This window comes from Dermacentor andersoni, chromosome 4 (assembly GCF_023375885.2).
Source record: "Dermacentor andersoni chromosome 4, qqDerAnde1_hic_scaffold, whole genome shotgun sequence".
Taxonomy (NCBI): Eukaryota; Metazoa; Arthropoda; class Arachnida; order Ixodida; family Ixodidae; genus Dermacentor; species Dermacentor andersoni.
The window spans coordinates 146250991-146395169 of NC_092817.1; the positions used below are offsets into that span (position 1 = coordinate 146250991).

The 144179-nt window shown below is 45.9% G+C and overlaps 4 protein-coding genes and 1 long non-coding RNA gene across 8 annotated transcripts; 3 read left to right on the forward strand and 2 right to left on the reverse strand.

Annotated features, from left to right (window-relative positions):
- Window positions 1-13595: 13595 nt before the first annotated feature.
- LOC129386482 (uncharacterized) lies at window positions 13596-16508 on the forward strand. Its single transcript, XR_011893922.1, has 2 exons — window positions 13596-13750; window positions 16044-16508. It is a non-coding gene; the product is annotated as an uncharacterized lncRNA (long non-coding RNA).
- A 653-nt stretch (window positions 16509-17161) lies between these two features.
- Window positions 17162-89463, reverse strand: LOC126537873 (scoloptoxin SSD976-like). Of its 4 annotated transcripts, none has more exons than XM_072287935.1 (8): window positions 89231-89463; window positions 64734-65585; window positions 37394-37661; window positions 32636-32723; window positions 31313-31485; window positions 28976-29088; window positions 26361-26471; window positions 17162-20833 (listed from the first exon to the last, which is right to left on the reverse strand). In XM_072287935.1, the coding sequence occupies exons 2-8, from the start codon at window positions 64739-64741 to the stop codon at window positions 20731-20733; spliced, it is 864 nt and encodes a 287-aa protein (XP_072144036.1). In that variant the 5' UTR covers window positions 64742-65585; window positions 89231-89463; the 3' UTR covers window positions 17162-20730. The 4 variants fall into 4 exon arrangements, with proteins under 4 accessions (XP_072144036.1, XP_072144035.1, XP_054930478.2 ...); XM_072287934.1 differs by lacking the exon at window positions 89231-89463 and adding an exon at window positions 88265-88446; XM_055074503.2 differs by lacking the exon at window positions 89231-89463 and having other exon boundaries at window positions 64734-65840.
- Window positions 89464-114854: 25391 nt separating this feature from the next.
- LOC126537876 (uncharacterized) lies at window positions 114855-120785 on the forward strand. Its single transcript, XM_050184973.3, has 3 exons — window positions 114855-114958; window positions 116023-116471; window positions 119505-120785. Exons 2-3 carry the CDS (start codon window positions 116041-116043, stop codon window positions 119518-119520), a joined length of 447 nt encoding a protein of 148 aa, XP_050040930.1. The 5' UTR covers window positions 114855-114958; window positions 116023-116040; the 3' UTR covers window positions 119521-120785.
- A 10202-nt stretch (window positions 120786-130987) lies between these two features.
- Window positions 130988-131673, reverse strand: LOC126537874 (uncharacterized). The gene has a single exon (XM_050184972.3). It carries the CDS (start codon window positions 131637-131639, stop codon window positions 131067-131069), a length of 573 nt encoding a protein of 190 aa, XP_050040929.2. The 5' UTR covers window positions 131640-131673; the 3' UTR covers window positions 130988-131066.
- A 4799-nt stretch (window positions 131674-136472) lies between these two features.
- Window positions 136473-140575, forward strand: LOC126537877 (uncharacterized). Its single transcript, XM_050184974.3, has 2 exons — window positions 136473-136899; window positions 140322-140575. Exons 1-2 carry the CDS (start codon window positions 136502-136504, stop codon window positions 140368-140370), a joined length of 447 nt encoding a protein of 148 aa, XP_050040931.2. The 5' UTR covers window positions 136473-136501; the 3' UTR covers window positions 140371-140575.
- Window positions 140576-144179: the final 3604 nt, after the last annotated feature.

Consider the following 144179-nt stretch of genomic DNA (forward strand, 5'->3'; position numbering starts at 1 on the left):
TAAAACAGTTTCCAATTCGGGAAGCAAGAAAAGGATGTTTTCAACATGAATATTTGGGAATTGCTAATAATACTCTTCCTGAAAACTTGACGGAATTTCCAGGTAGGTGCACCGAAACTGAGCTCACAATTGTTACGAAATCATACTCCTAGGGTACCTTGCGCTCCGTCACCTGAACAGCAGAATCTACCACACTGTATCTTGGACGATAAGCGCGTTTTATTGTATAATACATAAATGCGTGTACCAGCAAAGCCTATTGTTCTGAGATAAGGAGTTCACAATGCTATCAGGGCTGCCCAAAGCAGAAACGCCTTGTGGAATAGAAATCAGGTCCGGGTTACCTTGGACATGGCGATTAGAACTCGTGGTGCACCTCCAATCATCGTGAGTAACTCAAATGGCGAAATGCAGCACCCTGATTTAACAGAACAATGTCAGTATGCAAGACGTTGGGAGTCGTGAAAACACAAGTGGTACTTCGTGATTTTTCTTTCAACAGAAGAAATGCGATATATTCCGACTACTTCCTACTTTGCGTACCAGCTTATTCTGCACCTCCTCCCTCATCGTCGGTGGGGATAGTGAGCTACGTGTACATAAACGCTGCTAAGGAAAGCAGTTACTGCTCTGACAAAAAGGTCTTGTCGAAACGTTGGCTCCAGTGCCATTCCTTGTCTGGCAACTGTTACTCGCATGAAAATTCCGTCTTCCTGTAAAAGACTACCATGCTTGTTGTTTACTTATTAATTTGTTATTTACCACAAATACAGAGTCTGCAGGTGCGTTATCGTGGGGCAGAATCCAGCGCCCTTCTTTTGACAAATTTGGTCTCACACGGCGCACACAACCTCTCAGATGCTTCGGGAACTCCACGTGTAAAGCTGCATTATGTTTGACCTTCAGGTGCATATTCGTGACGCACAATTCCAAGGCAGTCAACGCACACGATCAACGTGTCCGGTTTTGGCGTTGTTGTCCCAAGCTTTTTTTTTTTTCTGTCTTAACTCATCTTTCTTTTGCCATAAGGTCTTCTTCTTGGGAAAGTTGGTGCTTAGATTTCCTAGGTATACTTTGTGGCGCAAACTACATTTCTTGAAAAGGGACAGAAGAAAGGGAGACAGTGAAGCACCACACTGTCTCCCTTTCTTTTGTCTCTTTTCAAGAAATGTATTTTGCGCCACAAAGTATACCTAGGAATTCTTTTTCCCACTTCTTGCTCTGCGACTTCCGATCAATATCGTATTCGCAAATCCAAGTTTCGTCACGGATGACAACCCGTAGCGAGAATTTATCGCTGTCGACTGAAGTTTTTCAATCGAGGCAACATTCTTTTCATCACTGCTTCTGCTCAGGAGTCAAAAGTTTCGGCAGCAACATTTCGCTAGCCCTTTTTATTTCCAAATTTTCAGCTTAAATATGGCGAACAGACGATTTTCCTAAACCAAGTGTTTTTGATATCATGATAACAGGCTTTCATTGGTCGCTGAGCACTATAGAAAACACACTAAGATGTTTTCATCTTCGCACGAGGTGGACGGGTGTCCTGATGTTGCATGGTCCTTGCGATTCCGACGGCCTTCTAGAAAGCCCCTTGAACATACTTGCCTGCGTTAGGGCATCCTTTCGATGAAGGCGCGACCACATGCACGCAATTTTCGTGCGACGGCGACAATCCACGAGCGTTGAGCCGCAGCTATTCCCGTCGCGGATGGTGATTCGTCACTGTCACTTGTCGCGTCGCCGGTTTTTGGCTAGCCAGCAAATTTCGCTTGTCACCCGGAAGTCCAGGCGACGAAAATTAGGAAACGCTCAAGGATCGCCTCTAAGAGTCAAACACCGATAGCATTCTAAGATCCCTGACTGCTTCTCACGCTTCCCGTAAAATGCAGTTTATGTAAACATAATGTTTACAGGGAAACGTTAGCGGCGGACGCTTTGCACCAAGACGAACTTTCTGGTAGAAACGCGGCCTCTTGCGTGGGCCGATCATGGAGGTAGTGAACAGCCGCGCCAGATAATTACATTATTTTTCAAATTTCTGTTATTGTTTCGCACTTTTAATATTTCGGTCTGAGAATATTTAACATAAAAGACATGTGCTGTCGGGGTCTTGTTTCATTACATTTGTTTGTGGGCTGTCATTCTCAAAATTCCGAGGAATAACTTTGTCATGAATGAAAGACGAGGTACGAGCAAATTTAGTGATAGAATGTGTGGCAATATAGCCCGCATATACCGCATGTCATATAGCAAGGCATGGCTTATGCATATACCTAAATATACACGGAAATTTTAGCTCACGGGTAACTTCGCCGAAGCCGGCACAGATGTCGATATCGGATTTTCTGCGATACGGGGCCCTTAACGGTCTAGCGTTTAAAATATAAATTGCAAAATCAGCCATCACTTCGTCTCGTCTCGTCTCATGCTAAAGACAAAGTATCAGAGTTGTCTTATGGTTTTATTGAGATTGCTTGTTTGTTTTGGTGCTTTTAAGCCTAAGAGGCCACCGGGAGCCACGAAAGTGTTTTCCGTTTTGCTTACGAGATGTTGGCCGCTCCATTTCACGTTCGCGGCATGGAACGAATTTTCAGTGGCGATGACAATAGATCTTGGTCAAAGCATTGGCCTCGCTCTTGGTATCTGTGCGGTTTTTTTAGTGGCGTGCGATTGTATTTATTTGGAAAGTAATGTAAATTTTTTGCTACTTAACCCGACGTTAAGTCCATGTGGATGCTTCATGTCACGACCCGACAGTCTGACAGGTCCTACCTGTCACTCACGTCGCTTGTCGATCTTACGTGGCTGTCGCGCGCAGGTGGGTGTCGATTAGGTCATCGCTACATTTCGTGAGTCCGTGCCATTCTTGTACAATTTCACAAGAAATTGGTTTGGTGCTCGTCAATTTCCATTTCCAAAATTAGTAAAGGGTTGCATAAACAGTGCAGGTACCAAATTCTACCTTGACATAAAGGGGTCAGGCTCGTACTTGAGGTCAACCGGGTCTTCTTGAGAGGAGAGAGTAAGAGAGTAGCGTCGCTATGAGTGGAGAAGGCAAGAAAGTGGCGTCGCTGCATTTCTGCCACTTTTTTTGCTGACTCACTGCATGAACTATTGGGGCGGGCCTCGTATGTATTCAGCTACAAATACTGAGATGACGTCCACACTCACTGTTCGCGACTACTTGGACTACGCGGAAACTACGACCAGTAATCTTACAAAAAAAAATTAACTCGCAATCCCCGCCCTGTAAAAGTGCAAGTGCGGTGAAGCTGCAGAAAAACAATTCTGAAACTGCCGAGGGGGGTATGCGATGCTGTATTGCTTTATAGTAATGTTAGTAGTGGTAATTTAGAGTAGTAGTAGCAATGGTAATTTTGAGAGCATTCCACCGCTGGTCGTTTTGCTGTTTCTTTTTCCCTTTGCCGCTCCACGTAATCACGTTGCTCCTCGCGAGTCATAAGTATCCGTTGCCTACTCATAGCGGTGCTGCAATAACAATGAAATCAGTTGCTAAGCTGGTTCCTTCATATACAAAAGGCTGGTCTCCTCCCTCCCCATGTCGCAAGCTGCGCTCACCGCGGCAACATGCGTAACAGCAATATTTACCTGAAAACGTATGCGGGGAGGGCTACGTGCTTCGCGTTGTTAACAGGAGTGCCTTATCACGAATTATGTGGTTGGGATGCTTGTTTTGTGCTTGTTCTTTTGAAAACGAATGCTGTTCTGTATGTTGTATGCGTGATTCCAAAGAGGGTATGCGATTTTCGCTTCACTTTGCTAAGTGCTTGAAGCCTGCTTCATCTCCGCTGCGGGTAGACGCTGCGGCTGGGCTGCGATTGATGTCCTGTGAATTTACTTTACCCCTGTGGGACTCGAACGTTTTCACCATGTGCCGTTTGCGTTCGTTGTCTCCGGACATACAGATGCACCTACCGTGTGGGTTACTATGACGTGAACAGATCATGGTGTACCGTCTGTAACTAGGCGTTGCATTTGCGAACTCATATGATTTCCTTACTGGAATGGCCAACAGCCTTAGGTACGACACATGCGACAGCGATGGGACGCTCGCGCATATTATCTGTATCTGCCAGCGATATAGTACCCAGAGACAAGTAATGCGCTGAGTACTGGACGAGTTGGACGATCGTCCACTGTCACAACTCAAAGCTTTAGGTGAATGTTCCCAAAGAACGTCCGCGCTGAAGGCCTTAGCCGCGTTATTAAGGTTCCTGAAGTCGAAGAAGACGACGAGCGATAGGCTCGCTTCCGAACGCCCGTCTGTAATTTTAAGTCTTTTTTAGCAAGTGTAGAGCGCCTTTTTACTCTTTGTGCCTCTCTTTCACCGAACGCCGGCCTGGGGGTCACCGTCCTGCGAGAGAAGCACAGCAAGCGGCTCCCGAAGCGCACCGGACCGAAGCAGCGCGGCAAGCCTCCGCCGTCGGCCGCCCTTCGTGATGCTCTGATGGCATCCGTCGCAAGCAATCAGCAATCAGGTCAGCACGTTGCTCCTGTAGACCACAGAGAAGATGAGCAAGCAAGAAAAAGGCTACGTGAAGATGACATCGACGCAAGGCAATCTGCAGGAGACAACGAAGAGATGGACCAGACAGCCTTCACTGTTGTCTCTTACAAAAAGAAAAGAGCCGCTGGTGTTCCTGTTATATTCAAGCCAACTCAGCCTGACAGCAGCTTATGGAAAGTAAACCCAAATCTTCTGGCTTCTGCGGTCGTGACAACAGCCCAAGAAAAGATACTCAGCCACCGTCTCAACAAGGATGGCAGCCTCATGGTGACAGTGTCTACACTTCCTGCAGCCAATCGTCTCCTCACAGTGACAGATCTATCGGGTATTCCTGTAGAAGCTCGAGTTCCATACTCCTACTCTGCCACGTACGGGAGGATACAGGACCTTCCTGTTGAGTACTCAGATGACGACCTCAAGGAGTATTTGAGCGAACAAGGAGTCATATCTGCTAAAAGGCAAGTTTTCTACGTCCCTAACGAAGATGGCGTAGTAACGGAAACCCGAAGACGCTCGGTCATCCTGGAATTCTCTAAGGACGCCCCTTTACCAAACCGAGTGTCGCTTGGATTCTGCAGTTATCCTGTGACGGAATACATGGGGTCTGCTACTCAATGTTTCAGATGTCAAAGACATGGACATATAGCGAAATATTGTAAAGGCCCCATCCGCTGCAAGATATGCGCTGGTCCACATACGCATAAGGAGTGTACGTCACGTTCCCAGCCTCGGTGTGCAAACTGTGGAGCTGAGCATGCTGCGTCATACGGAGGGTGTCCTAAGAAGAAATCAGCCACTCTTGCACGGACGATGGAGCAAATCCAAGGAAAAGTGCGGAAACGACGAGAACCACCACCGAATCCGGATGTGATGTATACATCTACAAACCAAAAGCAACACGACACGGTGCAGCGCAGCGACACGGCTTTGAAAAAGTCCTACGCCTCAGTCGTGAAAGAAAACCAGCAAAGGCCTTCAACTGCAACGATTCCATCAAAGCCCTCAAGTGATATAACCTCAAGCCCACGACAGCAACAAGTGTCCTCACGGTCGCAGCAGAAGAACAGGAAGAACCAAGAAAAGTTGTTAGATGGTAGCGCTGCAAATGAGATACCAAGTATGCTGATTCCCATGATGTTCGCCGCAATCAAGGCTATTCTGCGTGCCAGCCCATCGTTTAAGAGCATCCCTGAAATAGAGGCCGTCCTGGCTTTGGAACCGCTAGTGTCGTCTTCTTTCACGGCGCAAAGCCGTGATTCTTCGCAGTAGCAACGATGGCTTCGCCAACAATCGTCTCACAAGTGGTGTCCACCAACAAACACTTCCGCACATGTACTATATTCCAGTGGAACGCTCGCGGCTTGCGCTCGAAGTTAGCAGACTTTAAGCATCTTACGCGAGTGTACCGATTCCCTTTTTTAGTCATTTCCGAGTCTCGCGTCGACGAGCACTTTAGGATAAAGGGGTATTATTTTCATCATTCAAGGCGACAAAATGGAATTAGCCGACTGCTCGTTGGATTTCGCAACGACATACCTGCCTCTGCGATTGACGTAGCACCACATGACAAGAACGAATATATTTGCGCAACCACAGTGATTGCATCTAAAGTGTTTACCCTGATCGGCGTCTACTTGGAACCAGGATCACCTTTCGACGTGACAAGATTGGAAAACTTGTTAACAAACACTCAGTCTCCACATATTATTTGTGGCGATTTCAACGCACATAACGAGATCTGGGGCAGTTCACATACATGTGCTCGGGGTGCCAAGCTGGCGAAGCTTTTTGCAAAATACAATATAGAGCCCTTGAACGATGGCAGCATAACATACCTGAAAAATCCGACGACTGTTAGCTGCATTGACGTCACATTCGTATCAAGTCAAGTGGCCCCTATGTTCGGATGGCGTACAGATTTCGAGACTCGAGGTAGTGATCACTACCCGATCCTAATCTCTGCCCTCCATTTTCGGACGTCGCCCAGCAAAGTGAAACTGAAGTCGGTAGACTGGGAAGCTTACACAGCAGCCGTAGACAAAGGAATCACAGCCTCAACTACGAATACAGAAATAATACCGACAATAGCTCATTGCCTCAAACAAAGTACCCGCTCTGCCACTAAGCATTGTAATGTACCAACAAACGACGAGGAATTTGAAAGGTTATGTGCCATTCGAAGGCGTGCCGAAAGGAAGGCTCTACGTACGAAGGATATCGAAGACCTCAGAATTTGTCGACGGGCACAAAGACATATACGACGTTAACTCACCAAACTGGACCGAAAAAGGTGGAGGGACTTTTGTGGGACACTGGACATACGACAACCGCTGAGCAAAATCTGGCGAGTCGTCAGAGGCATTCGCAAAGAGCCGCAACAGCTGTATCCTTTTATCGCCCTCTCATTACATGAGCGCGCATCCCTGAAAGAGGTGACAGAGCAGTACTGCAGGCTCCTTTCCAACGGGGCACAACCTTTGCGGCAAATTGCAAGTCGTCAGCCTAGTCCACCTCGAGCTACCCTTCCTGACTTAGAATTACCATTCACCATCGAAGAGCTCACGGCAGCAATCGGCGACGTAAACAAGCGATCATCACCTGGCCATGACGGCGTGAGCTATGAAGCGCTCGCAAATCTATGCCACACATCTCGCATACGCCTTCTGGAGTACTACAACGCCTCATGGATAACTGGGGAGGTTCCTACGGAATGGAAGCTAGCGAAAGTCATTCCTATATTGAAACCAGCGAAGCAGCCAACAAATTACGCCTCCTTCAGACCCATATCTCTGCTTAGCTGCGTAGGGAAGCTATTCGAAAAAATGATCTACAAACGACTAAATTGGTTCTTGGAAACTGCAAAAGTTTACCCGGAGGAAATGAATGGCTTCCGGCAAAATAGATCCGCAATTGATAATGTCATTGCCTTGGTCTCATCAATTGAAGAGGAATTGGTCTCTGGAAACATACCTACTGCATTATTTTTAGACATTGAGGCAGCATATGATTCGGTCTATCATAATGCAATACTTGACGCTTTGGAAACCCTTGGTCTTGGAGGACGGCTCTACGCATGGATTGAAGACTATCTTCAAGGACGCCAACTTTTCATGTGTACCCCGGATGGCCCCACGGCGCTTTATGCCGTCGAGAAGGGAGTGCCACAAGGAGCTGTGTTAAGCCCGGTATTATTTAATTTAGTCCTCATCCATCTGAAAAGAAACCTGCCCCCTGGCGTCAAAATCACACTGTATGCGGACGACATCTGCATTTGGAGTGCGGCGCGTTCCCGCAGTACCACCCAACAACGCCTCCAGAGAGCGCTAGCAAATATATCGGCCTACCTAAATCCAAGGGGTCTGAAATTGTCCCCCGACAAAAGCGTTGCCATGGCTTTCACGCGGAGGTGTATGGAAAAATACCCACTAGTGTTGGGTGGTCGTGCCCTTCCATACGTCAAGACGCAAAGGTTTCTTGGAGTGACGATCGATAGGAACCTCACATGGTCGCCCCAAGTGAAAAAACTGAGTGAGAAGATTTCCTCGGCGTCGCACGTATTCCGATTTTTAGCCGGATCACAGTGGGGCAGCAACTGTAGATCAATGGTGCTCCTCCATAAGGCCTACGTCGACGGAACACTACGATATTACCTCCCGATCCTGCACAAAATATCTCCCACAAGCAAGAGAAAACTCGAGGCAGCACGAAACAACTGCCTTCGCGTATGTCTTGGCCTTCCAAAGGGGTCGTCCCGGTCAGGGACTGTAGCAGAAGCTGGATGCCTGCCTCTGGAAGTGCTACGTTCGCAGGAGACACTTCGGATACACCTCCGCCACGTCATTCATACGAAGACTCACTTTTTAAAGGATATTTCCAGAACCCGTGCTACATCTAGCTTTGGGCAGGCCGTCGGAAGCATATCTATTTCGATTCCTGCTCAGGCGTCACAAATTATGCCGCGAAACATTTCACCATGGACACTGTCCCCACTGGAAATCGTGCCATATATACCTGGAATCAGTGCGAAAAAGAAAATGCCTCAGGCAGCGACTTATCAGATAGCTTTAGAATATATGCACAAAGAATACGCAGCCGCAACGCACATTTTCACAGATGGCTCTACAACTCCACATCGTTCATCATGCGGACTTTTTGTAACCTCTACAGGGCAACGATTCTCGTTTCGTCTTGAGCGAGCGACATCATCTACTTCAGCGGAGCTATATGGTATTAAGGAGGCCCTTGTGTATGTACTTCGACAGCAGCCGCCAAAGACATGGGTGATTTTCACAGACTCAAAAGCAGCCCTACAAAGTATCTGGAACAGGCACAAGCGTTGCAATAATCAACCTCAAGTTCCAGTGGATACCTGGCCATGCCGGCATTTCGGGAAATGAAAGAGCGGACGAAGCCGCCAGAAATGGACTCCAATACCGTAAGTTCAAAAGAACATATTTTACAAAAGCCGATGCTTCAAACATGGCAAAAAAATATGCCTATCAAGAAAAAGACCGCATCTTGAATCTGCCGCTTTACCAAGATAACTTCCTACGTTACATTGACCCAGAAATGAGACCGAAAATTCCACGACCACTTCCTCGACACTTAGAGACATTGTACCATCGTCTCCGACTGAACGTGGCATACACGAACAATTATCTGTACCGCATAGGACTTACCACTAACCCATACTGTGATAACTGTCGCAACTTAGAGACAATTGAGCACATATTACTAGAATGCCCCGCGTACCGCGACGAGAGACAATTTTTTGAGCACCAAATGGACATGATTTGCCACGAACCGTTAACGTTACCGAGCATCTTAGGTCCAATGCCCGGCCCTTCAAAACAGCGACGGGTTTTGGATTTATTGTTCAATTACCTGACAGAAATTGGTCAAATAGGAAAGCTTTAAAAATTGCATCCTTCCCATGCAAAAGCTTAAATTTACCCGCCATGTCACCTGTATATATTAGTATCAGGTCCACTCGGACATTTCATATTTACTTTTATCCTTTTTTTTTCTCCAACTCTTTTCTGGAATCTTTTAATCCCATTCCCCCTACCCTATACAGAGTAGCATGCCAGCAGTTATATACGCGCCGGCAAAATTCTCTGTTTTTCCAATAAAGAGCCCTCTCTCTCTCTCTACGGAGCTTCACGATAGACTAAGGATGCCACCCCCTTCCGCTCTATTGAATACGCGGTTTGTTCGCGCTCGTGTCTCTTTCTCTCTATCTCCCCCGTCCACTATCTTTCTCTATTTCCCCCCCTTGACCCTTCCCCCCGTGCAGGGTAGCCAACCGGAAGTACCGCTTGTTAAACTCCCTGCCTTTTTTCTCTCTCCGCCGCGGGTCGCCCGGTATTGCACAACCTCCTGGATCGGCCCATATTATTGCGCATGGAAGATGACCCGAATACCGACCGAGGAAAAGCTAACAGCTTCATTACGAAAAAAATTGTTAAGAAATGCTGGCACCGTTAAAACCAGTAAGGCGCTGTCATAGAGAAAAACCGACTGGCTCTCAGAACTCACTCACCTTGATTTAGGTGCGCAGCCGAATATCAGAAGCGTTATACGGAATTCCCGTCGTATGAGATATCAACTTTATTTCTCAACAAGCAGACAATAACACCGGTACGATGGGAAATGAAAACCAGTGACCCGAAGTGAATGATCGGAGTTAATATTTCCCTTGCCAGCATTCAATCAAGTCGAGTAAATGCACGTGCGCGTCCTTATGGTCACTCACCTCGGTGACGTCTATAGCCTGCTTGCGCCGTCTCGCAAAGTTGCATCGTCGTGACCAAGAGAGACGACGCATCACCAGTTGTGCAGCAGGCTTTAGTCTTCACATGTTACTGGAGTGTAACATGCTGCCGAACTTTTTTTTGAGATTGTTGCTATTCTGTGAACGTACGGCATTTGTCGCCCCCTTGTCAGTAGAATCGCGACCGTCGTTTTTGCATTTGTCGCGAATTCAATACTGGCCGTAGTTACCGCTCATTTTGATGGGACCAAAATGTAAAAACCCTCGCGTACTTAGATTTAAGTGCACGTTAAAGAACCCTTGGTAGTCAAAATTACTCCGTAGTAAAATTTACTCCGGCTGTTACGTGCGTCATCATCACATCGTCGTTTTGTTGAGTAAACCTCTAAATTTGTGTCATCGATTTTTTTTTACATTTGTTTATCCTGCCGCCAGCCAAAGCCGCTAATAGATACGTCAAATAATTAGCGCCCATCAAGCACGCAAATTGGTCCTCAAAGCTTCCGTGAAGGAAGTGCAGGCAGAAGTTTCAAGGGCGTTTTCACAATACAAATGAATGGTGTCTCGTTTTACTCTCCTGAAATGCGCTGATGTGTAGGGAAGAATATAGGCCTATATCGTCTCGGATCGTAACTTCTGCCCCTTATAAACGGTGGGTTTCGTGCGTAAACGTCAGAGTGAATACTCGTATGCACATTCCATGGTGGATGTGACAAGAAGCACTAGTTGGGAGACCGTTTGCAGCTTGTGTCGAATGTGTGGCGTGCTCGTTTTCGTTATCTTGTGGAAAAGAGTTAGGACACCTCATGGCCACGTGTCCTAATGGGCGATTACGGGAACACCAGAATAAAGTTGGCAAAGTTGTCATGAAGGATCACTTTGAAGCACATTGCGCGCGCGCCAGATAAAAGCCTTTGTTGCGATACAGACAAGCGGTGGCCCAGAACGCTGATCAGCACTCCAGAGATACCGTAGATACCGTCGAGACTAACAACAGAAGGTCTAATTACGTCAGTTGTCCGTCTGGATTTTTTCTCAGAAAACGAAATCCTGTTTCTTTTTTGATAATAGCTTATGACGAATGGATTGCTCGGTTATTACGTTTGTGCGCTTTTCATTCTGTGTGGCGCGGTGACGTTTTGTGGCATGGCATATATATCAATCACGTGCAATAAAACCCTCACTTGTTAGTAACAGCGTGACTCCGTCTATCTCTCTTTCTTTTTTCTTTGTAAGTGCATCAGTCTATCCTTTCGGGTAAAACATTGCTACACGTTTAGGTGTCATAAAGCGCATACATTGGAATTTGTAGCTTAAAAGATATATTAAATAACCCCAAAAATAAAGCAGACCTACGCATTCCTTTCAGTTTCGCGCTCGTTGCTCATTAAAGGAACACTAAAGCGAAACAATAAATCAGTTTAGACTAATGGAGGATTGTTTGAGAACCCTGCAGGCAGTCATTAAAAAAAATAGCTTGATTATTAGATGAGAAAATGAAGATCCAAGTATCAGTATTTGAATTTCGCACCGAAACCCCAGCGCCGGTACGTCAGCGTGACATCAGGGATTCCAAAGTATGTTTTCGCATTTGGGCCACGTTGGCTGAGTAAAGGTTCCTGAAACTTGCCATGTTTAATATTTGGCTCCTTTAGAACACAATGTAGTCAATGTGTACCGCTATATATAACTAGAAGGCCCTCGAAGATGCCATCAAAATCCAAGACGTCACAGCCCCCAGGTGCAAGAACTCAAGTAGGCGTCACCACCCGTATTTCGTTCTTGCGCTTTTTCTGGCTTACCGAACGTCTTATCGTTGTAAGAGTGGTGTTTTTGGTGTTGTAGAACAGTAATTTACTTATGCAGAAGAAATCATGTTTCACTTTAGTGTCCCTTTAAACCAACAAGTTACGTAAAGGCGCAATGGCAACAACAAAGGAATGTAAGACTGAAAGATATGCGTTTATTTCGTAAATCCCTAGAGTGACCTATGGCATAGATGATGTCAGTAACAATACATTTTGCTCTTCGTGTGGTTTTTGTCTTCAACCCATGAACAATCTTTAATATTGACACGTGTACTTCTTTATCACGTGACCGCGTTTCACCGTCTAACAAATGTTATCGCTCAGCGCAGGATGCGCCAACATGTATCGGAAGTTTCTCGAATGTTATAGAACGATTCCATCGATTGTCTGTTGCCACCAAACCTTGTGTGATCTTATTGCATGCATGCGCGTCGCGAATTGTGTAGTACTTTCTGGAAGACACGCAGGCACCACTGATTACTCTGGAACCTTCGATGACGCAGTGTAAAAGCCGACGCGCTGATTGGATTTTGGCGATTACTGACTGTGTTCGCAGCTATCGTTATTCGTTGAGTAAAGCCTGTTTTTGAGGGCACAGGTTCGCCCAACAAAACGTTAGTTTCGCCATTCACAGTATTGCTACTGTGTTCTTTACCGCCACCGCTACGTGGCAATATAATATATACCCTAAGTGCATGGAAGTTTGTCAACTCAGGTTTCCACGCTAACAAATTCGTGCCATGAGTCATGAGCTTTGGAAGTCGCTTGCATGATACCACAATGGCCAAGGGCGCGGGATAAAATCCTGGCTTCGGCCTCCGCATTTCAATAGGGGCCAAGTGCAAAAACGGCCGTGTATCGTGCATTGCATATACGTTAAAAAAACCAGATGGTCGAAAATAGTCAGAAGTCACCCACTGCTGTGTGCCTCATTATCAGATCATGGTGTTGACACGCACGTAAAACTGCAGAATGTACTTATTTTAAAAATTTCTAATCCACTTTTTTCTCTTCATCAGAGGAAAGCAAATGATGCTAGCATGTATTGTATGGACGGCACAAAGGCAGTCAATGCTGCTAATGGGACCGTATAAATTCTGCGAAAGATGTTTCGACGAAAAATTGCGCATTTGAGCCCGTTTAAAGGAGCCTGGGGCTAAGCTTATGACGTATATTGATTTACGTAAAAAAATATTACTCCATTTCTGGAAAAATTTACTGCGTTGATTTCTTGCACCAATGTACGCGAGGTGGGCAGCAATCATGGATGTCCCACTAGTGAACCCCAAGCAGCAACACAAACTACCGTCCGTACAGGGTAAACCCTGGTCATTTGCGGTGGCCTTTCCCATACCGTGGAAAATGGTCGTCTCGTGTTCATGATTGCATCGCGTGCGTACTCTCCCATTTTCTTTCTTCCTCACCGGGAGTCTTTCGGAAAAGCGCATGACGACGCATCCATTACGTCATCATGCGTGGGTGAGCGCCGATATGAATGGCCCGTGATGGGCTGGCCTCAAATTCATGCACGTAAAAAGGAAGACTGCGAAACTTACTACGGCGCTCCTTTTATATGTTCACGTCAGCATTGCGGTGCAACTCAGTCCGTACACATTGGTCAAGAAGAGGTCACGTAGGGTAAGTACCCGGCTTTGTTTGCACTTTTAGAGCGTCGGTCTTGGCGCATTTTCCTACGGCGAGCGTCGGCGTCGGCGTCGGCGCTGGCGTAAGCGACGGACGAGCACCACATCGAAGGATGAAAGAGTGAACGCGAGCCGGGATGTGAAAGGAACGAGCTGTGAATGGCGGAGATCAATTAGAGCGGCCCGTTCAGCGACGTGCGCGTGGGGAAGTGGTAACATGCGGACACGCTCGACCGTTCGATTTGCACTGTTATCTGGCCTCAGCCGGTCCGCTCATTTCGTTCAATCTTTTGCTCGCGTCAGCTCTCGCTCGCGCTTGTTTGGTTTGCTTGGTCTGGTCTCGTTGTCACTTGTTTCTATTGCCATGGTTTGAGATTGTTTCTTTACTATGATGAGGCTAAACCGAGACGTCCTGGTGGAAAGGTTTTAGAGACAGTGGGCCATATCCAATTCTGTAACGCGAAACGGACTCTGAATACAAGGACGCGGAGGCGGCACCCAGTACCTCGTTCTCTTTGACTTTCGAATGCGGTGACGCCGTAATAGAAAAGAGCGCACCAACATGTGTGTGATCAGTGGCAACGACGTCGTCATCTTCATAAGACATGACTAGCGTTCAGAACGAAGGACGAAGAAAGTATACAACAGGCGTCGACCTGTGAGCATACGAAGGAAACAGCGCGCTACATCTCGCATCTACAGAGAGGAGATGAGAGTTTCATGCTGTCACGTGACTGCGGGAACGGCTCCCCGCGAGTTATGCGGCAGCTCTGCCGCAGCTGCGTTCTCACGCCAGCGACTCTACGCGCGCGTTTTACCGCTGGTGCGTATGGGACTTTCTGCTGCGACGATCGCTCCCAGAAAGCGCCATATTCTAGAGCGCGTCGTCTGTTCACCGATGACGCCATCGATAAGGCATGCGGCGAGCGCGTCAAAACAAAGCGCTGCATGAACGGAGGTCTGCCTGCGGCGGCTGCTGTGAATCGCGCCCACACGTGGCCCGCGCACTTCCTCTCGCAATCTCCCGATTAGCGATGCAGTCGCGCCTCACTTCGCTCCATTTGCAACGTGCCGCACGAGACAGATTGTCTGCGCCAGCCAATATATCACGAAATGAAAACACGTATACAGTTGCGCTCAAATTTTGCATCAGTGAGTCTCGTAATCGTCGGTAGATTTTTTATCTGCATCCAAGCGCGAGTGTATATTTTATTTGGAACTTCTTGTGGAACTTGTTATCGTTTGAAGTATTCTGGCAACATGTTTTCATGGTTTATCTGTCACTGTTGCTGTCAAGGACAACGTTTTGTACATTCCAAGTCTACGTAGTGACTGACCCATGACGCCGTGGTGCGCGCTTTATTGCATTTTGTTGCATGCCTTTTGGTTGCAGAAGCAACGCCATGTAAACTTTAGTTTTTGCATGTAGCGCGAGAACGGCAAAATAATAAAATTTGTGCGATAAATACAAAAACATTTCGAAATCCTTTTTAGAAAGTGTTCTCTTTTCGCGTAATTTTATGTTGACTATTCAAATCTTTTTGGGCCGGCATAAGTACTGAGCGAACACTTCGCAACACTTTCTTTTTTTCGATGTATCTCTGCTGAGTAAATTGCTTTTAAATAAAATCCCATTTGCAAGTTATTTATTCTATTTACGCAGAGACATTTTGGCAGATTTACCTCTTTAAAAACAAACGCTCCAACTGTTACCTTGAAAACATAGTTTTCCTTGCTCTGTACCCGCCATAAGAGATAACTACGAAAATTGGGTTCATACGAATGATTGAGAATGCCTTGAATCTTGTTGGAATATTGGCGAAACGACCAGTTGTATATTTCCAGCTCATGTATGTCAGATATGCGATGAACTATACGTAGATATGAATAAATTTTTATTCAGTTTGCTCTCCATAGTCACCGAGGAGGTGGGGAGCAAACGAACACGCATAAAGCATGGGCTGGGACAAATGGCACTGGAAGATGCTCTCCTTTAGCTACACTTCAGGTTGAAACCAGAGGAGTCAGTTTATTATTCTTTGTATGCACTGCATGCCATTTACGCAGATTTAAGTCTCGATAAATTTTCTTAATTTTGTTTAAGAATCCCAGTCATCAAGAAACGCAAACATTTAAAAAAAAGCGAATTCAAAAATCATAGTATATGCACTTCCATGCGACTCAAGGGCGTTCGTAACTATTGAAACGTCACCTATACAAGCCTGGACTAAATGTGGCTTATGCAGCTGAGGTGCGTTCCTGCATGACCGATCTGTTCTCTTCTGTAGGTTCTTTCTGCATAACAAGACGAAAGGATTGAACACGCGTCTCGCTGGCTGCTTCATCGCCATGCTCGTCCTGGAGGTGACCGCCGGAGGCTATGGCGGCGTCGCATGGAACACGGGTGGCCACGGATACGGCTACGGCGGAGGCGACCACAGCAGCGAAGAAAGCCACGAACGGCACCATCACCACGGCCAGCAGAGCTACGGGCACAACCTACAGCCGATGTACGGTGGCCATCCGACGTACATACAGCGGCCCGTGCAGCACTCCGGCTATGCCCCTACCTACGGCTCACAGCATGGACACACGGGTCTGCTGCACAAGGTCGCGGGCAAGTTCCACGGATGAACCAGAGAAGACTACCTAGCAAAGTGCAGAAACATGGATTCAAGTGTGTAGCGTTACTCTTCGTCATAACGTTTCTTGGTACGCCGGTGTTCGTAATAAATGTTTGCGAGTGCGGACAACCCTACCTCTCACGGACTACCGTTGATGCAGTAGAGCGTTACATAAGCCTAAAAGTATTGCTTGTTTTTATGCGCTTCATTCTCGTATAGTTTAGCGATAAGGCAAGACTACCTAGGCTCTAGCAAAGCTCCTCTGTGCACTTAAGAATTAGGGCCCTCATTTGTCGCAGACACCGCACTTCCGGGAATTCGTGCCTTCACCTTGGTCCGGTATTCCAGCAGTTTCTTTTTGTAATATGCTCGTTCCTCACTTAAGGAAGATTACCGAGTAGTAATAAGTAATGTATCGTCTGAGCCCGTTCACTTGAGAGTGCAAATGAACACAACAATGGTATCTCATATAGGTAAACTCAAGGGCAATGGGCGATATCTTGAAATATGACAGCTCGTCTACTGTAATATGACTGAATATTTACGTACGCTTGTTTTCTATTTATGTATTTATTCCTTCATTTATTGTGTTCTTATGCAGTAGGTGTATCCAAGTGGTAGTCATTCTGCTACGACATATGGAAGGATACACTGTTTTAAATAAAGTTATCGTATTACTTTCTCTTTCGGTGTCGAGTTTCTTATTTCGTAACTTCCACACAATATCGCGCAAAGAGATTTGCCATTTGCGGAAAATTCTTGCACAGTCGTTTGCATATTAATAGACACAACTAAAGGCGTAAGCCTATTTCTTCCCGCGCTTCAGGTGCATCAGCACGAGTTATGGGAGAAGAGGTGGTTTGTCACCAGCGTTAGTGCCTATAAATCCATACTTCTGTCTTTTGTGCCTGTGTATATTCCTATTTTTGATTTCTTGCAGCAATGCGAGATCGAAGCCACCCTTTCACCATTGAAATAGAGTGGTTTGCGGGCCTTTTGTATTTGTACTAGCTCCTTATTATATCAGAAGAAATGTACTGAATGTGTTGGCTGCAGCACGCGGATTAGAACAATAATATTAATAATATTAATATTGATAATACTAATACTAATAATAATAATAACAATAAGAAGAAGAAGTACCCCAATACTCTATAATGTATAAAAGCATGGACTTGCCAGAAGAAATGTTCGCCACATAATAATAATAATTATCAAGCGGCCCCTCATATGCCCAGAAAAGCTTTGTGAAGGGATAGTTTGCAGCTGCTAGCGCAATGTGGTTGCGGCTTTCAGACCTCTCTACTCAACTCGACGGCAGTTTTCTTCAAGGTCAACACTGGTGACGTCACCAGTGTTGACCTTGTTGTAACCACGTTTTATAGGTACCATCGCGCTTTTTCATTCCCTCACTTCTCGCGTATGCACATGGGTTACTGGGATGACATGTGCCATCTTCATTTTTTGACTGCCGAATGTCTGTGCGTACAACAGATCGGTTCGGTTTTTTTTTCCTCATGTTTATTCGGCCCAGTGTTACAGTTAGTCTGCAGAATTCTTTTAAGGTATCTGCACAAGTGTGAGTGACGATGCGGTCATGTGCCGGGGATCCTTGTTGGAACAGCCTATGCTCTGATTTTCAAGAATAAACAGTTGACAGTCTGCGCCCGTGGTGTGTTGTGTGTTTTTTTTTTTTTCGCTTGTCCTCGTCCTTTCGCGCAGTTTAAACCTCCCTTCAAGAATGAACCAACTAGCCATCAAGAACGTCTTACCAAATGAGGGGCTAATCTTAAGAAAACAATACTGCCTCCCCAATTTTTCCTTTGGCAAAACAATTCCTCCCTCGGTCTCCTCCAGCAAGATATTTGAAAGCGATGCTACGACTTAACCATCTGTCATCAGTTTGTATCGTCGAAGAGTTTGTTTGCTGTTCCTGAGGTGCATGCAGGCAGGCCGAAGTCAGGGTCTCATACCAGCGACAGCCGAGGCAAATTGCTCGTCCAGCCGTTGACGGATATGCAAAGTCGCTCATGTTAAAGGGGAAACACCTTGATAACATCAAATAATTGTACCAAGAGCACGCTTCGGCACCCTCTGCCGACTGATTGCCAGTACACACGAGCACACACGCCCGGTTCTCCGAGCCCAACCATATGATGACGCTGCTATTCCAGGATTCCTTGTAAATCGAAACTCATGAAACGCCTGCCGTCAAGTGGCGCATTTAGGAAAAGGGACCACAAACGATGGAGGCGCACAAAAACAAAGTTAACAATAGGGGTTCAGAAACTTTGGTTATGGGAATTCATCGCGGTTTTCCCTTCTTTCTTTTCTTTTTCTTTTTTAACATAGGTAGAACATTAGGCAATAAAATGACAAGAGCTTAGTGGCGCAACCCACCACCCCTTTCCTAAGGGGATGCTCATACCATCCATCCATCCATCCATCCATCCATACATCCATAACAATCACAGTAGAGGACAAGAGAAATGCGGCCATAATGAAACACAGGGCGCTATATAGGGATACCATAGGTACTAGGTGCTCCATGGTATGTCAGAAGATTTAATTGTTCCAGGACTTACTTTGGAAATGCGGTTGTTTGCTTGAAATCAGGGGTACTATCAGGACTCGATGGCAACGAAAGGTCAGTCGGAAGCCTCGCATTAGGCGTTCACGGGAAGACTACAAATGAAGCTGTGCAGGGTGATATGGGCTGGACAAGTTTTGGTATAAGGGAAGCTCGAATTAAAATTGATTATAAAGAACAACTGAGGAATATGGGAGAAATTAAATGGGCCGGGAGAGTGTTTCAGGTGTTTCTACAGGAATAACATTGATTCACAGTGGAGGAGAAGAACTAGGAAGCTTACCAGCAAGTACGCGACCTGTATGATGAGCAACACAGCAACAAAGAACGTCAAGCGAAAAGGCAGAGAGGCTGAAAAAATCTGATGGGTGACGGCAATGGAAAAAAAACCTGCCATGAGTAACTACTTAAGAGAAAAAAAACGAAATCAGGAAAGAAACGATTTATGATAACTCAAAGGGAAGCTCATTACATTTCGAAGCGAGATCGGGATACCTTAGAACACGCACCTATAAAGCGAGATATAACAAGGAAGAAGAAGCATGTGCTTGCTGCGGTAAAGCTAGGGAAACTATGGAGCATGTTTTATTAGAATTAGAAGACGTCTACACAGCGGCCGATTTAGGCACCACTGGCCTCCTTGAAGCGCTTGGGTTCAGCGAGAGCAGTATAAAAGTAAACATGTCGGCAGTAGCGATTAGTAAGAGGCGATTAGGAGATTGGTGGAAAAAAATCAGGGAAACGACAGAAAGCGGAAACGTACAACAGCAAACTTCACAATAGGGGGTCAGGAAATTTGTTGGAGTTAGTCGTGGTTTTTTATTTTTATTTTTTGTTACCCTAGGTACAACATTAAGCAGCATAATAGAAAGAGCTTGGTGGCGCGGCCCACCGCCCTCTTCCAACGGGGGCGCTTATAACATCCATCCATCTATAGCGGTAACGAGTCGGCCCAGCCTGCTGTAGTTGAGAAGAATGCGCATATTCTTCTTAGGCTGAAACGTTTTTGTTAATGTGAAAATTTATTAATTTACTTCTAGAGGTGACGCCTTGCGTCATCGTTTTTGCCCTCGGACCATAAAAACTGTAATGTTCTTCGGCCTGCAAATGCCTATATGGTATGGAATGATAATTTTTACCGCGCCTTCTGTGCTTGATTTGAGTGTGAATTCTAATAAAGGCGAAACAGGAACAAAATAAGTAAATAAATAACATAACCACTACGAGTTCCATTTCAACAAAATGTAGACGACGTAGGTGTGGAGAAGCAGAAACTGTAAATACTCATATTTCATTTGAGGAGGAATGGTGCTTGCTCGCATATGCCTATGCCCATTATGTAAATTTGACAAAGACAGGAAGAAAGCAGCTTTCTATTTTTCTTATCTTTTTTACTACTTCAAACCTCGTAAAAGCGTGCATGATTTCGTCTTGCACGAGATAAATTTTAGCAAAGACAGCAAACAGGGCCTTAGTCGTCCTTGCACGTATTCAGCAATATTTGAGCCGCCGCCATCTACATAAATAGATAAGCGTTCTTCTCAGTAGTTAATACGCATACAAGAACGCGAATGTAAGTATTAGGGGAATGGGCAATTTTTGCTGTTCCGGGGCCTGCTGGATGAAACAAATAGTTGTACAAGTGTGGAGAGGAACACTTAAACTATGCTTCATTTGTTATGTTAACACAAGAAGCGCACAGACACAAAACAGTGATGGTTGAAGAATGGATCATCGTGTTGGTGTGGTGAGTGTGCGAGTTCAGAGGCAGAACCAGAGAACAATCACGATGGCCAGGCCAATGCCCCTCCAGTTCACTTCGCTCTCGTCGAGTTTCCAATCCTGGTGTCCTTGGGCCTGAAACCTGCCATAAACAAGAAAGAGATATCATTAAACGTGAGCCCGCGGATATGAAGGCGGCGAGAACTTATTCGTTACCTCAAAGGCAAAGCGAATCACACATTTCAGAGAGCACTAGTTTAGGTAATCTTCTTGTTTTGATTGGGCAGCCGACTACACAAAAGTGGTGGCACGTGCACGCGTTGCAGCAAATTTGCATAAGCAGGCTTTCTCTGACACTCCTGCAAGCGTTACGCTCTAGTGAGCATCTGGTTACAGACTGACGGCTTGTTTGGCCAGCCAGAGGCGACTTTAAGTATAGGGGAAAATTCACACCTCATTTGTCTTCGGCATGTCACCTCGGGGGCTAAAGACCGTCGCACATTCAGCGTCTATAGCGGCGATTTTTAGCGTTGCATCTCTCGGCATCATCGCACGAACGGCGCCAAGGAGAGCGCCCTGCCACACGAGGAGCTCGCAGACCAGCGGTAAGGTCCCTAGATTTTCTGCTCTTTTAAAAGAAAAAAAGATATCTAGGGACTTTAAAGGGACACTAAAGTGAAAAATGATTTCTTCTGCATCAGTAAATTACCTTTCTACATCACCAACAAACGCCACTCTTACAACGATAAGTCGTTTGGTAAGCCAGAAAAAGCGCAAGAACGAAATACGGGTGGCGATGCCTAATCGAAGTTCCCGCACCTGGTGGCTGTGACGTCTTGGATTTTGATGGCATCTTATATAGGGTCTACTAATTATATATAGTGGTACAGGTTGACCAGATTGTGTTCGAAAGCAACCAAATATTACACATGGCAATTTTCGGGAACCTTTACTCAGCCAACGTGGCTCAAATGCGAAAACATACTGTGGAATCCCTGACGTCACTCTGACGTACCGGCGCTGAGGTTTCGGCCCGAAATTCAGATACTGATACTTGGACCTTCATTTTCTCGTCTAATAACCAAAATATTTTTTTATATGACTGCCTGCAGGGTTCTCAAACAATGCTTCATTAGCCTAAACTGAGTTATTATTTCGCTTTAGTGTTCCGTTAACCAGCGCCTGCCCAGCGCCGCACGATGTAACCAGATGAATTTAACTTGAAGCAGTGTGCAATGCCAATTAGGTTCGCTATCGTAAGTATTTCGTTATAGCTTTTTTCCGTTCTTTATAAGTTCTACGGGGTAAAAAAAGAATATTCAAGAAAGCAAGCACGAAGGTTTCAGGGGCTGCTTTCGCAGATGGAACCAACGCGCTGCCAATGACCCAGGTGCCCCGCGGTGACGCGCTGTGCAAACTGATTGCATCTAACATGGCCTCCGCGATTTGAGGACGCGCGACTGGTTTTCCTCCGGCCGTCCCAATAGCGCGGAGACAGCGCAATTTCATAGGTGGGCGTGGCCGACTCCTCCTCCGCGCCGCGGCGCTCGCAACCGATAGAAATGTTTTTTTTTTTTTTTCTTTTTTTAAGGTAGGTAGTAAATCATGCAATATAAGAACAAGAGCTTGGTGACGCAACTCAACACCCCGTTCCAAAGGGGACACTCATAGAATCCACCCATCCTATTCTTATGCGTCCGGAAGGCTTTAGGGCGCTCTGGTACTTTTGCCGCGGCTTGGATGAGGCGAGAAAAAAATGTTCTTGCGCCGCTGTGTGATCTTTTGCTGATTTGGAAATGACGGCTCAAGGTGTACGAGGCGGAAACTGCATGTTGGAGCCTATTTTCTTAAATGCGCTTAATTTTAAAGCGAGAGGTTTACTAACCTAGTCGAGCCGAGTTTCGCCGTCGCCAGCAATTTGACCTTCATTTGACCGCAGCTGCTTCGTAGCCTCGTCAACGCATCACGTCACTCGCCGCGCAAGCTCCGCCGCCGCGGGCGCTTTGCCACATGCGCTCTCCACAGCTGGGTCACCACCTGACCACGTGACTCACCGCGCGCTTGGCTATTAGGAGTACCGCGCTCACGTGGTCTGGGCTGCTATCTTGTAGTGATGCCTTATGCCTTATTCTATGCTATTGTTATCATCCACCACACACGGCTGTCTGATCCCATTGATAATGTGGGCAGACCGTCGCTCTGACCAATGGCCAAGCGCGAAAAGCCTGAAAAAGCATAGAATCGGAAAAGGCATCGCTACAAAATACCAGCGCTGTGCGAGCTTGGCCATGGATGAGAGCGAGGCCGGGCCTTCTTATCTGAGCGTTGCGCGGGAGCGGGAGGCTTTGAGCCGTCGTCGCAAAGCGGTGTCTGACCACCCTGCGTGAACTGCTTCATTGGAGAGGGTCCGGAATGCAACAGGCGTCGCACCATCAAGATCAATGTAGCGACCGCGTTCGCGCCCTGTCCGTTGTCTGTGCTTTGACACTGCGCATGTTCGCGACAGCCCTTTGCATGTCTAGCACTTGCGGTTGCCCTGTGGCACAACAGGCGTCGCACCGTCGAACGATGCGTGTCTACCCAAGCCTAATCACAGTCATGTCTAGCCACCGACCTAGGCACAGCCGTCATACCTAGCTTAACGGTGATTGTACATCTAAGTATACTAATTACAGCTAATTTAAATCAACCTAATCATGTGAAACCAAGAACTAACCAAGCAAATTGAAGCTTTCACTTTGCATATCCAGGGTTAGCTCAGCTAAGCCGCGACCATTTTTTTTTCTGCAAACATACACTCCCTTTAAGTGAGTACGTCGAAGCGGTATGTCTGGGCAAAAGATCGTTATAGGCTGGAGATGCAGTATATTTCGAAATTTGCCGACTATATATATGTTTTTATCATTCTGTGGGCCAGTTTCAAAACTGGCTCACCAAAGCAGCCACTTTCAAAGCAGTTTCGCCAACTGGCATCGGCAATTGCTTTCGTCTGTGCATTACGCCGTCCCGATATGGCGTTAAGCAAGACGTAGCACGACCCGCCCACAGAAACCGGCCGCAACCGTCCGTGTACTTAGATTGAGGTGCACGTTAGAGAATTCCGAGATGGCCAAAATAATTTTAGAGCTCCGCGCCACGGTGTGCCTCATAATCGTATTCTTTTTTCCCGTACACCCAGAATTTTGTATTCTGATAGCGATTATATGTATACAACTCCAGGCGGTGACATCGACATTTCGTGCCAGCTGCGCTGAACGTCAGCACCTCATCCGAACAACTCAACGCAATGGCTCAGTTGAAGCAGCATGCGAGTGTTGCAAAAAAAAAAAAGAGAGATATCTGAACGCACTCTGACGCTAACTGAACCAACCAAACTCGGCACTCGGAACATTGCTCGCTTCTCGCGATGTGGCCAGCGCCGCGTCAAGCATCGCCAGACCCTGCGGCGCCGGCGGTGAAAGCGAAAGCTATGCTCGCATTGCGCACAATGCTTCGCGTTTGTCTGCGAGGCTTCCCATGTTTTCCTTCCCAACTCCTTCCGTAGTGCCGCGGTGGCGTGAAGTGTGGACGCGCACTTCTGAGAGCAAGTCGAGTAGCGCTGGGCTATCAGGAAGGTGAAAGTGACCGTGCTAGTCTCAGGGTCGCCGGCGCAGCGACGGCTCCGGACTGGAGCAACAGGCGCGTACGTAAAGCTCGTATGTCCGTGTGCGAGCGCTCGCGTGCCTGGAGGAGTGGGGAAGTTGAGTGTGTACGTGCGAGCGTTGGGCTGCCGATAACGCGGCGGTCGCGCATTTTTGTGATTTACTTCCTTTCCCTTTACACAGTCGTTTGGAGTAGGGTGCGCGTCGCTTGGATAAACATTTGACGTTTCCGCGATTGCAACGATTTTGGCGATTGCTTCCTCTTTTCTTCTTTTCCAGATTTACCATATAGTCAAAAAATAGTCAGAACTCACTCACAACATTGTATTCTTGTTTAAGGCTCACTCGGACACAGGCTCACCAAAATTTTACTCAGTCAGCCTCACACTCGCGGATCAGTGTAAGTTTGAGTGAGTCTGAATGAGTGGACTCACAAGTTCGTTTGCGGAACTATGCTATATTCTCTCTCCAGAGCGCAGCACTTTCGTTCCCAAGGTCGTGGTGACAATAAATCCCGATGAGGATACGGCACCCACTCCTCAATTCCTGTCTCGAGATGACATGAAACCCGCTGCCTGGTGTGACCAGTTTCTCTGTGACATGTTTTCCGATATGGCAATCGGGATTGTAACGACTCGTTTCCGCACCAACTAGCCTGAAAGCAGATACTGTTTGCTTTTGCTAAACAACCGGAAACACGTGCAGGATTCAAGAAAACGTAAATGAGCTGCGTAGACACATATATTAATGCAAATATTTTAGGCACAAGAACATAAGCCACGAGCGGATGCCAGGAGGTCGAATGCATTAAAATGTTTCAGAGCTGCCAGCCTTCATTGCACAGAGACCTACGGGGGGCGACAGCTGTCGGCGCCTAATCGCTTTAACATTCAGACGGGCTTCTTTTAACATAGAAAGTTGCCGTTCGTGCGTTTGTCCGTACCTCATCAATATCTGTTCGCGATCACATAATAAGGCTATGTTTCACGGGATGAAGATCACAGAATGCGTCAGCGACCACAATCTCTTGAAAAAAAAAAAAAAAGCAGGATGTCGGAACACCCATATTATAGTGATCTCTCACATGAGCCAACTTCAAGGGATCCAAAGAAACTGTTCACTTAACTGAAATATTACTAAACTTAATCTGCACTAGAATGTGGAGCAGTATAGCGCGCAGCAGGCGAGTCAGAACTGTGAAGCGCAATTTACGGAGTTATGTACATCAATTTACAGGGTGCCCCGGCTAACTTTAGCCAGAGTTTAAAAATATGCGAATGCCACATAGCTGGACAGAACCAAAGTAATATCGTTTGCCATCACTTGGAGATAGTCAACTTATTTTTTTAATTGCGTCTGATTAGAAAATTAGTCTGAAATAATTGTTCAACTTCTCAGATATTATAATTAGATCAAAAGTGTCAATGAGAAAATTGTAGAGCGTCATGAAAAACTCCCGATACAGCTTTCTGTTGCTCAATCCGTGCTAAATAAATGTGTTTTTCCGAGCGTGAAAGCAGACCGCAAATGCACGCAATATTGCCGCGCGAATAGCCACTCGAGGCATTTTGCGTGCATTGGCGGACAATTCGTTCCAAGGGAAAACGGCTTACGAGCTCACCGGCTATAATTCGTATATTGACATAGTGGCCGTAATGTTAATCATTAGAAAGTTCATTAACCTAGTCATGCTTATGATTTCTTTAAATATATTTATTTGTTCTATAAGTAATGGCTGCCTGACCGAGTACTTTACCTCAAGGATTAGAACTGCGCTCTCTGCCACAGGAAAATTTTAAGAATTTGGTGCAGCTAAGAAGAAACGCCCTGTATTATAGCGTATCCATTTGTCTAAAAAATAAACGAATCTTGTTTTCAGGCTTTCAGTGCACGTTAAATAACACCAGGCGGTCAAAATTATTCCGTTGTGCCCTACCCCCACTCCCCCTATCCCGTCCCCTGCGGCGTGCCTCCTAATCATATTGTCATTTTGCCACATGAAATTACAGAAACAATTTTTTTTCTTACTTGGTTTCTTCCATCACGCACAGTCCTGTAGTCTGGTCGCAAGTGGTGCCAGTTGAACAGAGGCTGCACGTGTAACCTTCCTTGTACACAGGAAGTCCCAAGACATTACCTCTGCAGTGGGGCAAGAACGTATATCTGTGGCGATAAACGCAACAAACAACAAAGAAGGACACCAGCGCACCGAAACAAGTGCTACATGATGCAGCATGTAGATTTAGTTAGTATACATTTACTCGCCACAATGCTCCTGTCGGGACTCATAGGCTAAAAGGTGTGGAGAAACAGTCTTACAGGCCAAAATCACTCGAGACCGCAGTGAGGCCACATACTCCAAGTGCGGTAGGCCGCAAACGTTTACTATTTCGGAGTTCCACGACAAACTTATACATGGCTGCTACAGGGCGCCTAAACAAGGACTAAGAAAAAGGAAGGGGCGCCACACGGCGGGAAAATCTGCTTTGCTAATACACAACGCTTATATTTCAGTGGATCACCATGTAGGTCGCAGATCGAGACACGTATACATAGACTGAAACATTGATTTGGATGCCCAGTATTCTCTCTAGTCTGTATAGTTACATAAGTCTAATTATAAGCTTATAATTTGTAGTAATGCTATTCGCAGAAAATCATTTCGCTGACAGTCGGCTGGTGTCTTATAATCGCTGTTCCCTTCACCCCTGATGGTTCAAAACTTTGTTCAACTTTTACGGCCTTACTAAATTTAATTATCTTGCCTATTTCAGTGCAGGGAGTTCCTTTTTCTTCTCATATAATTTTTTTAATATTTCAGCATGCGATTTGCCAATATTTTTTTTTCATTAATAAAAAATTGCCCAACAGAATTGAGCTCGGTTTATTCAATGTTTTCATAAAATGCGAGCTGTCCTTACTCGTTTTATTAAGCAACTACGCAAAAACTGAAATAAATATTCGACACATAATTAGCCTCCGGGAAAAAGAAATTGAGATAAATTTGCAGCTAGTACGATCCTGTTTGTTTGTTTCGAGTATTCTTTGAACGCTTTCCTGGGTTTCCAGGATTCCGGAGTTTATAGTGCTTTATGCTATAGGTATAGCCAAAAGAACAAGTGAGCCTTGCTGCACCACTACCATCATAATGTATACAAATTACGAGCAGTCAAAGACAAGGCCGCGGCGGTTTATCCAAGTCTTCTCGTCCTCGCTCTGGCACGCAGCAACTTGCCCTCTAATCTGTACACACATCCACTTCGTATTGAGGCTAGAAGAACGTTAAAAAAACGTTGCAAACGCTGTGCTTGATCACTTCTATCTAGTCTCGCTACGGGTTTAGCACTATTCTACAATACTGATCTGTTTCTCTTTAACACATGCGCACTTACTCGCTGAAGAAAGACAAACGGCCCTTCCAATGTTTCGAGTGCTTACTTTATGAATTACGATGCTCTTAGAAAGCCAATAACAGGACCATATGCGCTGCTGAGCTCATATGGTGTCTTGAGACAGAAAGCGCTACAACACTGGGACGAAGGAAGGAATGAACGCTCCATTACGCTCTGTTTCACTCCGTGCTTGAAAAACTTAGGCCTTTCTTTCCACAGCGCACACTCACCGACTCGCGATATATATATATATATATATATATATATATATATATATATATATATATATATATATATATATATATATGGGCTCAGCGAGTCGGTGAGTGTGCGCTGTGGAAAGTCGATAGAAGACTAGATAGAAGACTAGATAGAAGTCGGTGAGTGGGCGCTGTGGAAAGAAAGGCCTAAGTTTTTCAAGGACGGAGTCAAACGGAGCGTAATGGAGCGTCCAAGGACCCATTAAATAGCAGCAGGCAGAGAGCAAAAATAATGAACATTAACCAACAGACAAGGAAGCTCATTGTCTGGTGGCCTAATGTTCATGGTATATGTTGTGTACACATTTACTTAAGACACACACACACACACACACACACACACACACACACACACACACACACACACACACACACACACACACACACACACACACACAAACACACACACACACACACGCACACACACACACACGCACACACGCACAGACACAAACATACATATATATATATATATATATATATATATATATATATATATTTGTGTGTGTGTGTGTGTGTGTGTGTGTGTCTTAAGTAAATGTGTACACAACATATATCATGAACATTAGGCCACCCGACAATGAGCTTCCTTGTCTGTTGGTTAATGTTCATTATTTTTGCTCTCTGCCTGCTGCTAATTAATGGGTCCTTGGGCGCTCACAACATGTCTGTGACATCTTTTCGCCTAAGCACCTCCGATTCGGTGTTGTTGGAAGTAAACTTGACTAAAAGCCCCTCGATTCCTTTTCCCTTTCTTCTCTCGTTCATATATATATATATATATATATATATATATATATATATATATATATGCACCAGGTGAACCGGTAAAAAAGGTCGAGTAACATCCTCCTGTACACCCTCCTCATCCTTCCCTCGCCGCCGTGACGTGCCGTGACGTGCAGCACGCAGCCGCCAAGTGCGAGTTCCGAGAGAGGCTACTAACTGCGTCGCGTGGAGAAACAGTGCTTTCCTCCGGTCTGAGACTCACCTAGGGCCGTAGTTGCACACCACCGAGCGCTGGTAGGGAAAGCGGCCCACGTTGTCGCTGCGGGTGTACGTGGCAACACCGCAGCCCACGTACAGCGTGTTCGCCCAGATCATCTACGCGGAGGAGGAACAGAACAGAAACAACGGTGAACGAGTGCCTTGTAAATGTGCGATTTTTTTTTCCTGGCATTATTAAGCTGTAGTGGTATATAATGGCTGTATTGGTATATAATGTATGGTAGCCTGCACTATACTATCACGTCAATATTTTACGGCATGCTTCAAGTAATGTGGAAAGTAAACGATGCAGGGAATGTTATTTCCGTCAGCCATCGTGAACACATAGGGATGGCGTTCAAGCAGATATCGGAGGAACGGTTTGAAAAAAGAAATACATGCAAGTCGAATCGATTGGTGAATTGTAATAGAATATCGCGAAAATTGATTCATCTATCTTAGCTTGCTTTTTTTTCCTAAGAAAACAAAAGAAAGTAGCTACTGTTTCTATAGTATGTTTAACATCTCTCTTTCCTCTGTCGATATCGCAATCTTTGATGCCTTACGATGTATTTTGCTGCGCACAAACAACATTGTTGGAAGTGTATGCGCCCAGGGTCTACTTTGGCACACCTACAACCTTCTGTCACTAGAGTAATCAATTCTAGGGCCATTACAGTAAATATAGCAGGGTTCGTAGTACGGGACAGACAATGCCTTCGGAACACAGAGACAGCGCGTTGTCTCGTCGTCAGTTTTATCCTTCGTCTCTTCCGCATGCTGCCGGGCACGCGCGGTCCTCTCACCTTCGTTTTCTTTTTTTTTCTTCCCTTAGCGCTCCTCTTCCTTATGATGATGATAAAAACTTTTTATTAAGGGATGTCTGCTCCATAAAGCAGACGACGCTACTTGAAATAAGTGTTTTTTTTTATGATAGAGGTGCCACTTATACCTAAGTGGAAGATTTGTAGAGAAGGTGTTCTGTCTACGACGTTTTGTGTAGGCAAAGGACTGAGAATTCCGAAATATCACTTGGCTTCACAAACTTCAGTGCTGCTTAGTATAGGCTGTTGATATAAATGACGCTGCTCACAGATTTCCAGTCCCTAATGTGCCGACGGTATGCGTGTAAGCATGAAACGTCGACAATAAAAACAATGAAAATATGGCGTTTTGCGTTCCAACACCACGATCTGATTATGAGGCACGCCGTAGTGCGGGACTGCGGAAACTTTGACCACGTGTGGTTCTTTAACGCGCACTTACATCTATGCACAGGGATGTTTTCGCATTTCGTCCCCATCGAAATACGACCACCGTGACCGGGTTGCGATCTCGCGACATCGTGCTTAGCAGCCCAACACCACATCCACTATGCAACCACGGCGGGTAACGTTGACAATATCCGGTTAGGTTAGAGAGAAGCACACACAGACACACGCAGAGCGGTAAACAATGAACCGTAATTAGCCACCGCATTATACAAATCCATCTTGCTTACGACTGCAATAGTGGGCGATTGTTGGGACTGAATTAAAAGGCTTCTTGGTGATTCAGTGCATCAACCGATCATTGTACACCACACTTGCCCTTTGCCCTCGGTGGTTAGTCGAACGCTCTCCAAACAAGTAAATCCTGCTGTTTTCGGGTTGCTACTCGGTGATTTCTAATCACTGCGGGGCCCCACCAAAGATGGCCTAAACAAAGTATACTTTTTTGCTGTAAAACCAAGCCACATGAAAGGGGGCTATTTTGTCACGTTTTACAAACAGGAGGCTAAGTAATAAGTCAATTAACATATGAAAGATAAAAGATCAGCAGAAGATGGAACAGCCCAAGGATCACTTAGAAATATGACGCCCCCTTGTGCTGCCCGGCCTGACCATCTTACAAAGGCAAAAGTAACAAAAGGGACTTTTGACTAGGCGTGATTTAGGCCGGTATACTTTTATCTTGCGTGGTTGCCAAGTGTATATACACAATAAGAATACGGAAGCTCATGACGCCAAAAATGTATAACACACTCTGACATGGCAGAGAAAATTACGTAGGTGTAAATAACCACTTTAACTACTTTAAGCTAAATGATATGTTTCTTCTGTTTGTTTGTTAGACATATTCTAACAGAAGACCGAGAATAAACGCACGTGAAGCTTTACAGTGCTTAGACCATTTTTACGTATATCTAATTCTACTGATATCTGTAACACGACTTTCCAATGATCAGCGGCGCTAAATGTTTCTGTGTCCTGTAGACAAGTATACTCTATGTGCGTCTTACTAGTGTTCCACAACCATCTTGTTTTAAATAGGAGCCAGCGGTTAAAGCAATGCTTCTAACCTGTGTGAACTGCCCGACGCCACGTTCGGTGTTGTGATAAGAGCTTATCACGTCGTCTCCGACGTCCGTGTGCTCAGCCTTCCAAGCCTTCAGGTGTGGCAGGTCCAGATGATTTGAGAACGGCTCCGAGCTCGCCTCCCAGCCAACGTTCTGGCCCACTGTTGCAGGCCTGACTGCACGGCCACATACACCAAATCACGCGTTTATCGCTATTGGTTCTGCATGCGTACGCTCCCGGTTGTAGGTTCTACTCCCATTGATATTGGGAGTAAAATGTTCCATGAAGAATGGTGAATCAGTGATCACAAAATCAAGCATATCGCTTAAGGGATCGATGCTGCTCAGCGGCAGAAATGTGAACTCCTGTTTCTGTCATTGATATTCTTTGTTAGGCTACAAGAAGCCTGAATTCTGTGCTATGAATGGTCTCTATGTGATCGTTGGTCAGTTCACCTTCCAGATGACAATGTAAAGTGTATTCTGCCTTGATTTAACCGATGGCAAGGAAAACAATTGTGTAGGAAGACTCGCCTTAATTTACACGTGCGCTAGGGCTACTACAGTGCCTATAACTGTCCACACGTTATTATTTCGTTCACTTCATTTATTTATACCTTTAGCTCCCCAGCACTATTACGGGGATGAAAAGATGTATTTTAAATCACAAGGCACTTGCAGCACACAAACAGCAAGGCATGAACAACATGTACACAAGAAAAATAAATATACACAGCAAATACAAATCACTTTATACAAAAATAAAGAATAACAGGGATTACATTACAATGTACATCGTCCTGGAACACCACGTAATTCAGATTTTTCAAAAATGAGTTCACACATTTGTGTTTTATTACCGTAATCGTGTCATGGCAAGCACCTACGTCGCAGAGCCGATGACGCAAATATGACGTCCTGCACTTTCATGTCCTTCTCATTTATCGAAGCCCCCTTTACACACAAGCTTTCCCGTTACGCTGTCGTTTAACCTCGAATGTAAAGTGTTGTTGCTTTTATTTATTATTACAGAATAATTTACCACCATTCAGGATACCTAAGACGTTGTACGAAACTTGGCTGGAAGTAGGAAAATAGTGTCTCTACCCATCTGTCACTGCTGTGACTCTTCACTGCAGTTTACTAAGCCTCAACTCATTTTCAAAAAGAATAGCTACTTCGTCATTGCAAGATGCATTTACCGAAACGACTCATCATAACGCTTCAGCCCATTAATTACACTATAGGAAATAAGTGGTTTGCACGGCTTCTTACGCGCTGCGTTGTAAGTCTTTCGGCGTTTTCAGATCAACGCTGGCAACTCACGTGTTTTCTCTTCCTCTTCCAGCTCCTGCGAAACGCTGCATTGTTTGGCCTGCGCTTCAGCCAATTCAGCCAGGTCGTCGTCCCACCTCTGCGAAGACACGAACTTCCTCAGTCATATGACACAGGAGCACAACATCAGCGCAACTGAATTAGGTCTTTTAGTTCTTTTTTATTTTCTTCATTTTGGTCACGCCACTGAGCTGATAGAGTTAACTTCGATCCTGTTCCAGCAACGTCGGGGATCTGTCTGTGTTTGTACAAGCGCATAGAGGAGAGGAGAGATTTTACGTTAAAGCAGTACAAGAACACACAGTTCGTAGACTCAAATTTGTAGAACGGAGCAAATAATGAGGGTAACTTTAACAATAACGCGGCCGTTCCAAAGCGCGCGTCAAGCACAGCGCGGCTTCCTACGTGAAGCCGGCGACTGCACGGCACCGAAACCTGATGGGGTGGTCTCGTGGAGTAGCAGACACAAATGACGCTTACACAACACTAGCACCGTGCTGCCGAAAGCTATACCTAAGGAAAGCGAACCTTTCACTTTCTTGCTTTCTTTCGTCTCTCTTCCTTTCTTTCATTTTATCGCTTTCTTTTATTTGCAAGTCACGTGCGCACTTGGTTCTTTCGAAAACCGATTCACAGCTCTACAAACCATACGCGCAAACGCCCAGTGACGTCATCTCTTTTTTGTTGTTCATATTTCGCAAGCTGCCTTTAGGCTCAGAAGAAAAAAAAATACCCAAGTAAAATATTACGTAATGAAAAGAACTTTAGCATGGATCTCGTAGCGCTGCTATACAGCTTTTGAAGTACGAGTTAAACCGCCGCGGTTGCTTAGTGGCTTTGGCGCTGCGATGCAAAGCACGAGTTCGCGCAATGAGATCCCTGCCACGGCGGCCTTCATTTAGATGAAGACCGAATGCAAGAATACCCGTGTACTTAATTTAGGTTCATATTAAAGAGCCCCAGGTGGTTCAAATTTCCGAACTGGACCTGGGAAGCCAACTGGCGACCCTCGACCAGGCCCGGCGAGCCGCGATCGCCAGTGGAGCCCTGTCAGAGGGAACCCCCCAGGAATAAACCGCGCAACGGTTTCTGCAATAATAAAGTTTCTCCTCCTCCTCCTCCTCGTTCCGGAGTCCCCCTCTGCGGCGTGCCTCATAATCAGATCGTGCTTTTGGCACGTAAAACCCCGTAGTTTAAGAAACGAGTTATTACGAAAAAAAAGAAACTAAATTTAAGCTTTTACAGAATTATAATAACGAATTAGCTGATTGCTACTCGAAAATGGTTTGATAAGCTTAAGCCTCAACTGCAAACAACATGCTGTCGGCCGCACCCTTCTAAGGTATACCGCCTCCTTTAATGTTTGGTTGTAGTTAAGTGAACATTACGCAGCATACTGATAGCGGACTCGGCTCTTCTTTTCTTTTCTCTTTTTCCTTGTTTTCAATATAGGTGCACTTAATTCCATCCTTACGCATTCAAGAGTCAAACTAGTTGTTTTCAAAAATTTTTTCATGCGCCGAAATGGTCCAAATATAGACATTGACATATATATATAGGTGATGTCGCACTTATACCGGCACTGGAGTTTTTGTACGCAATTTAGAAGAGGGAGTTCGGCCTACATTTTCTGCAGTAATAATCAATCTCTTTTCTTTTTTTTTTTTCAGTCATAAATGACAACAAAGCTTTGGAAGGATGTGTGACTAGTGTAAACTGATGTAGTGCTTCTTTTTTTAGTCCCTTGAAAACGTTCCGGTCTAAGTGACGCGACAGAACTTTCACAAAATAAATACCAAAATCGGCCCTCGTTTTTCAAAGGAGTATTCACACGACGGACCAAACTCCGCGGACAAGCATGACGTGGCCGAACTACGGCAAAATGCGCCGCCATCTGTTATGTCCTTGAGGACGTTGCGATTTGGTGGCACTGAGCCACATAGTGCTTGTCCACGGATTTTTGTCCCGTCGTGTGGATTTGGGAGTTAAATAACGCCTGCATGCTGGCAAAGAGAGAAACAAAGTAACATACACATAAAAGCAAAACTCGTTACGTTGGATAGGAGTCGAAGAATTGAAAAAGAGAAAAAGAACGGCATATTTAGGGGAGTTCGTGTGCGCTGTGGAAGACACAGGTTGTCTTTAAGCGTCTTCAGTCCGCCGATTTCTAGGGGACAAAAAAGGAGCCATCAAATGACGCCAGAAGCAGAGTGAAGTTGTCCGGTTATGCTAAATCTTGGAATATGTTTTACGGTTGGCAACTGATGCGAAGGCATAGTCACTGCGTTGGTAGTGGAAGGAATTGATACGTAGCTGCACTGATCCATTATGACAGATTGGTAATTTACGACAGAAACAGTCATTAGGTGTACGTAGTTTTTTACATAACTTGAAAACTTGAATGGCAGCCAGCCACTGGCAATGCAGTCCGCCACTTTTAGCATAGAGAGGTGTAATCTTTGGCATCTGTACCATCTGACGAAATAATCGATTAGAATCCCTCCCTGGAGAGATAGCTGGGTGATCACCCATCTACCGAAAACGACGCTATTCCTACATTTTCTCATCGATTAGAGGGCGTAATACACCGTGCAAACAAACACGTATTTTTCTTTGCTTCCGAAGAAGACCTAAGCGATGCGGCAGCAAAGTGCGAGTGGATCAAAGCACTGTATAGGACGCTTACTTTAGCACACCAATTAAAAAAAAAGATTGCCTGTCGCAAATAGCGCAATGCTAACCGTTGATCTAGATTACTCCATGAGGCGCAGCGATTACTTCTACAAAAAATGCTTAACTGAAGAATTATCATGATATAGGTTAATTACTTTCCTAACCAATTCACTTACGGCACATATTCCAATCTACGAATTGTAGGCATATCGACTCGGCGCGAGTCGACATGCACTAGAGTATGCATTCAATATGCATTCGGAGTATGGCACGGGTTTCCAGATATGCGCCGTCAAAGTTGCGGTAAAAATGCACTGTTGTTCCACTTATGTTTCATGAAAACACTGTTTTATGCACTGAAGCACAAAGTCAACTGGAAGAAAAATACATTACGTCGGACACATTGAAGATTAATATTTAGAACTGGCAGTTATTTGATTATTCGTTCCAAGTGCACTCACTGGCTACAATTCGTAGGTTTAAATATGTGCCGCAAAGTAATTAATTAAAGAGGCAATTGACGCATTTGTGTTAATTGTTTATTAGGCATATTGATTTGTATTCAATACGGCATTTTTGATGGAAACATATGCAGATTCCACGCACTGTGGGAATCGATGTAAGCGAAGCTATTTGTGCGGGTTGCTTTGCTTCCCGATAATTAGCGGTTATGTTAACGGCGAATGTTTAATTTCTTCAACGTTTACAAGTCCAGCGCGAGAGCGGTGAGTTGATGTTAAACGCGACCATGTGTGCACCATTGCTATTTGGCTGCGTATTAAACAGAACACACAGGAAGAGGTGTTTGTTTGAAGCGTTGTTGTGCTCCATATTCAATAACCGCTGAAAGGGTCGAGCATATTCATTGCCTAACATGGTACATCACATCGTGGCAGAAGTATTAAACTTTAATTCAACTATAGGGCGTTACGTGCCAAAACCACAATCGATTATGAGGCACGCCATAGTGGCGGACTCCGGATTAATTCTGATACCATGGTGTTCTTTAACGTGTCCCAAAATCTAAGTGCATGTGCGTTTTCTAATTCAGCACCGTTGAAATGCGGCTACCGATGTCTGGATCAAATCTGCGACCTCGAGCAATGCCATAGACGCAAAGCTACCGCGGCAGGCACAGAAGTGTCGCCTGTACCCTGTGGTGCGGTCTAATTATTAGTGCGGCTCTGTTTCGGCACGCCCTGCTTAAGTTGGCCACTTGACATATTTGCATGGCGTTTATATTTCTGAAATAGCAGCAATGTACTGTACCCTACCTTGAACTTAAGTTTATCCAGTTTGCCCCCAGCGTATAGAGTTGTAGCGTTTCGCTGCCTTCTCACGTCACCTTATACCACAACAGCCTCCCCCCCCCCCCTCTTTGTATGGGAGCTGCCTCTTCCCCCCTCCATTCTACAGTTCTATCTACGTCCCCTCTGTTATAAACTCCTACGTTAGTTCAAAGGTAAGCGCTGCAGTTTTGCAATGCTTTTCAGCACGGTCATGGATAATTACACCTGCCAAGAGTCTAACGTGGCAACGCCCAGGGAGCTCGGGCATTGTGCGCATTCGACGCGGTCGGTCCAAACAAGTTTCTCGCGTCGCCTTTCCTTTCCGCCTTTCGCTCCTGTCAAATATACACACACGCCCCCCCCCCCCCCCCCCCCTCTATGCGGTGCGCCAGACAGCAGTAGCAGCAGCAGCAGTTGTAAAGTCGAAGGAAGAGGGACCGAAATCTTCGCTTTAAAACCCTGTAGAGGGGCAATGGGTGCCGCATGCATAAGCTTTCACAATCCCTTGTGCCACGTGCACAAACTTATCAATGCACTTAAACTTGGCTTAGCCAATGCATCTTCGGTTAGTAGCACGACGACCTACACCGTATTAAGTCAGAGAGGCAGGAGGAAAGAGCGCTCTTTCCTGTCACTTGCACGTAGAATAACCGCATGCAGAATAATCGCGCTGCTGATCAAAGACGCAACATCACCAGCATTCTTGTTCAGCCACACTGGCGCGCTGATCAACGCAATGTGTATCCGTAAACGGTACAAAGCAAAGCATACTCTTCCTCGCTCTCACCAGTGCGAGCATGTCGGCGGCAGGCTTGAGTCCCTCCAGGAGTCCCCTCGCCACCGTGCTACGGAGCTCGTTGTGCGCTCGGAGCACCTCGGCCTTCTCGTCGGCGCTGAGCCCGGTGCTGATGATGCGGCAGTTTGGGATGACCGGTGGTGACGCGACAGCCTGCTCGTCATCGGCTCCCCACAGGTGATTCCCGGTCACAAACGCGGCGACCACGGCGAAGGCCACTTGTAGCTTGGACACGTCGCTCAGCATTCTCACGGGTGACCTATGAATGTGTGGCGAGATTCTGCAAATATGCACCGCGCTGTCCGCCGATACGCTACACATGTTCGCGCGTGGGCCGAATGGGGTCGTCCACAAAAGGAGCAAGAGCGAAGAGCTGAGCCAGTGTAATCTCCAGAACGCCGCCTCGTGAACCAAATCGCCGAGGAAGAAGCTTGGCAGTAGTAATGTCCGAATCTGCTGTCCGTAGAGTATGTTCGAATCTGCTAAATCACCCTTCCCGTTGCATTTGCTAGTGGTTCGAATTCAAGTCGCTGCCCGTCAGATCCATCGACTGGTTTTGCAGTGCGGCGAGTGAAATATTGCGTTGCTGTATATATGACGTCAAGCCACAGGTAGATGCTGTCACGCATGCTGTGCAAGAGTAGCGCACCGGCACAACATTCCTTTCGAGCCGCTCATCGTGCGCCTAGTGGACCCTTTAACGGTGGATTGCACAAAGCAAGGTGATTGCACTGTAGAAAGTGTACAAGGTGTGATGACGTCACCGCTGCAAAACTTCTTTTTTTTTTACTTCAGGAAATGTTATAGCATTTGGAATAAGTCAAATGGCTGTTTAATCTAGAAGGCTCCAGAGCACACCCTGTGGTGTACACGAAATCAGACTGCTACGAAATGTTGCACGATATTCCGCTACAGCGAACATCCTGGGCATTGGCTTTGACGCCTTGTCTCGCATCAGTGAGCTCAAAACAGTCACCGAAACCGTGTTTCTCGTGTGTGGAAATTTGACGCAAGTGAACAGGATGCTTCGCCAACATCAGCATTTCTGATGAGCGCATATATTTGAGTGCCGACACATGCGCAAACGCCTGCATAACGCTGGGGCACGTGAGGAAATTCTACATCACACGACTCTTTGTAAGCTTTAAATGGCTAAGTCAGACTGTTCATTGATGCTTGACGTCTATCCGAAGTATTGCAAAAAAAGTAAACTGAGGCAAAACTTTTCAAGCTGTTCAAATGCAGCAGTGAAGCCTTCGCAGCGAAAATAAGAGTCCCCATGCTAAACTCAGCTCTTTGATCTCCATGCAGTCAGCGCTTTCATGAATACTTTTCTTGCAGGAGCAAATGCATAATTTCTCGCACAAGATATTATTGAAGTAGTTGTAACACTTATTGTAATTAATTACTGCAATTAGATATTACAGCGCATAAAGCAGCTGATTCACCGATCAACAGATCACTCACACGGTGAAGCAGAAAACATTAAACGAACAATGCATACAACGAGGAAATGAAGCCATTAGCTAAATTTATGCTCTACAATGTCTGTACTATTGCTACGCTGACCGTAGTGTCATAATATTGCAATGAATAGAATTATTTACTTGGCGTGGGGCCCTCAACATGAATCCTGACTACCCAGTTATTCTCAAACCTTTCTGTGGTGGAAACTAAGTCAGAACATAAAGATGTGCTCGGTAAGTAGCGCGAAGTGGAAAACCAGGAAGCACAGCTTTTTTATCAGAACAGATCATCTACGCGCGCTTTCTTCGTCACGTTCGCTCAATGGGGGCTAGTCGTGAAACCTCTTGTCATCTCAAACAGGGAGCATCTAGAATAGGACTAAAGCAGTGCACTTTAAATCATGCCTTGCCACATCTAAATTTAGTAACAGGCGTGACGCTCATTAACAGCCACCTTATATTCTGTAAACCTCCCAACATTGTCATTTAGGAAGTGTTTGTTATTTTATTGCGGTAGCATTTATATGGATACTCCTGGAGAATTTTCGCAGCGGACGCAACACGACGTTTGTCAGGCGCGTAAAGACTCATTTGCCTGCAAAAAAAAAGAGAAGACTCGCGAGTTTTGTATGATGCGACACAGCGGGTGTGTAGCTTTGGTCCCGTAAGATGCATTCCAGTGAGCTGCGTGGTGACATTCTTTTTATTGTTTACCCCACCTGGCCATACAGCTACTTCCCCTGCATGCGGTAACACCTTGTTCAAGCAATGCTAAAACAGTGCGATATACCTGTCTGTATATAAAAATCGCCGATACTGCCCAATAATTCGTAGGGCGGCAAGTACGACTCGAATGCTCATACCGCTGGTGTCGTGCTGTTGCCAGAACGCAGTCTTGCCTCACTCAGCAAGAATCGCGTGACGGCTCACTGGCAACATGGCATAATGTATTGTAAGTGGACCGTGCGCGCCACACCACGTACATGTTCAACATTGCAAGGCAGTTTGTGCAATCGACAGTACAGCAAGCGTACGGCATGAGACTTGCCGCAAACGCCGAGCCTGTCGCTCGAGCGTTACTTAGTACACGGAGTAGCTTTCGTCGACAAAAGTGCTTGCTGTCTCTCCTACAAACTACTCAAGTATTTCCTTAACCAACACTGCCGTCCAGAACACATGCAAAATTATTATTCAGGCCGAAGCCAGAAAATTGTCCCGGATCATGCAAGGAGTCCCGCACTCATTTCGCACCGACGTTGCTTCGCAAACCTGCCCTGCGATAATGGCGGCGCAGCTTGGACTGCAGCTGCGGCCAGGATACGCGCGTGCGCATAGCTGAATTGGAAAAAGATCCATTGAGGCACTATATTTTACCTTAGTTGCAAACATATTAAACCTCTCCAACGAGAGCTCCCTGGTCGCACCCATACTGCATTCCATTCGTATTGCATGTTGTTGCTGCCTACTTGTGGATGAGCTCTGTCCGTGCAGTGCGGATAAGGCTAGGGCACGTTCCAGCCACGCAGTGGAGAGACCGCGCTGCGTGTTCCGTGAAGCGAGGAGCGTGAAGCTATCGCGTGCTAAGAATACTTCGGTGAAGCTTCCATTCAGCCGGTTTCGCGGTGAGGACGATTACTGGCGCACAACGGACCACGGTGTAAGAATGTACGGGTGTGTCCGGGCAACGGACGCACCCTTTTAGATGCAAAGCTGTTAGCCTTTATTGTTGGTCGGCATTTCTCGTGTTCACGTCCGTCAGCAAAAATATGCGCCGATGCCAGAGGCGGTGCAGGGCCACTAGCAGTGGCTCACATCCCCACAAGGCAGAGGCTTCAAGCAGTCAGCAAAGTGAAGCGAACAGTGCGTACATTCTTTGGAATCACGCATAAGATGTGCAAAACAGCATACGCTACAATAAATAACAAGCAAAAGACAATTATTCGAACCACACAGTTGATGATAAGGCGCTCCAGACAACAACGAGAAGCAAGTCGCGCGCCTTTTATACGTTTTCCGGTAAAGATTACTGTTGCTCAAGCGGCCGCGCCAACAGGCAGCTTGCGACGTGGAGAGTGACGCACACTGCTCTTTGCATGCCGGCGCACGAAAAAGAGGCACTTCTAACGCGATAGCGTTAGGGACCCGTGTAGCAGAAAATCCGGTGTTGGCGGTGTTGTACATGAGCGAAAATTTCCGTACAAATTTCGGTATATGCATATGTCACGCCTTGCTATATGACATTCAGTATATGCGGGTTATATTGTCACCTCATTCTATCACTAAAGTTGTTTATACCTTGGCTTACATTCAATGACAAAGTTATTCCTATGAATTTTAAGAACGACCGCCCACAAACAATTGTGATGAAACAAAACACCGACATCGCATGCTTTTTACGTTAAATCTTCTGAGATCTAAATAAGAAAAGTGCAAAACAAGAACTTTGCACTACCTCTAAACAAGGTTGTGCACAACCTCTAGGATCGGCTCATGGAAGAGGCCGCGTTTCCACAAGAAAGTTCGCCTTCATGCATAAATTTCACTGCCAGCGTTTCCCAGTAATCACTATGGCTTCATAAACTGCATTTGCCGGGAAGCGTGAGAAGCAGTCAGCGATGTTTGAATGCTATAGCATTCCACTATTCAAGGGCCCCTGAAACGGTTCGGATAAATTTTGTAGACGCGTAGGATACAGCTAGAGTTAATCATTCGCACCACAATTTGTGTGAAATGTCTCATATTAAGAGAGCTACGGACGATTACAAGTTACCCTCCTCCATAGTCATGCATTTTCTCCTCAACTCATTCACCGAGTGATCAGGGCTATGCTCCGTCTTCACTCTCTGCGTCATGATGGCACGTCGTGTCGTCGACTTCCGGTTCTCTGGGAGCAAGCGCGCGAAACCTCTCCAAACTCTCCGCAAGCTGCTTGGCAGTGGACCCCAAGTGACAGCTATCAAAGCAGCGTGCGTTGCGAGCATTCTGTCACAGCGCCGAACGTGTCTGGTATTCCGGTAACCTCAGGCTAGCTGGGCGTTTCGATGGAACGGTGGAGGCATAAACTCAAGCTGATGAAGGAACCTTAGCCTAGACGTACGTGAGCTGCCTGATCGGTCTCCACGGTCCAGCCACCCGTTGGCGCAGAGCTTAACCAGCCAAACAAAGCGCTAATATTGCTCTAACCGAGTGTAAAACATTTTCAACTGTGGTGTATGGAATGGGGCAGTGTGTCATCTGTACGGAAAAACAATGGGAGAACAGGGGACACTTCTGCGATGGCGCCACCAGTAGGGCGCTGCGATCGACCGACGTGCCTAGCACGCGAAATTTGAACATGTTGTGCAAAACTTACTGCATTCACAAACTAAAACGCTCTCAGAACACAACTGAAATTGTTACAATTTGCAAAAAAAAAAAAATAATACGAACTGTTAAGGTACATCAATAACGCCGTCTATGCTTGCATGTTTCCGAACATAAATCATGCAGTGTTCCTGATCGTCTAGTTAGTCAATGGCTCAGCGATTCGGTTGCAGAAGACAAACAAACACTCGTCTGCTCGTTCGGTTCAGTAAGTACGCATATGTTTTTAGAATTTCGAAAGACACGAGGATGACAAGCCTGGAAAGGGCACCTGCACTCTGCCTGGTTGGTTGCACGGGATTCCTTTTATTTCGTATCAACCAAAAAAGCCATCGCCAGGTTTCACTGAAGAAAAAAAAGTACTGCTCTGTGACGAATGCAGCCGCTAACATTTAGATAATTCACTCCGTAAAAGGGTGCCGAAGGGCAAGAATACAGCCAATGTTCTCAACGTGCCCGATCTGAAGCAGCCCACAGTTGTGATCGTTATGCAGGAACCTTAATGCACACACACACACACACACACACGTACACACACACATACACACGCAGACGCACACACACACACGCACGCACACACACACACACGCACACACGCACGCACACACGCACACACACACGCACGCACACACGCACACACACACGCACGCACACACGCACACACACACGCACGCACACACGCACACATGCGCACACGCACACACACATGCACACATGCACACACACATGCACACACACATGCACACACACATGCACACATGCACACACACATGCACACACACATGCACACACGCACACACACATGCACACATGCAAACGCACACACACGGACACACACACGCATACGCACACACACGCACGCGCGCACACACACACACACACACACACACACGCGCGCGCGCAACGTACATTTGCGAACCCAGCGCTTGCCGTGCACATAAAGGATGTGCGAACGCGGCAGGAAAAACCAGCAAGCAATCGGCGAGCTCCAAACGTACATGCATGACCTCGGCGTCACCCACAACTGTCAATCCTGGAGGCCCTGTGTTGCACCATTATTTTTCCTCTTGCCAGCAATGAATCCAGGCTATAGCGACAGATGGCGCTGCAGTAGTCCGACGTGCTCCAGCAGTCCCGGCCGTCATCGCAAAAAGAGGCACGTTTTCGCCGCCAGACGACACACTACCCTATCCAGTACACCATATATTTTTCAACATTTACAAAAACAACGTGTTAACGTTTACACTCATGCGAAAAATGTACAGCCGCAGCAAAGAAGAATACGTTTTGTTACTGCTACTGTGTGTGGTTGAGCTCTGTGCCACCAGGTGGCCGCACCCTGTAGACCATTCACATTTGCACTTCTGCTCATCGCGTGAAACGACACGCAAGGGCACACGGCCAGGCCCTGTCTCCTTGAGCTTGGGTTTAGCTTAATACCGGACTCGCGAAACGCTATTGCGTTAGTAATCTTCCGGTGTAAAGTGACGGCCGCAAACGCGGAAATCCTGGCGCGATTGGATAGCGGCAGCCCTATGCGCTGCAGCCAGTCCGCTCGTCTGCTGCCTTGCCGAAGGACATGATGTCGCAGCTTGACATATGGCCAGTCGCTACGTTTGCAGTCCACAACGCAACAAAGTCGAATCATAGTGCTCGTGAAAAGACTAAGACCGACTCCGACCGCGGAGCTCTCATCAAAAAGGAGCACGTTGTCACACAAGCAGACGAAGCTTGCTGTGTGCCGGAAGTGCTTAAGTGTAGTGAGAAATTGTGCTTCTGCATTCTCTTTCTGTTACTTTCTTTCTATAGCAAAAAATTAACTAACATTCCAACTATTACGAACATCATTTGTTCACCATAAAGGTGGCAAAATTATTGATGACGCGCCCTGGGCAGCCAATCGGATAGCTCGCCCTAATGACGTGATTGGCTGATTCACGTCATAGGGGTATGGGCGACTGAAAATTCCGCCGAGCAGTGTGCTGCGATCGGCAGCGACTTACATTTTTTAAAACCTTATAAGAAATTACGCGCTTTACGCGGAGCACTTAGATTCGTCAAATAATGATCAGAAGGACCTACTCTAACGACTCAGTACGTCTGTAGAAAATCGTCAGAATCGTTTCAGGGTCCCTTCAAGGGCGAAGCCTAAACGTCCCCCAAATTTTTTTACAGCCATTTGTACCCCCAATTGCATTGAGGCACAGAACGCACATGATGTGTCATGATATGATGGGAAGTATGATCAAAATGGCGAAAATTCTGCACGAAACACGCATCGCTGATATTTCTTTTTCTTATGATTTTTGACAGCATTCTTAATGACTGAGGACAGCTAACACAAGGGAACTGTGCAAAAACACGTGAGACGGTAACAAATGAATGCAACGACTCCGGTGCTATCAAACTCTTCCCTGCTTTGTTTTTACTGTTAACAATGAAACGGCTCTTGCTCATCCGGGCTGCTGACCAGTCGCCGGCATCTACGACCACAGCGCCCCATGTCGACCTAGCAGAGGGATCCCGCAAGGTGACAGTTCCGGCAAGGGAAATGCTCCGCGCTGTTCGCACCTCCCGGTTCTAGCCACCCTATAGCCCAGAGCATCAGTCAGCAGTGCTGTTTTTCTTTTCTCCTCTGATGAGCTTGTGCAGAGGATGAGAAAAGATGGACTAGTCTTTACATACACACAGCCTTCGCGAATAGAGGCGCCGTCAAAGAAGACGACGCATGTGCCACATATGAGTTCTATTGTCACACATTAGTCCCGCAGGATTTCCTTACTATCGTTGTTTTTCTGTGAACTGATTTTCATCCCCTCGCCTGGTGCTTTCTACATGAAGCACAAAAAATAAAAGCGCTACACAAGTCATAAAAACGGACGCTGCTGATCTCCGTGCAGGGAGCTCAATCTCATTGTGCGACAGCCACATTTTGATGGAGGCGATATGAAGAAACCACCCGTGCAAAGAACATTTGCAACCCCGAGCGACGCTGCAAGTGAAATACATGTTGGCACACGTAATGCGCAAGTATTATTTTTGGCTATCGACACCTTCGCGATGGCGATGGCTTGGTGCATTCCTGCGTAACGAAAATGGGGGAAGAACGGTGCAAGCGACCAATCGTAAGACAAAATATTATTTCTGACTATACTACGTGCGGGATGGGTACTATCATTTTTTTTGCTGGTCTTTCCGTCGTCTGGGTGGACAGACTCGTAGAGCTAAACTCAAGGTCGAGTTTCTTGAAAGATAAAAAATGTGAAATGCTATCCAGAAGTGCACATTCTTGGGCTAGTTGGTTCGTTGCATTAACAGAGGTCATAGCGCTGGATTCACACGGATAACAAAGACTACAGGGCGTGTGAATCCAGCGCAATGACCTCAATTAATGTGAATTGCTGCCTAAATCATATTTTAAAAAATTAATTCTGATGTTTTAGTTGCGTAAACCACAATACAGTTATGAAGCACGCCGCAGTGAGTGACTCCGGATTGATTTTGATAGTCTGGGGTTCTTTCACGTGGACGCGATTCACGGCACACTGACGTTTTTACAATTCACCCCCATCGAAATGCGGCCGGGATTTGATACCGCGCCTTTGGGCTTCACAGCCCAATGCGCGACGAACCACTACGTGATGACGACAGGTGCGTAAATTATTCCACTCCGTGTTTCATACAGGCCATCTTTTATATACGCGGTTTTTACTAGTGTTACGAGGTACATCTTTTAATCAACATGTTCACGCTGTCCTTTCTTTCTACGGCCAAATTAATCGCGTGCGAATACCTTACGCCTGCGCTGGCAGCGTTGGAGCGTAAAAACTGCAATAGCAAACTAATGTGCTGGCGGCGTAGGGATCGCACACAGACTATGATTCGTTCAGTAGGATATCCTACAGTACTTTCCTTTTGTACTAGGTTACGCACTTTATATGCTAAAAGTGTGAGCCTTATCACACTTTCTATCCTGTTGCTGCACGTTCTCGCAACGGCTATCTAAAGCATGCATGAGAGGCAGTATAAAAAGAACATTTATTTCTTTTGATAGGAAAGTATTATATGTCCCGTGAGGCAAAAGATCCGGCGTGATCAATCGATGGCACCAAAAGTCATATTCATCAGTGACTTATCAGCATATTATATAATGTCAATAGTAATACGAAAGACTGTAAATGGTTTGCGTCTTGCATGACGTCACTAGTAATACAGAAGATAGCAAATGGCATAACAACGACAATGAGTAGCAATTATGGCTGAATAATGTGGATTACGGTGATTTACAGTAAAGTGAATTGATGTTAAGACAAGTTAGAATAAGGCTACTTAAGCTGGAGTACGCGTGAAATGAATTAAGGTGAAGTAAAGTGAATGAAGTAAACTTAAAGCGGATTAAGGTGGAGAACAATAGATTAAGGTTGGTAGAAGTGAGAGCAGGGAGGATTAATGAGCAATAAAGTGGATCAGGGTGGATTGAGGGTGGTGCGAATTACAGCAAGGTGGACTAAAGTGGATTAAGGTTGAATAAAGTTTGTACAAGTTAGAGCAAGTAGAGTTGTCAAGGACATGTGACACTGTCTGACGTCATGCATCACGGATGCAACAAATTAGAGAATTCATAATTGTTTCGCATTCAAATCCCGTAAGCGTACTAAAGTGACTAATAATTTTTTTTATTTACTTTACCATTTTCGCGGATTTCCTAATTGGATTCCGATATGCCGCCGCAAGCTCTTCAAGGTTGACGTGCAATTATGCCGAATGCGCAAGGAGCGCGGCAAGAATGTGCTTTTTAATTGCCCTAGCTGTAGCGCTTTTTTAATGCGCAACTTTTTTTTTTGCGTGCTAGGACTGCGTAGCTCGTGGAAAACTTGTCGATAACGCACATGTGAGCATCTCTCAACGGCCCGCAGATAACGAGACTGTAGTACGTCCCGGGGAACAAGACAGGTCTGACTCGTCAGACGCGATATGGAACTTGATTGCACACTGAGCCAACGTTTCGCTGAGCCAACGTTGCCCACCCACGTGCGCGGGCAGCCTGCCGAGAGCGGTGAACCACTTACTGTGATCGCGCAGTTAACTGAGCCACTGCACCTTTCTCGAGCCATAGGTGCTTGATACAGGGAAGCGGATGCGATTACGTGTCTACCGAAAACTCGGCGCGGACAGTGTTGCCAGCATGGAACTTTACGCATCATTTAAACAATACAAACACTGTCCAACAGGGGCGTGAAATTTGTCGGTTATTTCTGCACAGACCATGATACAGTGCGTACCTAAAATTTCCCGTATGTTGTTGTTTCGTTAAGACAAAGTTTTTCGTTGGTAACGAATGTTTGCCATTGTTTGCACGTTTGCAGCTACGTCTCCAACATTACGATTGGAAAGGACGTGTTCTTATGAAAGCCTTTAGCGTAACAATTTCTCTTGTGAATACAGGGGCCGTTTTCTGAAACGTCCGCCTTTCGCGATAGCGTCGCCGCCGCGATAGTCACGACTGCTTACCCGTGACGTCAGCGTGTACTACCAACACGCGCGGTCGAACACTTCACATTGCATGAGAGAGCGCACCGTGCGAGTGAAGAGCGGCTCGGGTGCGTTGTTTGCGAGTGTAGTGGCCGCAGTACGGGTTCTGCGCACTGACTACGGTTGGTTACGGCTGCTTTAGGTAAAATGTATTGAATAAGAAAGTGTGAAATGTTTTATTTTAAATGACTCAACAAATATCTCCGCGAAACAACGCGTGTAAGACGCCACCAAGGAGGCTAATATACACTGCCACCTATCTTATCTCTACTACACTCCACCACCAACCGAACGCCAAAAGACGTGTTAGTTTATTCAATATATGTCGACAGCACCCATCGACACCATGCCGTTAAAATGACGAAGGCCGAAAATACTGGATGACGCTGTTTACTTTCCGGTTTCGCTAAAACCACCAATCAGTGCGCGCCGTTGGTGGAGGCGTGGCCAAGGCGATAGTTTTGGGGAAGGCGAACGTTTCAGAATATGGGTCGAGTATCTCGTTTTGAAATTTCTAAAGTTTTTACCATTTCACGTTATTTCGACGCAAATTATTTCACATCGAGAATGACATTTCTCTCGAGAATGAGCAGAGTGCGTACTCTGATAAAATGCGCCAAATTATAGATACTGTAATTTTACAATGGGAACATGCTTGCGTTTGACAGGCTAACGCTTCCTCTTATCAGAACCAATGCTCCGGCTATTGAGGAATATCATAGAACTAAGTCGACACCTGATGCCTTACCGACCACGTGGCCGCAGTCACAGAGATCACAAAACTTGACGTTAAAAATATTCTAATTTTTTTAAAATTTATGGTGCATTGAGATACCAACTTAATAGAGAATACTTGATACTTTTGGAACACATACGCCTATAAATAGTCTTTGGCTAAAGTTTTGAGAAATTTCATTGTATTCCGTATCTAAAAATGCCGCTCACAGAAAAACAAAAACATCCATCTCTTTTCTTTTTCAGAAATATCCCATGTACAGAATTGCATTCGCCAGACTTACAATTCAAAATCGTTCGCAATCATAGCGAGCTTAGTTGTAAGCATAAATTATGGCATATCAACAACAGGAAAAGCGTTCGATCATTTCCATGAAATGCGCAAAATTTTTCAAGCAAATAAACTACCCGAAAGCGTTGTATATTATGCCCTCAATGTATCTACAACAGTATATTTTCTCACACATGAGTTCTTTTTAGCGGGAAATAAAAGACAGATACAAGATGACCCCGTAGGGTCTTTTATACGCACAATTTCAATACGTCAAACGAATACTTAATCGTCAGACTTACTGTGAAAGTCAAGTGCCCCCTCCCCGTTATCTCACGCACACACAGTGATTTAGAAACCCTTTACGTATATCGCATCGCGCTGCAAGTTTCCTCACGCGTGAACGCAGTGAAATTTGCGGAGAGCGCATCAAGCACGCGATGTGAACTAAGCACCCCTCAAAATTTTGTGCTAAGCTTGAGCCGTTTTGCACTAACCTAAACAATATTTTTGTGGAACGGAGCCTTACCTGAAATACGCTGGCTGCCTTTAACTGCCGCGTTCTTCTTCTTCACTCTCTTCCAACGAGGAACACAGCCAACCGAAGAGTACAATATAGCACGACGAACAAAAAAGAATAATGTTCACATAAATTGTTAAAATATGCAACAGGTTATTTACTGTACTGCTAATAATGGACACAAGACGCGATTTGTGTTGACGGAATATCCAGGTTTTTTAATGTTCTTTTTGTTTCGGCCAATACGTCGTGGCTATGAAGTTGTCACTGCTGCTACGTTTAGAGTGGCCATTTACTGTTATAGGCTTCACACGTCTAAGCATGCATCATATTTTAGAATAGGCACCCTGCAATGGAAGTTTTCCTGTACATGTCGCGCCACCTAGCAGAGGCGGTAAGCACCCGCGAGTAGACCCTCACCGTCATTTCGTCATTGTCCGTGCAGTGCTCAGGCCCGCCAGAAAGCCTGCTTTTCCAATCTTGCAATGAATTCAGCCTAGCCTCTCGGAAGTTCCTCCGTGAGAAGTGTGAAGAAAAAGAACAAGCGCAGATACTGCTGTGCGAAGGATTGTCACAACCGCGAAGAGGATGTCGGCATCAAATTGTACCATTTCCCTTCAAAACCGTGGGAAGCAATCCGGCGGCTGAAGTGGATCGTCGCGGTCCGTGACCCTCTTGCGAATTTCTGTTAAACGAACTAAGACGTAAATTAAAAAAAAATGGCCAGGCTTAGCTTGGTCAAGCCAAGAATGCGTTGCATATTGTGTTGGGGCCCAGATTTTCCTCCGGCTGTCGTGACGTCACGTCACGTGGTTGCGCTAACGGTCAATGGTGGCTGCCCGGCCGCGCCCAAGGGCTGAACTGAGTGATTGCAATATGCAACGCATAAAACTCTAGTGTAGGAGAATGAGCCACTATGGTGGCTCCTACCCCCAATGGTGGCTGCCCGGCCGCGCCCAAGGGCTGAACTGAGTGATTGCAATATGCAACGCATAAAAAGAACCAGTAGCGGCATCTGTAAAAACGCCCAACAAAGCGACAACTGCATGAATGCGCGTGAACTGATTCCCGCTGTTGTAAATTCGCTTAGATAGTTGTTTAGCTCGTCTCGCTCCAAAACAAACGGCAGTGGTTGTTGCATCTCAAATCTAGCTTTCGTAAGCGCTCCGTGCTTGAACTTTGTACACGCTGAGCTTCTTGTTGTGCACTAATAAGCCAACGTGCAGCTTCCTTCTTCGCCAAGACCAAGACGTGATTTCTGGAACAGGACTCGTTCGTGCTGATGTTTTCTCGCGCTTAGAACAACAGAACTACGGTTGGAATGAACCACAGTAGACGTCCAGTATTCGCAAACTGGCATTTCTCACGCGCACACTAGCGCACATTTGTTCACTCTTCACGTGGCTTAGTCTGAGCTGATTGCTTTCTCTTTCAGCGGTGATGACCTCTCACGTTCGAGCCCGAACGACAATACCAGAGTATGCTCTAGGCACTTTGTCAATGCAGAACAAAGCACTTGCATTCGCCAAAACCTCTACAATTCTAAGGTGCAAGGTACGCTCCAAGTAATGAAGCTAAAATTGACAGTTGAAAAACGCTTACGCCGTATTTGCTCACTTAGGTGGCATAAAATAATGATTTGCTAACTTACTTTGAGTTGCACATCGTAAGCATTCTTTGCTTTGTTGTGACAAACACTTCGCGACCTGCGGCGGTTGCTTAGTGTTGGGTGGCTAAGCGCGAGGTCGCGGGATCAAATCCTAGCCATGGCGGCCGCATTTCGATGGGGGCGAAATGCCAAAACACCCCTACAGCTAGATTTAGGTGCACGTTAAAGAACCCCAGGCGGTCCAAATTATTCCGGAGTCCCGCACTGCGGCATGTCTCATATTCAGATGATGGTTCTGGCACCTCAAACCCAATAATTTAGGTAGTGACTACAGTGACGGGGCCCGGTACTTTAACATCTGCACTACAGTGACGGGGCCCGGCACTTTAACATCAGCACTACAGTGACGGGGCCCGTCACTTTAACAACAACACTGTAGTGACGTCACTACAGTGTTGATGTTAAAGTGACGGGCCCGTCACTATAACGATGTCGGTATTGGGGGTGAACATAGAGTTTCGTACAATAATTATTGTAAGAAACTTTATGGGGCGAGGACCTACGGAGTCGCCATCTGTCGGAAGCGCCTCACTTGCGTAGTCTGAGGGATAACGCGGCGCGCTCCGCATAGGTTTGGCTATCGGCGCTAAATAAACATACTACGCGGGAGCGCTCCTGGACATTTTTGCGAGTACTCTCGAAATAACAGAGGTTGAAAAAATAATCTTTAAAATAATAATCTTGGACTAACAAAACGCACATAATGGTTTACAGACGCCTAGACGTCTTTACCTAGTCCGTACGGTAAGCTGGGACACTGCGCGCGGTCGCCGCGATCGATTCCCCCGAACCGGTTTCTTGCGTTAAAGGTAGGCAATCACTGAAAGAAAACGATGCGAAATATTGACACAATGATGTGGGGCTCCCGCACCGCGGGACGGCGCGCGCGAAGGTCGGCGCCATGAAAGACGATGAAGCGCGTGAGCTGCACGTTCTTCTCCTGGCCAGCGATTAAACAGAAGCGTCTTTTGTGAGACTCCGTCTTCAATCTACGTTACATTTTTCTGGTGGAGGTGCGGGGTACATGCCACCACTCCCAGATCGAACACCGCCTACAAGCCCAGTACGAAGTCCGGTCGAGCTGACTCCAGTTCACGTACGGACAAGCCGTCGACTTCAAGGACTGTCACCTGAGCACGAGCCTCTACCCAATCGAGTCATAAGGATGAGTACCTCAGTTCCGTCTTCTTCCTCAACCGCGCCGACCGATGTCGTCCTTAACCAGTCGCGAATCCCCACATCCTTCCATGGGGACACCTTCGAAGATGTTGAGGACTGGCTCAATCACTTTGAGCGTATCGCAGAATTCAACGGCTCGACTCCAGAGCGCAAGCTACGCAACGCCTACTTTTCCCTCGAGGACTATGCGCGGACATGGTTTGAGAACCGTGAGGCGGCCCTATCGACATGGGACGAACTCCGACGGCAGCTAATCAGCACATACGCCAGCCTCGATTGCAAGGAGCAAGCTGAATCTGCAATTCAGGCGATACTGCCGCGGCCGAACGGAAGCGTCGCAATGTTTGTGGAAGATACGTGCCGACTTTTCCGACGCGCGGATCCATCCATGCCGGAAGAAAAGAAGGTCGGGAACTTGATGCGCGGCGTCAATCAAGAGTTATTCGGTGGACTTATACGCAACCCACCAAAGACCGTTGCAGAGTTTCTCGCGGAAACCATATCAATGGAAGAGACACTGCAGCAACGAACAAGGCAGTACAACCGCGACGTGTCGTCCCTATCGCGTGAGCCTCTCGCTATACCCTTGGACAATACCAACGCCTTGCGGGAGCTCATTGGCCTTGTTGTCCGAGAAGAGCTCCAAAAGCTTTAGGCGGCTCCGGTATCGGTACCGCGACTCGCTCTGGCTGAGGTCGTCCGGGAGGAAATCAGACAGGCAGTACAAGTCCCGGAGCGAAGCGAGACACCACAGCACGAGGTACGGCAGCCACAGCTTTGCATGTCATATGCGGAAGCTGCGAGAAGTTCGTTGTCCCCGACTTTTTACGATGTGCGCGTCGTCCCGGACTTTCATGGTGTGCGCGCCGTTTAACAAGCAACTGGCGACTTCATATGCAAATGCATATTCATATGCAAATGCATATGCAAATGCATATATGCATATTCAAATATGCAGCGGTGGCGTAGAGGTAGAACACCCGCCTCGCGTGCAAGAGGTCCGTGGTTCGAATCCCGGTGCCGCGCAATTTTCCACCGGATTAAAAAAAAAAAAAAATCCGCGTGTTGATAAAATTGCATAAACAGGCCTGGAGTGTGGCCTGATGCCGGTGACCAGAACCGGTAACACACTCCCTCACCAGAGCAGGATTGGCCACCCTGGTGCAGTACTTGGCCACAACCTCCTATATGAACACAACAATCAAACCCCGGCCCTCAGTCCCCAGCAGCTGCGAAGCAACTGACCACGGCGGCGGTCAGACCTGCGACGCTGCAGAGGGTGCTAAGAATCCCTGGCTCCGGACAGGCCGCCATTGGAATATGAACCTGGAAACGTTTAACGCAAGAACATTATCTAGTGAGGCGAGTCTAGCAGTGCTATTGGAAGAATTAGAGGGCAGTAAATGGGATATAATAGGGCTCAGTGAAGTTAGGAGGCCAAAAGAAGCATATACAGTGTTAAGGAGCGGGCACGTCCTGTGCTACCGGGGCTTAGCGGAGAGACGAGAACTAGGAGTCGGATTCCTGATTAATAAGAATATAGCTGGTAACATACAGGAATTCTATAGCATTAACGAGAGGGTGGCATGTCTTGTTGTGAAACTTAATAAGAGGTACAAAATGAAGGTTGTACAGGTCTACGCCCCTACATCCAGTCATGATGACCAGGAAGTCGAAAGCTTCTACGAAGACGTGGAATCGGCGATGGGTAGAGTGAAAACAAAATACACTATACTGATGGGCGATTTCAATGCCAAGGTAGGCAAGAAGCATGCTGGAGACAAGGCAGTGGGGGAATATGGCATAGGCACTAGGAATAGCAGGGGGGAGGTATTAGTAGAGTTTGCAGAACAGAATAATATGAGGATAATGAATACCTTCTTCCGCAAGCGGAATAACCGAAAGTGGACATGGAGGAGCCCGAACGGCGAGACTAGAAATGAAATAGATCTCATACTCTGCGCTAACCCTGGCATCATACAAGATGTGGACGTGCTCGGTAAGGTGCGCTGCAGTGACCACAGGATGGTAAGAACTCGAATTAGCCTAGACCTGAGGAGGGAACGGAGGAAACTGGTACATAAGAAGCCGATCAATGAGTTAGCGCTAAGAGGGAAAATAGAGGAATTCCAGATCAAGCTACAGAACAGGTATTCGGCTTTAAGCCGCGAAGAGGATCTTAGTGTTGAAGCAATGAACGACAATCTTGTGGGCATCATTAAGGAGTGTGCAATAGAAGTCGGTGGTAACTCCGTTAGACAGGATACCAGTAAGCTATCGCAGGAGACGAAAGATCTGATCAAGAAACGCCAATGTATGAAAGCCTCTAACCCTACAGCTAGAATAGAACTGGCAGAACTTTCGAAGTTAATCAACAAGCGTAAGACAGCTGACATAAGGAAGTATAACATGGATAGAATTGAACAAGCTCTCAGGAACGGAGGAAGCCTAAAAGCAGTGAAGAAGAAACTAGGAATTGGCAAGAATCAGATGTATGCGCTAAGAGACAAAGCCGGCAATATCATTACTAATATGGATGAGATAGTTCAAGTGGCTGAGGAGTTCTATAGAGATTTATACAGTACGAGTGGCACCCACGATGATAATGGAAGAGAGAATAATCTAGAGGAATTCGATATCCCAGAAGTAACGCCGGAAGAAGTAAAGAAAGCCTTGGGAGCTATGCAAAGGGGGAAGGCAGCTGGGGAGGATCAGGTAACAGCAGATTTGCTGAAGGATGGTGGGCAGATTGTTCTAGAAAAACTGGCCAGCCTCTATACGCAATGCCTCAAGACCTCGAGCGTACCGGAATCTTGGAAGAACGCTAACATAATCCTAATCCATAAGAAAGGCGACGCCAAAGACTTGAAAAATTATAGACCGATCAGCTTACTGTCCGTTGCCTACAAAGTATTTACTAAGGTAATTGCAAATAGAATCCGGAACACCTTAGACTTCCGTCAACCAAAGGACCAGGCAGGATTCCGTAAAGGCTACTCAACAATAGATCATATTCACACTATCAATCAGGTGATAGAGAAATGTGCGGAATATAACCAACCATTATATATAGCTTTCATTGATTACGAGAAAGCGTTTGATTCAGTCGAAACCTCAGCAGTCATGGAGGCATTACGGAATCAGGGTGTAGACGAGCCGTATGTAAAAATACTGAAAGATATCTATAGCGGCTCCACAGCCACTGTACTCCTCCATAAAGAAAGCAACAAAATCCCAATAAAGAAAGGCGTCAGGCAGGGAGATACGATCTCTCCAATGCTATTCACAGCGTGTTTACAGGAGGTATTCAGAGACCTGGATTGGGAAGAATTGGGGATAAGAGTACATGGAGAATACCTTAGTAACTTGCGCTTCGCTGATGATATTGCCTTGCTTAGTAACTCAGGGGACCAACTGCAATGCATGCTCACTGATCTGGAGAGGCAGAGCAGAAGGGTGGGACTAAAAATGAATCTGCAGAAAACTAAAGTAATGTTTAACAGTCTCGGAAGGGAACAGCAGTTTACGATAGGTAGCGAGGCACTGGAAGTGGTAAGAGAATACATCTACTTAGGACAGGTAGTGACTGCTGATCCAGATCATGAGAGTGAAATAATCAGAAGAATAAGAATGGGCTGGGGTGCGTTTGGCAGGCATTCGCAGATCATGAACAGCAGGTTGCCATTATCCCTCAAGAGAAAAGTGTATAACAGCTGTGTCTTACCAGTACTCACGTACGGGGCAGAAACCTGGAGGCTTACGAAAAGGGTTCTACTTAAATTGAGGACGACGCAACGAGCTATGGAAAGAAAAATGATAGGTGTAACGTTAAGGGATAAGAAAAGAGCAGATTGGGTGAGGGAACAAACGCGCGTTAATGACATCTTAGTTGAAATCAAGAAAAAGAAATGGGCATGGGCAGGACATGTAATGAGGAGGGAAGATAACCGATGGTCATTAAGGGTTACGGACTGGATTCCGAGGGAAGGGAAGCGTAGCAGGGGGCGACAGAAAGTTAGGTGGGCAGATGAGATTAGGAAGTTTGGAGGGTCAACATGGCCACAATTAGTACATGACCGGGGTAGTTGGAGAAGTATGGGAGAGGCCTTTGCCCTGCAGTGGGCGTAATCAGGCTGATGATGATGATGATGATGATGGCGACTTCAGGACTCGCCGCACGCCATTCATGTCTGAAACACGACCACCCCGCAAGAGTGACGTATGGTGCACTGCAGACCGGAGACCCTTGTGTTTTCATTGCGGTGAAGCCGGTCACCTCTACAGGGCGTGTCCTTACCGCCCAGCTGGGCTCCGTGGATTTTCACTGAATGCGCCGTGCCCGCGCAGTGGTGAACGCCCCCTGGAGATTGAAGCCTACCTCGCGGACGCCAGAACCTCGTTTGCCCCACGATTCCGTGTTCCCCGTTCACCGTCACCCGCCCGAAACAGGTCTTCCAGCCCCATCTTCACGCCGAGCGCAACAAGGCGTCGCTCACCCAGCCCTGCCTGCCGGGAAAACTGAGTCCACCGACCTGCGGAGGTGAGGTCGCTGACGTTGCGAACGCTGAAGATCCTCCACTAAGACGACCGCGAGATGACGTAACTGAGACGCAGAGAAAGCAGTGTAGTTCGGTGTCAGTATCTTGCGACGTACCAGTTACCATAGATGACCATGAAGTCACGGCGTTAATCGACACGGGTGCGGACACGTCTATTATGAGCCAGAATCTCGTGTGTATCCTGAACAAAGCTTCGACGCAATTGACCGGGACTCAGATTCGCACTGCAGAAGGGCACCTCATAACTCCAATAGGCCGGTGCACAGCACGAGTCAACATTCGGGGCTTCACGTACATCGGCGACTTCGTCATTCTTCCTTAATGTTCGAAGGACCTTATACTCGGCATGAATTTCCTTCAGGCGAACGGTGCCATCATCGACTAGCAAGAGTCTAGGGTCAGCTTCGCTATTACGCAAGCCATAGCGAACAGCAACGGCAACGACCGTTACCCGAGGTATTTCCTGGCCCTGTATCGCCACTGTCTGTTCACTGTTTTCGTTGAAAACCATAACACCTGATTTTCTAACACTAAATTTCAAACCTAAATTGTTGCCTTCCTGTCCACAGGTATTAGCCAGACGTTGCAAATCACTTTGCTTGTTAGCTAGCAACACAATGTCGTCCGCATATAATAAACCTGGAAGCTGCTGCTATACTGCTGTACCCGCCTGTTTGTATGAGAGATTAAAACCGATATTACTTCCTTCTAGCGCCCTCTCCATCCTCACCATGTACATCATAAACAGCAGTGGGGATAAAGGGCACTCCTGCCTCAGTCCCCTTTTGATATGAACTTTCGCCTCGCTCCTCATCCCTTCCCATTCAACGCAAAAACCGTATTGCTGCGCAGTGGCGCCATCTATGGGCAGTCGGCGTGCTCGCTCGGCCGAGCGCTCCGTCTTGCATGGAAGGTATACGCTCGGCGGTGGATTTCTGGCGTTCGTTTTCACGTTAGTGCGCTCTGTTTAGTATGACGTGGCGTCTTCTACGTTGTGAACGGTTCCTTGAGACCTACTTAAGTGGTTTAACTCGGTATAGGCCGGACTTTCTGCTGGCGTTGAGGCGGACGAAGCACGCACCGCGATATGTGCACCAGTGTTCGAGCCTACAATCAGCCTCGGAGATCGACTGTGTATTTCTGAATGTTTCGTTCACTAATGCGACCTTATTGCTGTATTATCATGTAGTTCTAAGCTGCGGTTTAGGAGCAACGAAACATACGCGACGATCGTAACAGCGTGGGTGCCGTTCTGCTACGACAAGAGCTGTGCTGATATACTTTGACAAGGGTTCAAACTGTGCTCTGCAGATTACATTGCGTGACTACTAGGTTGTGTGGATGAGGTTTCCACCCATCAATAAAATAGGTTTGATTAGCAATAACAGCATAGCTTACAGTGTGAATTAAGCTTGTCCAGCAAATCAACCGTTTACAAAGTGCGCGAGCGTCCTAAGTAGTGGTAGGTGCTGGATTACAGATATCTTTGTTCTATATAGCACATGGTCCGAGCATACGGCATCAACGTTTATAGATCTATAAAAGTTGCGATCTATACACCATGCGAGGTCATATTGCGGCGTTAGCCCGTTTTCTTTTCTTTTCCGAGGAAGAGGACAACCGATTTTTTTTTTCGGTTCTGTTCGTTCCGTTCTCTACGTCGCACTGACGCGTATTACGGAAATTTTGCCCTCAAAAATAGCCATCGCATTCTTACGCGATCCCTCTCATATGTTATGGCTTTACAGGGCAAAAAGGCAATGCCGACGCACATAGCTTATATATGTATCATGCTGGTTCACCAACCGCAGTATATCGCTGTGTTGAGCAGCGCCATCGGCCTCATGCAGGAAGGGTAGCGTAAACATATAGTGATTTCAGGCCTACTAGACTTAAAATGCGTGAGAACAATGCCTCTGTATCATAATTATTTGACAACGCCTGCCGCTTAGATGTTTCGTGGTTGCCTTAGGTTGGCCGTACACAAGCATGCGCTCTTATTTTTTCCAAGCGATCAGATAGTGAGCAGATTTAGCATTTCATGCTGGTAATACAGAGACGCTGGTTCTGTTCTTTGAATTAAAACCGAGATACGCAAAATAGTTCACAACACATACACACACCGCGGCTGATAATGTGCGTCGCGTGTTTGCGCCCCCAAGATACACTTGCGCGTACTGTAGTTACCGACGCACCGAAAGGCTTCCCTGGCGACCTTATATGAACGGACATGGCGTAAATTTTAGAAAGTACTATTTAAAACAACTCGAAATCGGTCCGCAGCACGCGACAGCAATACTTTCAAGCAGCGCCGCACCGGATCGCACAAGCTAGAGAGGAGGAAAGGGTTGCCGCGCGCCCTTTCCTCCTCGCCCGATGAAAAGGTCTATAGGATGCCAAGAATCCTAGCTGCAATTTTATGATCCTAATGTGAGTAAATAAAAATAATTGCTACGTCTATTTAAATCCGCGCTTCTTTGGACAGAAGAAAATCCCAGTCACACAACACATTTCAAACTCGGTTCTTATTATTAACGAGTCTCTACTGAATCGTAAAAATTACTTGCTTGATCAGCTGAGGCAGGCACTCGCGTCAGCAGCTCCACGTATTTGGAGAGTCAGTATGAGAGTTCGAGGGCTCGGGCTGTTTGCACCGGATCGCCACGTTTTACATGGAAGCCCGTCCGTCGCTCTGGGGGCGGCTACAGTGAACCAGCGGGCCATGACCTCGCACCAAACTTGTACAGCAAAGACGACCGCGACGAAGAAAGTGACACGCGCGCGAAACTCGTTTGCTTCTTCGCACCCCGTCGAATGTGCACAATGCCCTTTGGAGCTCCCTTGGCGTAGCCACATTAGCCTCCTCACAGCTGTAATTAACCATGACCCCCCGCGGCCTTTGTCCTTTTTCTGTGCTTCCCTCTGCCGGACGCCGCTCGAAACGTTTTGAAAAGGTGCCGGGGCTTTCGCCGGTTGATTTGCGCACCTGCACCCATGTTGAGTGCACGTCAGTTGTGCGTTTCGTGGATCGCGAAGTAAGCGGCTTCTGCGGGGCAGCATGTCGTTCCTGGAGGCCATGAAACAAGCAGGTCTGCGTGCGCTGTTGTGCTACAGTGGCTAGAATGTAGTTGGTCTAACAGTGCGGCCGATAAAAGCGCGCTGTGCACCGTCTGCCAATGTGGCTGCCTTGGGAGTTTGCTGTTGTTGATTTCTCCATTTGCACGTCGCCTTTTGTGTTCTTTTTACACATTCTTCAGGCATTTCGCACATTCAAGAAGTCTTCGAGCGAAGCGTTTTGCTTCAGATTTACCAAAGCGGTGCACTTGTCCACATGGACGTCTACATCTAAAGATTGTTGTTATCGCCAGATATAGGGGGAAAGGTGCATCGCTCATATTAAATAATGTCAAAACGTAGCAAAACATACATGTCTACGCATATGAGCCGCGTTGTTCCACCCCGAGACGACTCAATGTGAGCGGCCGAGTCACTTAATGAACCGTAACTGTGATCCACATACATATATTACGGATGGTTGACTTATTGGTGATTCTTGCTTTTCTTTTGGTGATTAGTTATTCTCGCTTTGTTGCGTGCCATAAAACATTATAAGAGACAACCGTGCTCGCATAAGCGCTTATTTATATAGTCCGTGTTGTTCTCTCACGAAAATGCGAATGTCTTCGCTGACACAGTTTGTATAACTGAGCGAGGCGGTTGTTTACGCAGCTTCACCGAATGCGCCGTCCCCTGTTTCCTCTTGGACGGAGAGGCAAACAATGCATCTATAGAATTAAGAAATGTATCAGCATAACAACGCCTACAGACGCACCCATCAACGTATAGCGAATGCGACTGGTAGCTTACGTGAACGGTGACACCAGCGGTGGCAAAGTGCTGTCGTCGCTTGCCACTTAGTGTGGCGCACCTTCGGAAGTGAAGAGTAGTTGATTTCAAATCGCTAAGGACAGAGCTGCACTGTGAAAACAGTTTCCTGCGTCCTAATTGCTGACTTTTCAGTTCAGGTGCGCCTGTAGCGGGTGCACGAACGCGACGGCGCCGCCTAACATTCTCTGAACAGGATCAAGATTGGCTCAAACTTCATGTGCACGCCTTGAGAGGATTGAAGCTTGTGCATTTCAACTTCGTAGGCGTAGTTCGACTTATTTTTATCGCGATTACACTACGTGTGCAAGCGAAGGCGCTGCTACTATCGCGTTGTCGGTTCGACGGCCGATCACGCGGACTTCAGTCGAAGGAGGTCGGCACGCTGATTTTATCGGTGCCGTCGAGAGGAAAGTCCGTCGCAATACGGCAACTCGAGGTCCGCGACTTTCGGCCTGCATGGTGTGATAAAATTGTCTCACCAACACACTGTGCTGAACAGTCGGCCAATCGCTGGCGTGAGCGCCTTGCCGGCCTCGCATCAACCCAGTGTTACCGCGGCTCAAACGAGTGCGTGAAGTCAGGCACGCGCTGCCACCAGCACCAAGTGAGGGCCGACGCTACAAGAAGAGTTCGACAGCGACATGATGCTTTTTTAAGTGCCGCCCGAGTGCATCACAGGAGTTTATCGTTAAATTTGCTAGCCATCAATGGACGGTGGCAACTACGTGACTCACGGTGCAGTCCGGACCGCTCAGTAGTCCGTTCGAAGCCCTGGATACTTTCTGCTTGAAAGCTGAGTTGCAGTCATACGCTACGCAGGTTTACGGCACCGTAGTGGCGTCGGGCTACCAGTAGAGTTTCAGCGCGGTATGCGGCACGAGTGTTTGCAGCAGCGCGCGTGGGAGCGCTTTTTTTTTTTTTCTTTCGGAGAACTTTGCCCCAAGATCGGGCCACGAGGCCGGGAGCGCGACCCTTTTAAAACGTTTCGCGGCTAATCCGCTGAGGCAGGGCGCGAGCGCTGTCGCGCAGTGAAACAGGCCGAACGCCTGCCTTTCTATACAAATGTGCAAGTCTAGAGGGACTTGCCACTCCCTCCCACCGCTCCACATACGAGGGGACAGGAGGGGATAGGGAAAAGGTGACGTGAGAAGACAAGGAAATGCTACTACTATAGACACTACAGTGGTTGCGCGTAAAGGGAATAAAAATATAAGTCCAAGGCACGGTACGGTACGTTTCTGCAGTTTCTCAAAAATAAACACCGTGCAACGGGCCAACATAGACGCATAAGGGTAAAAGCAGACCAATTCAAGCTAGTACTCACAAATATGCAGCCTTAAAACAGAGAGTTGAAGACGACATAGAGGTAATGAATGAAACCGTAACTAGGATGATTTCAGAAACAACAAATGAAGTAGGAGGTAAGGCACCAAGGCAACCAGTCGGCAGGCTCCCCCAATTAAAGAAGGACCTAATAAAGAAAAGACAAAGTATGAAAGTGTCCAACTTAAGTGTCCAACTGTCAAGATATAATTTACGGAACTGTCAAAACTGATCAACAAGGAGAAAATAATGGAATATTCGAAATTATAACGTAACAAAGACTTAAAGAGTACTAAAACATGGTCGCAGCATGAAATCAGTGAGAAGGAAACTAGGCATAGGACAAACCAAGATGTATGCACTGAAAGTTAGGCAGGTTAATATCTTCAGCAATCTCTAAAGTATACTAAAAGAAGCGGAAGAATTCTACATTCACCTGTACAGTACCCAGAGGAGCCACGATACCTCCATTCGAAGTAGTACTGAACAAGTTACAGAAACTCCTTCTATAACTAGCGATGAGGTTAGAAGGGCCTTGCAAGACATGAAATCGAAAAAAGTGGCAGAAGATGGAATAATAGTTGATTTAATCAACGATGGAGGAGACATAATGCTTGTAAAACTGGCGGCCCTGTATACAAACTGTCTATCGACTTCTAGGGTCCCAGAAAACTGGAAGAATGCCAAAATTATACTAATCCACTAAAAGGGAGACGTTAAAGTATTGAAAAATTATAGGCCCATTAGCTCACCCCCAGTATAACATAAAATATTCACCAAGAGAATTTCCAATAGAATGAGGGCCACACTGAACTTCAGTCAACCAAGGGAACAGGCTGACTTCAGGAAGGGATACTCTATAATGGTTCACATCCATTCCGTTAATCAGGTAATCGAGAAATCAGCACAATACAATCAACCTCTATATATAGCTTTCATATATTACAAAACGGCATTTGATTCAGTAGAAATACCAGCAGTCATAGGGGCATTACGTAATCAAGGAGTACGTAATGTACGCTTACGTAAATATGTTAGAAAATATCTACAGATATTCCACAGCTATCTTAATTCTCCACAAGAAAAGTAGGAAGATACGTATAAAGAAAGGGGTCAGACAAGGAGACAGATTCTCTCCAATGCTATTCACTGCGTGCTTTGAAGGAATATTCGAGCTATTAAACTGGGAAGGCTTAGAAGTGAGGATCAACGGCGAATATCTCAGGAACCTTCGGTTTACAGATGACATTGTCCTGTTCAGCAACACTGGAAACGAGTTACAACAAATGATTGAGGACCTTAACAGAAAGAGTTTAAGAATGGGGCAGATTATTAATATGCGGAAGACAAAGATAATGATCAATAGCCTGGCAAGGGAACAAGAGTGCAGGATCGCCAGTCAGCCTCTAGGATATGCGAAGGAATCCGTTTACCTAAATCAATTACTCACAGGAAACCCTGATCATGAGAAGGAAATTTACAGAAGAATAAAAATGGGTTGGAAGACATACAATAGACACTGTCAGCTCCTGACTGGAAGCTTAGCATTATCATTGAAAAGAATGGTGTACGATCAGTGCATCTTACCGGTACTGACATAAGGGGCAGAAACTTGCAGACTCACAAAGAAGCATGAGAACAAGTTGACATCGCAAAGAGCGATGAAACGAGGAATGTTTGGCGTTACGTTAAGAGACAGAAATGGAGCGGTTTGGGAGGGGGGGGGGGGTATCAGAGAGCAAACGAGGGTAGCCGATATTCTAATTCCCATTAAGAGAAAAAGAAATGAAGCTGGGCAGGCCTTGTAATGCATAGGTTAGATAACCGATGGACCATTAGGGTTACAGAATGAGTGCGAAGAGAATAGAAGCGCAGTCGAGGACGGCAGAAGACTAGGTTCGGCGATGAAATTAGGAAATTCGCGGGCGCTAGCCCGAGTCGGTTGGCGCCGGACAGGGGTAATTGGAGATCGCAGGGAGAGGCCTTCCTCCTGCAGTGAACATAACATAGGCTGATTATTATTATTATTATTATTATTATTATTATTATTATTATTATTATTATTATTATTATTATTATTATTATCATTATTATTATTATTATTATTATTAATAAAATTTCTCAAGCGGACAACTTGCGCAGGGCGTGCAGAAGCAAAGCCGCATGGAAGCGCACCGTAGGCTTAAGCAACAATACGGAAGCGGTTACGCGTCAAATCTTCACTTCTATCGCCGATGCCGATGCGGTAGCTTTGCGGTTATGGCATTGCTCGAGGTCGTGGGTTTGATCCCTACTGCAGTAGCCGCATTTCCACGGGTGCAAAATCAAATACGCTCGAGCAGTTAGATTTAGAGACACTTTAAAGAACGCCATGGTGCCAAAATTAATACGAAGTCCGCTATTACGGCGTGCATCATAATATGGTTGTTTCGGCACGTACAGCCTCATAATTCAATTAAAGTTCAGTACTTCTGCAACGATTCAATGTGCCATGTAAAGAAACGAATATGCTAAACCCTCTTAGACGTTATGAAGTATGGCGCACAACAACGCCTCAAGCAAACACATCACCCTGTGTGTTCTGCGTACTATGAAGAGAAACAGCGGTGGTGCACGCAAGGTAATGTTTAACATCAACTCATCGCTCTCGTATTGGCCTGAACATGAAGAAATTAAACCGTCGCCATCAACATCGCCGCTAACTATCGTCAATCAAGGAAAACAGCACAGAAAGCTTCGCTTACATCATTTTCCACAGTGCGGGGGATCCGCGCAATTTATTTTTTGACGAAGTTTCTTACGAGAATGAAATACCAAGTAACCCACCTTTCCATCCCAGTGCAGTGACCGCTGACTGCCGGCCGCTGGTGCTTGCGGAGTGTGGCGCAATGTCACGTCGTTCCCGTTGGGAAGGGAGAAGGCAAGCACGGTCAAAGAATGTAGGCATACTTGTTTGCTCTTGTAGTTATGTTACTCCGCAGGCAGGTATGGAGATTGACTCAGAGGAGTTGGACCGAGCTTTTAAAAACGGTTCATCGTTGAGACGTGGAAGCAGCGTTCCGGGCACAGTCTCGGACATAAGCTTTGCTGCTGGAAAAAAGAAAGCCTTCCTTCACCGGACGACAGCTCAACCCTCGCGCTGCAAACGTCCCCTCGGGTCATTGAGGGGTGTCGTCTCGAACCCACGCTTACCAGCATCTCATTCTCGATCTGGATAAAAAGTGTATCTTGTGTGCACAAACACAAATATTATTAATAATGAGGTTTTATGGTCATTGCATCGGCACAGAAAGATAAAGGTTTACCTTCACATTGCGGTTCTTCATTTTAATTTTTCATCCTGGATTGCAGCGAAATCTGGTTGCAGTAGAAATGTACTACGCGTTTTTTTTTTCTTCGATAGTGACGACGCAGTGAAACGTCTATTACAAATGGTCATTTCGCAAAGACTGATCGCAAGAAAATTATATCGCGCTTAGCATGTGGTGTAGTATGCATGTGACTGTGTTGCTTTGGAAGATTTTAAATTGTAATACCTTGCTTAATTTTGAGAATGATACAAGCTCTTATCTTTGGGGGTGGGCTCCGGGTCTTCGCGGGTCACAATACATGGCGACTTGTCGTGCAAGTAGCGCCCGCCTCTTCAGATAAGCAACTGAACACGCTGATGAACGCTATCTGAAAAAAAAAAAAAAACGCACAGCGTGCTTTAGTACTAAATAGCTATAGAAGCATTGGCATTACAGGAGCTTTCGCTTCTCTCGCAGTTTCTCTCTGGCATATCCGCAATGCACATCGATTATTATTAGCCCGTGAGGTAATCGATGATTACTAATTGGTGACTTTATGTCCTCGTCCCTGCCGTTCCTAGTGGCGCGGAAGCAAGCCATCAAGGTACCCTATCTCTGATAGCCGGCACAGAGATTATCAGGATCGCCGATGCTGCAACTGCTGCTGCTGCAGCAGCGCTTTCTAACGTGCGAGGCCAGAGGGGACGCAGATAGAACTGTAGAGAGGAGAGGGAGGAGAAGAGGCAGTTCCCATATAAGAGAGGGTGGGGAGCTGACGTGAGAAGGCAAGGAAACCCCACTAGTATACGACAGCGGTTGCGGGGAAACAGGATATGCTTAAGCTCAAGGTACGGTACAATACGTTGCTGCTATTTCTGAAATATAAATGCCATGCAAATATATCAAGCGGGCAACTTACGCAGGGCGTGCAGAAGCAGAGCCGCATTACTTAAAGCACACTGCAGGGTCCAGGAGGCACTACGGAAGCGGTCGACCATCAAATCAACACTTCTGTGCCCGCCGCATTAGCTTTGCGGCTATGGCATAGGTCGTGGATTTGATGCCAATTCCGGCAAGCGCATTTCGATGGGGGCTAAATAGGAAACGCACGTGCACTTAGATTTTGGGAAACGTTAAAGAGCATCACGGTGTCAAAATTATTCCGGATTCCGCCACTACGGCTTGCCTCATAATACGATTGTGGTTTTGGAACGTACAGCCCCATACTCCAATTCAAGTTTAATATTTCTGCCACAATGGGATCTGTCATGTGAGGCAATGACAATGCTAATAAACCCTCTCAGAGGTTACGAAGTATGGCGCACGACAACACTATCAAGCAAAAACATTTTCCTGTGTGTTCTGTGTACTACGCAGACAAACAGCAGTGGTGCACGCAAGGTAAAATTTAGCATCAACTCACCGCTCTCGTGTTCGCCTAACGTTGAAGAAATTAAGCTTTAGCCGTCAACATCCCCGCTAATTATCGTCAGTCAAAGCATCAGCACGGAAAGCTTCTCTTACATCGATTCGCACAGTCCGTGGGATCTGCATATTTTTTTTTTTTTTGACAGAACTATATTGTTGTACTTGCCGAGGGAATTTTCACGTCTGCAAACGTCGAGGAGGCACCACAGTTGGAGGCTCTGTCAGTTGGTAAATATTACCATGCACTTCGTTGGGCACTTGTGGCAAGCTTCTCGCCACCAAATTACAATACGCACATTCTCCCATTCCCAAGGCCATCATGTATAAGCAGTGGTCTTTCATAAGTTTGCAGTAGAGGGTTAAAAATTAAACTACCATTCTCAAATGTATTCTATATGCAGTTATATACAGCACAATTGTACTGCTTTTATTTGTAGCTGTATAAATTTTGTGGAATATGGTAGTTATGGCTAACGAGGAACGTCTATAATTTGTACAGTCTTTCTGGTGTTTAGGAGATTATTTCTCAAGCATATTCCTTGGATAATCACATAGATTACTTGGTGCAGAAGCTATATTGCACAGTGGGTTGTATGCGCCACCACTGCCCTTACTTTCCTGTGTCTGTAAATGTCCAACTATTAACATACTGTTATTTTTCCATTAAAAAAGGATTATGAGGTGTGACCTCGTGCTCAGTAGCCCAACACCATAGCCACTGAGCAACCACGTGCGGTGGGTTCTTTTTACATTACATTATGGAGCCAGTATTTGTAAAGACAGTTACACCATGAAGGTCTTGTGCTTACATCAGCAAGTTGCTTAGGATGCCTGCTGGCATGTGCATCAATGTTGCACCCTGCTGTATGACACCGCGAGCATGAACTTCCTCAAGAAAACAATGTTCACTTCCCGAGATGCAGCTTTGTTCATGTGCCATACTTGCAGAGGAACTTGCTTCGCGTTTCGAGTCATCTGCTGCTTCATCTCAACAAACACTAGTTGTACGTGGATGCTTCACGTAATGGTAAACATTGTTAAGATGTTCGGTTTGAAGGTCAATATTTATATTGACTGCCACTTCATGCTGCCCTCCTGGAAAGGGAATATCAGCATATACTTGGACTTAGTGTGAAGGTAACACATAATTTGGGCTTTTTGGAAACTGCTGCACAGTTCGGACTTCGGCATGTGTTCAGGTTTCTCCGCATGCTTGATTGAAACGCTCAACTTCCCACAGCACGTTCCTTAGAGGGATACTACGGAAAAAGATTAAAGCAATCTAGACTAGAATAATAGGCTTTTGAATAACAAATTCATCATTCATAGCTGGAATAGAGCTTTCGAAAGTTAGAAAATGACGAAAATCGGAGTGGCGCCACTCCTTGTGAAGCATGTTGCCTTTTGTGTGATGTCTGCATTAGCTGATCCACATAGAGCGGCAAGAAGGGAGGTCACGTGGAAATTACTTCATCTTGCCCTTTGTGATGTGGACGTTTCAAGTTGAAGAGCTGCAGGGGCATCTTCCATGACAATTTTCTATGCAACATTGTCACACAAGAAGTGATGATAGACAATGGACAAATAATATGTTGATGTAGCTCAACCTAACAGTTTCCTTTAGTGCCCCTTTAGGAGCAATTGGGCAAATCAGCTTATTCACAAGAGGTAAACATTCTCCTGTCATTTTACAGACAGCATAATCTTGCTTGCGGAGCATACTCCTAAAATTATTTATTTATAGCAATGCTAGCCAATGCTGGATGGAAACAGTGCTGGGTGAAACTTGCACTTGCCAAGCTTGCGTCGCAAAGATGAACGTTTGCTTGATTTGTAAACATTGTTAGTACTGACAAGTCATGAAATATTATCCAATTTGTTTTCACCACCGCCATTCTTACAGATTTGGAACAACTTGAAAGCCATCACTGGACATCAAAAATCAAGAAAGGGGCTGGCAGATGGAGCAGCATACCATGGTATAAAGGTTTTAAACAGGAATAAGATGCCTCAAAAAGGCTGGCCAACGTTTCATTAGGAGGGCCTATCTTCCTAAAAGGCAGCCTCGTCATCCTTGGCATGTTAGTTTCAAAGGGCTAGTGGAGTGACGTGACGTCCGGTTGTTGTTGGAGGCGGCTGGTTGTAAAGGGAGAGACTATTCTCCGTTTACAACCAGCCGCCAGCGACAACAACCACACGTGACGTCACTCTTCTAACCCTTTAAAACTGACATACCGAGGATGACGAGGCCGCCTTTGAGGAAGGTAGGCCCTCCTATCGAAACCTTGGCCAGCCTTTCTGAGGCATCTTATCCCTGTTTATAACTTTTATACAACATTGGAAATCAGTTGATCAACATATGGAGAAATGGCTAGGAATATTGCTCCAAGATGTTGCAACATTAGAGAGGAAGAATGCTTCTCTTATTAGATAGCTGGATGAAGCTTCCTCACAGGTGCTTACACTGAGCGTAATCGAAGTGCCACCGAAGGCAAGTATGTAATACACAGGTCTCCCCAGCTAGGTCGTTTTTCAGTCATTCTTTCAGTATCTGGAGCCACGTGCAAGTAACAAGTCATACTGAGGCAGGACAAAGAAAAATGACAGCAACGCACGTGGTCGGACTAAATAAAGTGGACATGTGATTGAATTTATTGTGGTTTTTGTGCGCCTCAGGATCGGTATACCCAGACAAGAAATAGCACGTAACTTCATGACGTCAGAAAGCCACGTGAGCCGGACGTTTACTACTTGGAAGCTGACGCTCAATGAAGACCTTGAGCGTGAGCTTTCATCACCTCGATTCCATCGCGAGATGAAATTGGACCATATGTTCCAAGATCTTTCCGCTTCTTTGAAAACACCAGGTTGATTATGGATGCGAGAAAAGTCAAGATTCAGCATCCATCGTCAATAGGGGCACAGCGCCACACCTTAATTTTCCTCATAGAAGCACTACAACACATACGAAATGCTTGTTGACTGTACGCCTGATGGCTACATATGACTTGTGTCTCGTCTGTGGGGCGGATCCGTATCCCACAAGGCAATCCTTGCAAGTAGTGGGCTTCTAGATTCTATGGAAGTAGTCGATGTCATTATGGTCGATAAAGGCTTCGCTTTCCCCTACGTACCTGCTGGTGTGATATTGTAACGATCCCCATTCCGAGAACGCCATGAAACACAAATGCATGTGCAGGCTGTAGAACAAACACGTCGCATTACCACTGCAAGAGTACATGTTGAGAGAGCAATAGCCCATTTTAGATAGACCATTTTCCATCTTCATGGTCGATATAGCAGAGCAGGTATTTAAAGTGTGCTGTTATCAACAACTTTCAAAACCTGCTAATTAATGATGATGACGAAATCGATTAAGAAATTTGTTTGACTAGTTTTCAGAGGAATCTTTAGCCCGGGATCAGCTGTAATGGCTTAGTGTATGTGGCGCTGCGCTGTTAGGCACAATGTCACGGCATCAAATCCCAGCTGTAGTGGCCACGTTTCGACAGGGGCGAAATGTAAAAAAAACGCTCGGGCACCATGCACTTGGTGCACGTTGAAGAACCCAAATTGGTCAGAATTAATCTGAAGTCCCCCACCACAAACATGGCTCATAATAAGGCGTAAAACCACAGAATGTCTTTTTTTACCTCCAGACGAAATCTGGTGCGGCTTATGCAAATGCATGCAAAACACAGAACTCTCTTCATGAAACAACCGTTGAACCGACTGCAATGAAAAGTTCCATTTGTCAAAAAAGTATAGCAACTGCAAAAAGCATAATTTAAATTTCGAGCCCGATTTATTCTTTTCATAAAATTCACAAACAATGAAATTCTTCTAACTGCATGTGGAAACAGAATGGTAATGCTGGTGATAATTTATATAGGGCCCTGCTTCAGCTTGATAGCGAATACTTGCACTCGACGTAAGCGTGTGCTCCAATGAAGCGATACCTGATTGTACGTGGTGCTTTTTCTTGTCCTTATGGAATTTATCATGACAGTGGTTGTGTGATAAGCCGCTTGCAAATATTGTTTTCACTGACTCTCGCGGACACCAGTTGTTCTGTACATGCAAGACACTGAGATGCAAGCAGCCTCTGCACTTTGCCTTCAATCTGTTTTACTCGTGGCGTTCTTTAACATGTTTCACAATATAAGTACAAGAATGTTGTTGCACATGCTACTTGTCATTAGAAATAAACTTCGAATGCGCAAACGCAGTGGTTTCTGATTGTATACTATCCTGAAATTGTTGCAATGTATCTAACTGCTACTGTGTAAAACTACGAATGCGCATGTGTACTGATGTTTGTGACGGGCGCTGACTGAAATATATACAGTCAGCCTAAAATTATATGCCATAATGGTAGTTCTCAGTGGCAATAAACGGATCTGTAGCAATAACTTTCAAGCACCAATGAAGGAATAAGTTCTTTATACAGGCACAGAAGCCTGAATATTTTTTTACAAATGCATACCATAAAAGTCTCTGGCAAACAGTAGCCCTTAAACACCAAATCTCAGAAGCTTACACAGGAAAGTGCACCACTTTGCAAGCAAGCAGATTTGCATAAATCACCAGAGTAACAAACAATAAACTTTCTTTACTATAAACACGAAACTGACTCCCACGAATGTAAAATCAGATATATACAACATACAAACAATGTAGATCTAACCACCATTATAATCAAAGAAGTCTTAAACATGTGTCATCATTAGAGGTGGGCCAATACCAGATTCTTCGAATAATCAAATAGGAAGTATTCAGCATGAGATAGTCAAATGCAGACGCATGCGTTTACAGCAAGAGTACTAATTCTTGTACCATGCTTGTATTGTTCGCTATATTAGGTAAAAATGATGAGATTTAAATGAAACTACAAATTGCCTTGGAACCCTTATGAAAGCCTGGTTGCAAACAAGTTCTTCAAACATGAACGACTGCTGTATGATTAGCTCTCCAAAAAGGAGATGTACGGCTGCAAAAGCGATCAGGAGCTAGCGGAAAAAGCAAAAGAAATATTTGTACGTTTCTGTCATAGACGCGTGTAATAGGACCTAATGCAGCGAAAACAACAGGGTTCGCAGCTTAAAAAATAAATATCCTACTAGACTGTAGAAACATTTAATTGTCGTGTAGGCTACAGAGGCAAAACCCAAAACAAGTCTTGCATTATTTGTTTCCTAATTCTTGCAAAAACTTTTGCAGAGCAGCAGCAAGACTAACAGTGCCTTTGGTAAATTTCATATACTAGAACACAGTAGGTTTAGTAATATTAAAATACTTGAAAAGAAATAGTTCGCATAAAATATTCATATTCGATAGCCCACCTCTACTGAACCTATTAATCCCTCTGTCAGGCGGTACAACAGCGAATCACTGTGTCTTGCATGTGAAAGTGAACTACTCTGCAGAAATGTGGCATTGTATAGATGACAAGATTAACAGGAATTGAACACGCAAAGACATTATAATCGCTAAAGTGACGCAAATATACGCCAAGACTATAGAAGCACGAAATAATAAGACAAACTATGTAGAGGTGGCATGCTCCGACACAACAGTCTGCCAGGGTTGCTAATTATGGGTAAACGAAAGGACAGCATTGCAGTTTCAAGAGCTATGCTAGGAAAGCAAAAGTAATCATTGCACAACACTAAAATACATTATAAAAACATACACATATTGGTGTTGCCATGATAGGGCTTGCTGTGAAGGCGTGCAAAACATGCCTGACAATTCTGCGAATCAGTGCGTCAGGCAAGTAGTGGTACAAGAGCGAATCGCGGTACCTTGCTCGTGAAAGTGCACTACTTTGTAGGCATGCATTATAATATAGATGACCAGATTAACAGGAAGTGAACATCCAAAGGCATTATAGTCGCTAAAGTGACACAAATACACACCAAGGCCATACTGAATGCCAAAGGCATTCAATATGATGCCTGAAAAAGTCGAACATGCAATCTTATTCCACTATGCCCCCCCCCCCTTCCCAGATAATTAAGCTAAACTATCACACACTCTGGCACAACGGTTTGGTGCAGTTCAGCCACCGCAATACCACTGGAAGGCAATTTCCGGACTTGCAAACATAGAAGCCTTGTTGCAGTTTCTTGCATGAAATATACTTTCCGTTTATATAGACATAGAAGCCTTGATGCAGTTCCTTGTATTAAACATACTGTCCATTTAAATACAGTGTGCTCAGTTGTTTCACAGGTTTTATTATAAGCTGTAGTACAAACGCCCACTTGGCAAAATGCAGCGGTACCGGCAGCATTTCATTTTCCCGAAAAATTCTGTGCCCCGCTGCAAGAACTTTCATGTTTCGTTATCTGATGTTATCGAGAAGCGTGCACTCCGTGCGTTGACCGGCGTGGGCAGTTTCGTTATTTTTGTGGTGCTCGAAAGCTTTGTGCTTGTGCCGCGCGATATTTCACCCATTTCTCGACTGGCACAGCACAGCGCAAGTATACCTCAAGAACAAGCCCTGCAACAAGGTTCTTTCGGGAGCCTAAAGACAACAGGTGAGCGCGCAGACCCAAGGACATCAGAAGGGGCATGTACACGAACACAGCCCTGTCCAATGTGTGGGCTACATGAGCCTCCGGACGTCGTTGCACCTTGATTGTGCTACACTTCCCTCTTACCGGTAGAGAAAGCTGACCAATAGATGTTCCTCCCTATTGTCACCTGGTCTATGACTTGTGTTTTTCTGTGCCAAGTCTCATTCTGCAACTTCCGTAACATAGCTTTCCATGTGTGCTTTTTCTGTGTGTCACGTTCTACAAACGTACTAACAGCTGGAAAATTACTGTTCGTGTTTGTGCATTATCTCAGTAATCGCCGATGGGAAAACAGCGCGAACAACCTTTATGTGTAGGCATGATACGCTTTTTTTTTTCTGGAAAGCATGAGCATTGCTAGTGTCCTATATGCAGATTTTTACAGTTCGTGTTTATCACACAAAGAGGTGCCCAGTACAGAAGGTATCACTTAGTGCCTTATGTAACATAATTTTGCTGCTAAGAATTGCATTCGTGGTGAAAGAAAAGTCGTACTGTTGAGCTATTTCACGTGGTCTTTGATTGGTGAATAGGCCTTTCTGCGAATGTCTTCTATGTGCTGCTGCAATAGCTAATTACCTTCTGCTACCCTGTGCCACCGTTACTCAAGTTGTGGCAGGGTGCAAAATAATGTGATCATGCGTATTTCCGCTTTTAGTACAATGTTATTTTTGTTCTGCCGTGCCTGCATTTTCATTTTGTTCAGTAGTAATGAACATGTCACGCATCTCATATACTTTTGTGCAGGTATATAAGCAAGTTCCTATTTTTGGTATGGCTGTCAATAAGACACTCTTTGTTTTTTATTCTACTTTCTTAGGTATTTTGCGTGTCATTGTTTTTGCCTGCCAGTGAATTTCCCTTTCTCCAGTTGTCATGACTATGTCATACACGTCGTCCAGTTTTGGGCAACATCTCAGTGCGTTTACCAGAAGCTCTTCTACACTTTGGCCCTTAGGGCATTATATAGACATATATATTTATATGTGTGTGCATGAAACGGCCTTCTCGTTTTCTTCTATTTCTATTTTTTTGCCTGGCCGTCATTTAGGCGGGGCCCTTGCCCCCCCACCGCCACTAACTCGCAGGACACGCAATAAGGTTATTTCCTCCTCCTCCTCCTTTCACTGTATGCGAACTTTTGTGTTGTTTTGTAGTCATGTACATGTCATGCATCTTTCACTTCTGTTCATTATCTGAGCGTGTATCATACCAAGTTATACGAAAGTCTTTGTTTTTGAAAACAAAGCCAATAAAACGAGGCCAAAGATCTGTTGTGTTCGAAGTGGGATTTATGTTCTGGCCCATGCTGTCATAATCAAAGTATGGACAAGACTTCGTGCGTGCAAACAGAGAAAGAACCCAAGGCGCACCACGCGCCAGTGCACAAATAAATGCCAATGCGCTGCATAGCGTGCGCGTGCGATAAAAAAAAAAAAGAAACACGCGTTGCCGAGAGGCAAAAAGAATGCAGAAGTAAACGGTGCGCAGGGCATAGGGGAAGGTGGAAATGGAGCCAGAGCGGGTCCGCATAATAATAAAAAAGAAGCAAAGAGCGCTAGGTAGAGGAGGCGTCGCGTGGCTGCTGCTCCTGTTGCCATGACAACGTAAACAATCGTGTGCACCGCAATTTCGCCAAAGTATCACCCTCCTGCAAGGGCCGTAACTGAAGGGGACCTTGGCGCTAGGGTCAAAAGAGCGTCTGCATTAAAACAGTCAATGAAAGCCATGCGGAGATTGATCCCTGCAGTACTGCTGCTTTCCCCACCGTCACTGCTGCGTGACAATATTCTCTGCACATAAAGGAAGTCTGGCTCACCTGCTTGCTGATTTTCTCTCCGAATGACGAAATCGCACCATGCGTGGCCAATGATGGCCATTACCCTTGCACTTGAAAAGTAATAGGGGTGATGTATCTTGAGTGCTACTTCATTATCGTCTTCGAGGACGCAGCAAAACATTTTGTCCTTGCCTGCCTCTTCATTTGTAAGGCCCTCCTTCGAGAAGATACACTTAACCTCCAAGAGGCCTTCCTCTATGTCTAAAAGAATAATTCTGCCTGGTGAAGCTGCCAGAAAAGGATACTGTTGATGAATGCGCAGCCCTGTTTCACGGCTTTGCATATTTGTGCCTCTCAGCTGCTGACTGCACATGGGAATCAAGAGCACCCTCTTCGTGCTTGCGCGTATATGCTATATATGGCCTCTGGAATTGCTCTACCATTAGGTTAAAGTACTGTCCTCAATGAGCCTTCAGGCTTGATACTGCGGCAAAACCTTTTAAACATGGAAGCAGTTGGATGGCCAGGGCGTGCACCGGGCCATTGTTAATGTTATCTGCCTAGGCGTGAAGGCGTATATGTTCACGCTCAGTGTCGTCTAAAGGTGACAGCGATTGTAGGTGAGTACTTATTAGGCGCTGTACATGTGTGTCCCCTTAGGTTATCTGCACCTGCAATCTTAGGCTTTGCTGTGTCAGCTTCTCTCTTAAGAGGCATGCATTCTACTGTGCGAGGGTAGCGCAAGACCTGCAACTCTGGGCACCAAGTGCGTAGCTTTTTCTTTTCCAGAACAGCCACGTCGCCACATGGCAGCAACAACCTGGAGGGGCTATAACCCTTCTTTCGTTTTATGCGAGCAGGTTGGTTGATCAAGTGTCGCTAGAAGAGAATTTCTTTTGGAGTGTGCTTTTTGGTTGGATTGAAATAGACGCAGAATATTGGCAATGTAACTCTATGTACTGATGTGAGTTGTATATGCTTAGTATTTTATTTCGTTCCACTCTCTTCTCTAACGCCTTCGGGCCTTGAAGGTACAATAAATAAATGAATGAATGAATAAATAAAAAAAAAATAAATGTATTGTGTGTTGTGTCTCTGCAGGAAGGTGCCTTGTGATTTCAGTGAGTTCAGCTTCGAGCAGGGTGAATTATATAAACAAAAGTTTAAGAAATGGTGCGTTATAACTGCAACATGACCTTACTGTTTCCCTTGTTGTAGTGTCTGGTAAAATAAATTGTTTTTTAAGGCTGCAGAGAATGAGTGATTTGAAAAACTCATGTTTTAATACACGCTCAGTGTTAAAGCAAGCTCAAACTAAAAAATTATGCTTGGCTCTGCTATCGCAAACACCAGGGACCAGCGGAGCTACGGGAAGGCCAGTAATGTAGTGCCAAACCGCACACTTAATTTAACTTTTCCTGGGCTTCCCCCATCTCCGCTGGTCTCTAGTGTTTGCGATAGCAGAGCCACGCCTAATTTTTTTCCCGCCTTCCTTGTCGGCACAAGCTCGCGCCTGCGTTCTCACTGAGCCTCGGTAAGGTGAACTCAAAATGCGCCAAGCGTCTCAACGCGTTCGTATGCCCGCGAGGAGTCCATAACTCGAAAGACTACTCTGCGGCATTCAATTAAACATTAATGCTTTCTTTCCCACTGCGAGAAAGAGGAGCGCCGAAGCCAGCGCTCGGGTTTTTATTAGAGAGCAATCAAAACTGCCATCCGACAGTTCACCGTGGGATGACATTGTTGTTGTCAGCACTAAGCCAACGCCCCGAAACATGGGTGCCCAACATGCACACCGCCGGGCAGCATTCGCTGCGGGTCATGCGCAGAAATTGACGGATACACAGCCAAGCCATGAACAAGTGTACACTGACGCAGCTTTCGACCCACACACTAGCGAGGGAGCAGTCGCCTACCATGTAGTGGGTTCTTGTGCGACACATTCTACCGTTACAACTGCTGATGCCGACGACCCAACAGAACTTGAACTCAGCGCAATAGTCTGGGCATTCGATAGAGTTTCAAGCACCACGCAAGCAAAACACATCGATATATACACCGACTCTCAGTATGCGCTGCATGCCTGCAAGTCGCGCCACACAGCCTCATCGGAAGTAATCCTAGTCAAGGCCTTCAGGCATGCGGAGGCCCACGCGGTCACTGCAACACTTCATTGGATCCCTAGTCACCAGGGCATCGAGGGAAATGAGAGAGCCCACGAGGCGGCGGGCGCCCTTCTTTCCAACCACGTCGTCTACCGGGATCCTTCAGAAACCCTCAAAACCAGCACAAGCAGCAAGACAAATGGAGCCCCGTATGACTCAGACAGAGCTCTGAGAGCAGCAGCCAACCAACGCAAGAGGGAACTCCGTGCGAGTGTGCCCTCAGACCCAGACATACTTCCCGCGGGTCTTCCCAGGTCAGAGCTTGGTAGCTTCGCTCTTCAAGGAAACCAGCTATGAAGTTGGACATTTTCTCTTTATAGCCGAGGGCACGTGCTTTGATCATGATGGTGTTATGCGGGACGCCATCAAATGCTTCGCGTATATCCACTGCGACAACGGCTCGTGGGTGCACCGAATTAGAGTCGAGGACGTCCTATTTTAGGCGGAGTAGCACATCTTATGTTGATAGCCCAGGGCGAAATCCATACAGTTTAGGAGCCAAAAGGTCGCGATCTTCAAGGTACCACATCAAGCGTGTGTTTACCATGCTCACCTTTCACACGAGGTCAAAGAGATCGGACGGAGGTTGGATAAGGTATGTGGTGGCTTACCGGGCTTTGGAGTGGGCTTGACCACCGAAAACTTCCGAATGGAGGGCAGTATCCCGGTATCCCAGACTCGACTAAATTCTTCGAGAAGAGCGTGCTTGTGCTCAAGGGGCAGATTGCGTAGATGGGCCACGCCCACCTCGTCGACTCCTGGAGCACTACGTACGTTAGCACGCTGCAAGACGTGCTCCAGCTCGATCATGGTGAAGGGGCTGTTAAGTGGTTCGCTATCTTCAGAATGTACATCCTTCTGGCATGTTGTGTCTGTGGGGTGAGACGTCTGCGGGAAAAACACTTCAGCGGCCTGTTCGGCAAGTTTCTGAGCGCTGATGCCTTCGCGGAGGGTCGCACGAGCGGCGCCCGTGTTGGTCTTGCGCTGGCCGAGAAGAGAGCGCAGGACGGCCCAAACCTTGGACGTATGAGTCTGCCCATTGATGGATTCACAAATTCCCATCCAGCGGTCTCACGCGAGCATAGTAGTATATTATTCGATCAAACGCTGTATTTTGCGCAAGCGTGCTTTGTGGTGAGCAGCGCGACCATACCGCCTCTACTGGGCGAAAATCTGGTGCCTTCTATTCCATAAGGTAAGCAGATGTCTATCAGACTCTGGGTGGTCAGAGGGAACCCCTAAGTGTTTCGTGGCTCTTCGCTTTGCTGCGCATAGCTGTGATACCAGATGGTCAATGTTCTTGGCTGGAGACTGCTGCCGCAATCACTCGCGGTATTTGTCCCAGTGTGTTTGTAGCTTAGCCGTGTAGTGGCGTGGGGCTTCATCTTCGTATTGGCAAGGCCTGCTCCAGACAAAACAGAGTTTGTCGTCATTCATGGTGTCCGATCTACCTTTGGCAAACAGGAAGAAAAGCAGTCTTTTAATCTGCACATCGGTGACCGACCCATCAGCTTAGCCGTAGCTTAGCCGTGTAGTGGCGTGGGGCTTCATCTTCGTATTGGCAAGGCCTGCTCCAGACAAAACAGAGTTTGTCGTCATTCATGGTGTCCGATCTACCTTTGGCAAACAGGAAGAAAAGCAGTCTTTTAATCTGCACATCGGTGACCGACCCATCAGACGGAAATCTACTATCCGAATACACGGTATGCACCTAGACGAGAACTACACAGGGAACACTTGGTTCCAACGCGCTAGGAAGACCAGCAAACAAATGCTACACGCTTTACTCAGAATCTCTCACCGCACCCGTGGAGTAAACGAACGGGAAAAAGCGGCAGTTCGCTCAAGCTTTTCTTGTCTCCCGTATCATGAACGGGCTGCCATATCATCCAGTCAACCGTACACAGAAGCACGCGCTCGACCGATTACTTAACGAAGCCAAACGCATTGTTACTGGACTCCCAAGGTGTACAAGCCTCGAAGCGCTTAAAAATTGTAGCAAACTCAACCTTTTCGAGCTCGTCGACAAGCCTATCTATACACAGGAGCCGCGACTTCGCACCACAAATGCCGGGCGACACACACTCATGCTACTCGGGTACGACGTCCGCACAATGTACATTTTTCCCAGTAAATGCCAACGCGGGAAATCGCGGCTCTCACCAATGGCAGGCCACTTCCTCTGAATGTGATCCCTAATCAGCGAATGCGGCGCCTTGCATATGCCAAGAGGCATGCTAAAGCTACGAGCTCACTCCCCTTGGCTGAACGCATTCTATACACGGACGCTGCACTGCCTGCAGACGGCACTAGTAACACCTGTTATGCCACTGCGTGGTACGACCAGACAAATGCAAATCAGAACTAACCCATCATATATCAGCAGAAGCAATGTACAGCACCCGCGCAGAGCTAATGGCCATCCTATGTTATTTGGAGGGGGTGCTCGCAACTTCGTCTCAAACTGACCATGTTCACCATAATGTGTACACAGACTCCCAGGCTGCCCATCGGCCATGCGCTAATGTTCTTTACCCAGATCCCGTGCTGCAGAAGATCCGGCACCAGGCACGCCTGCTCCGCGAATGCGGTCACGATGTTACCATACACTGGGTCCCTGCGCACTGCGGTATCACCGGAAACGATAGGGCTCATAGGCTGGCGCGCGTTCATCTCTCTACCGCGCTAGCCAGAGCCTCCGATACCCATTATCCTCTCCTATACCGCACCTGAGGTAGCAGACCCGATGGCAGACAAGCATGCGACCAAACAATGACGTGCCGCCTACCTCACAGCAGTGGGTAATCCACTCTATATACCGTCGCTTCCCCAGAAGGTATTCACACGGCGAGAGTCAGTGGTGCTTCGGAGAATTCAGACAGGCACCCTCCTTACTCCTCACTTGCTGAACCGTTTGAACAGGGATGGCACACCACCACTCGTAAGTGGATTCTGCTCCACGTGCAAATGTCGTGCTCGTCTCAACCACAATTGTTGGGAGTGCCCCCTCTACATCCCACCGACCCGCCGTGGTTGCCCAGTGGCTATGGTGTTAGGTTGCTGAGCACGAGGTCGCGGGATCGAATCCCGGCCACGGCGGCCGCATTTCGATGGGGGCGAAAACACCCGTGTACTTAGATTTAGGTGCACGTTAAAGAACCCCGGGTGGTCGAAATTTCCGGAGTCCTCCACTACGGCGTGCCTCATAATCAGAAAGTGGTCTTGGCACGTAAAACACCATAATTTTGTTTTTACATCACAACGAGGCTTCGTGCCCTGGCCACCATACAGCGGGGACTCTGGCCTTCTTTTCTCCGGACTTGGACTTGCCCGGATACCACGCCTCCTGACCATGCCACCGAGCTCTGGCGAGCACTGCTGTTGTTCCTTCAGGACCCAGCGGCACCACCAATCGGCGATCGGCTTCGCGAGAGCCACAAGCGTCATGCGGCCCCCACTTAGCTACCTCCAGGACGTTCGTTAATAAAACGGAGGCAGCCTCACCCTTCCCCTTGTTCAATAATACCCCCTCCTTTTCCACCGCAGCGTCTTCGGCGCATTTTAATGTGGAATAAACGTGATTTCATTCATTCGTTCTCCTTGTCCATCTCCCAACTCCCTTTTATTGCAGGAATCCGGCCCTCCCATAGCCTCCGCGGACCAAGAAGTACCTCAGGCGCCACACAGGTGCCCTGACTGTTACATGACCACGCGGCCATCCGCAGCCCATCTGTTTTGGGAGTGCCAGCGACACGCTCAGCAGCGGGACGATCACCTGATGGCGGTGCGAGTGTCGTCCTACGAGGAGTGGATTAGACCGGCAATTGTCTTGATGGATTACGATAGGGTCATTCTGGACTCGCTCTTGGCTTTCGCCAAGGACGCGCAGATCATAGGATGGCTCTAAACACGCCTCCCCCTCCTCTTCCTATTTCCCATTATAGGCCTTCGAGCCATCTCTCAATAAATACATCTTGTCATGATCATCGGAGAGCAATGACGTCACACCACCTGTGTCCCCGACGCGCCGCTCCTTTTCCCCCGCTAGACTCCACACACGCTCGCCGCGTCGCTATGCTGCATGATGCTATTCTTACACTCTGCTTTCACTCTCTCCCAGCTCGTAGAAGCTCCGCACGTCAAGAGCAACCCAGCGATGTTCTAACAGTTCCACTGTAAAAGGCCATGTTTGTTTGGTATAATACAAAACACTGCACACCTTCTGGAAGCACAATCCATCTGCAGTGAACGTCAGGGCAGGTAGTCTTGTGAGCTGCTTTCACCGCAACCGCGAGCAACGCCACAGCTACATGTAAGCAGGTTTCGCTCAACTAGCTAGCCAAACATAGATGAATATATACAGGGTGTTTTAGCGAACACTTTCAAAAATCTTTAAAAGTTGCCTGTGGCATATGTCACAATTCTACTTTATGAGCTGGTCTATTCGAAGCGGCGCACAATACTTGCACAAAAAATTGAGATGCAAAATCGACTAATTAATAAAAAGTTTTTAACTAACTACATTATGGCCCATATTGCAATTTACAAATTATAGCCATGGAGTTCGCAAGGCGGATCCACTTGAAACGAATTTTCAACATGACACCAGTTTCGATATATAAATTCCCGAACTTTGCGGAGAAATGCATTGGCGTTCCAGATAATTTGTTAACAAAACGTCGTTTCATACACGTGAAAGTGCACTACTCTGCAGATGTGCAGCACCACGCCTCCACAGTGGCACGGCCACTTCGCTGAGTTTCTTGTCATCAAATTCTAAAATACCGGCGAGGAATGACATCACGCAAACTAGAGAAAGCAATGTGAAATGGTTTATTGTACGCAGACCCCAATGTTGTTATATTGCGGGTTTGTTGTCAAGCCACGTACTCTTATAACTTTTTGTACAAGCAACTTGCTTTCTTTTTGGAAAGGAGTAATGCAGCCAGATTTGTGGTGTGTCCTTGAAATGTTTTTCGGTGAACAGGTATATTTTTCAGTTAGGGCTTCCAGGGAATAGTAGTTTGGGGGGGGGGGGGGGGCAGCACGTGGGCTGGCTCCGGGAAATACCTGGACAAGTTATATTACTACATCGCTTCAACGACACTAGTTTTGCATTCTGACACTTCAAGACCAAGCAATAATCCATGGAATATTATTCAGTTTGCGCGTACGCCCATGCAGCTTCTAAGCTTGTACCTCACTCATTGAGGCTAGCGCAAGCGCTCTGCGTGACCATGGCGTAAAGGTTCCTTTAGTGTCAGAATACTGTTAAATATCTTCTTTCCTCAGTACCAGAAGTAGATTATTTAACACGAATACAAAAATAATGCGTGAATGCTTCTCAGTACTTCGCTACTGGACAGACGGCTGCATGTAGCAATCAGGAAAAGCAGGCTGCTGAGCCACTCCTCTACACCTATTTTTACAGCGTTTCTGCAAGTTGAGCCTTATTGAAAAAAAAGTACCCATCGGAATAAGCTGTCAGCACCTTGAGAACGTCGTAACCATTTTCATGAGACTATAATTTGAAAATCACTTGTCAGACAGTCGAAAGAACAAGCATGTGCGTTGGCTCTTAATTTCGCGGCGCCCGATGGTCACTGGCAGGAGGAGCGTGCCGTGCGCAGCGCGCCGGCTGGCGAGAGAGTGAAATCCGAGAAGAATTGAGTGGGAAAGCGCCCATAGGTATGCGTATAGGAAAAAGTTGTCTGTACTTTCCAAGAAAAGTAATATTCTCTTCCGACGTAGAAGAGTTTACGCGCACGCACGTCTCGGCTGCATGCATAATTCACCGATCAGTTTCTAACCATTGCGACGCAGCAGAACTTCAGCATTATCTAGACCGTGTCCAGGAATGGTGCGACCGGTGGCTAATGACCCTTAACCCGACTAAATGTAAACTTCTTTCCATTACCCGTCAAAAGCGCCCCATTACATTCCCGTACATAATTGCTAACGCACCTATACAAGCAATAACATCGTTCAAATACTTAGGCATTACTTCGTCCAATGATCTGTCATGGCATGCACATACTACAACCGTCATATCATCGGTAAATAGAACTCTCGGTTTTCTTAAACGTCACCTTCGTAACGGGCTCCAGCACGTTAAATTACTAGCCTATAAGTCACTTATCCGTTCAAAACTAGAGTATATGTCAGCCATATGGTCCCCGCATCAAGTATGCCTCGTAGATGACCTTGAAGCGCTACAAAATCGTGCCGCCAGATTAGTTCACTGATCTTATTCTCACGAAGTCAGTATTACCGTCCTCAAAGCGGTATCTCGGTTGCAAGCTTTATCCCTCCACCGACACATAGCAACACTGTCTATTCCATAAGCTTTACTGTTCATCACTTAAGAGTGCTCCTTACGTCACACCGCCCGCATACATATCTCCTCGCATTGGTCACCAACTGCAAGTTTCCCGTACACGTGCGAGAACTGTTAATTTTTCAGCATCTTTTTTCCTCGTGCAGCCAAAGACTGGAACGGCCTTCCTCACAATATCGTCGCTTTCACCTGTCCATCGTCTTTTTCTGCCAATGTTACTGAGTACCCGTTGTCGCAAATTTGAGTGCTTTATTTATTATTTATGTACACCCACCCCTTATGTAATACCCCCTAGTAGGGTCATTAAGGTAAATAAATGAAATAAAATGAAATGAAGAAGGGTTATTGTGAAATTATCGCCAAGTGAAATGCTATGTGCCCGTATGTGTCATTGCATGTGTGCACATTTTGGGCCACTCCTCTAAAGTCGGTATGTGCCACTGTGCCACAAATGGTACGAAAACCTTTAGTGTAGCTCGATCAATGTGATACTCCTCTGCGCATACAGCGGTCATTCATCCCTCTTCTTCCATCGACAAGCATCATACATCGCCTTCGGTATCGTGACATTGCTGCACAGAGGCCTAACACTGTGCATCCGCCTGATTGGGCGTTTGCATTTAGTTTTAGTTTGTGAGCGATTCAATGCACGAACAACATAGTTCCATAAAGGCTGTGACATTTGCGGCGGATGAACATAAACATTGCATGAGATTAGAGGTTGCGTACGACGAAAGTAAACAATTGTACGCATCGCCGTTGTATGGCATTTAGCTAGCTCTCCTACGCCTTGCTCTATTTGTTTTAACGCACAGTTGTACGAACGTCAAGCAGAATAATGATGACCAAAATATGGTAATTCTATCGTGTCGAAAATGGTCAATTCGGCCCGCTTTTGTAACAATTTAGGGCTCTTATAGCTCTTCTTTCCACTTAAATTGTCAATGAACACCACAACATATTCAGGAAAAACGTTTGAAAGTTCAGCAGGTGAAGTTGTGCAGCGGTACCAATAAAAATAACTTTTGTATTAATTTTTGTGCAGAACCATGTTTCACGCACTTGAGAAAATTTCGAAAGTACATCAGGCAATGGCGAATTTCCCCTCCAGAAATATTTGCAAGGAAATGCAGTCTGAGCAATGTAGTTATTTACCACCGCAAGGTTGCTGCGCCAAAGACAGAAAAGGACGACAAGGTATGGGCAAGTACTTCTCCGCATTTTGCGCTTGTCAGTGCCGATACTCTCTTGTCCTTGTCTGCCTTTGCCGCAGCATCTTTTTTGTAAGCACGACCAACTCCCCCAACAACAACCTTTATTTGCCGTAATATTTTACAAGACAACGTGAAATGGTAAAGTGGCACGTGTAAGACATTTGTTTTGAAATGACTCACATGCAAATTAAGCTGAATCCCGTGCAGCTCTCCGTGTTTTCACTGACCTCACGGGAGCGTCAACCGGCTCTAAAGCTAAAGTAGTAGCCAAGGCATGCGCGAGCAGAGTGCGTTTGTGTCAGAGCATTACGTGCTACGCCATTACATTGAATACCACATGCCCCCTGCTTTTTATCAGGCCACATATCCTTTGTAACCAGTTATTGTAAGCAAAGTGAGCGCGGGATCATGTGCGCGAATTTCTGTTGGCGTTGGAAGCAGACGAGCAGTTGAAGCCTAAGGCAATGGCCTAGCCCATGCACATAGTATATACGCGCGCCGACGCTCGGAGAAGAGACAGTCTAAAGAATAAGCAAAGAACAAGAACAAGAAAGTCTCTGTGCGCATGCACTCCTCCCATCTCTGCGCCAGCACGTCCATGAAGTGTGATAGAGGGCGGCGCAGTCGTTGCAAAGGGGGCGTCCGCAGGAGTACAGACGTCTGTATTGTGTGTAGTCGGCTTAAATGGGGGTATACTACTGCATCTTCGCGTTAGAGGGTCTTTTGTGAATGTGGGTGTTGTCGTGTGTTCAATCTGAGGTGATGTAGTATGGCGCTGTAAAAGTTCGGACTCCCTATAGATGCGGCCGCACCACTCTCTTCTGGCGCCCGGTGGTATAAGCCCGGGCTAAAGCGTGCGGACTCTGACTTCCACGGAGGGACTTGTGTGCTGGAGTCCATACTATTTCAACGTGCGAGAGTTAGGGGCCTTGTTTGAAGAGACGGTGGGCGACGTAAGATATCATGCCTCTGGCGTAGCTACTTCAGGCTGCTTGCGGGCCAGCAAGAATTGTGACGCGCTCGTAGGTTTTTGCTGAAAGTGATGGTCACGGCGATGGCTGTCTCCTCTGCTTCGAGAGCATTGGCAGTGCGGATCGTGATCGAGATCCCCTCTTGAAGGGTGTGGTCGACGACGTTCGCCGTCACGATTGCTTTTTGGGGTTACTGAGCGGTATCTGGGTAGCGTTTGGTGCGGTAACGGAGCCGCATTTATTCTGCCTGTTTTGTCCTATATATTTTCACGACAAGACGCAGCTAATGTTTTACGGTGAATAGTTTAATTGGCCTTTTTTGAAGGGCGACCTCTAAAACCTTTAATGTATACCACACGCGCCAACTTTGTGTATGAAACAAATTTGTTAGCGTAAGCGAAAACGCGGCAAATAACGGTCTAAATATCTGTTGAGCTCGAAACTTATTCTGGTATTGCTTTACTGAAGGCGTACAACCTACTTCTTTAAGGTGAGATGAACACATTGCAATGCACGCAATCGTATAAACTGCGAGAATTATAGTAATTTTTACACTGTCAGCGAGCGCTGAACCTAAGTTCCCGGTATCCGTCATAGCGCACCTATACGTGTACCGACACAATATGGTGGCGCAACCAGACATATCGCCACCCTGTACGGAGAAGCGTTGCATCGAAGCAAGGCAAATGGCCACGACCGTCTGGCGTTGAGCGATCGGGCAGTGACGAGACGCTCTCCCTGTGCGCATAATTATCCGTCAACTTCGCTCTTGACGCCTTTTATGTGCGTTCGGCTCCCCTCCCCCCTTTCCTCGTATCTATAACCCCACTCCTTAAAATTCTTTTCCGCTAGTTACTGTCGCACTCTTCGAAATTCGCCGGTTTGTAGAAAGGTACGGCGGCTTTTACCATTCCTATATTTCTGTTTCTGCGTGGACTTTGAGGCCATTCACCAAGCCCCCCCAACATGTTTGTTGTGGCGGTTTCTTAACTTCCCTGGCCCAGAAACCCTGTCCATGGAATATTTTGCCCTGTGAAAATCAGCGTTCGGTAGGCCTTTCTTCCTTGTCCCCTTTTTTTGTGTTGTTTTTATTTTTACCAGCATGAATAAACTAGCCTAACAGTAAGCTCTTCTCAAGTTTCTTTACATACTGAAAGTCAGAAAGAAGGGAAAGAAAAAGAAAAAAAAGGTCATCAGCTCTTCCACTATTTGAAGAAAGACGAGCAGGGACGCTGTGGTGGCTTCTACCTCAGTCGACGTATCTATGTATATATAGGTATTATTATTATTATTATTATTATTATTATTATTATTATTATTATTATTATTATTATTATTATTATTATTATTATTATTAGGTAGCCCAGGCAACTACGACGTGGATGGATGGGTGTATGTTATGAGCGTCCCCTTTGGGCCACTAAGCTCTTGCTGTTATACTGCCTAATGCCCTACCTAGGTTAAATAATAAATTAAGTGAAATGTGGTTTAAAGGCGCAAAAGCGGCTAAGGCTATGCTGCGCCAACCACCAGGTGTATGGACGACCGCACGCCAAGTTTCATCCTAGACGCCAGCGCTCGTTTCTCCCCTGGCGGAACGATTTCATCTCCAACGGGTGTAGGTTTCCGCCGCCGCTTCCCTTAGCGGTCGCGCCCGCGTTCAGTTCGCGCTGCGCGCGAAACGTCTCTTGTTTGCGAGGGCGCCTCTTCGGGTGACCGGAAATTATTATTGTCTTGTTAACTGTCACGACAGCAATGTAAACACGAAATGGTTGATGCCACCAGTGAGATTCTGCCGATTCACAAGAAAATGGTACGAAAAAAGCAGACGACACACATGGATTACTGCGGTGCGCCGAGCGAAGTAAACAACTGGCAAACGAAGCGAGCTCGTTCATTGATCACTCCTGAGTGTATGACGGTTTTTATATGTAACCCACATGAATTTAATAATTACTCGGTACATAATCCTATTATTCATATAAAAACTTTTGTTCGACGAGCGCTTGTCCTGTCTTCTTTCTCGTGTTTCGTTTATGTGTGCGCTGCCCAAGAATGGAAACCACTTCTGTTGTATGCGCTAGCAGTGGCCGAAGTTCACGCGTGCCGAGAAATTGAATATGTGCACGATGCATTGAACATGACCGGAGTTCATTCCCGCTTCACCACTGCACCGATCGATCGAGTTACTGGACGATACGCGGCCCGCGTCTTGGTCGCGCCGGCATTGCTGAAGCAGGAATGATTACTAATACTTTCAAATTCCGTCTCTTGAGCACTGTTAAAAAATGGCCAAGCTGTCTACATTGCTACTTCTATTCCATATTGTAGGGGACGCACTAGTTAAAGTTGTGTGCGCATGTCGTACTTGTGCTATGCAGCGATATATTTTGTTTATTTCCGCACAGTGTCGATGGAAGACCGTTGTCGCCATCAGAGACAACACGGATTTGTAGCAAACATATTGTGAGAAACTGCAAAAATGACTTTAGCTCGTATGTGCCGTATGTATGTGCCGCATCGTATGTGCTGACGATTTTTCCGGCGGTACATACGATGTCGTTTCCAATCACCTGCTCAGCGTCACTTACATGGCTAAGCAGACGCTGCCCTTTCGCCGCATCGCAGCCATAAAAATAATCGTCAAGCCTACCGATCTTCTTAAAGGCAAATAGAAGCGTGTACAGTCTGTTTCACACTTAGGGGAAAACTCGGAACGTATTGCATCGCGATGCGGCAAGCAATGGAGTCGTGCGGTGGCAGCAGCTCGAGCAGGCGCAGACGCTCGAGGGGCGGAGTCGTGATCTGCGTCGTCTGCTACGGCGGCGCGCGCTGGCCGCATTGTCGGGAAGCGTGCTACTGTCAGGGGCAGTGTACGTATATTTCTTCACTGTGTGTGCTACCGTAATAAGCAGCGACAAGACGCACCAAGATGTGCGCGCAACGTGTTCAGTCTTTGTTTGACTCGAAAGGAAAACAAAGCACTCAACAATGATAACTATGGGAGTCGAACACGATGAAACAAACGGATACGATTAAATGAATGTTTTAGGTTCAGACAATGAGCTGGAAACGGTTTTTCTCGACAATCATTCGCTACACCAGACAGACTCTGCCCGCCGGCGGGGAATTGGACACGTCACGCTCGGAACTTCAGTTAGTATCTCGTCATGTCCCCAGCGGCAGCGATGACAGCGCTCATCCTGGAAGGTAGTGAAGTGCAGAATGACTTGATCAGGGATGTGTTCATTCGCAGCACGTCTCAGTCACTGACGATGGTGGATCGAAGCCTATCCTCGGGCGACTGATAGAGGGGACGGTGCGCCAGCGATACTTTCAACGAGCCCCAGACATTTTAAATGATGTTGGCGCCCGGGGATTGAGGCGGCCACTCCAAGAGAGTGACTGCGCGCTCTTCTAGCAGTTGTTGCACCACACGAGCAGTGTGGATCGGCGACCTATCGCGTTAGAATATATAGTCGCCTTCCAGAAACGGGCCGTCAAGAATGTATGGAATCAGTACGTCGTCTATGACTGCCCTGCAGCGATGAACTTACCTTCGAGGCGTATCAGTTGGCGTCGCACAACGCATAGTAAAGAATACCGGCTCATTTCACGCCGTAGCGATGAGATCGGCGCCCTGCAACTGATAGTAGAACGTTTCCCGACAATGCGGCCAGCGCGCGCCGCCGTAGCAGACGACGCCGTTCAAGATCCCACCCCTCGAGCACCTGCGCGAGCTGCTGCCGCCGCCTGACTCAAGCGCTCGCCGCATCGCGATGCAATGCGCTGCGAGTTTTCCCCTAAATGTGAAACAGACTGTACACCGCCCTTCGAACGGAATCTCCACGCGCACACACGTAGGCACACACCGCGCGCGGTGCGAAACGTGCCAAAACACGCGCAGTGCAGGAGGCAATCAAGGCGGCACGAACGAGAGATGGGAGAGGGGTACCACCGCTAATAGAATTTTGCTTCGCATGCGGCGCTCTCAACGCCGGCGCAGCAGCGCCACTCTCGGTGCCGTTCTTGTCTATAAAGAAAAAGCATGAAAAGAAAAACACTATGAACTCCCACAACCAAATTTTCTGATCCCCTATTGCGAACAGTGCTTTTCTACGTCTCCGTTTTTTGTCGTGTACCTACTTTTATTCCACCAATCCTCCAATCACCTCTTACTAATCCCTATTGCGGACATGTTTACTTTTGTACTGCTCTCGCTGAACCAAAGGCCTTCAAGGAGGCCAGTGGTGCCTAAATCGACCGCTGCAGGTAGACGTCTGCACATTCTAATAACACATGCTCCATATATATCCTTAGCCTTACCGCAGCAAGCACATGCTTCTTCTTCTTTCTTATATCTCGCTTTATATGTGCGTGTTCTAAGGCATCCCGATCTCGCTTCGAAAAGTAATGAGCTTTCCTTTGAATCATCATAAATTGTCGGTTTTGACGTACCCACAGCACAAAACGCCCACTGGTGGTAGAAGTGTGTATAGGACGCAGGTGGCCGTTAAACCGAGCCTCGACTCTAGCCACGATGTTCGTTTACCGGGGCGCAGTCAAAGGGGCGCACAGAACAATACACGTTTGGTTGTAATTTGGGTAGAACGTACTTCCTAGTTAATTGACTGAATGAAACTTGGAAGGACTAAAGTTTAATTCTAGCGGCCAAACACGGGGCTGTCTGTTTCCCTTCCGTAGATGCCCGACATTGACAGCCCAAGGGAATTCCGTCCCGTTTACAACTTGACTGTCAACTAACTCATTGTGACAAGTAAATGAAACTAGGCGTAAGTCCCGCTAAGACGGCTCATCTCAGCGGCCAATTTCAGTATACCTTTGTATACTTTTTTTTAAAATATACCTCCATCAGATTTAGAGCTACAGAGCAATCGCGATAGACTGGAGACGAACATTTTTTCGTGTCGACGCGACGCGTAGGCGGTCCGACATCGACCACCGCTGCAGGGTAGCTATATGTATAGAGCTTCGCTCTTAAAAAGCAAAAAAAGAGAGGGAGGGGGGGGCGGGGTAGGGGTGCCTGTTATGCTTTTCCTAGACAAGCAAGTTGCAATAATTTCGGAGTGCATTCTTTCGCCCAGCGTGGTCGACGATTCGGTCAAATACCGAAATGAGTAGCTCTTCGACGATGCGAAGACCTTGTGGGGAGCAACAATGCTTCCAAGTTTTATTCACACGCTCCTCCTATCTTTGTCTGTGTGTGGAATTTCTTTAGCGCTGATCGGCCCCCTCAGCATTTATTGAGTGGGGCCCCAATGTTTTGTGCATAGAAGAGGGGATCACCCCATGAAAACCCTCTTTCCCGCCCTTCGCACCACCACTAGCCCTCCCCTTCATTTGACATTCGAGCTTGTCCTTTCATCTATGTCGTTCTTTCGGAGCCCACCTTCTGAAACTTACTGTTCTGTCGGAAAGGGAGGAAGGGGATGGGCTGCCAGAAAATTTTGGGGGGTTCGGCGCCCCCCTCTTCTCGCTGCGCCAATTTATTTCATGCTTGGAAAAAAATCCACCGCCACTGTGTGATCAGCGTGCCCTGCAGTCCCAATAAAGCGCAATGCCAATTAGCATTTTGTGTGGACAGCGCCTTTTAAAGGGATAGTGAACAAAAAATTTGTCGCCGAGATTTCTGTCTCCAGTGATAGCTGTCGCACCGAGAGTGACCAAAACAACACTGTTTCTTAAGAGAAGTGAGCGAAAAGTAATTATTTTAGTTTTTTTTTTATACTTCTCAAATCATAGCACCTATCTGTTTCCTCCGTAAGCTCCGGCAAAACCGTATATCGCGTCACGCTTGCCCACCTCGAGGCCCATTGTGAGCGATCGTCCACACTGAGCGCGCGAAGGGGCGAGTTGACGTTTGCAGCGACGCGCTTTCTTTGTTCGACCGTCCTATTCGCACCACTTCCTCATGTGAGCTGTTCGAAAACCTCGTCTTTCATCTCGTGATTTTGTGGATTGATGTGTGGACCAGCCGTGTCAACTCCGCAGAATGCCGAGGGTGTGCTGCGCGCAAGGGTGCCAAATAGTATTGTCGGGCGAGACACGCCGTGCCACTCTTTTCCGAAAGATGAGAAGCTGCACAGAACCGTAATTTGCTGTTTGTAAGACGTTGTGAGCCAGATGTTTGGCCAAATCTGCCAGAATGAATCGAAATCCGCATCGTCTGAAGCGGCGGTTCACGAAAAAAACAAAATTCGCCGACATCAGACTGCTGGCGTAATCTCGTTTGCACTAAGGGAAGGAGTGCTCGGCTGCGATGAAACAACGGGAGCGGTCGCGTTAGCTAGCGCAAATGTGCTGAGGTCACGGAGGAAGGAAACTCAGGAGAGGCCCTGACGTCACTCTTTGTGAAGCGAAAGTGAAGCCGGAAGTTGACGTTGCTCATGGCGTTGCTTCGCCTATCGGGCCAGCTCTCCTCTCTTGTTTACATTTCTCGCGAAACCACGCCGCGCTGCGCGCAACCGTGCTGCTCGGACGCGCGCGCTCCGCAGCAATACTAAGCAATCGTTAGCACGTTAGCATGATTCCGCGAAAGAGGGCAAAGTTTCCCACGGATATTCCTTCGTCCGTAGCCATTGCGGTGGCGCGGTACATTGCGTACAGCGTTTCATGCGCGTTCATTTCACGAACTATAGTTTCTCCTGTCCCACCTGGCCACAGCAACATCCGGGAGAGCACGGTCCAGATAACGCAGCGCAACAAAACACGGAGACCAACGCAAACCTGCCCGCACGGCGCCTTTGCCACGGTACAAAACCTAAGGAGCAACATGTGTGAGCGCACAGAACCAAAACAAAGCCGCCATTGTGGCCCGAAAGGCGTGGCCGCTACGACAAAGAAATAAAAAATCAGCAAAAAAGAGGAGAACGTACTACGTCACTTCCTCCACACTTTTCTCCTAGCGCGCGGGGGGGTAGGGCCTCTCCTCAGTTTCCTTCCTCCATGGCAGCCGGTCAGTTCGCCCCGCGGCTGCTGACGGTAGGTGTGACGTCAGATCCGCCTGCTCGTTGTCGGGAGCGCTTTGCGAGTGACGTGGTGGCCGCTCATAGAGCGTCAAAAATAAAGCCATCCGCTCAAAAGTAACCCGAATAATGACTATATACTATAGTAATCGTGTCTTAGGAATGTAATTGTGGGGCTTTCTCTAGATTCTTGGATTGTTATTATGTATCCCTCTAAGTAAATGGTTTTATTGCACAGATGAATACTATTTTTACAGAGTATGCTATCCAGCTTTGAAAAAGAAGTGCTTAGCTCTGGTATAAAGGTGATCTGAACAGTTACGAGCTTTAGTGAGCTAGAAACGACTGAGTGTCTTTTCATACAGTTTTGACTTCTGCGCGCTGTCGTGCATCTTAACAAAGCCTAAACAGTAAGTACTCAAAGAAGCCTGTACTCGCGGGCTTTTTTTTCACGCTCGGAAAAACACTCTTATGTAGCACGTATTGAGCAACAGAAACCTCTATCGGGAGTTTCTTCATGTACCTCTACAATTTTCGCATTAACACTTTTCACCTAAGAATTAATTAAAAAATTAATATGCAATTATGCGCTTTGCAAAGGATACTCAATCTCCAAGCGGAACGAAATTACGTTGCATTGTTTCTGTCCAACTACGTGGCATTAGCACATATTTAAATCTTGGTGCATGGTAGTTGCAACACCTGGTATATATATATATATATATATATATATATATATATATATATATATATATATATATATATATATATAGTTCAAGCAATAGAAGACCGTGGGAAACATAAGGCTCGCCGCGCGTCCTTTCCTCCTCGCCCGTTAAGAAGGTCGATATGTGTGTGTGTGTGTGTGGATATATATATATATATATATATATATATATATATATATATATATATATATATATATATATGAGTGTGTGTTTAACCTCCTAAGCGCCTGGAGTATAGCCTAAGGAATTTAGGTTCTTTATGTTGTAGAGCAGAGGATTAGCTCCTACAATGCGCCGTCCTAGCTTTTGAATCCCTTCTGCTTCGATTGATTCGCGTGACTTCTTGCTTTTATTTCCACCCATAATTTTGCGCTTCGCAGAACAGTGGCTAACACGCGCACTCGCCGCAATGCGAAAAGACCAATGGATAGGTCCTGATGTGTCGAGTGTTCTTCCGTTCTGCACTGTGCCGCAATCATGCAAATGCATTCTCGTCGACCATGAATCGTCCATGAATCGTCGACCCGCGTTCGTCGTGACAACATTCGCTACATCCTTGAGCGCCCTGCGCCACGTGTTGCGCATTTATGGTTCCGCGTAGTGGTGGCTCAAAGAACAACGCAGACAGTTGCGCAGGGGTAACTCCGCCCAAGGCTCTCCGAGCTCTCTCTCGTAATGTCTATGTCCGTGGACGGCAATGCCTGCAGAAGAAACGAGCAGCGGCTGTGTGATGCCTAGTGCTTTAGGACGTCGTTCCTTCTTGCGGATTCTATAGCGTCGAGCTCCTCCTCTCCTCTACGCCGGTACTATGAATGATCTTTATTCGTGGTTTTTCTTGAGCGCATGTAACCAAGATGTTGCTTTTGCCTATATCTTGGTTAGCTCTTCAATGTGGATACGTCAAAACTTTTGAGGATATATTTCGCATTTACTGGCAGCTATATCATCAACAGGGAGCGGCGCATCTGCGCGGTAAGTTGAGCCATTCAGGCAGTGGTGATTTATCTGCAACAAAAATACTTGGTCCACGGTTTTTCCCCCGGTAAACAGATCTGTGCATTGATTGCGTCATGACTGCTTTCTTTAGGAGAAACCTAATTACTTAATTTCTATGTATATATTCCTGCGGACTCTACTTACGTTTTGTGCTTGCTTTTAGGAGTACTACGGCACATTGTCATAGATTGCGAACAAAATACAGTTTTGCCTTCTCTACCCCTTGTCCCCCACGCCCAAGAGCAGTGGGAGACGCTGCTGTCCAGCTGCCCCTTCATACACCAGATCATGTGGGTTGAGAGGGCGGTCGCTGCCAAGACGGCGCATGGGTTCCCGTGAAAAAAGAACCACTCCTGCAAATCAAGCCAACTTTAGGCTAATTAGAAATGTTATCTCTCTCTCTCTTTCTACAGCAATGTAACTTTCACCTGTGTTCACGTATTGGTATTTTATTGCACACTGGACAATAAGTTCTGTTAAATAACGCCGATGCATATGGGCTGCTTCTTCTCAGCATGTTTATTTGTAGATATGTTGATACTTCCGTTTCTTTCTGTAACCTTAGTATGTTTCTTTGTGTGTGGCATGTGTTGACATGTTATGTGGAGAAAGGGTTATAACCTCATGTTCGTCACTGTGTCTTGGGAGAGTTATGTCAAATTTGGGGCCAGTGTGTTGTGCATGGGCAGGATTCAAAGTGTAACAGCGCTACTTTTTGACGATGTCGTAAACCGACTACAAGTGAGCTCTTGTCCTTGTCTGCTCTTTAGTTTAGATCCTGACCAAAAAGTCCGCTGTGACATTTTTAATCTCGGCAAACCGACACCGATGCAGCCTACCTTCTTTTACTTCAACAGTTATTAAAACAAATAGCAGCGCCAGTGCGCGAATGCGTGCCGGTGTGTGACTGTGCATTATTTTATGCATGTCCGTAGTCTACTATAACATACGCGTAATTATGTGTGCATGCAATGTGGATATGGATAAGCTCACCACAGAACAAAGTTGTGCGAACAAAAAAATCTGTTAGTAAATGGAGTATGTTCGACGCGAAGGCGTCGACCAGACTGAATTAAAGACTGGATATTGTAAACATGGCAGCGTATTGGTCAGTTCTCGTCGTCACTCTGAGTTCACGAAAACCCTGGTCTGCGTTTACTCTTGCTCACGAGTATGCATGCGAATGTACGCATGCACTCATATACGCGCATGCGTTTGTGCAGCTGTGCTATCTTGCGCGAAAAGCCGTGGTCAGACGGTTTTTCGACTAATTGACCGTGTACGGTGAGTAAAACATCACTCATTCTGATTCAGCTCTCTAACTCTCCCTCAATTCGTAGAAATCCTCCCTTGCAAGTATAACGTAACAGAATCGCAATCTGACCGTTCGCGAGATGAAACACAGTCGAAAAGAGAATAATTTGATCCAGTCTAAGCAATATAATATATGTATATGCGAATTAAGCAAATAATTTCATGCTGTGATCACGGTCACTTTTTTATATTGTCATTCTGTTCATCTAGAAGACTCCAAGCGTTACTTGTTAGGTGTACGATAAAACTGTAATGCTATAACCACTGGTAAAGATGATGACATGACTAGGAACCTTTGCTAGATGCTGAAAAGTGCTTCTAGTTTTACTTGAGCACCATCACATTGCTCTCGGCGCCTTTCATTCTTTTTTTTTTTCATAGAATGTGGGTGCTCGATTCAGCGTTTGTAATTGAAGTGTCCCACCGCAATTCCATATTGTTGGAAGCTCTTCTCTGTTTAACTTCCCATTTGTATTTTGGGACGTTCTGTTTTCTGACGTTCTGTTGTCTGACGTCCTCTAGTCTGATTTTCTATAGTTCTTCATCAATATTTAATTAAATATTGACAGAGAGCTCTTTAGGGCTATGTAAATGTGTTAGTGCAAGATGGTTAATAGTGAGAATTAAAAAAAGGGAAAAATATTAAAGGTTTTCAGCCGGGATTCGGAACTTGCAACCTCATGCCCCTGATCCTAGTGTCTTACCACTGCACCATGCTAAACGTCGTTGTCCTTGTACATTTTGACCATCTAAGCAGTAAGAATGTCTGCACTGATGTTTAGGTCGGTATGTTCAAAGCCAAGGTGCGCTTTCACTCCGCCACGTCAACTTGCGCCTTCCCGCAGATGCTATGTTGCCGAACAGCAACCGATCTTGAGGAGGCCGGTAGGGCGATTGCTAGTGCCTCATCTTCACGGCACAATTGCGGCAATGGGCGACGTCGACTTCAATACCGGCGTTGGTGCTATCAGCATTGCCCAATTCAGAGAACACACCATTGAATACCACGCAAGAGAAAGGCACCGTCTACACCACCGATGCAAAACTGATATAAAATTTTAAAACGTCGCGACAGAAATCGCTTCTGTTGTGGCGTCGGAACTCATGTTGTGCCGATAGAAAGTGGCACATTTCTAACGCCACGACAGAGAGTGCCAGTCGTCGCAACAGATAGTTCCTGTTGCAATGTCACAATGGCTGTCGCGACAGAAAGTTGTCGTTGCGACTTCAAAACTCTTGATGGCGCGACAGAACGTTTCTCCTCCGAACTCTTGGTTGTCGCGACAGCACGTTTTCTTTGCGACGTCAGAATTTCTGTCGTAACGACAGAAATTTCTGTAGTTGCGACAGGAGTTTCTGTAGTTGCGACTGAAACTTCAGTTGTCTGTTTCCACCGTGTTTTGTATTTCATTACCACAAATGTTTTCATTTGAAATGTAATTGCCGTGGTGCTTTACCTAACCATTGCTTCACATTTCAACTTGAACAACATTAGCTTAATAATGGTTCTTTAATGCGTGCGCAATTTTCGGGAAGTTAAGTGTCGTTAAGAAAGGCGAACCTGTTAGTGGATGCACAGTTCCTTTAAGTTGTACGTACAAGATACTGTGTAGATATTAAAGAACCGATCTGTGATTCCGACAGTGCATTTTAATTATCTCTGCCCGAAGCAACAGCATGCTATTCTTTACAGCTTTACTCTGAACGCAGTAATTCCAAATTTGAAAAAAAAAAGCTGAAGGAAGTTTATCTTTTAGAAAGAATGACAATCTGTGCCCACGCGATGAACCTTGTGACCTCACAGAGGCATTGGTGAGACTTGATGGGATTGCCACGGCTGCACACAGCGAAAATCATTAAAGGTGAAGACGGAGAACTCTAGCATAGTGACTGTAGGATAATCAGGGCCATAATGAAGTGTAAGTTAATAAGTCCGAGGACGTGGGAATAAAGGGATGTTTCGAATAAAGGCAGTTTTCTGTTGCATTTTATTACTTGGTAGAAAAATTTATAAATATCAAAATAAACAGTCAACTATGATTTCTTCCATACAAACACTTGCGTTAGGCAAGATTATTTCAGGTTAGCGTTGGTGTTCCCTTTGGGGCTGTATACATTTATGCGACGCATAATTTCCCCCGGTTTCCGTGGTATTTTTGTTGCTATACACCATGAAGTATCTCCTAACGTCTTTTGAACATCAAGCTTAACATGTATGATATGACATTAGACTTCTCGTGTAGAGCGTGTCATCGGACCTTTTTGCGTATTAAGGATAACATATGCACCTTATCACCTAAGAGGACATTCTGAAAAGTGCACCGCCACTAACTTGTATTGTTAGTGCCTCTAATCTTCTTACCTGAAGGTGGTTCTATTACGAATTAAGCCTCTGTGCCCTCTAGCATTATCATCCCTTTATGACGTATGTCACATACTCTTCGAGCACAACCCACAAACAATCGACAGCCCTCACGTGAAGCAAGTCTAAGTACAAGACTTACATCAAGATTTTTCACTTGTCAAGGTGGCGGTTCCGTGGTCATAATACATAGTCCCTCGTAGACAACGGAGCAAGTTGTAACATCTTGTTAGAGCAGCGACAGGCTTACAGTGTACTCACTGCACTGCATCGTGCCTGTGGTGCTCGTTTCATCCTCTCAAAGATTGAAGTCAAGTTAAATTGTGGTCCTTATGAACAGCCCCAATCAGATAATTTCGCCACCACGCTATGGAAAACTTCCATATCATCACACTTCAGCGACTGCCCGGTCAATGCAGCTTTATCAGCAGCGAAAAAGCCGACGAAGCAGTACGTTCTGCGCACGAACATGCCTAGCTTGGGCCTTTGCCATCGTCAGGGCCTATTCCATTGTCAAGGCTCGATGCAGCATGGCAACTTGGTCTACTTGCGCGTCGCAGAATTTTAGAGCGTTATAATTCACCGGAATGTTCCAACGCACGAATGCATTCTTTTGGCCGCTTATTGATGCTTCGACTACCACCTGGTCTATCTCGATGCGAAGCAAATTACTGTGTCACTTGTGGTTGGGTGTCGCCTTTACAAACGCATACTCTTTTTCGTCTAGGCACGATGGACAGCGCGTGGTGCAGCGTTTGTGATTGCGACCGCAGACAATCCAACATATCCTTATTACGCTGTCTCTCTTTTCACAATGAATGGTACGCTTTGCGTGCCGCATTAAGCCGACTGGACGAGAGAGCGCTCACGGGAAAAAAATTGTGCTGGGAGAATGCCCTCGAGCATCATCTGCGTAGTAGGCCAGCACTGCTGCACTTTTTAAGGACAGATGAACTCTACCACCGCCTCCGATGGCGCAGTGAACGCTTTCATGTGTTCGTGCGTGCATCGGTTGTTGTTCCATTCCTCCTACCTCTGTCTTTTTCTTTTATTTCCCACTTTCCTAGCGTAGGGTAGCAAACCAAGTCCAACCTTGTTAACCTCTCTGTCTTTCCGTTCATTCTCTCTCTCTCTGTCTGTCATTCTCACGACTGCATGAAACATAGTCGCGGTCTTCCCACTTCGAAAACTCTATTTCCACTGAAAGTTTTCGCGGTAGACGTTTGCTTCTGTGAAGTGATAGAAAGAAACATTTGAAAAAGAAAAAAGAAACTGCGTGTTGTTTGCCCGTGCTCTAACATAAGTAACATCTTACTGACGGTATAGCCTCTCAGGGCATTATTCATGAGTGTGCTATGTGTTCACACGACATACCATCTTTCCCGTTGTTTTCTCTCCACCTTCGAAATTTCCGAAAATTTTATGTCTCAAGAGCATATGCGTTGACATTGCAAACGTCAGTCGGATGATAGAGCCATTCTCAGGAATTTCAAAATGATCGAAAAGCTTTATTTATTCCTCTTTAAAGGGAAGGGAGCAACGGGATAAAAAGGTGCTGCAATTGTTGGCTAGGAAATAGGCACAATGTGTGTCCGCCTAATTGTCCGTTCTTTCATTTGTGCCAGCGCTCTTTACTCTTAACGCCTTCTTATATAGCGAAAGAGTGTCCTTGCTCGTTGACATAGTTCAAAGTGAAGTTTTTATATTACCAGGGTCCTCGTTTTTCAGTTTTGGTGCTCGCGGATGTTCAGGCACTGCTAGGTAACTTTGCTATTATCGACTGAAAACTTAATAGGAGCCTCAGGCTGCTATTCTAAATAACGACTTTGAGTGAATAGAAGAGTCAATTAACTCTTCTTTAATGACGTGTTCGTCAATCTAAATGTCGCCAAAACATAGCACTAGTTCTAAGAGCGCTAGCACTATAGTTTGTTCTGTTACAACTCTGTTGCCATTAAAAAGCGTGGATGGGAGCGCAATTGCAAGCGGCATGGTGCATCAAATCAGGCGTGAGGCGAAGTGCTCTAAGCGAGCTTCCGAACAAATTTTGTTGTAAGAAAAATCTTTCAGGAAAAGCGTATTCATGAAGTTAAAACGGTTCGTAAGATTAGCAATGTTGCGATGTCCGCTGCTGCATACACGAGCGCTGTAATCGATAAAAAGCGTGTATGTAATGGTACTACACGCGCGAACTTCTGCACTTGCCCCAATAGTAAGCGCAATGCCCCTGTCACACGTGCAAACTTAAGTGCACTTTGAGTAAGTGAACTTCGCCGCTAGTGTGAATCGCAGGCTACCTCTCAGGAACGCTTAGTGACACTCACTGCAGAGCGCACTATACGGCTATTGTAGTCGGCTGCGCGAAGTGTGTAGCCTCCTTAGCAATGAGTAAAAAGTAAGTTAACTATTATCTAAAGCAGTATCAGGAGGAATTTTTAATTGTATAATTTGTTAAATTGCTAGGGCTACAAGGTAATAAAATGAGCCACACTTCAGAAAGAAAAGGAAAAAAAGAAAGAAGTATTCTCCTTCTCTGGCTGTTTACGGCTACGCCAGGTAATGGCCGCGCAGTTGCTTGGTGGAGCGCGTCCTTCGGGCTGCTACTGGTCCCGTATTGCTGTCTCGGCTTAGCTCGTTATGATTAAACTTGTTATAGAGGTTGCAATTATTTACTTCACTTGCACTTAAGTTGATTGCAAGTACTGTTTATAAGAATAGCAAACTATTTTTCTGCACGCATTTTTGAGTCAACAAACATTTGCTTCGCCTTATGAATCCCGATCGTCATCGCCACCGATTTGAACGAACAATATTCTTTCTTGTGGAGCAACGCACCGCCAAGATGACGCTATGCACGCTGAAGTGCGCTTCCTAAAGGTGCCCTTTAGTTTGCCAGATAGATAGATAGATAGATAAACTTTATTAAAAGAATAATCAGAAAAACCGCTAATGGTCGGGGCCCTTAGTCCAGACCATTAGCGGTTTTTCTGATTATTCTTTTAATACCAGTGTGACAGGGGTATGGACAGCCGTTGCTGCTGCCGACGCAAGAAGGAATTTATACAATAGCGGAACACTAGTCTTACGAACAGAATTATGTCAATATGGGCTCAAGTTGACTCGGGTAGGTGATCGAAGCTGCCGCAAACGATAGACGAGAATTACGGCACACTCGGATTTGTCATCGAAGGGTGCACTGAGCCATTTTAGTGCATGACTGTATTGGGCGTGCGCTGCTGTTGAAGGACGTAACATTACTGCTGTGCTGCGAACTTGTGTCTAACGCCTGATCGGCTGTGTTTCCGTGTGCGCATAATAGGCTGACTTCTCATACTCGTCATCACAATCTATTGAATGCTAGCAAATGGAAGTGTAGTGTCTGTTCTTGACAACCGTCATTAATATGTTCTGAGTACTTCTATCGTTTTGTTTCCAGCTCGAGCTTTTCCTCACTCCTGGGCTGCGGATTATCGTTCTTCCAGGCGCTTTTGAGGCTATAATTCTCCCTGCCAAATGAAACCACGCAAAAACGCCTAAACTTCTCTACATATTGAAACGTGTTGCTGTTGGACAATTCGCTGTCGTATTCCGTGTTGTTAGACTCAGCCTTCTATTATATTGCTCACAGTTTCATTTAATCTGCCGCGGGGGCTTAGCGGCTATGGTGTTGCACTGCTAAGCACGACACCGGGGTATCAAATCCCGGCCGCTGTGGCTGCATCTTGAGGGGGGCCAAAATGCAAAAAAGCCCGTGTCGCGTGCATTAGGGGTACGTTGAAGATCCCTGGTGGTCAAAATTAGTCCTGAGTCCCCCATTACTGCGTGCCTCATAATCAAATCGTGTTCTTGGCACGTGAAACTTTATAATTCAATATTGTAATTTCAGCGTTAAGAAGTAGTCTGTGGGCGTGGTATTGGTTATCCTGCAGCTTACGGTTTGAGCTACCGTATACGTACGACGGACGACAATTCTGTCTTTGATACGGAGCGCGACGTAAATGCGATCATACTGTACCCGCAGCGCTGCATCCAGAGGTTCTGCACGCCCTGCATGACGCTCCTATCACTAGGCACCTCAGATACTCTCATACGCTATTCAGGATACAAGAGAAGCATTACTGGCCGCGCCTAACCCCTGACGTTGCCTACTACGTCAGCAAGTGCTGAGACTGCCAGCGGCGAAAGACACCAAAAACTAAAGACAGCGACCAACGGCGGGACGGTTGCCGTTCCTCGAAATTGACGTTGACGCTCCCCTGGTGGTGGAAATTAATCCGAAGTCCCCCACTACTGCGTACCTCATAATCATGTAGTGGTTTTGGCACGTAAAACTCCATAGTTTACTTTTTTAGTAAAAGAGCGGCGTTAAGCAGAGAGCAAACGGCAGTAGCCCATATTTTAGTTTATATCAAGAGGAACAAGTGTAGCTGGGCTAGCGAAGGAACGCGTAGCGCAGATAACCAGTGGACCTTTATATTTGTGGAATGGGTGCCGAGAGAAGGAAAACGCTGTCGAGGACAGCAGAAAATTAGGTGCATGGGGGATGAAATTAGGAAACTTGCAGGAACAATTTGGAAACAGCTAGCGAACGTCAAGCGTAACTGGGGATCCCTGGGAGAGGCCTCCGTCCTGCGGTGGACTTTATAATAGGCTGATGACGTTGATAGTTGATGGCTGATGACGAAAGTTTAGAGGATGCGAAGGCTCGTTAAAATAGCTACTGGCGATTGACGAGAGCGAGAGCCTAACCATCACGACAAGACTCGCTTGGGGCAATTGTAATGAAAGGAAATATTTTCACTCAATAAAACACGTCACTTTCCTTCGAGATGGTCTAGGGGTTTACCATGTGGCTACATTGTTTTCGCAAGTGAGAGCAATGCCAAGGCCCGGACAAGAGAAGCGATTAAAGAACCATTTGTGTAATGTCTGCTTATGTTCTGTAGGAGTTGCTAGACTGCAATTGACAAAGCGCTGGCCTACAGTGTCTTCATGACCTGTTCACTGCGACGAGTTTCACAATGCGTTGACACTGGGGTTTTCCACAGAGCTTTCACTACAATGGTATTTTCCACACCGTCGCGGAAATATCAAAAAAAGATTATATCACGTGATCAAGACCGCGTTTTTTATTAACGCACAGTATCTGTCTCCATGTAGCTAAGTCGACTGTGCCTTAATAAAGAATAAAGCATAGAAAGATATCTACCAAGAGTCTACGCCGACGATCTTCTTCACAAACGGGAAAGTGCTTCATAATTCATGTTCCTGTGAGGTAGACTCAAATTCCTCATCGTTATTCACTGAATACTTCTACAGACTATTCAAGAAGCTTCATTGAGAAGGATTAGATACAAAGATGAGGTGAAAATTTTCACCTGGCAGTTTTTACCGATGACATTATTGCGCAGAGCAGCACTGGAGAATAATGACGACAAACGGCCAAGCACCTGAGCAGGCGAATTGTAAGGGCAGGAGTGAATATTTATATGGACAAGCTGAAATAAAGTTACATAGCCTGGCGAGGTGGGCGGTGGGGGTGGGGGCGAGGAATGACAGTTCGTTATTTATACTAACATTACTGTAGCTGCGAAAAAGTTCATTCATCTGTACCGAGTAGCGAGGCTCACAATCTTAACGAGGAAATTTATACACAAATCAATATATGTTGCCACGCATATGGCATGCATTATGAAGTCATGTACGGTATCTCACCAATGTACATTCAAGGAAACTTTTATAGTAGGTGTAGGCTGCCTGTCGTAGTGTGTGATACCTGAAAGTACAGCATAACAGAGTAACCTGAGAAAAGATCAGGGTCAGTTCAGCAAGTCAAAAAACAAGAAATAATACACGTAACACTAAGTGCTAGGAAGACGGCATTACGCATTGCATAATGAATGGGTGTAGCTGTAATTCTGTGCAATATAAGAGGAGGAATGCTGCGCTGACGAGGTCACGTAATGCTTCTAGGGGATAACCAATGGTCTTCCAGAATAATAACATGGGTGACATGGCAAGGGCAACATAGTAAATACTGGCAGAGGTTTGGGTCATCTGATGAGATCAGACAATTTGCAGTATTTGGATGTTGTCGTGTTACCAAATCCATTTGTTATTGAACTTGAATTGGAGATGCATTTGGTTTACTGTGAACAGTACCAGCCTCCTACTGCTGCTCCTGCATGCCGCCTCCACTACTTCGGCTGCTGCTGATATCGAGTTGAAGAAAATGAATATCCGCTTGCCGCGAAATTTCTAAGAATACTTACAAAGACCATGCCGACAAAGAAATGCATCGTCACTCGGGGTCCTAACAGAACACCCTGATCTGTAGGTTGCCCTCCAATGACGTTGTAAATGTTCGTCCCACAGTCGAGTTATAGAAACGCGCCATTTTGAAACAAGAACAAAAACAATGCCCATGTGTCAAATCGGCAAGTTCACTGGTTGATTGCTATGTAGCTACAGGCTTTTTAGGTTATTCACATCATCAAAGCACCCGCCATATGATAAAATGACTATCAGGGCCATTCCACTTTTTCACAAACAGCGTTGCTAAAGATCTTGCTTGAAAGTGGGTGTTGTCGTTGCCCAAGAGCCTAAATCTTGTGTAAATATTTTGTCTATTTATAGCGATGTGCTGAAAAACCGCTTAATGCAAAAATAACATGAAAAAAGAAAACAAGTTTTGATTTCGGTTGTTTGTCAGTGATCTGTTAAACACAAAGCGTTTTTGAATATCCACAAATTTACAATTTTCTGGAGGGCTAGATCTCTAAAATAACCAGCTGCGTACTTCAACAGGACCGAGAGATACATAGACAGATACTTACTGGCACACAAATACTACAATTGGCCGCAAAAGTTTACAGGGAAATGGTCCACAACTAATGTCGATTTCTGCTATGTCAAGACATGGTGCTGCTAATTTATTGAATCACTGTGTAGATCCCGAAATATCCAAACCGTTTGAAACCTTGAATTTCAGGTTTGCTGCGCAGGAGTCGCGGGAATTCAGTTTTCTTTAGTAAATCTCGTGTTTCATAAACTATCATGACCGATCAAGTGCTCATTCAAAGTTCTCATTTCTTCCTGGTTGTACTCTGGAAGGTATTACTTATAAAGCAGCTTGTCCGATATTCTTGATCCGGCATCAGCGTGATTTGGCAGACGGAAAGAAAAGGTTGTCTTCTATACGCGGCTTTCACTGCCCCCAATTATCTAACGACTAATTTTGTAGATCGGGGGGGGGGGGAGGGGGGGCTTACTGAGACCTTGTGTTAACATAAAAGCTCAAGCGGTCAAACCTTTCCTGCATCCATCCACCAAAGCATGCTGTTGTATCGCTATTCTACCTTTAAGAGGTGGCTTCATTTATTCATGAAGAACGTGCCGACTTTCCTATACGTCTGAATGACCACTAAATCGATTTGGTTACTTTCTTTAGTCTGAAAATTCCACATTTTAATTCCTGTTGGAAGGAATAATTTTCTTTGTGTGCGCAACAGTCCGTGCTGGCAAGTATCGAAGATACATGTATCTGAGATATAATCAGATACTCTTTGGGTATCTTCTATCTGCATCAAGATACGTCTGACAGGACGTGCATCAGTATATTTATTTCCCATACATGAAAGCATGTATCATGTATCTTAAGGTAAAAGATACTCCTATCGCAACATCACCATGCTGAACTGTAAACGTTGGCTGAACTACGATTCTCAATCTCATAGTGCTGCCATTAAGCCACCCGAATAAAACTAAAAGCAGTGGCATTCTTTTATCTTACCGCCAGAGCCCTCTGGCATCATCATAATCATCATCATCATCATCATCATCATTTATTATTCCCTTAAGGGTATAAAGATATGAGGGCAGGCGATGAGGTCTGCGCGTCCCTGTTGGTGGAGTACAGTCACGTGGTGGCGCTCGCACCGTCTCGACAAAAACATACGTGCCAAAGTCTGCGCGCAGCCGACGTGTTGTTTTCTTGATTGTTTGTTATTCGTTGAGTCTTTGCCATCACAGCTACTCGTAGCCACCGCTATGTTCTGCGTACGCCAATCCGCGCGGCATCTTCCGCGCAAATTCTGATGCCCCTCTATAGTGTCGTTATCGAAGTTTCTCTTGCCTAGGCTTTGTTACGAAGTATGAAGAATGCTAGTTGTTAGGAAAGAGATTCGTGAAACAACATAATAAAAAATACTCCCTTTCTCTCCTGAGCATTGGCACGAGCCATTTTAAACTATTTTCCGCCAGGCACTGAATTTTCTTTTCTCTGACCTTAACAGGTCAGTTCACAATGCATCATGCTTAAATGTCATAGCTATTAGTGGTGCCACCTGTATCGTGTTTCTACATATTGTCACGTGGTAGTGACGTATAAAGAACACAGCAGCAATACTGTGAAAGATGAAACTAATTTTTATTAGGCACACCTGTGCCCACAAAAACAGGCTACACTTAAAGAAAGGCGACAGCAGCGAACACAGTCGGCGGTCGTCAAAATATGGTCAGCGGGTCAAGCGCGGCGGCTTTTATACTCAGTGGTCGAATGTTTCAGAGTAATCGCTGGGACCCGCGTGCCTTCCACAAAGTTCTACGCCATTCGCGTCGCGCATACATGCAATCAGATTACACAAGTTTCGGTGACAGACAGCGGATGGAACCATCGATAACATTTCAGAAACTTCCTACACATGCAGGCACGTCCTGCGCTGTGCGATAACATTTGCTAGGCGGTGAAACGTGGTTACCCGATAAAGATAAACAAGCACACATGTCAGTCTTTCAGTCGCATACTGGATGTGGTATTTGCAAATGCCACATCCAGTGCGGGGAACGTAGAGGAAGACGAAGATCTCGCGCATTGCGGAAGAGAAGAGGCCCCTGCGCGATCGTCTTTCAATTGGCTTCCAATTAAAGTGTCCTGCCCTTTTTCTCAGTTCCTGCTGCTTGTGAATGTTTACAATATATATATATATATATATATATATATATATCAAATCAGCACTGTGGCGGCTCGAGGTGGTGTAAGGGCAAGGAATCCACCAAGCCCATCGACGAATAGGAATCAAGGAAAAAGGGTTTATTTGACATTAGCTACATGACTCCAGTTACGGAAGCCCGTTCTATGCAGGAGCATGTTAAATCTCCGAGTTCATGTCAGGACACGTCGGCCCCCAGTGCAAGAAAGGTCTCCGCTTTTAATACCGTCGTCTTCCTATAGGCGATTGAACTAGGGAATCTCAGGCTGTATCGCGGCCAATCCCAATCGTCAAATCGGTTGAAATCCCCACCCATGATATCGTATCATTCCGTAATACCTCTCCCCCCCTCCGATGCCCCCCTCCCCTCCCCCTCCGTGGGAATACAAGGTCGAAGCCCTTTACACGGTAGCACTCGACGTTGGACCTCTTCCGTCATTAGTTCAGGCTGTCAGGTAGTAGTGAGGGCCTTTTGTGGACACGTAAAGAGTAGGTGTCAACGCTGCGTTGACTTCTGGATAGGCGCTGATGCATGGATGGGATTGCCTCGGTGCAAACGCCTTAGCCACGTTGAGATGTAACATCACTCAGAATTCTAAGTTGTGTATATGGCCATGCCTCCTGCTCGTCAGTCAATGTGGTGTTCACATACAATTCCAGTATACCCATCGACTTCACATAATGCATCTTGATTGGTTAAGTTCATTAATTATTACTTATGGTTGTTAATATTACTAAGGGTACAGTGCTTCAAGCTTGCTTCACCTGGCCGCTGGTCGGCCCGGTGTTGTACGATCTCCGGGATCTGCCCACGCTAATCTTTCTTTTATTGCTGATGTACAAACGCGAAAAATACATGGAAATCTTGATTTGTCTATTTCAGGTATTATTATTATTATTATTATTATTATTATTATTATTATTATTATTATTATTATTATTATTATTATTATTATTATTCCGTCGGCGGCAATTCTTTGCCACAATTTGACGTTTGTGTCTGCCCAAGCAACAGAAAGATATTCGGAGAACCATGCGTCGACCAGCCTGGTTCGTACAGCGATCGTCCGCCAGCCTCCAAGTGCATAACCGCGGTATCAAGCCTGCGCAAGCAAGATAAATTATCCCGATATACATCTTCCACCATGGCAGAACTGTTTGCAATCCTGTGTGCTTTGCGTCTCATAACATCAAAAGAGCATTCGCAAAAAATTGGTTATCTTTAGCGATTTGCAAGCCGATCTCACATTACTTCAGAACAATAAGAATAATTCATTGATGAACTCATTGTATGAGACGCTCAAAGAACTTACAAAAGCAAGCGCAATGAACCACGTAATTGCGTTTCAGTGGATACCTGGGCACTGCAATATTCCTTTTAATACAGCAGCGCACGCAGCTGCGAATCGGGCGCACAATAACGCAGAGACAACCAATCTTCCCCTATTGCGTAGTGAAGTCCGTCTGATCCTGAGACAGATTTCCTGTCGCCTCAGCAAAACTGCCTGGTTTGATCAGCAAACAAAGAACTCAGAGTTATACTTTATAGACCCATGTATAAACTTATCAATGCCGGAACATCTAATAGCCAACAAAAAATTTGAAACATTGGTACACCGCCTGCGTCTTGGTACTGCATTTACGAAACACTTCTTGTACAGGATAAAACGTGTCTCTAGTCCGCAGTGTTCTTGTGGCGATCCAGACGAAGATGTGCATCATCTTCTCCTCGAGTGCACGAAATACGATCCACAAAGAAGGGTACTGCAATCAAATTTGTTCATGTTAGACAGAAGACCATCCACTATAAAAAAGATACTTGGCCCATGGCCATCTGCGGACCTTCAGAAAAGAGCACTTTTTGCTCTGAAAAAGTTTTTAGAGGACTCCAACATTTTGGGAAAATATTAAGTCTCAGATGATCGCAATACGCTAAATGAGTAACATAAATGTTGTTCGTGATTTATAACTGGTTTATGTGGTGATCGCAACTATCACGCAATATGTATAATTCTGTTCTGTACTTGCAGTGTATTACATGTGTTGTGTGTTTTGGCTGTTCAGAATATCTGACTTCATAATGCGTACGTGTAGTGAACTCATGCACAAAACTTTGCGATTCATGTACTGTTGGAGTGTGTATTTTTTATTCATCCAGTGTTCTACTGTAGGCTCATATTTTGTGTCGCTATTCTCCCTTTTTACGCAAATTTGTTTCCTTTGCCAAGTGACAAAGAGTAGCCGGTGCCACCATAAAGGCACCAACCCCTCCTAATATTCATTTCAATAAAAACAAATCGCCTCCCCGCTCGACAAGCTAGGGCACCAGAGGGATGCTAATCGCCTCAGCGTCACCTTTAAAAGCCCAGACTGATTCACAGCCTTCTTCAGTCGGCGGCAATTATTTGACACAATCTGACGTTTGTCTCTGCCCAGGTGAGTTAAGGCTCCTAATTGAATTGTTTACTTTCTACTTTCGACGTGCTGCCGACTGCTCGAGAGGGTTTGATATTTTGTGCGTTAGGGTTTGTGCATCTTTTTGTGGCAGCGCTGTGCCAATGTCGTCCTGTGCAGATTGCTCTTATCCTCTTCCTGCTGATGGTCGTTTCATGTGTTGCCAAGAGTGTAAAAAGCCTTTCATTTGGGCTCATTATGTTCAGAAATCGCAGAATCAACGTTTATTGCGACGGGTTCATCCAAACGTGACACATGGAAATGTCGTCATTGTCTGCAAGAAACAAACCGACCCGCGGTTACAGGTGCATCTGTTACTGATTAACTTGATGCTCTGCAAAGCTAGATAGGTGCTATAAATCAAAATCTGAACGGTCTTTCATCCCTTAGATTTGATATCAATTCACCGTTGCCACTTTCTGCTAAAATCGATCAGCTTTTTGTGCTGAAGTCAACTGTCGATGAGCTCCAGTCTTCCGTGAGTGAGATTCAGAATTCAATCACATTCATGTCAGCTAAATACGACGATTTTCAAATTAAAATAGAAAAAAGTGAAAAACAAATGAAAGAAGCCAACTCGGAGGTTTTGGCACTCACGCTCAAAGTGCAGGAGCAAAAGATCGACATCCAGACTTTGAAAACTGAAATGAAGAAAGAGGAGCAGTACAGTCGCCGTTCAAAGCTGGAAATCTGCGGCCTTCCTGCTACTCCTAATGAGGACTTGCACGCTGTTGCGGGGAATCTTGCCGAAAAATTGGGCATCAGAAACTTCGACAGCTCAGGCATTCTTGCCATACATCGCTTACCGAGTAAAAAAGGAAAAGATAAAATTCCAGTCATTCTGGTTAAGTTTGCCTGTGTATCTGTGAAGGAAACTTGGATGGCTTGTCGCCATGTACTGCAGAACTTGTGCAAAACTGGTAATCCGTCAAACTGGTCGCCTTGTTGGACTGGGCAGGTCTTCTTGAAACTACCGATATGTTCGAGCTATACAATGACTTTTCACGGTCGGACATTATTAATAAATCCAGTGAAATGACACTTTACGTTCACCAACGCCGCTTGAACCAGCCCTGGATGAAAAACGCAATAGTATCCGCTATCAAAGAAAAAGACCTGCTTTGGCAACGTGTCAGACGTTCGCCTAGTGATTGCGTTCTGCGTACACAGTTAAAAACTTCTTAAAATGAAGTAAATGCCCTTATTCGTGCAGCCAAACGTTCGTACAACAGAAACCGCTTTTATCGGTCTCGTGAAAATCCTAAGACCACAAGCTTTGTTTTTTTTTTTTTTTCTATGAGAACCTAACAGCAGCAAATCTGGAACTATTCTGGCTTGCCAGCAAAAAGGCAAAGGAAAAGAAATATGAGCATGTTTGGACCAAGGACAGAAACGTGTTCGCAAAGAAGGAGAAGAGTGCCTCTCAAATCCGCGTGAACGACGTGAATAGTCTGTTGCGCTTAACGTGAATAGAGAGTTTTAGCAGAGCGTTTACGGTCCGCTCCGCTCAGACCGGAATATCACAACAATTGGCACGCAGCCGCTCAGCAAAACGCTACTGGGAACACTGACGCGCGTGCGCACAGCACACATAGCGGCAGCGGAACCTGGGACGCTGGCCACGTTCCGCTAGGAAAGTGATTTAGTGGTGCGTCAGGGAGCGTGTAGTTGCTTTCGTAATCGTTTTACCGCCAAGCTGAGAGCACGTCAGTGGCATCTCTGGAAGACGCTCTTGTTAGATAAGCGAAATCAATGCATTCTGTGCAGCCACCGGTGCGCGTGAAACGTGTGCGGAGCGGAGCGCAAGCAAACGCTCTGCTCAAACTGTCTATTGTTTCAAAGCGATCTATAATTCACCACGGTGAACTTTTTCAAAGCAACCTCACGGCTCTGTGGGAGAGTTTGGTTGACTTTCAAGAATTCGGTCGTCATTTTTCCTTTCCATGAACAGTTACCACAGTTCATGTTATTATTCGCAGTTTGCGAAAGCATTGGGACACATTTTTTGAACTTACGTTGATAGAATTTTACAGAATGTGGATGTTTTTGTTCTATCCCGGCCTCGGCGGCCACATTTCGATGAGGGTGAAATGCGAAAACACCCGCGTGCTTAGATTTAGGTGCACGTTAAGGAACCCCAGGTGGTCGAAATTTCCGGAGTCCTCCACTACGGAGTGCCTCATAATCAGAAAGTGGTTTTCGCACGTAAAACCCCATAATTTCTTTTTATGTTTCTGTTCTTACCGAAATGAATATACCCTCGGTCGAGACTGACTTGTTCACTCTTCCAGGATTTGTTTCCTTTTGCTTCACTCGAGACATTTGCTTCACTCGAGACATTGCTTCACTCGAGAATTTTTGTTCAGGATACCGGGAGTGTGCAACAGATACCGGCAAATTTTTCTAGTGCGGAATCTTTGGCACTGAACATTTCAAACCAACTTAGTCATATTTAACTCTTGGCAATATATAGACCACGCTCAAGTAACCTGTCCTTCTTTCTTAATGAGCTGGAGGCACATTTAAAAAGGACGACATTAGATCCTAACATTTGAGCAGTAGGCGATTCCAATATAGATATTATTAATCCCACTGTACCCTCGGCATGTGATTACTTGGGTATCATTGCAAAACATGGCGTTGATATATTATTGACACTCCAACAAGGGAAGAATTACTTTTAATAATTTAGTACAGTCTTGTATTGATCATCTCAACATCCGCACGGAGCCTGCTTCAGTTCACAGCGCAGTGTTACAACAGAAAGTTGTCGACCATCACTTGATAGCTTGTTAGTTATGCTTTCCTTCTTTGTCGTCGTCATGTTCTAGCCCCAACACTTGCAATTCTGTTACTGATATGGCTACTTTTGATAAACTGGTCGCCTTGTTCGACTGGTCAGGTCTGCTTGAATCTACCGATGTGTTCGAGCTACACAATGACTTTTCACGGTAGGACATTATTAATAAATCCAGTGAAATGACACCTTACGTTCACCAACGCCGCTTGAACCAGCCCTGGATGAACAGCGCGATATTATCCACTATCAAACAAAAAGACCTGCTTTGGCAACGGTGCAGACGTTCGCCTAGTGATTGCGTTCTGCGTACACAGTTAACAACTTCTCCAACTAAAGTAAATGCCCTTATTCGTGTAGCCAAACGTTCGCACAACAGAAACCGCTTTCATCGGTCTCGTGGAAATACTAAGAAAACGTGGTATCTGATAAACGAGATAGAGCATTACCTTCAAATTCGGCTAAACATATTCAGAATCATCTTGATTCAGATTTATCAACAGTCGTTGACAATTTTACCCAATTTTTCTCTCAGTTTTCTATGGTGCATAAGCAATCATGTCACACTGGTAGCACTGCTACTTCGGTAATTGAATCCACTTTCCTTCCCACTACACGTAAGAAGAGCTTTACTCGTTATTAGGCAGCTTCGGCCGATCAATCACCAGCTATCGATAAAATTCGCATGCTAGATCTTTACAGGAACTTCGCCGTTCTGAAGAATGTCTTGCTAGAAATCCTAAACCGGGATAATTACAAGCGGAAGTATTCCTACACGGTTAGAAACTGCCGAAGTTCGACCACTTCTAGAAGGTGGTGATGCTAAGTGTGTGCATAATTATCGTTCCATCTTTGTCCTGTCTAGTTTAGCAAAAGTTATAGAAAAAAAGTTATAGAAAAGAAATAAGAATGGGCTGGGGTGCGTTTGGCAGGCATTCCCAGATCATAAACAGCAGGTTGCCATTATCCCTCAAGAGAAAATTGTATAATAGCTGTGTCTTACCAGTACTCACGAACGGGGCAGAAACCTGGAGGCTTACGAAAAGGGTTCTACTTAAATTGAGGACGACGCAACGAGCTATGGAAAGAAGAATGATGGGTGTAACGTTAAGGGATAAGAAAAGAGCAGATTGGGTGAGAGAACAAACCCGAGTTAATGACGTCTTAGTTGAAATCAAGAAAAAGAAATTGGCGTATACATTGGCGTGTATCGTATCATGACACAATTGCAAAGTATCGTTGCCCAGCCCTGACAGCAGTTAAAAATATTGCAGGAAATCAGAAAGTATCGCAAATCTTTTAAGCGCAGTTTGTGGCTCTGTCCTCCTCAAAAAAAAAAAAAAAAATACGGACGAATCATTCGTCGCATTTAAACGCATGCATGTTACGCTTTTATTTATACCTTACAGAACGTTTACTTTGTTTTGAAATTATACAAAAGTAATGCCACGCAATATGAAAATCTCAAAACCTTATATCTGCCATGAAATTCCTTGTTTTTTGGATCACGCGGTCGTGTATTTCTTAGTGGGTTAGACACATGTAAACCTGTAATCTAACAGTTGATATATATGTGTGTGAAGTACATATGCTTCTGGTTCATCTTGTTGCCAGATTATGGCGCACCACTATAATCTTTTGTGGCTTAAGTATATGAAATAATCGCCACTTTATTGACATATATATAGAAGCCAGCCCATACGTAACTAAGGGACATTTTTGTAGACCTTCATGATTCTACAGCAAATCGTATCCTGTTTGTTCTTTTCGACCCTAATAATATACTACAACCTGTATCTTGCATATTGGCAGAAAAGTTGATAAATATCCGCCCACTTAATAAACTGCATGCGAGAAGCATGGAAGATCACTTGCTATAATAACAGGCATGCGAGCGGTTTGGCATATTCCCAAGAGCTCAACTGACCGTACGCATGAAAGTCGAAGTCTCGGCAGCATTAGCAGAAAGGATGAATGTAAACACATAAATTCTAATGTTTCCTTCTCGGCTCTACAAAGCACCTATGTTCGCGTGTAAATTCTTCATTTTCATTTCTTTGTTTGTCCATTTGTTTGCTTTTTAACAATGTTGGGGATCGCATTTGGGAGATACGTTTAATTAAATCTTATAGCGTAAGTCTGAAGCAGCCGCCATGGCTCACATTTCGCAACCTTGAATTGTTTACAAGCTACATGCCATCGCCATTTGTGCCTTCCCTCCGGCTCAAACACAATGAGTTTTTTCCGACAGCATGTCTGATGGGTACGTTCTGACATAAACTCCGCGTCGTTGCATCCGGGGTATTGTGACACCAAAGTGTCCCTCCCACTCGGATGACGTCAGGCACAAAACGGAGACAACGATTGTGCTGTAGCTGGGGACACTTTGATGGCCAGAGAGGCTCGTTCCGGGGGCCATTAAGGAGACGAGAGACGTGGAATGACGAGAGCTCGTTTACGATGCGTACGGCCGGCCGACCATGCTGCGAGCGCCAGCACTGACCCTGACCCTGGTTGCGCACTCAGGACGCACGCTCGCAAGCTGCGGTATTTCCCCGGAGGAAATGGCGAACTTCGGTATTAGACGGCTGGCAAGCGTCCCAGAGTGACCATTCCACATCTGTCTCTGGTTCAGTTCAGACGTTGACGTTGCCAAAGGTGAGTTCTGATTTCTGTTCACGCTGTGGTCCGACTTCACTGTTCGCACTGTTGGACTGGTGTACAGTACGTGCCAGTTGACTGCCAGCTGGGGTACCATTGCGTCCCACCGAGCAGTGGCTTTTCTGTTTCTCTTAACGCTACAAGGTTACTAACTTTATGGGATTATTCGCACTGTCACGCATATACGGGCTGCTGATAAAATTGATATAGCGATTATTTGTGTCAGCCGCGGTAACTTAAGATAACCTGAAATGTTTGTGTCCCCACGCTACCACGAACTGTGGAACGCTGCGTGAGAAAAACAAAAAGGGCGCGAACTGCTCCGTCCACTTATTCATTTATTTAGCTGTTTTAATTGCTACAGCGATCTCCCATCCCCTCCCGTTCTTTGTTTTACTTGCAGACAGAAAATATCTCAAGGTGCGTTCCCATGATATGTTCGAATTTCACTACTGAAAACGAAACGTTTCATTGTAGAGGAGGGGAAAGAGAAAAACAGAAGGCATGGCGGTTAACCAGAATAACGTCCGGTTGGCTACCCTACACCGGGGGAATGGGAAAGGGGAAAACAAAGATGACAGGGAGAGCGAGGAGTGAAGGAAAGAAGGAAATTAGCGGTGAGTTCGCTGACGCGTGGGGTCTTATAGTAATTGCATTATTAGTCACAGATGTTCGCACAAGCCCGCCGTCCTCAAGAAGCACAAAAGCGCCTTCACCGCTTTATGGGAAGACCACGTTTTGGAATAGGCACAATTGTAGCACTAGAAAATATAGGATAAGTGCCAGTTGGACTCGTTCAGTACCGAGAATACATAACAATCTCAGCCAAATACATGTGGCTGTAATCCTTATGGCTGGAAGCCTAGTCTGCACGATCACGCAATGCAACTTTAGGTTTTCTTGTACGCTATTACGTGCGAGTGCGAGTTTTGCATGTTCTGTACATCGAGAAAGCTCTGAGTGTTATATTATTAAACGAAATGAGTTTACTTGAGCATTGAGCATTGTTCGTAGCTGACGCTTAGTAATTACCCCTATATCTTTTCCTTTCTCGTTCACAGACGAAAGGACCAGCCAATATGAAGACCTGCGTACTCCTTTTGTTGACATCAGCCGTGCTTTTGCACGAAGTGCTTGGTGGCGGCTACGGCGGAGGTGGCTACGGTGGTGGCGGTGGTTGGGGCGGTGGTGGAGGCGGTGGTTGGGGCGGAGGCGGCGGATATGGTGGCGGCGGTGGTTGGGGAGGCGGAGGCGGCTACGGAGGCGGGGGCCACAGTCACGGCGGGGGTCACGTGAAACCCGTGCCAACAAAGCACGTCCACGCCACGGTCGACGTCAACGTAAAGATCACAAAGGAGGTGCGCCACACGTCCGGATATGGTGGTCATGGCGGCGGATATGGTGGTCATGGTGGCGGATATGGTGGAGGCGGATATGGCGGCGGATACAGCTCTGGAGGTGGTGGACATCACTTCGGCCTCTTGCACAAGCTCAAGAGCAAGTTACACCAGTAAGTGCAGCCGCTTCGATTGGTACATGACCTGTGTGCAGCAACGCATTTCAAAGTTCAAACTTATGCTTTCGCAGGAAGTGATTTGGACACAAGGAGAAATTACGAAGGGCAGCTGTAATTGAAGAGTGCTGCTTCTTACGCTAGTTGGTACTTAACAGTGTGTTGTCGTGGGCTTGCAGAACCAACATGCCTCACTATGTCTCTTTTTGCCAAATGTATCCCGGCACAGTTCGACTATAGCATCATCAGCTCCCGAGACTTTCGGTCAATATTCTCTCAAATGAGTTGTAATTACCACATGTTATCTCACCAATTTCACCACCCGCCTTTATTTCGCGTTTTCCATTCTTAGTTATTTAATCAAATCAAGATAGTTTATGGTACGCAAGAGGTTGAACCAGTACATTGCTAGGTTGCATATAATGGTGAAATGGAGCTGTTCGATGCAAAGAAAAAAGTCGCAGCTTTGTATAAGCAGCCACATTTTTGCAGGATACAGCGCGAAACAATAAAAATAAGGGGTGGCTGAACTGTCATTTCTCAATCAAGCTTCGTGCTGCATCGCTTACATCGCTTATTGTTACTTCCACACATTCAACAAAAGTATCTTGCAGCTGGCTAGCGAAGCTATTTAGCTGCATACTACAAAAACCAAAATACACTGTCCTGGAAAAAAAAAAAAAGAGGCGGTAAGGTAACGACGCTATTTTCTTTCATTTTCCCCCATAAAAATGCAGTCACCATGGGCAGAATTACGCTAGCATCCTCTCCCTTAGTAGCACAATAAAATAGTATTGTACTGATCGTGTTCAGGAAAGACAGGCCCTCATAATTTCTGTGTACTTCGTAAGCAAGGATTAGAAATATCAACGATTTGCACCCTTAGTAGCGACGAGCTACGAAGAGTCATTGCATCTATACCGAATGACGCAAGTGATAGTTCGAAAATATTCGGATGAAAAAGATTCTGCTCGCTTAGCCCCCCTCACTTCATCAGTGCTCTGTTTTGCAACCGGAAACATGCCCCGATTGAATGCGATGTCTGAAGTATGGGAGAAGATGGGAAGGGTCCGAATTTTAAGTATTCATTCCGGTGTCATTACTGTCAATAATCTCTGTTGTCATGCCATCTTCGTACTGTCGTCATCATTCCATAGAAATTATCCTTAGTCGTCGCACCATAATAATTATGCAGTCCTCATTGAATTGTCAGTGCGCCGCTGTTGTCATTGCCTCTCCTTGTCATCGACGAGATAACGTCATCGTCACACAGCCGTTGTCATGTCATTGTCGTCATTCCGTCGTCATTAAGCAGTCATGGTCATTCCATCGCCATCATTCCAGAATCGTCATCCCTTTGATGTCATGGTTTTGTCATTATTCAATCGGCCTCGTCGCACCATCGTCATTGCGTCGTCGCCGTAGTTGTGCCATCGTTGTCGTTGCATTGTCGTCATTTCAGCGTTGTCGTCATCCCATTGTCGTTATGCTGTTGTCGTCACATCGTCGACGTTTCCTTCCTCGCCTTGTGCGGGATACGCATGTGCGTGAGTCACAAGTTCAAGATGTGTGACGCGTTCCCCTGCGTAAGTGTGTCGCACTTAGGCTGTCATGTGATCTGTACTTAGGTGTAGCCGATAAACAAAGACAGAGTTCTTCGCAAACACGAATGAAAGCTTCGGTTAAATTGATTCCCACAGCTCTTGGAATAGGCATGATTGTTTTCGTCTGGCTTGTTCCAGCCTCGTAGAAAATTATGACGACCAGCAAAGAACGCAAATCAAATTTGCTTACAAAATTTAATCGAACTCAGATCCTGTGCGTTGTACACGACAAGGTCGTCCTCTTTTTTTCTTTTTTACGTGCTGCACAAACCAGGAGATGAAACTTAACAAGGAATTTCTTTATTAGTTTTTAGATTCCATTTCTTTTTGCGCTGAGTTATAAAACAAAACTCACTGGCGTAGAATCTAGGTTATTACGTGAACCTTACTGCCGATTCAGACGCACCAATTTCCTTATTGTGAGCATCAGTTACTTCACCTTCCTTTCAGGAAATCTTATGGAGCATAGCAGGTAACGTCGAGAGATGGATCAAATGAAGTTTTTTTTTTTTTTTTTAGTTTATACATTCGTCGAGGGAATGACGAAAATCAGTAAATACTTTGGTAGTAGGAAATAAAAATGCAGCTTGTCTGAGAGCTGAAAACCTTGTGTTATCCTTCATATGCAGTCCTGTAAGTATCCGTTAAGTGTATCACACGTGAACATTTCATTGCCTATCGAGTCAGCGGCACTTCCAATTGCTCTCACTTTACCGAATCCGAAAGACTATAGCGCCTTCTAGATGGACAGCTTAATGGCTGTTGAAATATTTCTATAATCTTAAAAGAAGCGTCTGTTGTTAGACTGTCCCTTGTGGAACTTCCGTATCATGGAAAGTATTGCTAGCCTTGAAAGGAGGGCGAAAAGCAAACATATTTCTGCTGCTATGGAAAGGTGTTCTTATCTATAAGTGAACTAAGATATTTTTTTTTATTTTTTTCACGGTTGTCACATCCCTCATAGCTAATAGGTAGGGATGAAACGTCTTTGACCACTCTGTCGACATTCAGCTTCGTTCATGGAAAGGTTTTGCTCCAGCGGGGGCACAGCGGTCTTCACTAATGTCAGGAAATGAACGATTGGAGTGGCAAATAAACGTGCTAAAGCATTTCGTCGATTGCGCAATTTTCATTACTACGTTGCTGGCAAGCGTGTTCTCCAAATGTCGCGAATTCGTCCGATATTTTGGGTACATTAGAGCAGCGTCATCAACTCGATAGACTATATGAATAAAAAATTGTTGAAGCTGCCACTGTAGCAGCACTTAATTAAATCGCTGTTGAGTCTTCAAACTATTCCTTCGAGGTCACTGATAAGCTCTCATAAAAGAAAGTGTTAGACATATGGACGTATCGTCTACACTAGAACAATCATTGTAATAACAATAGCAATTTAATAATTTGTCTCTTCTTCTTTGCAATGCAGCCTCCACCATGGTTGAAGTGCGGATGCTTCAGAGTCGCCATTATCTGCAAGCTACCTGCGGCAATGTCTGGAATGGAAGCACGACATCTGTGTTCTAGTTGCGGCCTCTTCAAATTTTAGCACGCTAGTTGCATTTTGATTGCATTTTAGAACGTGAGCTGAAGCTCTTGCTCAACCTACACACGCTAAAGAAAAGTATATGGCGTACGAAATGTGGCCTCAGTTATATTCATTTCAATATTTTCATTGTTGTGAAATGTCTTTCGTTATAGAACAGACACTATCCATTGTGAATCAACGCCTTAGCGAAGTGCGATCAACGCTACTTGTCCCTCACTACATGTTCATCTGAGCGCAAAGAGATAACGTTTCCACGTCCTACTGGTATTTAATCTTATCTCTTATGTAATATGGCATGGGGAGAATAACGCGGCTGAGTTGACTGCTCGTGTATAGGCCCTTGAAATGAAGCCGTACTCACCTTTCCTGCTGACGTATAGAGCTCGTCAAGCTCTTCATGTCTTTGTTTTCTTCACACAAGATTTTCTCTGACGTGAAACTCATCTTTGTTTGCACTGTGGCTTAATAAGATTTGTTCGTGAATTTAAAACGCCCCAAGGGTGCGCAACAAATCTTGCCTTCCTGGTTAAAAAGCGCATTATGTCATGCATCAGTTCTTCGAACGCGCCGCTTAAAGTCAATAAGGGGTTTGAGGGAAAGTTTATTTTCGCTACAGCTTTGTACAAGAATGCAAGTTTTGTTGCCTAAAGAAACATACTTTTTCTGTCTTTAACGCTTTACCTTGAATCATAGTATTTTAAAAAGACTTTCTTAATCTATAGTTTCGTCAACTACGGGCACCTTATGCAGCTCATAAAGATATATATACAAAGTTTGTCTTGGAAAAGCGACTTCTTATCGGTTAATTTCCCTTAACACTATTTTTGTTGTTGTGGTGCATACATTGATGCCTACGAAAAAAGCAGTTGAAACAATTAAATGTCGTTTAGGAATACTTATATATTCTGGCTCCTAAATAGCAGTGAAAAATTAGCAGAAGCAAGCTCAAATCGAAGGATGCATCTGTGATACTTTGCTGTAAAGTTGTGCTGTCAAATACTTCTGGCAGGTAATAAAAAAAAAGAAACATATGTGACGCCGCGGACCTTCCGTGTCATACATTATTTACATATGCTGTTGCATAGCGCACTTGTATATACTGAAATGCTCTGCACATATTTTGTACAAAGAAAATTTGAATAAATTGTTACGTTTACTATACATTAGACTTGTTTTTGAAACGAGCCAGTCCATAAGTCCATATGCAGACTTGTATTTGGACATTTGGCTCTGCAACCAAAAATTAATTCGACCCGAAAAATTGTGGCAACCTCTGGGAGCTCAGTTTTATTTTTCTTCCCGAGTTCAGAAACGGAAGCTAAAATGAAACTATAGCCTGTGACTTGAGGTATGCACTGACTTGGCCCGCGATGCTGTGTTCTGCACAACTCTTCTAACGGTGCGCTTACCTTAACCCGTAGCACTTTGTTTCTTAATTTTTTTTATTTCTTGTTATTGTTAAACAGCGCAGCGTAAGTTGGTCAGTCGCTAGTACCTCAAACTTCTACTAACACTTTTTAAGTTATTGAGCAAGAAGCAACTGCATGGCGTTCTTTTTCTACGTTTATTTGCTTGCTTATTTATTTATTTATTTATTTACACAGCGCTGCTAGCATTCGGGAAAACCGCTTGCTGGAGTCGGTGTGCAGGATTTACAAATATGTGATGTCACAAGGAACAGCATTTAACATTGCCATACCTTGTATAGTTCTAGCAACTCTGCCTTTTAAGCTTAAAAAATAAGCTTTAAACGACGGCTAAATGAAACGAAGTAACAGATAATATTGTTATGCTATAGAAAGCACGAGTACAGAAAGGACACCACACAAATTCTCAGGTTTTCATAGAAGTGTGACAATGGTGGTAGCATTCACGCATATAATACAATTCACGCGACGATTTCCTTATCAAGCTATACATAAATACAAGCTAAATTACAAAAGAAATCGCGTGCGTGACTACATGACAGGACTCAGAAAAAATTAGAAGAGTATCACGACTATGCAACTAGGCAAGCGCAGCTTGCATAGTTGTACAAAAAGACTGTGACATTATTTTGGCTGAAAAGCTACTTCATTCCCAGAGAGCTAAAAAAAACAATTTTTAAGAAAGTCATTTCTACAGGGCAAGTATTTTAATTTTCTTTCTCGCAAAGCTTGGTACGAGAGCGCGTTTGAATTATGCCTCATCAGCATACGGTGGCCGTTGTGCGAAATTGTACCCTCGACATCTTCCTTCACATAATCAACAAGAAGAAGCGAAATAGAGGGCCTCGATTTTTGTTAATCACAACCATATAAAAGAAGAAATAAAGCAAAGTCAAGGTATAAGGGTAATTCGTGGTCGAATTTGAAATCTAGAAAATAATGATGTAAAGGGTAAACGAAACGAACCGACCAACTCCGCATTACGCGTGCGCTGCTCCGCCGATTGTGCTACGGCGGTGGACATCAATTCGTTGACTAATTCGGGGATTTATGTGTAATAAATGTAGTTCTGGGGGCTGTTAGCCAGTGCCATTCAGGGCATAGGGAGCGGATTTCGAACGTAATTTTTTTTTTCGCCTGGTGGCGTGACTTCACATTTGAACTTAAGAGCGCAAGCACGAGGCTCATAAACCCTCGTATGCTACCTAATAGCATCAAGGGTGCATGTCGTGTTCGAGCTCCTCGCTATAAATGAACAAGAACTTTAAGCCGAAAGCCTTAAACGACTCATACGTCCGATGTCCTTGAAGAAAAGGCGTAGTCGGGTCGGTGCAATAATACAAAAGCAATAGTCAGCCATCGCTCATACCTCTCTAACCAAGGAGATGTAATCGCTCATCCCTCTCGTAATGCAGAGGCTACAAGCGCAAAATAAAGTGAAGCGTACACTGCATATATTCATTGGAATCACGCATACAGCGTACAGAAACGCGGCGTCTAGTCTAGTGGTAGATAAAAAGAATAAAACCACCACGTGACCTATCCCAATCCATCGCTCTTACATAAGATCTATCCGGCTACTCACACAAATGCTACCTGCCGCGATTGTGGAGAAATAGCCACGTTATACCACATGTTCTGGCGGTGTGCCCGCTCAAGCTCTATCATCGATAACAGCTCGGCCAGATGGGAGGCGGTTCTCCGCAGCCCTCTTCTGGGTGACCAACTCTGGGCTGTCCAGCGGGCCCACGATGCGGCCGAGAGGCTCGGCCTTCCGGTTCCCAAGTGGGCGCGGCCCGCTTCGTGGACTCACGATCTGCAGGACTTCATTAAAGTTTCACCATACCATACCATACCATACCATACCATACCATACCACGTGACCTCTCAATGGCTCATACCCCCGTAAGTCTGTGGCTACAAGTGCTCAACAAAGTGAAGCGAACAGTTCATACATTCATTGCAATCACCCATACAACACGCCGAGCAGTATACGTTTCAATCCCCTGCTGAGAGGATGCAACGTAAAGTCGGAGAGAAATGTCCTTGGCGCGAGTATGACCTCGCTACAGGGGCGCGCGAAAGCGCAGCTAAGCGTCGAAAACGAGCCGAAGAAGCCGAACTGGGAAAGCAGCAACGCGGCGATGCGAGACGGCGCATTACCAAGTGTGCAAGTGTGTTACAGGAGTGTAACATGCCGCCGAACATTTTCCTTAACCCTTTATTGCACCTCGTTGCATTTACAACACATTCTGATGAACGGCGTTAAAAACAGAATCAAAGTCCGTTTGGAGCTGCCTGTCCACGTTATTGCATCTCAGCAACAGTGGTCTGAAAAATGCGCCGCCTTGTGCTGCCATCTGTGCTCATCCTTCGCATCTTCTACGGAAACAAACGTGGCGGAGGCAGCGCACGCCCGCGAGCAGTGATGCAGGTAGGTTTTCCCAATTGTGAATGTATTTCTCTATAAGACAAAGCGCAAAAAAAAAATTATTACGCTAAGCTACACATCCTCCTGTCAATGTAGATTTAAAAAGAACCATTATCTTGTAATTGTTTTCTCCTGGTGACGGAACGTTGCTACGTTGCGCAAACGCAACACCGTGCACACGATATATTTTTTTTTTCTTCTGAAAAGTGAAATAGCTCCTAAACGCTTTTATGGCCGAGCAATTTCTTGTGATAGTGAAGGCAGCGACCTTTCAGGGAGTGACGACAACCACGAGTGTAAGTCCGTCTCGATTGAGGTTGTGTGCAAGATGTTTTCTGATCGAATTTCCTATGCTTTTTTTTTTCTTTTTTTCGAAAGCATGCGGTGTATCCGCACGCTGCCGTGTCGCGTCGTCACGGGCGCAGCCTTACGTCTGCGCTTCCATGTTTTAAATTTTGACGATAACGCGAAAACACTGCATTGTTTCCTGGCTGCACGGGAATCTGCATGACGTACTGCACGAAGTGTGGGGACCACCTCTGCTGCACAAGCAAGTACAATTGCTTCTTTTTGTTCCGCACTAAAACATAAGTGCAGCAATGATTGTCACGTGCAAATAAACATCTGAGTATGAATCGCCCCAAGTCTTTCTTTCACCTTCAACTTCTTCTTTATTTGCATGTTGTTGCAGACAGGTAACATACACTTTTTCTGTAAATTCAAACCACAGAAATCCGCTAAAGTAAGTTTCCGTGGAAGTACAGCTACTGTAATGCTTCCCTGCAACTCCACAAATAATGTTATGAGGAAACAAAACATTTTGCAGTAAAAGGTTAATCATGATCATATAAGACCATATAAAGCCAACAGGGAATAAAGCTAATGAAAGCATAGTGGTATTTAGCTGTGGTTGAAATTGAAATGTAGGACAAGGAAAAAGGGAAAACGAGTGTTTTCGACGTGATACACGTGGGCGAGGAATGACAGTGCGAACGGCTGGTTGAGGTTAACAGGAGCCAGCTGTACGCCCTCTTGCCATGCACAGGTACCCGATGAGAGTGAGAACGTAGAGGAACACACGTCGTTGTTCCAGTCTGTTTGCGCATCACGGTAGTTGCAGAGCTTGCCCAGTCACTCGGTCTACAACGGGCCAACAAAAAAGGAAGTTTCTCATACCTATGCCGATTATGTGATGTACCGGACAAAGCACCCGGACAAAACACCCGGGCAAAACAACCTCCAAGACAAAGTGTTGGTGGGCTCATACCGCGAGCGAAACAACCAGGATAAAGCTTCTGAATCGCTCAAAGCTATCGAAGAGGATGGGGGAGATGACCGACCCTTGAGGAGTTCCCTTGTTTGGGGTGCGAAACTTCTCTGATCTGACTGCTCCCAGGCCGATTGTTGCTGTCCGGTTAGAGAGGAAGGCCTTGACGTAGCCATGAATCCTTCTGCCACAGTTCAGGCTGTCCATTCCTGTTAGTATGGCTTCGTGGCTGACATTGTCGAAGGCTCCTTTAATGTCCAGTGCCATGATGACGTGTTCGCTGTTTCGTGGGACGTTGCTGAGCACCTCCTCCTTGAGCTGGAGGAGCACTTCTTGCGTCGATAATTTAGCGCGGAATCCAAACATGCTGTGGGGGTACAGCTCGTTGACCTCCAAATAATTTTGTAGCCTCATTGTAACCACCCGCTCGTACAGCTTGCCTAAGCATGACGTGAGAGAGATTGGTCTAAGATTTTCTACTTGCAGTTTTTTGCCAGGTTTTGGAATCATCACTACCTCCGAATGCTTCCACTGCTCGGGTACTGTCTCCTCCGCCCAGTGCTTGTTGAGATAGTCAGTAAGCTCGACTACCAGCTCATCACTGAGGTTGCGAATCAGCGCGTTTTTTATCTTGTCTGCGCCTGCAGCCGTATTCCTACTGGTATTTCTTATTGCTGCGTATACTTCCTCTTTGGTTATAGGCCTGTCCAGATCAGAATTTTCTTTCCCCTTGTAGCACTCCGTGTAGGCTGCTGGGTCACCGTCCCCGAAGCACTTGTGCCTTACTCTTTCTATGAGCTCATACTCTGAGCCCTGAAACTGGTGAACCAGCCTCTGTATGGCCTTGTTGTTCTCCGACTTGGTTTTAGTCGGGTCGAGGAGTGCCTTGAGTAATGATGTCTTGCAATGATCGGGCTAGCAAGACAACTCGAACAACTTGAAGGCATACGGCACGCCATTTACGCTGACGACATCACGGTATGGGTGAACCGGGGATCGCTCAGCGAAAAAGAAGAGTGCCTGCAAAAAGCGGCCACCTGCGTAGAAACCTACGTTATGGCCAGGGGCCTCACCTGCTCGACGGAGAAGTCCGAGCTCCTAAGGGTGTGGCGAGGCAAACAAAATCGAACGGTCCCTACAAGCGATGAGCTCAGCCTCAACGTATACCTCGCGGGACAACGCATTCCGGAGAAGACCACCATTCGGATCCTGGGGATGTGGCTTCAGTCCAATCAACGGTGCAATCATACTCTGACACTGCTGAAGACTGCCACCATGCAGGTAGCCCGTATGATCAACCGAGTATCTAGCAAGAGACACGGCATGAAGGAGAGCGACACACTTAGGCTAGTCACGAGCCTCGTGGTTAGCAGAGTGGTGTATAGCCTTCCCTACCACAAATGCATCAAGCAAGAAGAAGAACAAGCGGACGCCATACTGCGAAAGGCGTACAAAACTGCGCTTCACCTGCCGCAGCGCACATCGACCGAGAAACTGCTGGCCCTGGGACTGCACAATACCTTCAGTGAACTAAGAGAAGCACTACTATGCTCTCAGGCACGTAGGTTGATGCAGACACCCACGGGAAGGGTGCTTCTGCGAAGATATGGCTGCGGCAACATGATCCAAGAGATCGAGCGTACCGAGGCCATTCCGGACAAGTATCGCAGTACACTGCGAGTCGCACCGATACCCAAGAATATGGACCGGAACCTGCACAAGGCGCGTAGAGAAGCAAGAGCGGAGTACGTGCAGAGAACCTTGGCGAACAAGGACAACACAAGGTATACGGACGCGGCAACGTTCGTCAAAGACGGAAGACACAACAGCAGAGCAGTGGCGTCGGTGGTTAATTCGGACCTCAAGGAGATCACCAGCGCATCCCTACTGGACTGCACGGTAGTCGAGGCCGAAGAGGCAGCTGTGGCTCTGGCAGCACTGGAGGGCTATCGTTCTGGCAGGTCCCTAACAGTAATAAGACTCTCAAGCAGCATGCCGTAATTATACAAACGGCAGAATTGGGCGCAGAGCACGCCACATACTCTGCTCATGCGACCCGGGAAACAAAGTTCAGCATACCATAATCTGGGTACCAGGGCACACTGGCATAACAGGGAACCAAGAGGCGGATAGGATAGCTCGAAGGCATACCAACCGGGCGTCCGAAACATCCAGCCTTGAGGAACCCGAGTCAGTACCCATGGGCTACTCAGACATCCTAAATTATTATAAAGGTGTCAGATTGAAGTACCCACCCCCGGATAAGGATCTAAGCAGAGAGGATGCTGTTGCATGGCGACAACTGCAGACGGGTACTTTCCCGAATCTAAACCTTCTGAATAAAATTTTCCCGACGCAATATGAGGCTAAGTGCCCATGGTGCGGAGAGAAACCAGATCTGTACCACATATCATGGGCCTGTCAATATATTGAGTCCCCAACTATCTATAAAATTAAAAACCCGAGTGCGGAACAGTGGGAGAGTATGCTTTCCAGCGTAAGCTTGAACGGCCAAAAGCGCCTAGTAGAGCGAGCTCGCGGGTTGGCCATACTCAGTGGAGCCTTGGACTAGGGCACCAACCCTGTGATGGCAGACTGAAGAATCCATCAGAAGATGGAAGAGGCCGTCTGAAGCCGCGAAGATCTCTTTTCTAGAGCCAAATAAATGTTTTCCGATCCGATCCGAAGCTATCGAAGAAGCCTGGGGGGCAATCGTAACGGCACCGCGCCATGGGTATCAGCGAAGTCTGGTGGATCGGGCACTGGCCGCGGCGTTAGCCAACGGCTTTCTGCACTGAGAGAGCCGCACACCTAGGGTGGAGAAAGGACACTTTCTCGCTGTTTCGCCCAATAAGCGTTTACTCCTCCTCCTGCTCCGCATCATCCCGCTACGGCCTGGAGTGACGCGTTCTAACACTCCGAGGGCTAGATCTAGCGAACATTAACACCCAAGTTAGTTGCCGAAGCGATGACCATCGTCGTAGCGCAATTGGCTTTGGAATGCACGCGTAATTCGCAGGTCTTGGGGGCTGTTTCCCTCCGGTGATAAGTTCGCTTCTCATCCACTTTCATTGTCTTGTTTTAACGCGATAGCATTAAGGAGCCATCATCATCATCATCAGCCTGGTTATGCCCACTGCAGGGCAAAGGCCTCTCCCATACTTCTCCAACTACCCCGGTCATGTACTAATTGTGGCCATGTTGTCCCTCCAAACTTCTTAATCTCATCTGCCCACCTAACTTTCTGCCGCCCTCTGCTACGCTTTCCTTCCCTTGGAATTCATTCCGTAACTCTTAATGACCATCGGTTATCTTCCCTCCTCATTACGTGTCCTGCCCATGCCCATTTCTTTTTCTTGATTTCAACTGAGATATCATTAACTCGCGTTTGTTCCCTCACATAATCTGCTCTTTTCTTATCCCTTAACGTTACACCTATCATTTTTCTTTCCATAGCTCGTTGCGTCGTCCTCAATTTAAGTAGAACCCTTTTCGTAAGCCTCCAGGTTTCTGCCCCGTACGTGAGTACTGGTAAGACACAGCTGTTATAAACTTTTCTCTTGAGGGATAATGGCAACCTGCTGTTCATGATCTGAGAATGCCTGCCAAACGCACCCCAGCCCATTCTTATTCTTAAGGAGCCCGTGCAGCAGAAAATCTGGCGTCGGCGTGGAACGTCGCATCGGCAAAACAATTTCCGAACCACGTATACCCAGGCTTTCCATATGATGCAAGGAATTGGCTGAACTAATTGAATTTCTCAAGCTAAAATACCTAGAGAAATTGTAGACTACGACTTGCACACAACCTACAGATGTGATAGCTCTCGGATTGTAATTTGACTATACCAGAAAACAATTCTGTTACGCGAAAAGTCAAAGAAACCTCTTCACACACACAAACCGGCCGCGACGTCCGCCATTTTACGCACGCCGGTGCGATGGGTGCCTTGGGGGCCATGGAGTGGCGAGCCCGGTTCTTTGCATTAATTACAGCTGGCGCTCGCCTGCGCCGCATCGCGGCCCAAGCAAGAGGCCGTGGTTACATCACAAAGCTCGCCTCCGTGCACAACATTCACAGCAAGCTAAACAATACGGTTACATACGCTCCAGTTGCTGGGAAGCGTGAAAAGTGGTCCGGCGTCTTTGAATGCTGTCGCATTCCACTCTTAAACGTGAAGCCTTAAGCGTCTTCCAAATTTTTCTTCATTATTTCCTACATTCAATTTCAATCATCCATATATGTTTTTCTCAGCTTTGATGTTGTGTGTACCAGTGCGAATTGTGAATTCCTCTCTTCCTTCCTTTCTTTCAGCCACCTTCTCGTTTTTCACAGTAAAAGTTAGCCTACCGTGCTCAGCCTGGTAGGCTGCCCAGGCCTTCCCTTTCTATTATGACTACTCTCTCTCTCTATCTTTCTTGTCTGTTGGCTTTATATGGTCTTTATTCACATAATGTATTTAAGAAAAGCAAATCACTGCTGCAACAGCCCTCGATTTCGTCGTTTACTGATTCCTTTCGGTTATTTCGGTATTCTCGCGTTTTAAGATCGCTACTGAACTTTTCAAATATTTTAGGACTAGACAGATATCGTAATAACTAGGCATATAACACAACGCCTGTTGACATTATGTAACTTTATCATCAAGTGTAGGAGAACGGTAATTAGGGCGAGTTCATATTAGCTCGTCATTTCTGCAGCGGAATGGGCGAAGGCTCAAGGAGACACAGAGAAAACAGGTATTATGGAAACGAGAGCATACTGTGAAATTGTGTGAGTTTATTTTTATAGTTATTACATTATTAAAGTGGCTGCAACTACAAGTAGTCTTTAACCATATTGCCGTACTTAATTTCAAACAGCAACTACGTGTGCCACTAAAAAGAGGCAACTGGAGGGCTGTGTAAGATGCGTAGATTATAGCATGCAGTAATGCCTGGTGGACGATGTTTTCTCAGAATTTTTGAAGCTTTCAGCGCCCCGCGGAAACATACTGAGGTTATGCACAAACGCTGCTCGACATAAACGCGGATGTTAGTTAGGGCCTGGAACGTTCAGATCTGTCTTGATGAGCGTCACTCCTTTCTTTATTCATGCAAAATTTGAGTACTCCATTGATAAATCTGTCCTTGCGTCGCAGCGATACTGTCTTCATATGCACGAACACAATCGCGTAGGTAACAACCTGCATTGCAAGCTCTCTGCTGACGTCATGAAGATATACTATATCTGCTGCCACAGAAATTGTAGAATAAAAATCAATTCAACTATTTCCGTTTCACAGCCGTGGATATTGTACATGCATAAGCTGCAACATCTCACTTCTCTTTTTCGGTCTCTCGCAACAACTTACTTTTGTTCTTTTTGCAGCATCAAAATCTTGGCTTATGGTAGGAAAAGCCACGTGTACAAAACACAGACGCCCAAACATTGTTTGCATGCCTGCCTTTTAATATTGTGTATTCGTACCAAATTTCCGAGCCTTCTGTAAGTCGCTAAGCGCGCCTATTTCTAAACTTTTTCGTGTACTGTGCCAAAATATAGATTTCTTAAGAATACCAGCAGCAAAAGACGAGCTGCGAGTGGCGTTTAGAAAATCGGCACCTTCTTATCTAACCTATACTGCACCTTTATTATTTTCGGTATCCTCCAAAACATGTAAGGTTTAGGATAAACACCCGCATAGTGTGTGAGGTTCACAACACACTGCTGCTACCCGATGGTCCCTGTATAGCAAGTTCAAAGCAGGCAACTTCCATTCTTATTCCTGCGTTATTTCTATACAGAGGAAGATAGCGTCCGCGTTCCCTTGTTAACGCTTTATTTTTGAACCGTGAGTGACGAAACCGGTGGGAATACTTCATCTGCCGCTGCTGCTAACCTAGCTGCCCGAGCAGAGGCTCAGCGCCGCCACCGAGAGCACCTTGACCCTTCATAATTAAGTACTTTGCCACGACATATCGCGAATTGAAAGCACCTGAACAGCTGCGCTTGAAATTCGCGTTGGGGAGCATAGTAATTATCGGTGAACTTGTCTAGCCTTTAATACGAGATCTCTCTACTGTTTTCTCCTGTTTATTGCCATTTTTGTGTTTGTAAATGTCAAACACTTCTATTTCTGTCACAAAAGTGAGCGAGCAGTTCACCACCAACCACTCGGCGTCCTTGAAACGCCCGGTGTCATCTAAAAACTGAAAGCGGCATCGGTTTCATACTTGGTGAAAATATGGACGAGACGTTATGAATGATCTGTGCACATGCGTCAATTACGACGGTACACAAATGTAATACAAGCGTTCGGCCGGTTTTACGTGAGTTCAGGACGCGTTCAGCTTCTTTATGTGGTACCAGATGAAGTAACCTTCGGTTGCAAAGCAGATTCCTTTGCCAAACCACAGGAAAGCGATGACGTAAGGGGCGCACGGAGCAGTCCAGATGCTCCGCTCGTACGCGAATATCGCCAGCGGCAGGAAATGCGTTCCCGTCACCAGCACGGCGCCCCATGGATTCTTGAACCCGTTGGCGAAGATGGTGCGAATCCAGTGCGGGTGGTGTCGGGCGTCTTTCTTCCAGTCGGTTCCGGCTTCACGGTAGTTGCACAGCAAGCCCAGCCACTCGATCGAAGAGATGAAACCACCGAACCGGGGCCACACGAGGCTCCAGAGCATGGCCCGAGCTCCTAGGTCGATGCTGACGTCGAGCAGAGTGCCGAACGCCGAAGCCTGGCCCAGGAGGCGAGCTGCCCAGCCGTCGACGCCGTCTAGCATCACAGACACGAAGAACAGCAGTGCGAACAAGCGCTCGTCGGTGACCAGGAGCCAGGCGTACGCCACGATGGCCATGCGCAGATACCCGATCAGGTTGGGAACGTACAGGAATACGCTCGCCATTCTGAAGTCTTGCTTTGAAATTGGTTCTATAGGAATGGGAGCTGGGAGAAAGAGGAAGAGTGATTAAGTGGCCGTATCGCCCATAATGTACCTGTAAACTAGCGTTCCATACTATGTCCACGGGCAAACGCGTTGAACATCAAAAGAAAGAAGGAGCAAGGAAGGTAAATACCTATTAGAAATGTAGGTTTATTTCTGAAATCTATAAGCTTGCACTCTGCGCACATGTGTAAGGGTCTGACAGCACGTTGCCGCACTTCCAAAAAGGGTGTATTACCCAGAGTTTTCTCAAAATAAAATGTTCTCATGAGCTTTAAATAGAATGCCGTGTCAGACTTCTTAAGCTATAGCCTTTTCTTCTGCCGGATTCTTCGTTTCAGTTACGCTTCCTATGCTGAAAAACAAAGCTTTTTTGGAAATGCTTTATTGTCAATGGCATTTTATCGTAATTTTTTTTATATATACAACCTAAGCCAACATATATTTAGAGATGTAAAGACACAGATTTGCTGCTGTAGATCGAGGTAGGGCCTGGTCATGCGGGCTCGGGCTGGGTCTGGGCTTGGATGCTTATTATCTGCCTTTAAATGGTGGGCTCGGGTTGGGTCCCGGCCAGAATATTACGTCCTAACATGTAGCCTAGAGAGCATACCAAGCATATCCTGCGTTCCGACAGGTACTAGTGTTATCCCACATTCGCGGTTAGCACTATCCGCTTGTTCTGAGGCATTTTGATGGTAACGATATCCTTGTGTGTGCAACAAAATTGACCATCACTGAAGAGCGCCCAGAACTTCTTTGTTTCTACAGTGCACCGCGTCCCGTCTGCACGTAGTCTTGCAGGGCTGTGACAACATTGTAGAAGAATTACCGTGCTTGACAGGTCGCGGGAAGTAATACGAAAACGAATCTGTGTGACGTCAATAAAATGACTATTATCTGGTAGACCCGTGCCGAATGTAAGCAATGTGTCATTTTATGTGTCCTCCACCACTGCGTAAGCTAGAATGTCTTTAGCAACGCTGGACAAACAGGGAGACGAAGAAAAACACAACGAATTTTCTGACCTTGCAGAACCACACCGCAATTTCCATGAAAGCTGTTTCTTTAGAACAGTTGCATTAGAAAAAAGATGGCATCGACCTCAAGCACCCATCGAGCGTAATTCAAAATTTATAATGCATAGTCCACAGCGCACTCGCTTCGAATTTCATCCTGTTTAAAAATGCCACCATTAATCGCAGGCCTGCTTTTAAAAAGGAAATTCCGTCAATAAAATATGACGTCACTTTTTTTACTGGATATAGAGTACATTCTGCTTTGTTCTTTTATTTTATTTTCTCGCCAGAAATGTCCCGTCCTCTTATGGGGGCGCTAAGCCAGATAAAGCACTGATTCGTCGCCATTTTCGGAACGTATGGTATTCTTTGAAAGCTGCACGCTGACATAATACCTGCTCTGGAAGAAGTCGATCACCTCCTGGCAGCATGGTAACGCATTTCAATTCCACCCACATTCTATAAGATTAAACCTATTTGAAACATTATTGCGGTAAAATGTTTTCTAGATGACTCCCTACAACGTCCAGTGTAAAATCGAAAATTATTGATGGGTAAGGGGCCCCAATAGCCCATAAGGTTAACCCCTATTACCTCGAAAAGTAAACTGAGGTCTCTCTGAGCGTTGGGCAAACATGCTACACGATGCGTAAAATACACTTCTGGTGCTCTGGAACGCTTGTCTAGGTAAATTTCTACAAAGTATGTAAATGACCTGCACGCTTAAAATTTTTATCGCCAATTACCCACAACATGCCTTCTTTACCACCCAAGTAAATAGAATGTGCATCGGTCAGTTCTCACAGGAGACTGAAGAAAACGGCAACGTGCCTAGTATAGGGAGAAAGTCAATATTCATTATTTATTTTCAAAAGCCTCATCATTAGGCTACCGACCTCTAACTTTCAGTTCATGTTATTAAATAAATTATGGGGTTTTACGTGCCAAAACCACTTTCTGATTATGAGGCACGCCGTAGTGGGGGACTCCGGAAATTTCGACCACCTGGGGTTCTTTAACGTGCACCTAAATCTAAGTACACGGGTGTTTTCGCATTTCGCCCCCATCGAAATGCGGCCGCCGTGGCCGTGATTTTCATGTTATTGACAACGTGGCTCTTATATTCTTTCAATATAAGAAAAATTGGTGTTATTTTGATTTCTCCTTTTCAGTGCAGCGGGTAAAAACTGTAAGCATTTCATATATAACGCCTCGAATCAGGCCAGAAAACGACGGTTTAGAGATTTTCATTTAGATTCCGTTTATACCCCAAACTTCGAAAATTAAGTGCCTGTCAACACTAGCATGCCACTCAATTCGTTTGCGTATAAACTTCATGGGTTAATAATCTAGTTCTCTCAGAGCACTGCCAAGGCACGCATGTAACGTATTCGAGTGCTCCTAGTCACACTAATAGCTCCGCTCTAAATTTAAAGTACAGGAAACTAAGAACAAATAATGAAGGCGGCGCAACACTATAAATTGAACGGGTGAACACTACGAAAAGGCTGCGTATTGAAGAAGGCCTGTGTCGAAAAAAACGCGAAAGAACCATCAATGTTTCCACGCATGTGAACTACCTCCTCAAAAGTGCTGACATAAGAAATCGCGCATATCCGAAAGTCAAAACGGTGGTAGTTGCCGTATTTAGCACTGCATTTTTTTCCCGTCCACCCAGAGTTTATCATTTAATTGGTGGAACCAAAGGGTGCGACGTTTCCTTCGAAACAATCATGACAAACTTTGCGACCTCCATTAGGCCGCAAGCTTTTAAGAGATCAAGTAAGCCGGCTACAGAGAACATTTACCTCGAGCTTGCAGCGCGAAGAAAACGTTGAGGTTCCTTCAAAATTGTAACAGGCGAGACAAAAGAGAACCAAATCCAGAGCACCAAAGCCAGCAATCCTCTTGGCGGTTCATTCGTTAGGTGGGGGTGACCTTGTTTGGATGTGCCGGCTGTGAAGAAGAGGCGGGCGAGGAGGTAATCAGACATCATGGTGCAGTGGCGGCGGACCTCCTACGGGGAAAAATAAGGCGACGATAATAATGGAAGTACCACGCGGCGATACTCAAACACGAGCGAGGGTCGCTTCAGGAAAGCGCCGTGGACAAGATAGATGAGACGCAGAGCATGTATGCGCACAGGATGATTGAAAGCGAGGCTGTAGGAACGCAGCCGCCCGGCAAATCACCAGAAACGAATGGTTCATTTCCATGTGGAGAAAATGGGGCACAAGAATTTTGTTTTGCCTTCCTGTCAGCCATTCTCCCAAAGCTTCAACTTTCGCTTAACTCGCACTGTTCCAGAATTTGCATCGCGGCTCCAACGTTACAGGATTCGCATGAACAAAGAGCCGAGAGTAAGTATAACTGGTCGCTCGACACAAGTTCTTCTGCTCGTGTAGCCAGAAATGCACTAAACATCTGTCGTTACAAGTAGTTTTAAACCAAAAGGTAACCAAATTCTTCACACACTAGCGCTTTTTTTCTCATCATGCTAGTCAGAAGGCTTCAGATACAAGTGAACAGTGATATTAATTCCCTGTCGTGTGTTTTGACTGATAATGCAGCCGCAGTACAATTCTAGAACTAAAGGTGCACATTTTGCGCCAACAGTGGTAAATAGCCAGAGCCCAATCAGTGAGCGGTTTCTTCAGTTCTTGAAAGCCGTTGAGCTTACACTACGGCCAAGTTAAGTTTCATTTTGCCTAAGCGAAGGTACAACATTGCAAATGTTCGTGCAAGTCACTGGATGCATGCATTTTGCACTGAACCTCTGACGACCTAGTGTACACTTTACGATAGCCTTAAGTTTTGTCCATATTTGCGACAAACTGCGCCTGCATGCCAAGCTCGGTAGCTGACTTCAGCAGGTACGGAATGGTTTTACTGAAGAAGCACCATTTCGCCCCATCACAGATGCCATACGAGTTACCACTGTAGAATGAAAAAACTTCCTCTCGGTTTGAGAAGTTAGTTGCCCGTAACAACTGTTTGAAATAACCACAAGCGGGTGAAAGTGGAAAGGAAAAGCCGTAGTAAAAGTCACATGTAAATATACCAGCTACAGAAGCACTGAACGTCGGGAGAAAAAATAAACTGTGGGGGTTAAAGCGACGCCTCCTACATAGTGCGAGGACGGGGCAGTTCCATCCATAACCTCATGAATACTGGCCCGACTGCCATATAATCTAATAGGTATGCTCCCGAGTAAGCCGTGGTGATTTTGACGTCACCGCTGTCGTCACGCCCGCCCTTGCAATGGAAATTTCGGGCCAGTAGCATCAGGTCATGGATCGGAGTGAATAGGCTTTGTGCTCTCTAGGTGGGGTTGGTAAAAGCCGCAATTGCACAGTGTAGGATACGACAGGTACCATAGCGCAGTGTTCTGGGGGTTCTTTCATGCGCAGACAAAACCCACTGCACGAGCATTTTTGCGTTTCGATGAATCGAAATGCGGCCAGAAATGGAGCCATGTCCTTCTGCTCAGTAGCGCTAAGCCATATCCACCGTCTCGTGTTAATTATCAAATATGATATTGCGTAGTTCTGCATTCAGGGATGGCGGTTGTTTAACGAACACTGTTTGTAGGAGGCAATGTTATGTGTTCGCAGAAGTCTGCCTGCTGCAAATGCCGATTTAGATGTCCCGCGTGCTAACCGCTACGACTGCACACGATTTTGCGTCTCGCGGGATCACTACGTTGGTGTTCCGGCAAGTTACATTTGACGCAATTTGCAATTACGCGAGACCTTGAGTGCTCACAGTGAGATCGCTCAACTTCAATGCATTCCAGGTAAAACCATGCGCTTCACGTTGACAATGCTGGCAATATTTGCGGGCTTCAGTGAGACCTGCACAAGGCGTTCCTACCTCGCGCGGGCTCTGCGTCCTGTTCCACGTGCACCACTGAATCCTCTGCAGAGGGCCCGACTGAGCCTGAGGCGAGCGTACAGCGGTTACGGCTCGGGCCCCAACTACGTTCCTGGCACCACTTACGGCGTGGGTGTACACGGAGTCTACCCCACGGGTGGTGGCGGCGGCTATGGCTACGTCGATGGCTTGGGCTACAACCGCTTCAGCTATCCCGGTGGACCTAACAACAATGTGTTGCAGTTCGCGAACGTGGCTCCCTACGGTCCTGCTAACAAGTTCGACTTCACCCAGAGATCCATAGCAGGTTTCTTCAACACAGACGACCCGTGAGTTCGTACAGTCTTACAGGATTACAGGGTCCGGTTTTTGTGATTGGCATTCTTTTTCGCCACACCAGCTGTTACGGTAAAAAATAGATATAAACCATATATGACAATGCTATTACTAGATTGAGGTATTGGAGCGCTAGGTACATTGAAAGTACCTAAAAACATGCCATCGTGGCTTAGCGTATAAATGGTGTGCTGCTAAGTGCGAGGTCGCTGGATCGAATCCCTGCCGCGGCGGCCGCGTTTCGATGGAGGCGAAGTGCAAGAACGCCCGTGTCCCGTGCATTGACCGAACGTTAAAGATCATCTTGGTGAAAATTATTTCGCAGTCCCCCGCTACGGCGTGCCTCATAATCAAATTGTAGTTTTGGCACGTAAAACCCCAGAATTCAAGTCTATTCAAATGACGCCTTACAAGAATATCAATCATTTCGTTGAAGTACAATCCGCTTCGCTGAACACAAATAAATACGAAATGAGGTTATTGGTGTACTTGAATCGCTAATAAACAAATGCAAACTCTCCATTCCATAAGAGCCGTACTTTTGACAAAAATATTTTGATACAGTTATGAAACTTGGTAACTCTTCTATAAATAAATTACTAAGCAGATAAATCCATTAAAAATAAAAGCAACAGAAAGTACATCTTGCGTGCCCGAGAGCAGGATACTGAAATACTATATTATTAAACAATTTTTTGTCCTTTTTGTCCTGAAACTCAACTTCGGTTTAGTTGAAAGGATTGTGAATTTTTGCCAATATTTTCCTTCTCAGGAAGGTAATTGTTAGTGAGTGGAATTGGGTTGAAATATTTTTCAAAATGTCACAGGCTGTAATATGTAAACGCCTGCGGAGCATTTTTTGGCGGTGAAATTCAGACGAAGAAGGACAGTTTTTAGGTCGGTGACAACGTGGGTAGATGCCTCGCATCTTATAGCCTTCAGTTCTACAAGCATCACGCTGGTTACAGAGCTTTTTGCTAAATGGCATACAGACACTTTTTATTTTCTGCGTAATTCATAAACTAAATATACACACATTCGGACGGTCAAGGATACTATAGAGCTGTCAGAAAAAGAAAGGTTTGCTGCGTACGCAGTTTAGGTTTTCAAGTACAGGTATTACGTCGGTATTACGTCAAGATAACGGTTGAAGGTTGACCATCTCCATCAAGTATCGATATTGCATTAAATGCACACAGTTTCTTTAAACTGTCTAATTGCTGTTTAAAAAACAGAAAGAATGCGACGTTTCGACCGAAAGGCCAAGCATCGATTGCGATGGCAAATTAGCGGACAGCTATACGAAGCAAGGATAGTTGTTTTCAAGGTGAGCCGGCCAACCGCGTTGGCCGGCTCACCGTCGCACTCTTGCACCGACACTTAACATCATTCGGCGCGCGACGACGATTTTATTGCCCTTGGACTCTATACGCAACCTCACGGTGACGTAGACGGCAGAAATGCGCCTGGAATGTCCACATAATTTCTATCGCAATAAAACACCAGCGTATGTTCTCGTAGCACACTGGCAAAGGTTCGTAAAACAATGCGCGCAAATTAAAAAATACATTTGCATTTCTGAAGTCCGTAAAGATTGGGCTATTTCTTCCTAGACTGCCCGACGAGCACTGAGAGTCTACCGCCAATGTGGGGCAAAAAGCTGAGTATAGCTCCGTGAGCCCATTCAATGACTGGACACTAATCAGGGAGCGTGTAAGCGCTCAAATGACAAGAAACACAGAGTATAACTGTTTGACAAGTATATGAACACACTTGTGGTGTTGGTGTTTAAACCTTGCGTTATAGCATTTCTAAGAGATAGTGACAGAGTGTCGTATTAGTGATAAGAGCGAGCTTTAACTTTTTTATTATGACCATAATTTTCTGATATTACCACGTTGTAGAGACGGCAAACAGCCATAGTGGCGCCACAAGTCACGAAACCAACTATTCATTGGGCGAACCTGTGCCCAGCAAAACAGGTAGCACAATGGTTGCGGCGAGCACACTCGTCGACCGTTGAAATGTGATCTGCATTTCAAGCACGTCGGCTTTTATAAATGACTCGTCGAAGGTCGCCGCGTAATTGCTAAAGCTCGCTTACTTTCTAAAAAGTACAACACTAATTGCGTTGCGCATACGATCTGATTACGCAAGATCCAGCGACAGCGTAGACAATAGGCGTAATCACCGATAACGTTCCAGTATGCTTCAGATCACGGAGGCACGTCTTGACCTCAGCAATAGCATTTTGCTCTTAGCAGGTGAAATGTGGTTCCGGAAGTAAGAATAGACAAGTAGACGTATTGCCTTCGTTTTCTAGATCGTTCAAGTAAGACGTGTTAGTGTCTGTATTTCGCTTTATGATTATGTCTTTATTTTTTGGGCACTATTACAAAACTGCGTCAAATCTCAAGTTTTGTTTTCCTTTTTGTGGTATTATCGGCGAATTATCTGTGAAATCTTTGTGAACCTCATAAGTCTTTTTACTAGTCGTTATGTTACAGTGTAGAATTTGACACATATCAATATGTACTTTCTTTAATTGGGAGCCCGTGTTTGTAGCGAATAAACAACGTAATGGTTTAACTTCAGCGATCGTGACTCTTCGTTCGTTAAGCAATTTACCGTTGTGGGGAAGCCAGCGACATACTGTATTTGCCGCGAATCTTTTCAATTTCTAATAAGTAAATAAATATATCCAGACTTGATATGCATACACCAATCCATGAAGGCGACTTTGAATTGTTGGAGTTCAAGGCAACAATGAAAGCCACGTTTCGTAAATATTTTGCTATCAATTTCATAAATTAAAGGATAGCAGTTTGCTATTATATTCGATATACGCGTATATTATTTACTAATTTGATTGTCCAAAGTGTTAGCACTGGTGTATACCGCTGTCTGTGGCACGCATACTTCGGTATAGTTCAGTAAAGCTTACTCAGAATACCGCCCTGACTGCTGGCCTTGCACAAATGCGACCGAAATACCGGATTCAAATAACTTATGCAGTAGCAGAGAAAACCTGCTGCATCGAACGCCTTGGTTAGTTTTTTTGGATAGTTAAAAATAATGAAACGTGTGTTCCCTGATGCTGCACAGAGTGGTACCAAAACGGACTTCATGTTCGGTACGCTTCTGACGCGGCAGGCTTAATCACTCACCATCATAATTTCTAAAACTGCAACATGCCGATTAAGCAATAACAAAGGTTCATTAGCGAGTGTTAACTGAATAATACATCTATGATTGTCGCTGATTGTATGGTCTCCATCGCTGCAAATGGGTTGCAAAAAAGGGCATTAGTACCTCCAGTGCTCTGTTTTCAAGAAAATGAACCGTTCCTTTTGAAACGTGCCGTTGTGGATATGTCACTTTATTGGAATAATACTATCTGATAACGTTTTTACAGGGCAAGGCCATTTGGCGTCAACTTCAACACGCTAAGAGTGAGCGGCTAAAAGGCGTCAGCGAACCGAACCGAGCGTCCCTTCTCATTCACTGTCGTCAGACACGTCCTCGGCCTGGTTCAATAAGGCGAGATGTCCGAACAGCCGTCGCACGAATAAATAGGAAAAAAAAACTGAAATATCATGCCACTCCGTGCGAGCGTGGCAGATGGATCTGTTTGATTAGAAAGCAAATGATGAATAAAACGCTGCTGACGTGGGTAAGTTGTTGAAAAATTCGCGCCGACCTAGTTTTACCTTGTCGAGAAGAAAACTGGTGAGGCTTAGACTTTTCATATTGGGTTCTGCTATATCAGTTGTTTTAGAATTCTTCTTTGTGGGATTATTATCTGCAGCACTTGAAAATCGCCTGTGGGTACGACAAACCTAGAGCGCAAGGACAATCTTAAGCAGATTTCGAAGGAAGATCGGGACAAAATCGAGGGGATCGTTTAAGGATTGTGCCGATTGCTTCAGTGAATTAGGTTTTACCGTATTTGTTATCATTGTATCTATACTGTGAACACCGTTCTGGCGTTTTTCGAGCATAAGAAAACGAGATAAATAATTAGATGATTATCACAGTACGGATGCCGCTTTGAATTTCATGCTGGGCACTTATTCTCTGCAGCTCGCTCACTAATCTTCCGCTCCAGGTCGCATGCTATTCTTGTTGAGAAAAAGAGCCCCATATTGAATCGTCCTGGGTAAAGCGAGGGTATGAAAGGGTGCAGACACTTGTCATAAGCATATTATAGGTAGTATCATGCATAAAAACTAATGGGCGCGCATGCGGTCTCACGGACCGCCAGTGACTCCAAAAGAAGAGAAATACCGGTGGAATTCGGCGCGCGCGAGAAGATGAACAGTTCATTTAAAATCAATAGTGGAGCTAGTGGAGGCCCTCAGTCCAAGCCCTCGCGGGTGCAACCCTTCAACGCAGCGTTAATGAACTCCACCAGCTACTCTTGTGCCGGTAAGGAGGTGGCTTGTGTCACCCACGCAGCCGATGGGGCAGAGGGGTGAAGGGACAAAGAAGGAGAGGGGGAAGGTACGGATGGGGGACAGTGCCACAGAATGTGTTGGGAATTGGGGTGACCTCCACAAGAAGGGCAAAAATGTTGAGGTTTATCTGCAAAAGCACGGACAAGGTATACGTGGGTTGGTGAGAGCAAAGAGTTGGTCTTTGCCTGCCGCAGTAAAACGTCATGAGCACGCAAGAGTGCTGAGTGGAGAGGAGGAAAGACGCGTCTAAGGGAACGATAGAGTTCTATAGTCGGATACAACTTTTAAAAAAAGGGGGCGTTTACTCCTCCGACGCGGATGCACACGAGCATCCACCAATGGGCGCGCACTCTGGACTGACGTCATGAGCCAGACGGCCCGTGACCCCGCCGACGGAGAAGATGGCCGCCCGCGCTTCGAATTGGGCCAAGTCGCGTCAGCTCTGTGCTTCAGCGATAAACGTATTGTTTTATATAAGTACTTTTTTAATAGCTACTGATTTATTTTAAGCTTGGAAAACGAGTAGTAGATACGCCATGTACATGCGAACAAGCGCAAAAGCCATGCAGAGCTGCTCTCTCTACTTTTGTGACTTGCAATGAAGCTAAAGAGCAGACGAAGGGCAGCAGTGTAGAAGGCACGGGGTTATTTTTCTGTCGCTATCCGGCATGTGCTGTAGCACATGAGAGCTCTACTAAACCAGCCATCAAAATACAAACGCCTTTATTTCTACTGAGAATTGCGCGTTTCAGGAGCACGATTTTTCGAGCGGGGCTATATAAGTCGCGGAGGCACTCCGCTGTCGCGCTTCGGTCATCTGGGCGGGGCCTCCCCTTTCTTCTAAATTTGTATCCGACTATAGGCTGTACGGTGTGTAGTGCGAATGTGGGGAGTTGGTTTGGGGATGTCGGGAGCAGGCGTAAAGCTGCACAGGTGAGCTGGTTAGCCCACTCATTACCCGACAGTTCTTTCTGCATCACCGGGAATCCATACAACCTACGCCGGTGTGCGTAAAGAATGTGTCATCAGAGAGGCAAGTGGGGCGTGAAGCGTTCCTTGCAGAAGTTTGCGACAAGCGTCCATCGAATCAGTAAACGTAATCGGACTTTGTAAAGAACTCGGAGGTAGATGACAGGAAGCAGCAGCCTAGGCATGCAGCTCTGCTATCGTAGGATCAGCAGCGGGAAATAGTTCGTGGTGATCTATAGCTAGAGACTGTGAAAGTATGACCACAACAAAACCATGGGGAGATGTGCAGGCGTCGGTGAAGAAACAGGGATGCGAGCGATGTGTGGGGAAATAGCGCTAAAACGGGGGTGCACGGCGCACAACACCCTTTGGGGGTGCACGCGTCGGAGAAGAGGGGCGACTTTTAGAAAATGTTTACAGCAGCAGGGAGTGCTGGAAGAGACGCATTAAAACTGCAGTGGTGGAATAACCTAAGCGCTGAAGTAGTGCGTCCTTGCTGTGTGAGCCCTAAGCGAAGCTCTCGATTTCCTTTATGAATAGAGAGAATCTCTGCCGGTCGTGTTGTGATTGTGAACGGCCATGTGGAGCAGAAGGGAAGTGCTGGTGCTGACAGGGAGATCTTCGTGGTGTTACGTAAGGGGGCATCTATATTGTTTATATCGATGGAGCGCAGGTTAGTGTAAGGGAGCCGATAGCGAAGGCGGGAAACTAAAATGGCAGCACGGAAACGAAGCATGTCATGTTCTTTAAGACCTCGGAAGCTCGAGGTTACGCATCGTGTGCAGCACCTGCTCTCTTTGACGGAGAACGTCTTGCACCACTACAGCGAGACCTCCGTCTCTCTGAATGTGGAGGCCAGGAACTTCTATGCACCGTGGCAGTGGGACACTGATCCCTACAGGGCTCATATGCATGCGTGGAGGAACCCACCGAGGGTGGTGCACAATGATAAGCTGCGTTTTTTTTTCTGGTGAGCAGGTTAGGCCAATTGTGCTTTTTGTAAAGTGTCCTGAATTCGACCAGTCTAGCTAGAAGCCATTCATGATAGTAATATCGCCGGTACATATACTGTAATGGATATCCGAGAGGGAAGAAAGTGCCCGATCAATGACACTTATTGCCAAATTGAAAACAAGAGGAGAAAGAACAGGGCCCTGAGGAATACCTCACTGCGGATGCGGAAATGTGCCTGACGGTGTCGCTTCAGTAATGCGAAGGGAGAAGGTGCGTGCCCGAAGAAAAGCATGGACATAATTGTAAGCGCGGGCACTGCACATTGTGCGAGCCAGTTCTCGGAGCATAGCGCGTCATGAGCCACGCTGTCGAATACTTTCTTCAGATATATAGCGACAATAGTCCGAAGTTGGACAGTGCTAGGGTGTATGAGCATGTCATTATAGACATGAAAAAGAACGTCGTGCGTAGAGATATGTGCTAGGTAACCTATAAGGGTATGTGGTAAGTACCTAATGTTGTCCATGAATGTTGTGAGGCGAACAATTCTGATGCGCTCCATGAGTTTTCCAGCGCAAGAGCTAAGAAAGATGGGTCGCAAGGATGTAAGCGAATGTGTTTAGCCAGGTTTATGAATGAAAATGATTTCAGCATGCTTCCATTCCTGGGGCATGTATCCCTCAGCCCACGCATTATTGATCTGCTCGAGGAGAAAGAGGTAGTCGGTCTCAGTTAGGTTGCGGAGCTGCCTATTGGTAATGCCATGCGAGCCCGGGCTAGTGTTAGAACGGAGTTCGGCGACAGCTCGACGAAGCTCTGAAAGGGTGATCGTGGCCGACAGATATGAAACAGGATTGTCCGGTCCGTCATAGTCTGCGTATTCGGGGGTGTCG

Excerpts from the sequence above, each read along its gene's own strand:
- LOC126537873 (XM_050184971.3), bottom strand. The coding sequence starts at position 37,723 with ATGTGTAGCGTATCGGCGGACAGCGCGGTGCATATTTGCAGAATCTCG. Across the intron at positions 26,472-28,975 it reads GTGTGCAACTACGGCCCTAG|AGGTAATGTCTTGGGACTTC; the intron begins GTGAGTCTCAGA and ends GCCCCACTGCAG. Across the intron at positions 20,834-26,360 it reads TGCGTGATGGAAGAAACCAA|GTTTCAGGCCCAAGGACACC; the intron begins GTAAGAAAAAAA and ends TGTTTATGGCAG.
- LOC126537876 (XM_050184973.3), top strand. The coding sequence starts at position 116,041 with ATGAAGACCTGCGTACTCCTTTTGTTGACATCAGCCGTGCTTTTGCAC.
- LOC126537874 (XM_050184972.3), bottom strand. The coding sequence starts at position 131,639 with ATGGCGAGCGTATTCCTGTACGTTCCCAACCTGATCGGGTATCTGCGC.
- LOC126537877 (XM_050184974.3), top strand. The coding sequence starts at position 136,502 with ATGCGCTTCACGTTGACAATGCTGGCAATATTTGCGGGCTTCAGTGAG. Across the intron at positions 136,900-140,321 it reads TTCTTCAACACAGACGACCC|GGCAAGGCCATTTGGCGTCA; the intron begins GTGAGTTCGTAC and ends ACGTTTTTACAG.